A 144179-nucleotide genomic window follows, 5' to 3' on the forward strand; every position below is an offset into this window, starting at 1 on the left:
GACCTAGAGAACATTATGCTAAGTGAAATAAGTCAGTTGGAGAAAGACAAATACCATATGATCTCACTTATATGTGGAATCTAAAGAACTGAATAAATGAGCAAAGTAAACAGAAATAGTCTCAGAGATATAGAGGAAAAACTGATGGTTGCTAGAAAGGAGAGGGGGTGGGGATGAGGAAGAAGGGGAAGGGATTAGACAGCATAAATTGGTAACTACAATATTGCTACAGGATGTGAAAGACAATTTGGGGAATATAATCAATAATGCTGTAAAGATTTTGTAGGGTGTCAGATGGGAACATGTCTTATTAGAGAGAACACTTCATGGACAGTGTAGATGCCTGATCACTTGACTGTACACCTGAAGCTGAAGTTGAATAATATTGCATGTCAACTGTAATTTAATATATATAGTCATAGGGTACGGAGTCAATGGGATACAGTCATAGGGAATAGAGTCAATGGAATTGTCATACGATATCAGAGGGACAATAGATTGGGGAGGGGGGTTATCACTTTGTGAGGGGTGAAATGTCTGAGTATTGTATTGTTTTGTACAACGTGAAACTAATTTTTAAAAATGGTTTAGTGACCAGAGAACTGGGAAAAAAAAAAAAAGGTGGTTAAATGGATAAGAAAACAAGACCCTTACATATGCAGCCTACAATAGACCCACTTCAGATCGAAAGACACACACACACACACACACACACACACACACACACACACACACTGAAAGTCAAGGGATGGGGAAAATATATTTAATGAAAATGGAAATGAAAAAAAAAGCTGGGGCAGTAATACTTATACAAGACAAAATAGATTTTGAAACAAAGACTATATAACAAGAGACAAAGAAGCACCCAGTAATCTTACTTCTGGGTATTTATCTGAAGAAACCCAAAATGCTACTTTGAGGAGATGTTGTGTATCCATATATTCATTGCAGCACTGTTTTCAGTGGCCAAGATGTGGAGGCAGCCTGTGTGTCCATTGATGGATGAATGCATAAAGAGGAGGTGGTACACGTATACAATAGAATATTACTCAGTCATGGAAGGGAATGGGTTCTTGCCATCTGCGGTGGCATGGATGGACCTTGAGTACTATGGGTACTCCACTCAGGGTACTATGCTGAGTGGAGTATGTCAGACAGAGAAAGACAGATGCAATGTGATTTTGCTTACATGTGGAATCTAAAGAACAAAATAAACAAACAAAACAAACAAATGCATAGACACAGAGAAAATTTTAATGGTTGCCAAATAGGAGGGGGCTTTGAGGGTGTAGGTGAAAAAAGGGGAAGGAATTTAGAAGTACAAATTGGTTATTACCCAGTAGTTATGAGGCTGTAAAGTATAACGTAAGGAATATAGTCAATAATATTGTAGTAACTATGTACGGTGTCAGATGGGTACTAGATTTATTGGGGTGATAGATGGGAGTGGGGTTGGGGAGCATAGTGAAAAAGGTGAAGGGATTAAGAAGTACAAATTGGTAGTTACAAAATAGTCATGGGGATGTAAAGTAAAGCACAGGGAATATAGTCAATAATATGGTAATAACTATGTTTAGTGTCAGGTGGGTACTAGACTAGTCAGGAGGATCATTACTGAAATTATATAAATGTCTAACCACTATGTTGTACACCTGAAATTAATATACAATAATATTGAATGTCAAAAGAAACCCCCTAAGAAGTTAACATTGGTAAAGCACTATTAATTAAACTAAAGACTTTATTTGTAGTCCCTAGTTTTTCCACTAACCACTAACGTCCTTTTATTCCTGTTCCAGGATCCGATCCAGAGATCATTTAGGTTCCTGTGCAATGCTGACACATTAATTGTACATTAACTTTTCATTGATGCACTTTCCACCTTAAATAGGGCCCTTAACACATCAACTATACGCATTCTGCTACAAGAAGGCTTCCATCTGGTGCCTACAGCCCACTTTCTTCGCCATCTTTCAACATGTTGCTTTTGAGGCATCACCATCCTGCTCAGAAATCTTCAGCCTTGCTCTACAAGAAAAGCCAAAGGTGTTTGAAGACTATCAGAGTCTCCTCATTCTAGTCCCAACCTGCCCATTCTTCCCACTAAGGTGCACTGGCCTGGGCACTGGACCCCACCTCCAACAGGCCTATGCTTTCCACTTCCAGATTTTTACTTATTTATATTATCTTAGTATTCTTTATATTATTTTTATGTCATATGATTTCCCCTTGCCCATGATGTTGTATCTGCCCACCTCAGCTAGCAGAGAGCGCTCCCTCCTTTTACCCTCTAGAAAATTCACCTGGCATGGCTTGTTATCATTTCATGTGTCTATCCTAGTTCCCCAACCAGACCATGAACTTCTTTGGAGAAATGTCTTGTCTGTAGTATAACATCTCTGTAATGCATTGCACAGTTTAGTTTAATAAATATGTACTGATTAGGCTGTTGAAACCTTCAATTCTGATTATAACAACAACAACAAAAAGATGGCGACTTCCCATTTCTAGTACAACATGTAAGGAGTTTGGAAATCACTGCTCTCTTCACAAGAAAAAGCCACACGTATTAAAAATTGACAGCTTTACTCAGATCCGTCAGAGAATTGAGGTCGCAGGGAAAACCACTGCCACAAAAATTAGAGAGACAGACTATTAGAGCGACAGTGAATCACAAGTAACCAGAGCAGACACCTCTGGAGGAAATGGAGACAGTACCAGGCCAGAAAAATCTCAACAGTAATTGACGATTTGCTGGTGGATCAACGTGCACAAGTCTGAGAGTTAAAAATAATGGCTCATACTAATTGTGCCCTTACCATGTTCCCGGAACTGTTCTAAGCATGGCACAACTAGCAGCTTAGGAGTATTTAACTCTTACAATAGTCTTTTGAGGAGCCCGTTATACAGATAGGAAAACTGAGGCACAGGGAAGTTCAGTAAGTTGCTTAATGTCACTTGGCTGTTAAATGTCAGAGCCAAGATCTAAATCCAGATGAATTGGCTCCAGAACCTGAATGCTTACTAATCACACTATATTTGCCTTTTACCGGATACTGATAGCCCATCAGACAAGGTCATATAAGCCAGTCACACGTCACGTGACACTGTGAGCACTGGAAAAACCTGGGACAACAGGCCTTGTCTACTCTCTACAAGAAACACTCAGTCACTGTCACCATTGGGAATTCCTTTTCCCCAGGACCCTAGCCCAGCGCTTCTACCACATGTCCCTTCCGCCCCTACTGCCAAGTTAATACGGTTTATTCTCTTTCATGCTGCGATAATTCTAAAGGACACCGTAAAGAGTCTCTATGTCAAACTTTCTTCTAATTTCATTCTTTAAGGCTCATCATGCTTTGTGCTCAGTACTATATCCCTCCCAGGACAACTGTAGCCTGAAATACTGTGATCAGTGATGAATATGCATTCTCCAGGGAAGGTGTATTGCTAGTAATTAAACAGTATTAATTCCATCAGCTTTGATTTATTCTGTTCTCTCAGTAATGAAGCTCAGTATTCTAGTTTCTTTCTGCCTAGCACTGAGCAATAGAATTGGTGTTTAAGGATTATCGTATAAATCTACTTTTTGGTCAGTCAGTGTTGGGGAATTTTTTCAATATATTACAAATGTATTCATTATTCCCTCGTTCATAAAAATAATTAAAAGGTACAGCCCGAACACAAATTCCCAGAGCACAAAAGCCTGACTGGCACTCCACTGCCAAATACCAAGGTTGCCAGCTTTTTAGTTTATGGGTTTCTTAATGAGAACTCATACCTTCTCATTCAATAAAGGGCTTAGGTGGACATTTTCTGGTGGCGTTCGCAGGAGTTATAAAACTAAAGCCCTACGCATCAAAATGAAAACAGGCTACTGTTATTTCTGCATGTTTTTTTAGCAATTCAGAAATGACTTGCCCTGAAATAAAAACTATCAAAAAACAATAATTTAAGCGCTCCCCAGGATGTCAATAACATGTGTTTATGTTCCATTAAAAAAAAAAAAGAAGAAAGAAAAAAGCAAAGAAGGGACATAGAGAGAAAGCAATACAAGGAGATCCAATCCATCATTGTGATTTTCAAGTTTCTCCTTAGATAAAACAGACATAAAACATGTGTTTTACAAGCCTCAGATGACCTTCAAGACATCTAAGTACAGCATCTATGGATTTTTAAGTATAATTAACAACTCCTGTTTTTCCATTTAAGGAATCCAAGTTCTGTTTCCTTGACAGGCAAAAGCCAATCAATCTCGTTTTCAAATGTTAATACAAGCAATTAAAAATAACATTAATTACAATACTACAGAGGCTGTTAGGTTTTTGGTTGGTGGATCTTTTTCTTTCTTTCTTTCTTTACCTTAACCTCATGGCAATTCTAATTTACTGGACTAATTAGGGAAGCCCCCTTGGCTTGATCCATCTCTGGGATGGAGAACTGACCTTTAGAACCCAGTGGAGATCTGAAGGCCACCACACTGGAGGGAAGCTTGGGAGCTGCAGCTATAATGCTTATGTCACCTGGTAGACCCAACGTGACAAATCCTTTTATTTACAAGCACAAATACTGATTTTTCTGGTTTTGGTAACCAAAATACAGTATTGTTGTAAAACTTGTAAATATGCCCTATAGGGTAAGTAATAGTCAAAACAACATCCTAATTAAAAGGAAAACTCGGTTGTCTTGCAAGATAATATAAGAGGGCACATAAATTGTAAATAAGATACATGGTAAAAATGAAAAAGACAGGCTGGATAGGAGAGGAATGAAATAAGATTTGGAAATGTGCTCTTTAAATGAACACAAATTGTGAGATAATGTCTCATTGAACAATAAAAATAACAAACCAGTAGCAAAGATGAAATAGAATTTCCTGTGTAGACCATTTTAATCTCCATATAATTTCCCCCTGTGCATCCACATTTATTGAACTACTATAGCCATTTCTTTCTCATTCTGTCCAAAGTTACCGCAAGTGTTCTTTGCTGTAAATAATTCCCTGAATATGAACATGAAAATGATCCAGAAATTGACCACAGTTTTAAAAAAAATGACAATAGCATCTGCTGAGGGCCAAAAGCCTTATGAGAATGGCAAACTATGTGCAGTTTCTTCAAGCAAGCAGACTGAGGATACAGAAAACCACCTTCCCCACTTCCTCCTGCATAAGGTTTAACTCCACACCTCTGCTTCGGTTTTCCTCTATTCAAAAAATGCAGAGAAGGCTTCCATGGCACCCAACCCATGGGTGCGCTGGACAGAGAACAGAGCTGATGCCAAAGAAGTGTTGGGTCCAGGAAACATGAACTAATGTGACTTCAGGAAGATGTACATCAGGGTGACCTCAATTTCTCAGTCTGCAAAAGGGGGGTGATAATATGTACCTCTTAGCTTCAAGCCTGATACACAAACGAGTATTTAGTAGATACTACTTAAATATGGATGTGAGGGTCCCGATTCCACATATGTGAGAGGTTTGCTGGAGTGGAGATATGAAGTCTAGAGAGAGCCCTACGTCTATTACTAAGGAAGCTCAGTAAAATGTCCAACTCCACTCAACCCTGTATGCATCTCAAGACATTTCAGCTACCAGTGTAATGAACCCCACCCCCGCTTTGCTTACACTCATGTGGGACAATCAATTGATGTATGCATTTCATGTGTTCATCAATGTTCTTTATGCATCTTACATTTTTTAAAATACCCCAAAGTAGAGACCATGCCCTTGCTTGTTATTTTGCTTTTCAATTGATGTCACTGTGGAGTAGGAATCCAGTTTCTCATAAACATCAACACTCAAATACTGTTTCTGCCATTTACGGTCTAATTTGTTGTATTCATTTATTATTTTTTGAAAGTTCATCAGGCAAGAGAAAGACGTACTTGCTCATGCATAGATAAAATATGTGCCAAATACATCAACAAATCCATTTTATTAAACAGGTTATCTATTAACCCCTTTGGTGAATGGAATGCATAACTATATAATGTGACTAACATTTAATTTTGATATTTTTACATTAGATTAAATAGTAGAAAAATTATGGACCACATGACAATGGATCTAATAGCAAACCATATCTTATGTAACCAGAAAAAAGAGAAAAACATAAGCTCTTAAACAAGTCTTCTTATAAGTGGTCTGCTGTTAAAGATGCAAATCATGAACATACTGTTTATAAATTTTGCATTATTTTTTTTCTAGAAAAATTTTAAGGATTTAAATTGAAGTTTCTAAGTCTATCTGATTTCTTAATATAAAAATCAATTTCAGTGGTTTACTGTTCTATTTTTTTTAAAGCCTCATTGATCCGAATGCAAATACAGTAAAAGCCATCATTAAATCCATCCTCATGCATTACCTATTCATACTTCACAATCACGGATCACAAGGCAGGACCTGTTGATCACAAAGGCAACTTAAAATTGTCTGGGGAATCACCAAAGCAGATTTCCTTTCCAAAAGCCGAGGCCTCGTCTCCCAGTGATATTGTCCAGCCATCCTTCTTACAGATGTTCTTCCAGGCCATTGTTTCGGATGATCTTCGCATACTCTTTGGCTGACGTGTAAGGGACTCGGGGTCTTGCCGGATTGTCAAAATCAACGTGGAAGAGACCAAACCGAATACTGTACCCCTGGTTCCACTCAAAGTTATCCAGAAGAGACCACACACAATATAATTTAAGATTGACTTTATCAAGCTGGATAGCTGAAATTTAAAAAAAGAAAAAAAGGAAAGGAAACATTACCGTTTCTGGGAAGGTTTTATGAAAGCACAGGCAAAAATCATTGATGACCAGTGCGGGTATCTTTCTCCTGCAGGGGATCCCAGTGGGAACAGGGAAAAAGAACTCTCAATCCCCTTTCCCAATTTTCTCTTTTAATCAAGCAGGGGCTTCATTGAAGACATTAAATGACATACTATTGTAATTACTTGGTTAGTTCATTTTGACATCAGTTTTATTTATTCATTCATTTACTCAATACACATCTTTTCAATATCTATTGCTTTTCAGACACACACACACACACACACACACACACATACACACACACACACACATTCTCCCTAGTCCCTAGAATCATATTCAGTAAAGACACGGCCCAGCTTCTAAGTACAACTTCCGGATAATCTAGAAAGCCTACTGGTAAACAGGTGACAATAACATGGCTAAGGAAGCCCCAGCACGTCCCTTGTGTTCCCCTGACCGAATTGAGACATGTTGTATAATTCTGGAAATAGAACCTCCAGAATGAGAAGGGTCAGTACACAGCGCTGGCTGGGCCCAAACTTAGACAGAGTCAGCATAACGATGCTACGGCATCGTTCACCCACAGCGCCACTCAGATGCTGCCTAAGCCCTCTAGGCGCCAAGGCAATGGACCATCTGCCCCCCAGATGCACATACGCACACACACAATATTCTACGTAATTTTATTTGTGGATGCCCCAAAGTCCATCCATATTAAGATGCCAAAACGTGGAGAATTCTCTAAGCAGTTTTACACTGATTTCCATCACTTTAGTCAGGGAATTGAGATTGTTTTTTTTTACTAGTATTTTAAGTTTGGCAAAACTCTGAGGCTGTGTATATCTATGCAGTGAGCATTTCCTTTTTTACAACAAGACTAAGTAAGCCCTATCTATAGGATGCACTCATATCCATTTCTCAAGGCAAAAACCAAATTTAAAAGGCAGGTTTACTTTATAAGATAGACATACTCTAAAATAAGGTGGGGGAAAAAGAACATTCATATAACAAATCAAGTTTTAATTGTGCTGGGTGTTGCTTTCAACCAAAGCGAGTCTTCTGGCTTCAGCAAAGCAAAACCTGCCCTAAGTTTTCCTTTGGTGTAAATCTGTATTTTTTAGGGCTCTTAGAAGCACTACTCCCATATACTACTCCACATGTGTTGGTCTCCAAATCTCCTTGGAATTTTTTTTTTTTTTTTTTTTTCCCCACTGTGGATATTCTGTAGACAAAAGGTTCCTGGCCTGGCAGGTTAACTGATGCATAAGCCCTCTACCTTTGTGCATGGAGGCATGCAAAGTGCTCTGCTTATATGTCTTATGAATGGCCTCAGGGCAGGAATTAAGCCAAACTGGATTGGCTCTTTTTAAATGAAGTATTGTTGGAAAATGAAATATAACAGGCAAGTACATCAGGTTTTTCAGGAATCAAAACACTTACTAGACATTCCTCCTTCCCTCACTTGTCCACATTGCGTGTGTGTCTCCTCCTCTGTCAACCACAATCTACAAAACACCAGTTTGTTTTTCTAAACAATTCTTTTTAAAAAACTCACTTAAGTTCTGGACGGTATATCTCTACAAATGAAAACAACCAAGGCAAATATCAGGGCAGAAAACAACCACGTCCTCTGACTGCTTTGTCATTCAACGTGGGGACGTGTGAGTATCTGTGTATTTTCTTTCTCCTTCACAGAACTACTGCCACCCAGCCAGGGATAAACACAGTTTCTGAACACAGGCGCAGTCTCATGGATCACATACAGAAGGACTGATCCATGTGCTGAATCAGGGGATGGACACGAGGCCCTAACTGCTTGGAAGGGGACGAAAAGGAAATCTGGACGACTTCATTGTTGACTGCCAGGGATCCCACAGCAGGCACTACACTGCCCGAGTGACACTGGTGGGTGTCTCTGCATTTTCATTGCAGGAACACTCAAGGAGAGAATTACCTACTCAGGGCCGAGGAGCTAGTCGGCTGGAGTCCTTCACACTGTGCTACCATTGGGAAAAATTACAAAACCCTGCTGAAACCTGCACGCCTCTCTTCTTCCAAACTCCTCAAGAGCGGAAAGAGACCGCCATCGCATTTCTTGTCACCATGATTTATGAGGTCCCCACTCTTAGTAGGGAAAAAACATTTCTGTGGGTTCACTTTCTTTCTTTAACCAGAGGTGGAGGCAAAGGAAACATAGACTGACTGGAGGAACTGTGGAAAGGTACAAAGCACACTAGGATCAAAATGACGCCCGTCGTAGAGTCAGTTGGTTTTGGACTAAAAGGCCAGTGGGAAGGGTCTTACAATGAGCATGTTGAACATATAGACGCAAAGGAAAAGTATCTAAGCCTTGCTAATGCCTATTGTAATTATAAGAACCCCCATGCCAGAGTTGTATTACACAATTACACTCACACACACACACACACACGTGTGTACATACATATATTTACTGCCCAGTGCTAGCCAAATTGAAAAGGTTGAGGGTACAGTCTTCCACTAGACTGCCCTCCTTTGTGACACCAACTGCAAGTTTAAGGGGTTCCCCAAACCACCTACAGTTTCGATAATTTGCTAGAAAAACCCACAGAATTCACTGAAACCAGTTATTCCCACAGTTATGGTTTATCCCAGATGTGGATACCGATTAACATCAGCCAGAGGAAGAAACACACTGGGCAGAGTCTGATGGGTTCTGAACATGAAGCTTCCATTGTCCTCTCCCTTAGGATCAGAACAAGTTACCCTCCTGGTATGGACATGTGACAGTACACTGAGTATTGCTACCCAGGCAAGCTCACCTGAACTTGCATGTCCAAAGCTTTTCCAGAGGTTTGTCCAGGGGTTTCATTACATTGGCATGATTAATTACTGAATGCCCACATGGACGAGCTCAGTCTCCAGGTCAAGTGACACTGTGTGACCCAAAGCCCCCACCCTGAATCACATGAGTGGTCTGTCTGGCAAGACCAGCACCCACCCTAAAAAGGACATTCTGTCAGGTATGACATAGATTTCTTCCCAGAAGCTGAGAGCAAAGGCCAATCTACACTTTGGAAAAACCAAATTCTTTACTACACACACACACACACACACACACACACACACACACACACACACCTATTTTAGAAGCTCACTGTTTCATACTACTGGGCAGAATCTCCCCGGGTCACTGGCTTAGAAAGTGTCATGATTATGCTTGTGTTTGTCACATTACAAAAGGCTAGAAAGTGGGCATGGAGCCTCAATCGGATTTATATCCCCCAGGTTACAAACAGAGATAGCCTTGTTTTCAAGATTGCCTGGGACTTATATAAGACATCCACCAATGTGGCACAGCTATCAGCCGACCAAACAAACCACTAAGCCACAGACCTAAGCTGCCATGACAGGAACCAGTGGAGAAGTTCAAAAGGCAGCAGACCTCACAGAAGAGAAATGAGAGAGATAAAGCTCCAGGAATGAGGAAGAAGAAAAAACTACAGCCTCTACATATCTGTGTTCAGGTAACAGCAGGCTGCATTATTTGAGCAGCTAATGAAAACAAGTAAATGTGCTGGGTAAAACGTAAAGCACAAATCTTCAAAAACGATGGAAAGCAGACAATTTAGTAGGGAGATACCAGGCCAAAGCAACAAGTGGACACCGAGATTGGTAGACATAGCAATTATCTTTGCCTGATGGAATTTTCCCAATCTTAGGAAATCCGAACCTACTTCTATTTTCTGGGGTAAGGATAGGTGTCAAGGTACAGAGCCAAACCAGGTGGGAAATCTAGTATGAGACCCCACACACAGAAAACTAAGAGCACCAAAGACGTAACAGGGTGAGCCAGAAGCAAACCAGTCATTCAAAGTTTTGAATCACTTGGTGGTTCAGAAACCATCAAGTCTGGATTTTGGACTGAGGTGACCCCAGATTGGAAACACCCCACATGCCTGAAAGATGCACATTCAATTTCTTTCTGAAGGGAGATACCTATATTCCAAACCTCCAATTATTACTACAAATTTTTTAAGTGTAACGATCAGCATTTAATGAGATATAACAAGACAGATATGGAAAAACGATAACTAAAACAAACAAACAAAAAATCACCAGAATCAACAGACAATAGAAACAGACCCACAAAGATCTCAGTTATTAGAATTGTCAGACTATAAAATAACCATGTTAGAGACAAATAAAATATCTTCAAGTTTCGGGAACCTGTAAGAAGTGACGGGGCAGAGTTGGAAGAAAACTGCCTACAGGCTTGGATTTGAACCCCAGGGCAGTAGTCATAGATCTGAAAGGGGACTCGCATTTCTCATGAGCACCGTGAAGACACTTATACCTACTCCCAGGGCTGTTGTAAGGATTCGATTCAATAGACCCAGAACAATACTTGGCCCATGACGGGTTTCTGTTGCTTTCCTCTCTTGCCACCCCTTAGGAGAATGGAGAATCCAAGGTAAAAATACACTTTGGTGAGCCCTATGTCCCCAGCCCAAACATTTTGATAAAGTAGAAATGAGCTTCAAATGAAAATTTCAGACTGTGTAAAAGGGGAGAAGGAGTCACAAGTACAACATTTGTCTGAGAAAGGTGAGTTTAAGGAGGAAGGGACAGGTATAAACAGACTACGAGTATATAAATCTGAAGGCAGAGCTCTTTAAATTAGTTGGCAGATTCCCTTCTTTTCTCTAGAGTGACATGTGACATCTCTAAGTCATGGCCTGGCATCCTGCCTCTTTGAGTCCTGAGGAGCAGTCCTGAGACCCCCTAAAGCACTGGGTTTCAGGTGTGCAAGCTCTCAAACCTGCGTGATGTTAGTGGAGCAGGTGCATCCTGGGGATTTGTTCCTGAGCAGCAAACCCTCTCCCAGATGTGGAAACAACTAGTAGAGTGAGTGTGAGTCAAAATCCTTCAGTAGTATGTGGCTAAGTCAGTATCATAACAAGCCCAAAGGACAGGATGCAAAGTAATCTCAGATTCCAAGTCATTGAAATAGAATGGAAACAGATCTGAGACAAAGGCACATCAGTTCAGGAGAGGTCGTGGAGACTAACTGCAAAAGGCCACAGAGTATCTTCTATTTGCATTAATTAATTGTTGAAAATACGGTGTATGGACGGATCAGGATGATGTAAAGACATGGAGTCAAAGCCATGTCAAAACATCTCAAAGTGTTGACTCTGACCACCTGAACCACTTGCCATGACCTGGAGCACAGCTTTAACTGTTCCTTGGCCCCAGCCCAGACTTACTGCAATCAGAATCGTTTGGGTTGTGTCATGCACGGGTTAAATTCATATTTTGAAGCCCCGAACTCTAGTACCTCAGCATATGAGTTTATTTGGACCTAAAGTCTGTACAGAGGTGATTAAATTAAAATGAGGTCCTAATCCAATGTAACTGGTGTCCTTATAAAAAAGAGAGACACACCAAGGGTGCATGTGCGCAGGGGAAAGACCAGTGAGGACAAAGCAAGAAGGCGGTTCTCCGAAAGCCAAAACGAGAGACCTCAGAAGACATCAAACCTGCTGATACCTTGATCTTGGACTTCCAGATTCCAAAACTACGAGAAAATACATTTCAGTTGTTTAAGCCACCTAGTCTGTGGCACTTTGGTATAGCAGCCCTAGCAAAAACTCCCTGAATGATGTTTATACTTAATCGAGGTTGAGAATCGTAAGCCTAGAATAAGCTATGATAGTCCACTACAATTTTTTGAACAGCTTCCAACCCCAGAGGTATACCTGTTCAGGCTTATCCATGTTGGAGAGTCTTCCTTTGTCCCTCTCCCTGAGAGTCATAGCTAGAGGAGCTCTGTGCAGAGACACAGCTATATGCCAGCCAGGTCACCCCCAACTTTCAGAAGTGGATGGTTACAGAGAGACAGAGGTAGAGACTCTGGATGCTCAGGAGTGTCAAAATGCCTTCTCATCCCACCACTTAGTCAAAGTCAAGACTTATGCCAGTGAATCAAGAGAAATCCTCTCAATTCACCATGTGTAATGGGTGGATTGGTCAATCACACAAAAAATTTGCCCATCCCAAACCTGTGAATATGACCTTATTTGGAAAAAGGGCCTTTGCAAATATAATTAAGTCAAGGATCTCAAGATAAGATCCTCCTAGGTAATGGGGAGTCCTAAATGCAATGACAAGTGTCCTTATAAGAAACGAGAAGGGGAAAAGACATACAAGGAAGAAAGTGATGTGAAGACAGAGACAGAGATTGGAGGAATGTCTACAGGTCAAGGAACACCGAGGCAGCCACCAGAAGCTAGGAGAGAGGCAAGGAATAGACTCTCCCTCCGTCTGCAGAAGGAACCAATCCTACTGACACTTCAGTTTCAGAATTCTGGCTTCCAGAACTCGGAGAAAATACATTTCTGTTGTTTTAAACCACAGAGTTTATGGTAATTTGTTAAAGGCAGCCACAGGAAACAAATGCCCCACACTCTTGCAGAGTGGTTGCCAACTAGATTCCGAGTCCCAAACCACCCACCTGATTTTGCTGAGGGCTTGTGAGAATCTCTTTCAAGGTCTGTCAAAGCTGAAGAGAGAAAGCCTTCCCGGGACACAGTTGGAAGCAGATTTCCTGGCAATTGCCCCCCACACTAACTTTAAAAATGTGTTTCTCTGAAATTGGTTAAAATGTACCAGAGCTGGAGGACAGCTTTAGCTGAATAACAGTTCTTGCAAAAGAACTGGCACACCGGCTGTTTCCCCCTTTCTTTGGAGAAAAATAAAATAAAACATCAGGAAGATCTAAACATAGAAAATGCACAATAAGCCCCTTCCCATCTCCAGGTGAACACCAGTGGCTGGACAGCATCTGTGAAAACGCCCAAATAATCCCAGGGCAGAAGGCCCCACCTGCACATGGGCACTCCTAGGAGCGAAAACTATGACTTTCGGAAAAGACTGTCTTTGAAACCCGAGGGCTGATTTTTAAATATTTTATAGGAAAATGCCAATTAACCAGAAATAATTGTACAGATTTCTTAATTATCTGTATTGTTCCTACTAGTTACATTAGACTTTGGGGAAAAGAAGCTGCAAATAGCAAACATTTGAAAAGGATCATGTAAAAAATATCTAAATTATACAGCTGATCTGAGGATAGTACATATTCAGTGTCATCTTCTATAATTCCTCCATTAATATTACTTTTACAGTACTTATGCTGCAGGAGAAAAGTTCTTATGGGAACCAAAGTTCTCAGCAAGTGAAGTTCTCTCCCACCACACAAACTTCTTTCCTTTTTCCTCCCTCCCTCCCTCTCTCCCTCTCTCCCTCCCTTCCTTTACTTTCCTCTGGGACTTACTTTCCCCTTCTGTAAAATGGAGGTCTTAGTGTCTTCTGCTGAGAATTGTGATGGGCATTAAATAAATTACTACCTATAAAGCTCAGTGAACAATGCCTAGTTTATAGTAAACACTCAACATACACCCCTTGCGACTGCCGTTGTTTTATGATTGTTGTTATTTTTCTCAGAGTCCGGGAGGGCAGTGAGTAAACCCTGCTTTATCTCCTCCCCCCCTCTGGTTTCCAACAGCTTTCAGAGGGTGTAGAGTCAGCACAAAATCCTCAGTGCTGAGAACTAGAGAAATCAGGGCATCGAGAGAAAGTGCGGCATCTGGGACAGGGTTTGTGCTCTGTGGGAATGGGTCAGTTGTGGGTCACGAGAAATAAATCACTAAAGGAAAGGAACTTCGGGTGAGGCTGCCAGAAAGCCAGTGCTGCTGACGCTCCCCTGTCTCAGTGCGGTCGGAGGTGGGGATGGCATCAGTCAAGGTTTCTGGGATGCTACGCAAGCCCCCACCCTATGTCTACCAAATAAATACATATCGTGCAAGGAACAGGGAATACAGTGATGGGAAAAAGAAACCGCCCCTCTTTTTATAGAGCTTAATAGCCTATGTGGAAGACATATCTTAAGCAAATTACCACGCGGAGAGTCTTTAATGACGATCTGCATAAGGTATTACGAAAGGAAAGAAGTGAGAACTGTGAGAAAGAACAGCATGTTTGCTAACATTTATTGTCATGTAGGTACCACTTTAAGGGGTTCATGTGTGCATTAATTCACTTGATCTTTACAGTAAACCTATGAGTTAGATGGATATTAGCCTCGCCTCCATTTTACAGATAAGGAATTGATGCACAGAGAAGTTAGGTGGCCTCTGCAAAATTCATGTATCGAGGCAGGAGAGTCGAGGTTGGAACCCAGACAGGTTAACAACAGAGGCTGCATGCCGTGCCATGACATTACACTGAGTCTTGACAACAGGCTATAGTGGAAGATCTGTCTTAGCAAGGGTGGGAGAACAGGGAGAATGGAGCAGTTTCTTGGAGTGTATAGAGCTGAGAGCTCAAAGATTAATTGCAATTCTCTGCTGCTATCAGCCAGGGTTCTTTTTCAGCTGTAAGTAACAGAAATTGACCTTGGCTGATGAAGCAGAAAAGGGATCAATCTGGAGAACCAGGCTCCAACGAAGCTTTCAGGAACCTTGCTCAAAAGCACATCACGGAACTGGTGGTGACAGAAACTGCCGTAACTGCAAGGCGCACTAAGTCCTACAGTTCATGTTGCTGCCAAAACCCAATTTTCCTGCCACCGCAGAAGCCACCAACATCTCGGCTACTTCTGTACCAGAAACTAAACATCAAAACCACTGTGATTCTCAAAAGCTGGATGCCTCAGCCGCTATCCTCCCCAGCACAATAGGTTCTGCATTCTTCAAGCTGTTCACTTTCCAACCAAATTCTCACATGGATAAGTCTGACTGGTAGAGACTTGGTCATGTGTTTGTCCTCTTGCTCCAAAGAAACCTAGGGAATGTCATACTTTACCTTATGTAGGCAAAACTCTTAAGTCTGGGCATTCCTCAAATGCAGCAGGTATATTCAACAGGTACTAGATAGCCAGAAAATAGGACAGATGTTTCTTTCGCTAGATGAGGAACAAGAGGATTCCAAGCAGAGCATGTGTGGAAGATCAGACATGAGAAAGTTCACAGCACACGTAGGGAACTTAAAGATGATAGTTCAATGGATCAGAAAGAATTCTCAGGAACTTGTAGAAACAGAGAGTAGGATGGTGATTACCAAGTGTGGGAGGGTGTGGGGTGTGGGGTGATACTGCTCCAAGGGTACAAACTTTCAGTTATAAGGTGCATATGTTTTAGGGATTTACGTACGGTGATTATAGTTAACGTTTATGTAATTATAAATGTGAGAGTTACTAAGAGACTAGATCTTAAATGCTCTCACCATAAAAAATAAATGGTAATGATGGGAGGTGATGGAGGGTGCTAACTAAGGCCATGGTGGGGATTATTTCCTAATAGTATATGTAAGCCTATCAAATCAACACGTTGTACACCTTAGACTTACACAATGTTAGGTGTCAATTATATCTCGAAAAAGCTGGAGGAAAAAAAAGTGTGGGGTGAGAGCCTCAAGGCAGGGGCTGAGACATGCAGGTCCTTATAAGAATTTTATGGATTTTGATCTTTATCCCAACAGCAGTGAAAAGTCATTGAAGGAGTTTAAGCATGAGAGTGACTTGAGCTAATTTGCATTTTTAGAAGATTACTGTGACCTCTGTGGAGAATAGATTTGAGTGTAGCAAGAATGAAATCCAAGAGAACATGTAGGAGTGACTGCAGTAAATCATGAGGGAGATGACAAGAGCTTGGTCTAGGGTGGTGCAAGTGAAGACAGAATCAAATGGATTCAACAGATACTCAGATAAAATCAACAGGACTGAACCATTCACTGGAGGTCAGTGGTAAAGGAGATAAGGTAGCAAAGTTAGCACAATCTAATGGATAATATTATCAGTCTTTGAGATAGAAATATTGGACATTGACACGTTTTGGAGGAGAGGCAGGGAAGACAATAAATCAAACATTAGTTATGATGACTTTTAGGTGCCATTTTTGACCTCTATATGAAGTACTAAACCGGTAGTTGAATAAATAAATCAAGTGCTCAAACTAGAGTCTGAAATGGAAATGGAAATTTTGGAGTCATCATGTAGAAATGGTAATTGAAATCATGGTTGTTGAACAGAATTTACAAATAAGAAAACAAGACTTTTGTGAAAGACTTATGGTATTCTGTCATTTCAAGATAAGCTGGGAAGAGATATGAAAGAGGAGGGTCAAAAGTGTCCTATGTCCTTGACCTGATACCAGCATAGGTAAGACTTTCTGTGGCTGTAATTTGATCAAAGTCACACACTAAAAGAGGAGACTTTGGAAATGAATCCTACGGCTGTCTGACTCCAAAGTTCACGATACTTATATCAGAATAACATGGAAAGATTGCAAATCTAGAGAGATTGCAAATCTAGGACCGTGCATGATATCCAAGGGTCAAAGCCACCATGGGAAGCACAGAGCCAGACTATATGCAGAGTGTAAAGTGGGTGGAGGCATCTGCAACATCAATCCCCTAAGGGCAAAAACTGGGAATTGTAGTGCAGGGAAAATTCTAAAGACTTCACCACCCCTTCCATAATACCCCCACCCCCGCTTCTCTTCAGGAAAATTTCAGGGTCAAAACCAATAAACGTGGCCCCAGTATGAAAGAGTAGCACCCAACTTAGAAGACAATAATTTCACCAAGTTTTGTTTTGTTTGTTTTGTTTTGTTTTTCCCCTGGGGTGATAGTTTTAGAAGGGATCAGATTATGAAGTTCTAGCCTGTATGGTATGGGTAAGGATCTCATGTCATGCATGCACTCTTGAAGTCAGTGGTGAGATGGCACGGATTCTCTCACCTTGGAGCACACTTCAGCCATGCTCACACTTGGTTCAAAGTCTCTCTTTTCCTTTGACAATAAGCCCAGAGCTTCTTGACTTTCTTAGAGCCAGGGCTGAGGCAGGCTTGGTGGGGCTGGGGCGAGGGGTGGTGTATGCACTCTCTCCTGTTCTCTATTGCTCTCGTTCCATGTCCTAGGACACAGTCTAGTGATGTGGCTTTTTATCCTATAAAAAACATAGTTCAGAGCTCCGAAGATGAATTCAGGGGAAGCTGTGGCCTTTTCAGCCTGTTTCAACTTTGGGCTTTAGGCTAATTCTAGCCTGCCTCGAACCTGGGAAAATAATAACAAAAATAAAAACAGCTCACTAGACTTCTGAAGACAACTGAGGGCCAGAGACCCAACTAATAATAAAGTTTTACTTTACCTTCTTGGTCTTTTTAGTGTGTATATCTCCATGAGCAATGGTTCAGCTGTGGCAATATCTGGGTCATCTGGACAAATACTCTTATGGTGACTCCACAATCTATATCTTCAGTTCTGGCATCTTCCTAACCTACAAATTCTATAATTAATTGCCCATCTGACTTCTCCTTTTTGGGTCTAAACGAAATTTAAAATGTTACACGTATATTTGTATGCAATGCAGTATTATTCACAATAGACCAAAGATATCAACAACCCACGTGTCCATCATTAGATGAATGGAACAGCAAAAGGTGGTATATACCTACAACGGAATATTATTCAGTATTTAAAAAGAATAAAAATTTGATAAATCTAAAACATGGATGAACTTTGAAGACATGGTAAGTGAAATAAGTCAAACAGAGAAGACACATATTGTATGATTCCACTTATTTGGGGTACCGCGAATGGCTAATCCACAGAAACAGAAAACAGAATAGTAATTAACAGGAATGGAGGGCAGGAGGCAACAGGCAGTTATTGTTTGACGGGTACAAAGTTTCACCTTGGGGAAATAAAAATGTTCTGGACATGGAAGGAGGTGATGGCACAGGTAAGTGTACTTAGTGTAGTGCCACTGAATTGTACACTTGAAAGTGGTTTGAAATGGCAGGTTTTACTTAAATATTTTAACATGACCTTTAAGTGTGAAATTTTAAAAATTAAATTTAACATTTAAACATTTATTTCAAAATTGTAAAATAAAATTTAATGTATAAAATAGAACTCTTGATCTTCAACCCATTCCTCAAAACTGACCCCACTCTAGCTTTTCTAATCCCAATAAATGGCACCATCCATCCAATTCTTCACAAAAAAGACCTAGAAGTCATGCTGCTCCCACACTACACCTCTGATTTTTCCATATTCTTTCACTGCCACTCTGTAGCTGGCTCTGCCATTCCCCCTCTAAACTAACACAACAGCTTTCTTATTGGTCTCCCTGCCACAACTCTTGCACACAATGTAGCCAGAAAGTGTCAATCTTTGAAAAACCAATTAGCTTACCTTATTCCCCTGTTTAACTCTCCCACTCAATGGTTCCCTGTTTCACTTAGCGCAAAATTTCAAATCCTTACATAACCTTGTGATTAGGCCTCTGCCTAGCTTTCCTGCATCTTTTCCTTCCTGAGCTCCACCTGCCATTCACCAGGTAACAATGGGCTTCTTACTGTTTTTGAAATTCCTTTCTTGATTCCCATCTAGGTATTAGATGGACAGCTAAGACGTCAATGGACATTGACTCCAAGTCCCCATCCAGCCCTGGAATCCATGTGACTCCACGGCTGTGCTGGCTGTCCCTTCCCCACGGGAATCTTCCAGCCTCTGCTTCCAGTCCCGACCTGGCTATTCCAACTCTCCACCCATTCAGATTTGTGGACCCCTGTCACTTTCCACTGGCCTTCCACTATCTGACATTTCCCAAAAGCTCCACTACGGTCTCATCTGCTGCTACCAGACTATCCCTCTGATTTTTGATATATCTCAATGAGCCCTTTATTTGCTGCTTCACTGCATTTCTAGGCTAGTTCTTTTGAGCGCTTCCCCCTTCTTGAGGACTCTGGAAGCTCTCAGTACTATTGTTCAATATCACTCCACACTCTTGGACATGGCACTAAGCTTGAATGGTGGCTCCTCGACCCAGAAGTCCCTTAGGTACCACAGTAGACCCCCCCAGAGGAGATTCTGTCATATGACCTTATCCCTAGGCCTGAGGCACACACTTTGGAATAACTATGGTTTTTTAGGCCATACGAATATTGATCTACTCGTATCTAAAATAACCTATCTCTAGCAACTACAGCCACCTAAGAATAGTCCTCAAATAAAGTAGCTTCTGACCCAGATGGCAATATCAGAGTCATGTACTTCTATACGCAGGCGAAAGGCTATGTTCTAGGATCTATGGTTCTGGAAGTGAAAAAATAGGCACCGCGGGTGAATAAAAAATGGCCTAACTGCATGTGAGGGCAAAGGAAAACTACACAGTTTTGCTCTAAAACTGATTTAAGGCTTGAGAACGGTAATTTGTCAAACCATATCCTGAATACATGGACCAATATAAATACTTCCTTCTCAGCTTCTTTCATTTCTCTTATCCACAAAATACTTTATTGAGTATCTACTATACACGAGTTATTGTTTTAGGCAGACTGAATCTCGTGCAAGGAGGAAAAAATCTGATGTAGACCCTGCCCTCAAGGTCAAGTAGGCAAATGGAAGAGGAAAGACCCCACATGGTTGCCTGTGATGCACATTCACTAAACAACACCTTTACCTTCTTGTGACATGAGTAAGACATGGGATTAACCATTGGTTCAGTGTGTGCCATGAATTCCAGACTCTATGCTCCACGAGGGCAGGGAGCACGTGGATCTTATATTCCCAAAGCTTATTAGCACGGAGGCTGCTGAGGGACAGGCGTTTAATGAATATCGCTTACATGAATGAATGACTACAAATACATAAAGAATACTGAACATCACGTTAGCAATATAAGAATAGAGAAAAGGTAGTTCTCAAGAAAGCAAGATACCTTGACCAAGATGACAAAATTCAACTTCAAATTCACCTTGTCCAAATAAAGAGAAAGATACCGTCTTTCAATCTGATCAACTCACGGCTCATTTTGTATGCTGGAATATTTTTCTGGGATCGCTTGACTCCAAGATCACGTCTCTTGTCAGTTACTGATATTCCTATGCATACACAATAAATGGTGAATAAATTACATTAAATGCTCCTTAAAAAGCCATTCTCAGAGGAGTCAATGACACCTTTTGTTAATGACAGAGGGAGAAGAAGCAAACGCTAGCGTTATCCTCACCGCAATACCACCACAAAAACAGCCTTACCATGGCTGCTTGTGTACAGCAGCCATGGCGAGTGCATCGCGTCGAGAGTTACAGGAAAGGGAGTAATAGAGAGGTGAGAAGAAAGAACGATGACACCTCTTTAAAATGCTACCGTGTAAGTTTTCATATTGCTGGCACTAAGTTCAAGCCCAGGTGGGTCCACCTCACCCAGACGGCCTGTCCTGGCCTCTTGTACAAGTCTCACCAGTCTGCTTTTTAAGGACAAGGAAGGACACTGCTTGGCGATGTGGCCACAAGCTGTTCAGGGAAGAGACTTTGCTCAGCACATTTCAGCTACTGAGCAGGGCTGGGTTCATTTCAGAGAGCCACATAAAATAAATAATCGTGCAAAAGCAGATTCGTTCTGATAGGGCTCTGACAGCTGCTCCGAGGGGTAGGTCCTTGCAAGCCCATCTTTCAACAGTGAACTGACCCAAAGATCCAGGAAAGCTCCAGACAGGACCATATGGCCTGGAATAAAAACATATTTCAAACTCTGTTTATTATGCATATCTTTCAAAGGTTCACTAGTCTGCGATGAAACATTGCACCTGCAAGGCTTTAATAAGCTTTCCAAGCAAGTGCAATTATAAAATTGCAGGCCCTTGAAGAATTTGTCTCCTCTTACACTTAGCCATGCACTGCCCACCAATGACTGGTCTCATTCTTTTTAATTACACAGGTTTGCAGTATTTTGTACGCTGCGATCAATACTTATTCACCAAATAAAATTCGTCATAGACCTCAGAGTGAGGGCCATGAAATATCTCTCCTTCTAAACTTTGGGGACTCCAACATTAGGGAACATAGAACCTTCCAGACAGCCTAGAAAGAAAAGCAGCAGGTCAATCATGCGGCCCTGCAAAGACAGGAGAATATGTGACATGAATGTAGGCTGGCCGTTCCTCACCAGCAATGGCGGGGGAGGAGAGGGTACGAACAGTTTCCCTTCACAAGGGAGTTCTGGGACTCCACAGTTTGCTCATCAGTCACTCAACAAACAGCCACTGAGCAGCTATTAGGTGCCAGACTCCCAACTAGGTATGGTAATTCCAAGATAGATAGCAAGTAGTTTCTGGCTTTGGGAGTTGACTGTCTCACTGAGAAGACAGACCCAAAAAGAACTTGTTTGGGAACATGAAGAAACACTGAGGGAGTGACTTGGCTCTCCAGGGACAGCTTTCCAGAACAACAGACATTTGAATCAAAATGTGAAAGATAAATAGGATTTGACTGGCTAGTCAAGTAAGAGAAGGTGTGAGCCATATCAGGGTGGGAAGGTTGTCCATGTGTCAACTGTAATGGAGTCTCCCACGGCCACGAACAGGGTGATTCAGTTTGAGGCTGTGAGTTCTGTTCCTGTTTCTGCCTCTAATTAGATTACATACAAACATGTGTGTCTGAGATTGCTCAGATGATCCAAGGATAGGCACAGGATGGGTGATTTTACAGGTCTGTTGGCACTAGGATCTCTCCAAGGTTCTTCCCAAACTAAAAGTCTACATGAAACTTGGAACTCTTTCATTTCTCTACCCCAAAACAGTGCACAGGGGCCCACCTTAGGATTTTAGAAGTGGATTTTATATAAGATGGCCTAGCCTAACCATTATGCAGAGGGATGGAGGGGCTGAGTCTTGCCTGCTAAGATGCTGTTGTATTCCTTTTGAACCCATAGTCCCACATCAAAACAGCCTTTGGATTATATCATAGAAGGATTATATCATTCTCAGCCTCCAAAATGAAGAATGTGGGACCAATAATGGGAGATGAAACAAAGATTTGGACTATGAAATTACATGGTAGACCTACATACATATAAAAAGAGTACCTGTGGTATGCTATAGGTACAGATGACCCTGTCAGTAACATGCAAGAAGATGAGCTTCTTCGACCAGAGGATTTATTTGACAAGTAAGTGAAGGCACAAAAGTAGGGAAGGGAGGAAGTAAGAAGGAAGGGAATAAAGGACAGAGCAGGCAAAGAGGGAGAGAGAAGGAAGGAGGAAGGTAAGGAAAGAAGGTGAGAGGAGGGAAGGCAGGGAGAAAGATCTTTACAATCAACAGTATCTCTAAGCTGTCTTTAGAGAAACGAACAGGCTCTCAACAACGGCTCACAACTATGAAGCCAGAGCATTATCTTTCAAGACCTTTCATGTTCAAGGACAACAGTAGAGATGTTACTGAAAGATGGCACATGGTACTGCCCGGGTACACAGAAAAAGGAAGAGCTCTAAATGATTGCTAAAAAGTTATGTTGTTCACAAGAACCCTTCAAGATTGACGGCGTTATGTCCATTCTACGGATACAGAAAATGAGGTTCAGAGAAAGCAAATGTGTTCAAGAGAACAGGTACCAGAGAAAGGATTGAAACCCAGGTGTCCATCTCCAAATTCCATATTCTTTCTAAAACCCTGTCGTGCCCTTTTACTGATTCATCTTCATGAGAGTTCACACCCCTGCTTAGACGGTAAAGAACTGCCATTTCCCCCCTCCATTTTACTTATTCTTTGAAAGACTGTTGATCACAGCTCTGTGGGTGGCCACAGCAGATGAAGTGCCAGAAGAATTCTGGATGAGTGCCTGACACGGAACATGAACTGACAGGGTCAAGTCCAACCTGTGCGTCCTTTCATTTGACATCATAGTCTCTCATACCTCAGTTCATCTTTTCTGGTTTTGAGCATTCAGAAGACACAAATATTCCTAAGAGGCATCAGCAGAAAGGGAGAAAGAGTAGAGAATGTGTGTGGGAGTTGAAAATCTTGTATTTTTACTGTGAACTGCAGGGCAAAGAAAAACATCTGACAAAGAGAATGGGATCCACAGATTTTTGTTGTCTTTGGCTTATGCCAGGATTCTGCAAGGTTTTGAACTCTATTCTTTTCTTGATATTGGCTTTGTTTGGATGTTAATCAATATGCTCTTTTATGAGCGACTTCACTGAAGTGAAGAAAACTTACAGACCACCTCTCTCCTACCCAATCTTTCATTGACCACCTCCAAGAGCAACTTTCCTGAATGAAGGATGGGATGGATTTACTTCCCCTTTGGAGTTAATAGGAGAGTAGTAATTCACAGTTACTGGGTGTTTACTGGATACAAAGCACTGTTTTAAGAGCTTTATATGCATATGTCGTTTACTCTTTCCAACAATCCTATAAGGTAAAAAGTCTTATTATCCCCATATTACAAGATGAGAAAAATGAGATGCAGGAGACTATGTCTTATGCCTAAGACCAGGCATTTGATAATGCATCTCAAGTATGATTTCTTTTGTCAGCCTCATGTGGAGCGGAAAGGATTAGCAACTTGGAGATGACACTTGTTTGCAGGACAACAATATTATGTGATTTTCATTGAGTACCTCCAGGAGCAACTTTCCTGAATGAAGGATGGGATGGGATGGGAGTAATATTCATTCTTTCATTCAATAAACATTGCTTGTTTTTTTTTTTTTGTTCCAAGCTACTGGGAATACAGAAACAGGCAAGGTTCTAGTCCTCAAGGGTTCCCCTGTCTTATAAGGAAGAGGGACACATAAAACAGTAGTTATGATATGATGTAATTAGGGCAAACACTGGGTTGCATGGGGGCACATAGGGAGAGTCCAACTCAGTGACGGTATTAGGGAAAGACAATGTCAGACAAGGCTTCTTTAGAGCAGGAGATGCTAAAATAATCTTGAAGGGCAGGTAGAAGATAATGAGGAATAAAAGGCCAGAAAGCACAAGAAAAAGACAAGGACATGTTCCGGGAACTACATCTAATTTGGTGTGACACCGGCATCGATAAAGGCAAAAGGGCAAGAGTGACCCTGGGGAAGTACGTAAAGAGTGTGTAAAAAGCCATGTCATGGGAGATCTTGCTTGTCATGCTACGAAATTGGAATTTTATGCTGAAGGCAATGAGAAACCACTAGGGAGTTTTAAGGAGAGGGATGAGAAGATTGAATTTGTGCCTTAGAACCATCATTCTGCCAGGAGACTCAGAGACTGTAGGCCAGAAGGCCAGTTAGGAGGCTTCTAATGCCTTATATTTAAGGAAAGTGCAATGAGAAAGGAAGGAGGGGCCAGATACCAAAGATACCAAGAAAAGTCAAATCTTACAGGCCACTAATTGGGAGGAAGTGTTTATGATGACCAGCGGCTTTTTTTTTTTTTTTTTTAGCTGTGTCGCCCGGTTTAATAAGAAAGAGAATTCAATAGAAACATCAGGTTTGGACAATTCACAGTGATAACAACCATGAGACTTTAAGCTTTACAAATGAAATTGACAGACATTATTTTATTATTCCTTTAAACAACCCTGTGAGTTTGGTGTTACCCTCATCTCACATGAGAGCACTGAGCAGAGAGAGGAAGAGACTTGTTCGCGCTCCCACAAGTAGTAGAGGGGAAGAACCAGACCCTGAACCCTTTCTGAATCCCATTTCATTTCCACTACATAATCTAATACATATCATAGTAGCAAAACAATAATGATGATAGTTCATGTGTGTCGAATGGCCAGGCGTCCTTCTAAGAACGTCATATTTATCAACTCATTTAATCCTCACAACAACCCTACAAAGAAGGCATTATCATCTTCGTTTTACAGCTGAAGAAAATAGGGCACAAAGAAGTGCCAGCGATAATCTGTATAGTTGGGGCAAAGGCTCCCCTGTGGGGAGAGTCTAGTCCCATGGCAAAGAGAATCACATCTCTGTGTTCCTTACCAGAGACTACGTTTCTTTCAGAGCCTGTGGACTAAGGAAAAATGCAGACACAGGTCCTCATTGTTTTAGCTCACCTATGAAAGACGAGCGCCATTTCCCCCCACCACCACCCCAGTGCTTCGAGTTTACAGGCCAGGATATCCAGGACCTCCTTGCTGGGCTGCCAGTGTTGCCTTCTGAAAGCTAGTGCCAGGCTCAGTTGATACAGTTTGACTTTTCGGTAAGGAGCTATTCTCCAGCAGGATTAGTGTTCTGGGCTGTACTATCCTGGAGCGCGATAAACAACCTGACCTGACTGTCCAATGCGTCAGGCTGTGGAAACAGCCCTCCTGAGGACAATACTCCCCGAAAACCCATTAGACAATTACTCAGAGCCCGTTTCGTAAATGAGCTCTTTCTGTGTACTAATTGGAGCCCAGTACAAGTAAACTTGCAGTGAGAAGCTAGCACTCTCTGGCCACATTCTTTCTGTGCTGCACCTCAGCTTCAGGTATACTAGAAAAGGCAGGATGGCCTAGTGGTACAGACACAAACTCTAAGCCTGGGCTGCCTAGATTCAAATCCTAGCTCTGGTACCTACCAGCTATGTGGTCTTTAGCAAGTTATTCTGGCCTCAGTTTTCTCACCTGTGAAATGGGGATTATACCATGTTTCCTTGACAATAAGACCTAGCTGGACAATCAGCTCTAATGTGTCTTTTGAAGCAAAAATTAATATAAGAGCATAATATATTATATTATAATTATATTATTATTATATTATGTGATATTATATTATATTATAACCGGTCTTATATTGTAGTAAAATAAGATCGAGTCTTATATTAATGTTTGCTCCAAAAGATGCATTAGAGCTGATTGTCCAGCTAGGTTTTATTTCGGGGAACATGGTAGGACCTATTTCATAGGATTTTGGGGTCTCAAATCAGGTAATACACCTATGTCCAGCACATAAGAACCATTCAATAAATGTTAGCTAGTATGATTTACTGCCCTAACTTATTTATGTGGCACAAACCACCTTATTCCAAGGAATGTGATATAAAAAACCATCAGATAAGGGAGATTAAATTTTCCCAAGTTTGAGTAAATAAATGTACTCAGGTCATCTGTGATGTCTTCAATACCTTTCATGTTGCAATTAATATGTACTTTATTATTTTGTATTACTATGTTGCTAAGTGATTTTTCATATATAGTAGGATTAATTATCTCATCAATTTGATGTTATGCTTCTTGAAGACTGTCTTCATGTACCGACATGCACCCCAATAACATCCAAACACTCAATAGATATTTGTTTGCTGATTAATAAATTTCTTGAGTAAACTTCTGTCATTCCTGATGAAAACTCCCCAGAGAGAATGTTGGTGAGTTAGCTTTCCTACTCATGAATACTTAATTCTTTGAGATTGAAAGATTTCAAACAGTTTAATCTCTGTTCATGCTTTGGTGTCAAGTTTGACATACATACAGTCAGACCCATGAAACACAATAGTAATAAAATAAGCTAAGGCAAGAGCTTATACTCATGAGCCACAGGTAGTTTATTTTATGTGGGCTTCATAACAAAGGTAAAGTAGGTGAATTCCAAAGCCTTCATGGTCTTAACTCCACTGCAGTTGGAGGAGGACAATTAGCCCGAGAGGTAAAATGACTCTGAAAAAGCAAACTGAAGTTCTGCCTGAATTAATTGTCATTGTCACTGAAATTGTGCAAACTTGATCAAACAGTTTTACTGCCTACAACATTTTAAGTATATTTCAGTATACATAAAAAAAATAGGTTTGGTGTTATTGAACAATATTAACCCAGTAACTTTCGTAAGTTTTGAGTACTTGATTATTGTTTTTTAATTAAAATTTATTGGGGTGACAATGGTTAGTAAAATTACATAGGTTTCAGGAGTAAAATTCTGTAATACATTATCTACATCAAATTGTGTGTTCAACACTTAGAGTCAGTTCTCCTTCATTACCATATATTTAACCCAGTTTACCCTCATCTACTATCCCCCTCGAGTACTTGATTATTTAAATTATAATTCTCAAGGTAATATTGAAAATAATAACTCCATAATGTGGTAAAAGGCAATCACTGATATTTAACCTATCTTAAAACTATACAAAAATATGTTGACTTGTTTACGGGAGAGAAACAAGAAATAAATCTGTCACGTCTTTTGGTACACGTGTAGCAATTGAATGGAAAAGTCAGAACTGAATTTAGACTTGTCATTAAACCGACTTATGTAAAGAGTGTAAAGTACTCTTTATTATCAAGTTTCTATGGAAATAATTGTACTTTTTAAAAGGGAAAACATTCTGAAATAGCTTCCTTTCTTAAGTGTGGTCATTTTGCTGATTCCACAGGCAGAAATAAATACAATGTGACTAGCTATTACTAGCCCGTGTAATAGATTTAAATTCATGTCTGAGCACTGGACAATCAAATTATGTAGAGTAGCACACAGTAGCCAGGAAATAAACCCAACATATAAATACAGTTTATTCAATATTATTAAATAAAATTTACACCTACAGGTCTGTGCATTAAAAATAATTATCTCACATCAAAAAGAAGTATTTTGTTATGTCAATCAAATTAAACCACCAGAAACATACAGAAAGAAATCAATTTTATAACCTTCGAAAATTATGGCATTTGTTATGTTCAACACAGGTTAACTACAGTTCTAAACAAACATTATCCTTCCAAGTTGGGGCTTTTGTTTTCTGTTCTTTTCTTTCCTATGTTGGGATTGTACTCAACACAAATATTCTGTCAATCTATCCATAAAACCCTTTTCTCTCACTCTACATGGATTAAAGGGAGAGAAAATAAAAACAAACCAAATAGATATATAGTATAGATAGATAAAGATATAGATAGATATTCAGTAAGTCCTCACTTAACATCATTGATAGGTGCTGCAACTTTAAACAAAACAACGTATAATGAAACCAATTTTACCAGAGACTAATTGATGTAAATAAGAGTTAAGTCCCTATAGCACCTCATCAATGTTGTAATGAAACAACATTATTCAAGGACCTGCTGTGTGTATGTATAAATATATATCTTCACAAATAATCTTATTAGACCCAGACAAATTTAACTGTATTAATTTTTAGCAAAAGTGAACTAAATCTTAATCCGAAAATTTTGTTTGAAAAATGCTTATAGAAAAAGCCCTGCATATAATCTTCCAGCCTGAATCATGAAGAAATAGAAAATCTGAATATACAATTACTAATAAGGAGATAGAATCAGAAATCAAAATCCTCCCAAAATTCCAGGACCAGACAGCTTCACTAGTAAATTCTACCAAACATTCAAAGAATATTTAATACCTATTCTTCTCAAATGCTTCCAAAAAATTGAAGAGGAAGAAATGCTTCTAAACTCATTTTATGAGGCCAGCATTAACCTGATACCAAAATCGGACAAGGATACCACAAAAAAAGAAAATTACAGGCCAATATCCCTGATAAACATAGATGCAAAAACTTTCAACAAAATCTTGGCAAACCAAAGTCAACAATATATTAAAAGGATCACACACCATGATCAAATGGAATTTATCCCAGACATAAAGGATGGATTCTTCTGGAAATCAATACATGTGATATACCATATTAATAAAATGAAGAATTAAATCAATATAATCATTCAACAGATATAGAAAATCATTTGACAAAATTTAACATCCATTTATGATTAAAAAAAAAAATCCTCTCCACAAAGTAGGTATAGAGAGAATGTATCTCACCATAACAAAGGCCATATATACCACGCACGCATCTAACATCATACTTAATGATGAAAAGCCGAAAGCTTTTCCTCTAGGATCAGAACAAGACAAGCATGCCCACTCTAGCCACTTTTATTCAGCATGGTATTCGAAGTTGCAGCCAGAGCAATTAGGCAAGAAAAAAAAATTAAAGTCATTGAAATTGGAAAGGAAGAAGTAAAACTGTCACTGTTCGTGAACATGACTTTAAAAATAGCCAGCCCTCAATATCTGCAGGGTTTGCATTTATAGATTCGACCAACTGCAGATTGAAAATTTTTCCACCAGAAATTTTCAAAAAGCAAAACTTGAATTTGTCATGTGCCAAGAACTGCAATGAATCCAAGGGAAGAAGTGATGTGTAAGCATATCCTGCTGTAGAATATATGCAAATACAGGTTAAATGCAAATACTGTGCCATTTTATATAAGGGACTTGAGTATCTGCAGATTTTGGTATTCACAGTGTATCCTAAACCAATCTCCCACAGATATTGTCGTATGACTATATAGAAAACCCTAACGACTCCACCAAAAAACTGTTAGAATTAATACACAAATTCAGTAAAGTTGCAGGGTACAATACTAATATACAAAAATTGGTCGTGTTTCTATACACTAACAATGAACTATTGGAAAGAGAAATTAAGAAAAAAGTCTCAGTTACAATTGCATCAAAAAGAATAAAATATCAAGGAATAAATTTAACCAAGGAGGTAAAAGATGTGCACACTGAAAATATAAGAGATTGATGAAAGAAATAAAAGACACAAATAAATGGAACAACATCCCATACTGAATTGTAAAAATTAGTATTGTTAAAATGTCCATATTACTCAAAACAATCTACAGATTCATTGCAATTCCTATCAAAAACTCTAGTGACATTTTTCATAGAAATAGAAAAAAAAATACTAAAATTTGTACAGAACCACAAAAGACCTCAAAATAGTGAAAGCAATCTTGAGAGAAAAGAGCAAAGCTGGAAGCATTATGCTTCCTGATTTAAAAATATATTTCAAAGCTATAGTAATCAAAACAGTGTGGCATTGGCATAAAACAGACACAAAGATCAATGTAACAGAACAGAGAGCCCAGAAACAAATCCATGCACGTATGATCAATTAATTTGTAACAAAGGAGGCAAGACTATATATACGATGGGGAAAGGACAGTCTCTTCAATAAATGGTGTTGAGAAAACTGGACAGCCACATGCAAAGAACGAAACTAGACTATAATACCAGCTACAAAACTAACTCCAAAAGGATTAAAGACTTGAATGTAAGAACTGAACTCATAAAACTCTGAGAAGACAACATCAATGGTGATGTCTTGACATCAGTTGTGATGATCTGATGATCTGACTCCAAACGCAAAGGCAACAATAGCAAAAGCAAACACATGGGACTACATCAAACTACAAAGTTTCTTCACAGCAAAGGACCATCAACAAAATGAGAAGGCAACCTAGTGAATAGGAGAGAATATTTTCAAATCATATATCTGATAAGGGGTTAATATTCATATACAAAAGGACACATAAAACTCAGTAGCAATAAACCAAACAATCTGATTTAAAAATGCGCAGCTGACCTGAGTAGATCATTTTTCCAAAAAAGACATACAGATGGCCAACAGGTACATGAAAAGATTCTCAATTATCACTATTCATCAGGGAAATGTAAAGCAGAATGACAGTGAGATGTCGCCTCATACCTGTTAGAATGGCTGTTATCAAAAAAGACAAGAAATACGTGTCGGTGAGGATGTGGAGAAAAGGGAACCCTCATTTACTGTTGGTAGGAATGTAAATTGGTGCAGCCACTACGGAAAACAGTGTAGAGTTTCCTCAAAAAATTAAAAATAGAATTACCTTATGACCCAGCAATTCCATTCCTTGGTATTTACTTGAAGAAAATGAAAATGTTAATTTGAAAAAAGATCTGCACCCCTATGTTTACCGCAACACTATTTACAATAGCCAAGATATGAAAACAATCTGTGTCCACTGATGGATGGATGAATGAACAAGGCAGATATGGTATATACATACAATGGAACACTGCTGAGCCATGTAGAAAAATCTTGCCATTTATGAGAACATGGATGGACCTTGAGGATATTATAATAAGTCAAATAAGTCACACAAAGACAAATCCTGAATGCTTTCACTTATATGTGGAATCTAAAAGACAATGCAAGCAGACAAAAAAACAAAACAAAGTTCATAGATACAGAGAACAGAATGGTGGTTGCCAGAGGGGAGAGGGTTTGGGAAGTGGGCGAAATGGGTAACGTGGGTCAAGAAGTACCAACATCCAGCTATAAAATAAATAAGTCATAGAGATGTAATGTAAAATCCCCTTGTTCCCTGTCAACAGCTTCAAAGACTTACTGTAAAAACCACCTCAGCAAATCTACTTAAGAGAGAGAAGCCCCCTCTTTTTAAATTAAAGTTTATTGGGGTGACAATAGTTAGTAAAGTTACATAGGTTTCAGGTGTACAGTTCTGTAATACATCATCCATATATCACATTGTGTGTTCACCACCCAGAATCAGTTCTCCTTCCCTTACCATCAATTTGATCCCTTTTACCCTCATCTATCACCCCTTTGCCCCTCACCATGGCCATCAAAGCCCTAAATTCCACATCACTCTGCAGATGAAAACTGATAGTTTAGTCTACCAACAGGTGCATCATCCACACTGCCTGAATCATATTCCGAAATTAGTGGTCTCCACAGCCACTATTAACTCACATTTGAAAGACACGGTCAAGGCCAGTCTTCAAATCATGTTCCACAATAGCCTCCTCTGCAAGTGATGAGCAGATGGACAATACAGATGAGGCAAAAAAGAACAATGTCTGCTGTAAAGTGCATACAGAGTGAAGTGGAAGGAAAAGAAACGCATGGTGTGTACATTTTAGACCAAAAAGAGACTACGAGTTACCTAGTCTGGTCCTGTAGCTTCCATCACATGAGAATCGAGGAGTAAAACGTGGAATGTAAAAACTTTCCCCATCGGCAAAGAAGAAATGAACATACAGTGCCAAATGCCCATGGGGCGTCTCAGCATTTGTGCAGATACCTGGTTATTCTTCACAAAAATAGAAACAGTCAAAACTATTATGTCAAAATTAAGAGAGGAGTAGGCTTTTCTGCTGAGGTTTTGAAATTTGCATTCTGTTAAAACCAGTCAACTGAAACTTCAAAGTAAGTGTCTTTGCTTTGTCTCAAAGTTACCATACACATACTAATTAATTCATCAGGCATTCACTTATTAAGTCAACAAATATTTACCGAGAGCTTCCAAGTACCAGGCACTGCCCTGGATGCAGGAACAGCAATAGACAAAGCAGAGAAAATCCCTGGGATGGCTGTCACTAAACAAGTATAGCTACGTATATATCAAGTGGTGATAGATGATATAAAGGAAAAGAAATCAGAATAAGAACTGAGATCATTGGAAAATGCTATTTCATACAGCATGGACAAGGAAGGCCTCACTGCTAAAGTGACATTTGAGACAAGATTTATAAAAGGCAGGGAGCAAATCCTGAGAATATACTCGTACATCACGAGGGTTCAAGGCAGAGGAAACTGCAAGCAAGTGCAAAGGCTCTCAGGTGAAAGCATTTTTGATGCCCACGAGGAACAACAAGGACACCAGGTTACATTTGAATGAGCAGAGGAAGAGCATTAGAGCAGGAGTGAGAGAGCAACTGGGGCCAGATCAGGTAGGGGTCTCGTAGGCCACAGCAATGACTTGGATCTATTCTGACTGAGACGGAAAGCCGTTAGAGTGTTTGGAACAAAGACGTGACATTATCTGACTTGACTGATGTAAGAAGAACGGACCACTAGGAAGCAACTACAGAGTAGTTCAGAGAAGAGTCAATAATCAGAAGCGTCTAGTTCCCCACAGAGCTTGCTACATTCAGACCTCAGCTCATCACCCACCACCACCATCACTGTCAACACCTCCACCCAGCCCAGTGTATGTGAGTAGGACCAGGAGAGAAAGGTCACTGCATTACAGTGTGTAGAGCAGCAAGCATCCTTTCTGGACCTCTCCACCCCTCCCTTCTCTAATATCAAGAGAATTCAATGTCCTCCCCTACTAAGCCAGGGACTGTCGATCGTACCTTGTCTGCAGGGCTGAGCAATGGTGTTCACAGAGTGCTCATTGTTGCAAAGAGGTGGGACAAAGGGCAGGAGAACAATGGCAGAAGTAAGACAGGCAGTGGTTTCGTGGCAGCCTGCACTCCCACAGATTATTATGACAAAGATGTAGTTAGTTCCTATGGGTCGACCAGATGCCAGAAGATAGATGGATTAAAGCACTTCTACGAGGGTCACTCAGTGAATGAAGTGACCCTTCAGCAAGAGGCCACAGGGTGAGTGGACCACCCATGCTGTGGGCCGATGCTGGCAGGAAGAGGTCAAGTCTGAACCAGGCCTCCTGGGCCAGTGCCACCATGTAGGGGAAAATGTGAAGTGGTCTCTCCTAGGAGCACTCTGAAAATGTAACACTTTGGGAAACTGCCACAGAGAAGAGGGACAGTCAATTAGTAAAAGAAAGCAGACTAAAGTACTCTGAGAAAGGCTGAAAAACCTTACCCTAAAACTGATGCGTTTATGTAATAATAACGTAATTCTAGTGATATCACATTGATGAGTTTGCAAATATGGTTTTTCATGCATACGGTTTAAATTGTGAAATTATCCCAGTGAAAATTTTCCCCATTGAAAAAAAACAAAACATCATCATGAGAGACTGATGAAATATAGTGTATATATATATATATATATATATATATATATATATATATATATTCTCCTTTTACAGAATTAAATTAGAAACAATTCAGAGAAAGTTTTAATAGTTCTCTCATAAAGTCATATTCCCTTTCTTTTTTTTTTTATTTTTAATTTATTGGGGTGACAATTGTTAGTAAAATTACATAGATTTCAGGTGTGCAATTCTGTATCACATCATCCATAAATCACACTGTGTGTTCACCACCCAGAGTCAGCTCCCCTTCCATCACCATACATTTGATCCCCCTCATCCTCATCCCCCACCCCCCAACCCCTTTACCTTCTGGTAACCACCAAATTACGTTCCCCAGATTAATTTTCAAGCCCGTGGCCATCCTATGGTCACCGATTGCCCTCCAATCCCCTCACCCCCCCCCCCCCCCCCCCACCCCTCCCGCCCATCTAGCAACCCTCAGTTTTTCCTCATTGTCTCCCAAACTGTTTCTGATTAGTTCATTCTTTTGGTTACTTGCCAAATTTTTGAAATTAGGCAAAAACATCACTTTCAAAAATTGACTGTTTTAAAAATCATCTCTATTATTTATCCTAAGAAATATCCTGGTCTGAAGGAAGAGCATTAGAATGGAGAGGCTGCCTCTTTTAACTGTGATTCTATGGACAAATCACTTTCATTTTTCAGAGGTTACATCCTCACGAAGTACTAGTTGGAATATAGAAAGCGTTCCTCATCTGTGTATTTACAGTCCTCTGGGGAGGGTTCTTCCTAATATATCCTACCTTCAATCCTGTCAGTACTGCAAAGTATCTGGGAAGCCACTTGTGAGCTTCTCAAGGGCATCTGTTAGTTCTGCCTACCTGCATCTACCTCTTCCCACCAACCACATGGAAGAACACCTCCATTTTTCTGGAGAAACCACACTGCCCACATTCAGTGCACACGATTTAGATGGGACTGGCCCCATCCCCTGAATCCAAGTGAGGACGCAACACCTTTTTCTGGTCAATCGATATTTACCAAAACTGAAGTCACAGTAATTGTTCCAAGGATGAACTCCTGACTCAAGCTGGCTAATCAGAACTAAACCAAGCATTGGCTAGAGAAGCTGGAGAACATTGTTCTCTTCCCTCCGATCTTGAATCTTGAGGATGTAAGTCTAGATCTGCTAGCAACCACCATAAGGATTGAGTCTGGGAGTGGAAGAAAATCCACAGAAAAGCAGAGCCAGGAGACAGAGAAGAAATAGAACTCTTTGAGCCTCTCAGTCCAATCAGTTTGAAAAACTCCTTGGACCTTTCAGTCTCATAAGCAAGTAAATTGCCTTATTTCTGTTAAGGTTTTTGTAACTACAAGAGATGTGTTTGGTGTATATAATCTATAAGCTGAATAATTTATTCAGTCTAATAGAGACAATACAAATACTTTTATTATATATATAGATCTCTATATATATCTATAGAGAGATTATATATTATATAGATAGATCTCTATATCTATCTATCTCTCTCTCTATATATATATATATGTAGAGAGAGAGAGAATCCTAATAAAAAGTCTTAGAAAACGTTTTCTAAGCCTTTTTATTAGGATTTTTTTCAATGTATAGTAAACGTACAATTGGAAAATTTCAGCAGTCCCTTCAGGTTATAAAATCCTACAATGTTGAAGAGCCTTTGCATTACATAAATCAAGGTATACACTTCTGCATAAAATAGCACAGGGGGCATTTGTCCTCAGAGATTAATCAATAAGCAGCTGTGTACCTTTTCCTGATATTGTGAAATGCGATAGCATTGACACACTGATGTTACACTACAGGTTTTGTAGGTTAGCGACATGGAAATAAGGCTGCGAATTCTGAATAAAACCAAAAATAAAATAAAATGAAATCCAAAAGACGCCTTTTGTTTTGATCTACTTCTTTTGGTGCCAGTAGAGATTTCACACTGGGTAATATAAATTACCAATGTGCTAATTAAGCTGTGTTTCTCACTTTACGGTCTTTTTGTGTTTTGCTCAAAGTGATAACAAATGGAACATCATCCTTTTCCTTAGATCTGAGATCACAAAATGTCCACAAGCAATATACAGTTGTAGTGATACAATAGCCAGCATAAAAATATAAGGCTTTAAATATCACCCACCACAAAACTTGGAATATAAAATGTGAAATTTGCAGAGGTATGACTAATGGGGTGATTTCTATTTTTCCAGCAACTGAATACCCAGTCCATGAACTGAGCACATATAATACTTAGAGAACAGTCTTAGAGAAAACTGACAGATATATAGGGCATTTTATCTTGCATTATGTGATTTGTGGAAGTAATCTCAACTGGAAGCACTTCAAAGGAAGGCATTAAACAAGTGTAAAATAACTAACCTACAAGTATTTATTAAGTGTTTGCTACGTAGCCAGTCAAATCCAAGGTGACTGAGGAGGAAATAAGAAAGTGAAATCTAAGGACCCCACTGAGAGTCACCTGATAATCCCATCCCCCTCTTTCAGCTTCATCCCTCCAACCACTATGCACGTGGGCCCCAGGCTAATTGATTCAAAGCACAGTCTGACTCTTTTCACTCTCCCGCTCAAGTATCTTCAGTGACTCCCTGTTGCCTCCTAAATACAATCTGGATCTTTTGGGTTGGCATAAACTAGTCCCGACCTAATCTAGCCTTATCTCCCAGTATTCCCCTTTGGGTAACATGGACATGGGTTAGCAACTTTACCTAAAGAGGAATTGGTTCTAGAATGCCTATAACAATGACAACAATGATGATGGAGAAGAAGAAGAAGAAGAGAAAGAGGAGGAAACCGACATTCTTTGGCTGGTTACCACGTGCTAAGTATCAGTCATTGTGTGAATTATTTGACATCCGTAAGTCTCAGTATAACCTCAGGAGGTGTGTACTCTTTTCATCCCCATTTTGTTCTATCGAGGTGAGAGTCACCTAACATAAAATTGACCATTTTTAAGTAAACAAGCATTTAGTACACTCACAATGTCGTGCAATCACCACCTTTATCTAGTTTCAAACTGTTTTTATCACCCTAGAGGGAAACTTGGCATTCACCAAGCAGGTTCCCTTCATTCTTCCCTCCTTCCAGCCCCTGGCAACGACATATCTATATTCTATCTTTATATCATTTTAAAAATGAAGAAATTCTGTCTTAAAGAGGGGAGACTACTACTCCAAGTTCGCACTGGCAGGAATAACATAGCTGGGATTCTGCCTTCTTCCTTAAAACAACTAAGCTATGAGGCTTTTGAAACATAATTACTTGAAGAATAAATTTACCATGAACATTGGGTTAAACAGAGGTTGAAAGGTACACCGTGGGGGCCTAATAGGTATAAAATAGACCAGATTTCCCACCCACCCCAAAGAGACCACACACAATGGGCCAAGATGGCTTTACCAGCAGCTGTCAGCACCCCGAGGGCTCCCCCCAAATACCTGTCTAGCTAGTGTTTGCTCGCACCATTTATCTATTATGTAATATGTATTGAGCACCTCTTATGAGCTCAGTGTATAAGCATGATGTGCTGAATTTTTTATGCCTTTAAAACTCCCAGGGGGATAAAGTTCAAAGCAAAACATCTTTCAGCCTGTGCAGCCAGATTCAGTAAAATGGGTCATTTTGTTTCTCTCATGTCAGGATCCCATTTCTTTTGTAGAATATAGTATGAAAATTATAAAATATTTTATATAGCAGATGTAAATTATCCAAACTTTAATATACTATGCACACTGCAACATTATACAACATTACATATTATGGTAATTTAACAGAAATCTAGATATAATATTATTGTACATAAGAAATCATACAAATTAACTATAAGCGCATAATGTTGTAAAGCATCTCACTTGACCCTGGTCTAGATGAAAAATCACAACAGCTGTCTGACTTATGACCCTAATCACACCCTTGCTACCTGTATTAGAGTACTCCAGACAAACAGAACCAATAGGATGTGTGTGTGTGTGTGTGTGTGTGTGTGTGTGTGCATGCGCACGCTCACTTATGTGTATGAGAGAGAAATTTAGTTTAAGGAATTGGCTCATATGATTGTGGGGACCAGAAAGTACAAAGTGTGCAGGGCAGGCTGGATATCCAAGAAAGAGTTGATGTTGCAGCTCACGTTCAAAGGCAATCTGGAGGCAGAATTCCCTCTTCCTTGGGTGGACTCAGTCTTTTTCTCTTAGTGCCGTCCATCAACTGATTGGATAAGGCCCATTCACATTATGGAGAGTAATCTGCTTTTCTTAAAGTCCTGATTTACATATCTTGCCATGTACAATACACACGTTTTTGCCCAAATTTGTGAGGGGAAAATAAGGATGCACATTCTACATGGGTAGTACTAATTCCATATATATATATATATGTATATATATATATATACATATATATATATATATATATATATATATAGAGAGAGAGAGAGAGAGAGAGATGTTTTTACTTATTTTATTTAGTCTTATGAGTTAAAAGTGTAACTGTAGATATCAATAACGATATCCATATGCAAAATAATACCCTGGAATATGATAATCGCTTCGGTTGAACTTATAACAAACTTGCAATGACAAAGAGTTCTTGGCCTTCTAGGATATGTAAATATTGTAAATTTGTTGCTGGTACATAAAATTCCTTGTATGTTTTCTTGGGTTCTGTAATTAATTTGTTACATAAAATTTCTTGTACCATAATATGTTAAAAATAAATGCTAAAATTCCTTTATAATACAAAAAACAAGTACTTAAATATAAACAAATAAAAATTTGAATTAAAAAATTAAGATGAAATATTTTTTTCCCCTGAATGTTTGGGCCCAAAATGTGGATGCACATTATACACAGCAAAATATGGTAACTCTTAATCACAATTACAAGATACCTTCATAGCAACATCTAGACTGGTGTTTGGTCAAACAAATGGCCACCATAGCCTAGCCTAGTTGTCACACAAAATTAACCATTAGGGACTATCTATTATGGACTAGATTTTTGTCCCCCTCTCCAAAATTCATACGTTGAAGTCCTAATTCCTAATGTGATTATATTTGGAGACAGGGCTTTAAGGAAGTAATTAGCATTAAATGAGGTCATAAGGGTGGGGCCCTAATCTTATAAGACTGGTGTCCCTATAAGAAGAAGAGACTCCAGAGATCTCCCTCACTCTCCCCCGCTTCTCATGCACACAGAGAATACAGAAAGAAGACAGCTATGCACAGTAACTCCCACCAGAAACCAACCCTGCGGGCACTTTGATTTTGAATTTCCCAGCCTCCAGAAATGTAAGAAAATTAACTTTTTGTCTAAGCCACCTAGTCTGTAGTATTTTGTTATGGCAACCCCCTAGCAGACAAATATACCAGCCACATATTTTCTTGGTGGAGTAGCCAGGGATCTACTGAGAACACACATCAGATTCTGTCCATCCTCTGCCCAAAACCTTCCAGTGACTCCTACGTTCATCCAAGTAGAAGTCAATGCTGCTGAAGGCCTACCCTTTCCTGTGGGATCTGTTCACACAGGTCCCTCTCTCCCTCAGTGACTTCTCTCCCAACCGTGCTGAACCCCCTTCCTGTCTTTGGGCCATACCAGGCCAGATTCCAACTCAGAGATTCTGTGCTGATTCTTCCCTCTGACTGGAAGCTTTGCCCCAAATGTCTGCACTTTCATTACCTCCAGGTCAATCCTCAAAAGATCCCTAATCAACAAGAGTTAGGTTGCAATCAGCCCTTCACCTCCACCCACTGCTCTCTGCTCACAGCATCTCTGGTCTCCTGTTCCTGCTCTACCTCATTAATCCTCTCATGAACCCCAAGAAGAAAGTGCTATTCTTGTCCTCCTTTTATAGATAAGGAAACAGAGGAAGAAATGGTTGGCCCATTAATCCCAAAAGTGGAGCGACCAGGATTTGAAGCCACATAGCCTTATTCCAATTCCATGATCTTAATCCCTCAATTACAATGTAGCTGTTTGGGGAGAGCAAAGAAAATGCCATTTTTTTTTTTTAACATTATTGAAATATAATGTTGTGTGACTTTAAAGTGTACAACATAATGATTTGATATATGTATATACTGCAAAATGATTACCACAAGAAATGCTGCTTGCTGAGTGAACACGATGCATCAGGCATAGTCCACACCCCACGCCAATGCATAACTTTCATACATTGTTTATTTAATTGTCAAATAATTCTGTGAAATCTGCATGGTTCTCTTTGTACAAATGTGGGAATGACCTTTTAGAAGAGATTACATAACACAGCAAATGAGAGGATTCGAATCTCCTTTCCAAAATCTGTATCTCCACTACTGCATGCTATAGCCAGCCATCTGGCTGTGGATAGCATGGGTCTTACATAAATGTGAATCTAGGATGTGTTCAGAGGTACGACTGCCATACGATTTGGGGTTTTCTCAAAAACAGAAATTAGTAGAGTTCACGTGTATATATGTATAGAGGGTCCGATGGACATATGCTTTATAGGATTCATTCCTTGTGGTCAGGGCTAACCTTTTACATGGCCTACATATTATGAGCTAAGAGATGCTACAAACTCTGTCACAATGCATGCACTTCTATCATTAAAAATAAATTCTTTTGAGTTATGGCTTTGCTATATTCCAGTAAACCTTTGAAAATTACAATATAATATCTTCCAGAACTCTTTCTTTTGAGACTGTCAAAGACCCAGACCTAAACAGTAAAGATTTATAGATTATAAGTAATTAAACTCTAGAGACATACTGGCTAAAGGTAAGGTTTGATCCAGAAGCTCAGATGATCTCCCCTTGTGAATGGAACACAGAGGCCAGAATTTCAGACTTCTCTTTCTCATACCACATGAGAAAGACCAAAGGGCTCCTTTTTGGAAGGGAGGAAAATCATCCTTGTAGAAATACCAACAAACATCTTCTTGTATCCCTTCATCCCTTACAGGGTTACACCCCGTCCATGCTCCAATCAGTATCTCAGGAATGAAAGTCTCTAACTGACTTGAAGTAGCTAAGGCTTCTCTCTGAAGTTAAGGGTGGAATCATTCTTGCCGAAATTAGGTGGCTGAAATGGGGACCAAAGGAATTGCTCAAAGGAAATGCGGAACAATGTTAGAAGAGGTAATACATGTCCACTAGAAAAGGGTAAGGTCTAAAACCATTTTAGGGTAATCCTTTGTCAGTTTACTGATATAGTCACTGATTGCTCATGGCGGCACTTAGCCTGGTACAGGCATTTGAGAAGAAAGGTGTGCAGAGGATGCAAATCTGGTTGGGTGTTGTGGGGTAGGGGCACATTTCATCTCCTGAAGTGAGAAATTGATAGAGCAGGCAAATGCAAGAACTGGTACAACCTGAGAGGACTGAGTGCCGGCCTGTGACAATCAGAAGTCGTGAGGCACAGCAAGAGGAGGAAGGCAGAAACATGCAGGAAAGAGGAACTGCCTACTTGACAATTTCGCCTTGTGCGTGAGGCATGGGCTAGAAGACGGGCAGGCTACAAAATGAGAAGAGAAAGACTCTGCAAAAACAAGCACACATTACAGAAATTCTCCAATGGCATGATCCTCCCGAGAATTTTGTTATGTCCTAGCTAATTAGACGAGCAGATAATTCATTTTACTCTTGAGAATCCAGTTTTCCCCAAGGAGAGAGGGGGGAATATTCAAGGTCTGCAAAAGGAGAGTCCCAGATTACTGTGTTACTAAATACCAAACATCCACCCTCCAGGGCCTGAGCCCAACAAGGACAAAGCAAAGACACGGTATCTGGCTCTGGGAGCAGCCACTCCCCTCACACGTCCCTTCATTCCCATCCATCTAATTTTTCTGTCCCCTCCCCTAGCAATTAGGCCTGGTGATATCCCAGGCTGTGGGAATGCAGATCTCGGAGAGAATTCCTTTTGTAACAAAATTCCTTTTGTTATTGCCAAAATATCAGGCAGTACGAGATGGGTGGGACACGGGAGGACAGAAGACATGCCCAGTGTTCAGTGGGTTAGAAGAGCATCGCTGTACAGCAGTGGGTGGGAGCAGACAACTGCCACATGCTCTTGAGAAACACAGTTTCCCCAGGTACAGAACCAGGCTGAGCAGGGGCCTGATGAAGGTGCACGGTTACAGCTAAAGACAGGATGTAACAAGAAAAAGGAAAAATTCAGCCAGGAAAATATCTCCTGTGTGTCCAGGAGAGACTGGCTGTCCTGGGCAACTAGTACAATTTCTTGTTTTGCCCCATGTAGGAAATACCATTGTAACTGAGGTGGGTGCCTCAAGCTAGAAGATTACAATGTTGTCAGTCCACGTCGTGCCATGACCATCTAGCCAGTTTTTAAGTTTTTCTTCTGCTTCACTAAAAGCTTTCTTCTAGGAAGAGAATGTGTTGACTAATCAACACAAATATTTTACGTCCTCGACAGTTGTATTTCAAGTCATAAATTAAGGAATTGATGTTTTGGGTTATATATCAGTGTCCTGCCAATTACTAGATGAGGCTATTCCATGAAAACCTGATATACTCTGGGAATTCTGACAACATTGCAGTTTCTGAACATGCCAAGCTGAAGAGCATGGCTTCCACTGGCCATGATAACGTTCTCCAGAGGGCCTTGCCCAACTGCCTGGATGGACTCTCTAGGGATCATTCCTTTGGCTCAGGCGCTTCATATTACAACATTAACAGAGTCATCAGGAAGGCCAACCTCATTGCAAAGGATGAGCCTCCCCTGTAATGAGAAGTCTAACGGACACCTTTATATGTTGAACATTTGTGGCCACTTTATTCAAAGTAGCTAAAAGTCAAAACATCATACGGAATGTAAGAGCTGTAGTGAACCCTTATTTTCACACATGAGGACAAAGTCTCAAATAAGTCAAATGACTTATTCATGGTCACACGTTTTTGGCAAAAACAGATTCAAGAATTCTTGTTTTAAGTCTAAGGTTCTTTGCAAGTAACATAATGGTTCCCAAAGACCATCAAAGTTATCACCATCCCCACAAAAAGCCGTGTTTCTACAACATCTTTTGCAATTCAGTTATTCTTAAGTGAATTAAATTTGAAAACACAGCCAACCCGCCAACAAAAGTATAGAACTTTTTATTATATTTCAAAGGTGACATGCTCTAACTAGTCTGTAACCAAATTACAAATGCTCCAAATGGTCCTCCATTTCCTTAGTACAATGATCCTAAGGTTTCATATAAAATTTCAATATAGATCAAGTGAAATCTCAATCTCAGAATTGTCAACTCAACATGAGTTCCTATTTTTACATGGCATACAGTTACTGATAAAGTTACAACCAGTCAAGTATTTTTTTCCTTTTTGTATGTTTTTCCTCTTAAAGGACTGATATGCATGTTTTTATTGGGTAAAGAAAATTATGCAGCTCATGGTATTTTCCTTTTTGTCCTGGCTGATACTCCTGTTTCCTCGAAAATAAGACGTAGCCAGACAATCAGCTCTAATGCGTCTTTTGGAGCAAAAATTAATATAAGTCCCGGTATTATATTTGATATGATATATATATATATATGTATTATATATATTATATATATGATATATGATATATATGATATATGATATATATATATGATACATGACATGATATGATATGATATTATGCTGGGTCTTATAGTAAAATAAGATCGGGTCTTACATTAATTTTTGCTCCAAAAGACGCATTAGATTGTCCGACTAGGTCTTATTTTTGGGGAAACACGGTAGGCGACTCAGCAGTGAATATAATGATCAATCACAGGAATTGTGCTAAAACAGTGTTCTGGTATATCACACACTTCACTCTGAACCGGCCATGCTGGGCTCCAGCCACATTCAGGCCGAGCTATGGATCATGACGAGTGGAGAGTCCAGTAACTCTCTGCTATGCTGCATCAGGCCTGAACAAGCTAACTAAAATCTTAGCAAGATGAGAAGCCAGGAACTTAGTACAAACAGTGTATCAGACTAGAGAGAGACATTACAGACAATAAAATAGGAGAGAAACACATGCTAGCTAAAGATAATGAAATCTAGAGAAGAAAGGGGCCAGCCAGGACAAAAATCCTGTGAGTTCAGCAAAGGCGCTGTCATCTTCCTAGTGAGTGTGTTGACTGGTCTCGCAGCCTAGCTTACGTTCATAGTCAATGTCCTTTAGTTTTGCACTCTTGTTACTAATCTGTCTAATGGAGTATGTTAATTTTGTTTTGACAAGGAAAAAAAAAAAACCCATTTGAGATGTTCTAAATGAAATTACAGTGAGCTGGAGAAAGAAAGAAAGAGCAGTTAGCTTGTGAATAGCTGGGGGCCACCTGACAAAAGACCGCTCACATTCCTGCAGGTATGTTGGAGCGTTGAATCAACATCCAGTAGTCTACCAGCAGACCACTAGATGGGCCATCACATCCTGCACATGCATGAACTTTCTGGACCGTTGCCCGAAGTACCCAATCAAAAGTAGTAAATATTTCTATAATGTGCTCCTATTATAGAACTGACCCACCTCACTATATCCTGCCCCCCCCTTAGCTGTAGCCAATGTAAATTCTTTCAAAATGACTTATATCTTTCATACCCCTACTTGATGTATATATTAAAAAAAAAAAAAAAAAATCAACGCCACAATGGCAGACGTGGCCTTTGCCACCTAGTGGTTTAGACTTAATTCTCCAGGACCTGCTTCTCTATGGCCCAATAAACCATTTCTTTCAAGACGATTTTCAGTAATGGAAGTTAAATTTGTGTTTAACCGTTTTAAGTTTCCTTTACTCCTATATTAAACAAGGAGATAGAGTGCAAAATACTCATTTTAAGAATGTATGATATTTGTAGGAACTAACTTGTAATGCACAAACTATATGCAGATGGGCCAGCAAATACCTTTCTTTTTATATTGTGACTCCAACCCTCACTCTAGGCAGTCATGTGCCTGGAGTATTAAGGAACAGCAGGAAAGCAAATGTGGCTGGAGCAGGAGGATGCAGAGAGAATAATAGGAGATGAAGTCCCAAACTTTGAATAAGAAGAGGACTGTGGACGACCCTGTCAATCAACTAAGGGTTTCCACTATTACTCTGTGTAAAATGGAAAGCCATTGAAGAGCTTTAAGCAGAATATTTATATGACTTGTCTTACTTTTAAGGAGGAGAACTGGCTGCTGTAAGATGGAGAAATGGGAAACCAGTTAAGAGCCTATTGCATTGCTCCAAGAAAGATGACGGTAGCCTGAAGCTAGGTGTTTGCAGATTCATTGGCTGAGAGAGCACAAAAGAAAGAGAGGAGATAAAAATAACTCCATGATTTTGGGCTCAAGTCATTGGAAGCTTGGAGTTGCCGCCGAATGAGATGAAGTGGTGAGGCAGCGGGTATGTACAGGTGAAGAAAACGAGGTGGCTCCGAGAACCCACCGTCTGGAAAAGGAGATGAACAAGAACGAAAAATCAATGAATGCAAGTTCCATTTCTTAGACCCTGACCCTGTCCCAGGCACTGCACTAAACATTCTACAGATATGACCTCATTCAGTCCGCATAATGACTTAATGTGGTTGATACAATTAGACCTATTTTACAGATGAAACTGAATGAAGCTCAGTAGAGTGAAGTGATTTGCCCAGGATCTAAGAGGTGAAAAATAGAGATGGTTTGAACCCATATCTGTCTAACCTCAAACTTAGGTTCTTAAGTACTGCACTTTAGTTTATCTCTGACTCAACTTAATCTGAGGAAATAAGGCAGGCAGGATATATGAAAGTGGCCCGTGAGTACAGGGAGCCGTTAACCTGTGACAGGATGATTGCAGGATCACTTTTAATCTATAAACCAAGAAGGATGGACTCGGTGATTTCCATGGTTCCTCTCAGCTCTAAAAGCCTATAATTTTAAAACATGGTGATGCTTCTTCTCACTAAAGTGAAAGTCATTTTTATTCCTTAAGATTGAATAGCATATAACACAATTCTCTTATTTATACAAAGCTATTCCAAGCCAGGCTGCATTGAGCCTCAAGCCTTACAGTTTTCCCATTTTAAAATAGAAAGAGTGTTAAGAGTAAAAGAATAGCAGTGAACACAGAAGGGGGAACGAAGAAAAGAAAAAAGCACATTAAGGAAATAAAACTGAGGTTTGGAGAATTGTCATTTTCCAGAAAAACAGAATTTTTACATTTCTTATACTGAGGCATCTTGACTGTTGACTAAAAAGTTCAGTGACAACTGAAAAGGTATTTGCATGTTAACAGAAACTTTAATTTTCATACTCTTTGTTGTTCCAGATCCTGGTTTGTAATATTACACCTTCAATTTATCACAACAGCAAAATCATCTGAACATATTTTTACCCAGAGAGGACATAAATCATATACAGACAGAAAAAGATAATGCAATATATTTATGTTTGCCTTCGATTTGGAATACATCTGTGAGATTAAAGTAAAATTTGGCCTAGATTTAAGGAATCATAAAAACAAGTTTGGGTTTAATTAGGATGTAACAAGCAGTGTTTTTCTTCATCATCATCATCACTAAATTTATAATAGGCATCCATAATGTATGTATCTCTGTAGCAGTCGGCGGCTATGAGGATATGCCACTTGATTTGCTGACACTGAAGGCAAATGAAGTTATATATAGTGAAATGATACCAAAATGTTCGATTAGAATGAACAGAAAAGGAAAAACTCTAAACTCTGGTTTTTAAACTGTACCTCATGGAAAGAGAATGTCATAGTCCAGAGGGAAGAACTCTCCTTCTCTCTCTCTCTCTCTCTCTCTCTCTCTCTCTCTCTCTCTCTGCCACCCCCTCTCTATTTCACTCTCCCTCTCTGTCTCTCACCTTATCCTCTTTTGGATATCTTCGTAAGATGTCATTTTTATAATGACATCTTAAAATCTCATTTTAAGCTTTAAAAATATGTAAAACTGCAACTAAGATTATAATAACTGGATTCAGTGATTAAAAATGTAAATAAAATTGAAGACTTTGCCCCATACATTGAAATCATCATTGTCTCTATATACTTTCCGGGGATTTCTAGGGAAAATGACATTCAGTTATTATAATGGCTATTCTTTTCTTAAAACACATGCTAAATAGGGAAACCACAATAGAATGTTCAGAGGACGTGAACAGACACCTCACAGAAGAAATTAAAATAACTAAAGCATCCAGTCTTCTCTGAAATTAAAATAAATGCAAATGAAAACAACAGAAACATATGCAAATGTATGTCATATGAAATTAGCAAACTGTGTATTATATGTGTGCATTTCAAAGATAATACTTGGGATTGGTGAAGAAGGGGGACAAAATAGGTGTCCTAACAAGTATTAAGAGAAAAAAATATTCTAGAAATCAATTTGAAAATATATATCTAAATGTTCTTAAAAGTGCATATTTTTTTGACCCTATAACTTTCCATGTAAAATTGTATCTTAAGGACATAAACAGAAATTGAGTCCAAAAATTTTTTCCAATGATTTATCATGATTTTATATAAGCTGTCAATGTATGCAAAAGCATCTAACTCTCCTAATTTCCATATTCCTATAAATATTTCAAAATATACAGTAGGTTAAACCTGCATTAAGTATGGAAACCATAAAGATTTGCTCCGTTTGCCAAGAAATGTAAGGTTTCTGGTTTGTCTGCTGGAGAGAGAGAGCAGGTAGAACCAGACTGAAGGAAGAAAAGAGGGTATATCAGTTTAGACAGGAAGTAAATGGAGAATACCCATGTGGAAGGTGGATACCACAAGTCAGAGAACCATGGCCTGGGTTCCTCCCAAATGAAGAGAAAAACATTAGATCCATGGAAAGGTTTTGCCTCTCATAAGAGTGCTACTCCTAAAAATTATACAAAATGCTTCACACTAAAAGAGACTTACTTTAAGAAAAGTATGAATATTTAGAAAATGTCTGCCTGTCTCAAAAGTATGTGAGTGTTTATTATATTTATTAACCTGAAGTTATTAGTCAGTCATGCAATCTTGAAAGAACACATGGAGAAAATAAATTGCTCAATGAAAAATCACCATGGCAGTAGAGATCAGATAATTGGGCATAGCCAAAGGTCAAATGAGTAAAACAGAAGACACGATTGGAAATCTATCCAAATCTCACAGAAAGGTAAACAGATTTAACTGTAAGAGGGAAAAAAATAACAGACATGGAGAACAGATTCGGAAAAGCCAATATTCTATAGGTAAAAATTAGAATTTTAGAGGCGATGGTACAGTTGAAGCAGACCTAATTATTAAAGACATAATAGCACAAAATTTTTCGAAGCTTAAGACAAACCTGAAACTATCATTGCAAATGGCTTACTGGCAGGCTACAATAATGAAAAGGCAAAATCATCTGTTATGCATCTCAAGAATAAAGAAGTATTTCATAAGCATCCATGTAGATGCTTGATCACTTACAAAGAAACACAAATCAATCTACAAACTTTACTTCCACAACACTGACATCCAGAAGAAAATGGATCAAACCCTTAATTAAAAAAGAAGAGGAGGAGAGTTTTAGACACATCCCAGCTCCTATTCATGTGCAAGGGCAACAGATATGCACTCTCAAACAGTACACTTCAGAAATGCTCCGAAAACATGACACCTGTATAAAACCCTTCCTGAAGTAGTTTTCAAAAAGCTTCTACCATTTCACAATGGCTCAACATAAATGAGAACACTGGCCTGAAGGGTCTCTTAGAAACTAGGTCTTTTTCAGTTCTCAGATCCAGACAGTCTATGTTCAATGCAAATGATGCTCCACAAATAATAACACGAAACATTTTAGATGGCTCTTTAATATTAGCATATCAAAGCCCTTAAACCAGTGAGTCTCAGCATGATCCGCCCATTAGAATCTCCTGGGGAACTTGTGAAATTGCTAATGCCCAGGCCACACCTCCGACATTTAAATTAGAATCTGCTTCTGCACTCCATGTTTATTGTTGCATTATTTACAATGGTCAAGATATGGAAACAGCTTGTCTGTTTACAGACAAATGGATAATGAAGATATGAGATATATAGATGGATAGATAGATAGACAAAATGGGTAAAGACGTAAGCTATATAGATAGATGATAGATAGATAGAGGATAGAGATAGACACATACAAAATGGAGAATTATTCAGCCATGAGATAAAAGGAAATCCAGCCATTTGTAACAACATGAATGGACCTTGAGGGTATTATGCTAATTGAAATAAGTCAAACAGAGAAAGACATATATTATGTCACTTATATATGGAATTTAAAAAAACAAACAGACAAAAATGCCATACTCGTAGAAACAGAACAGAATGGTGGCCGCCAGTGTCAGATGTTGGGGGAAATAGGGAGATGTTGGTCAAAGGGAGCAAACTTCCAGTTAGAAGATGAGTAAGTTCTAGGGATGTAATGTACAGCCGGGTGACCATAGTTAACAATACTGTATTATATACTTGGAAGTTGCTAAGAGAGTATATTTAAGTGTTCTCACCACAAAAAAGAAAAGACAAAAAGGTAAATTATCTGAGGAGATGGAGATGTTAACTACCCCCACTGTGGTAATCATTTTACAATATATACATATATCGAAACATTACCTTGAATACATTAAAATTACAGAGTGGTATACGTTAATTATATCTCAATAAAGCTGAAACAAATAAATTATAATCACTGGGGATAGAACCCAGTATTTTTTAAATCTCCCAGTTTATTCCAATGTACAGCCAAGAGTAAGAAGCTCCAAATATTTCCTCTATATAGAGCAAAAAAATAGAAGTACTAAGAAAGGAGTAATACAGGGGCAATGATTTCTTTCCCAGTCAGAATGTGCAAACTTCCATTTTAATATTTTTAATTTTTCAAATGTAGTGCTTTTTTTTTTTGGCTACAATGCCTTTAAAATATTTGCATGCCATGCTAACTGGACACTTAGCCTTGCTAGGTGATCCTCCTTCATGAATCGAAAGCAATGCCTTGGAAAAGTCCCCATCACATGCTCCCTCTGTGCTATATCCCTGACTCAGAACAGATTAATCTGAACTACCCTCGAAGAACATAATTTGAAACTGGATTCATTTCAGGGTCAAGATATGAAAAGTAGATGCACACAAAGAGACCTTTACCAGAGGTCCCCAGACTATATGGTAAAGAAATATTTTTAAAGACTGCTCAAGTATCTTATATATTTACTAATATAATAATGAAAGCAAACATTAAATACCTGGGGCTGTAATCTACTCAGGGTCAAAGTAGCTCCTAATGTCGTATAAAGGAAGCATATTAATCCCTCAGGTCACTGTGATAGAATGCAGATCAGTGACCGCAGGAATTATTACATATATTGATGAGATGCTAAAATACTTGTTGCTGAAGTGTGTGAAAGACAGAGAGGCATATCCAGGAAACAGTCAAGGTCATGTCTTTGGCGTAGGCCAGGGGATTCAGATCAATATATGTTCATAATGGGATATCCAAATCCAACCCCCAAATATTCCATCCAGATATTTACTTATTAATGTCCTCTACTGCACTGAAGAAGGTTTCCAAATCACTTTGTGATAGATGGAGCAGACATGACTTTCAAGCATTAACTGTGCTTACTTATGATCTCATAGAGTCTCTAGTTTATAATTCATGTTTTTGTCATCAGTGAGAAGCACAGTGATCCAATTCTAATGAAAACATATTTATCTCCACAGGGTTTGGTTAAATAAAGCTACAACACACGTCATCCTGAGCTCAGCATTCACATTAAGTTTCAAGACCAGAAGGCAAGTGAACCAACAACAAAAAAAAGAAACTGATTTTTATGTGCTATAATCTTCCACATCACAAAAGCAAAAGCACTAGGTCTTAACTATTCCCAAAACCGAAAAGAAATGGTAGTCACGTGATGTGATGGGTGCTACTTATTGCTACAATGGCGATTGTATTATACATAATGTATAACGGTATCAGATCAACACATTGTACACCTTACGTTTACAAAACGTCATATGTCAAATATACTTCATTAAAAAAAAAAAAGAAGCCAAGCTAGAGCTTATATAGGGAGACAAAAGTAGGAAATGGCTCTAAAGTGGCATTCCACACCACATTCTTCCTGCGGCGCATAAGGTTAAATATTACCAGTTGGTGGGTAGTGTTTTGAGACCTCCTAACTTCAGACAGCTCTAATGTGGAATTGGTGAGAATTACATCAGGGCTTCGGCTAGAACTCCCTGAGAGTCACAGAATTGAGGATTCGAAGTTGATCATGTCCAGACAGCAGCTGTGCCTTATATATCTCTGTATCCCCTCACAGAAGCCAGAGCACCCCGGGTACTCAATAAATATTAGGTGATTGCATAGACTTGTGGAATGACCCTCCCACGTGGGGCAGACAACCTCTCAACAGCGTCTTTGACAGATGGGCATCTGGCATCTGCTTCCATGCCATCTATTGACGGGTATCTAATGATCTCCTGAGGACATTCATTCCCAGACTCGGGCCCACTAATTTTTAGAAAGCTCTGTCTTATGTTGAACCGAAACTTGCTTTCATGTAATGGGCCCCCACTGGCCTGAGTTCTGCCCTCTTCAACAGCACAAAATGAGTCTTTTTAGTCTTCTACCTGACAGTTCTTTCACAATTTTAACAAAAACGAACAGGCCTCTCCCTATATGAGCTCATCCAAAACATTCTTTGCTGGGTCCAATTTAAATTATTAATATTATCATTAATACTCAACGGTGCCACAAATGGAAGATAATACCCCAGATATAAACGGAGAGTGATGCTTTACATCTTATAATCAGGAGATTTGACACTGAATGCAAGTAAGGCAAATTTTTAAATGACTACAGCATCGATGTTTGCTCCATGAAGCATATTCAACAATGCCTACCAGGCTTCCAGTCTTGACTCCTTCCAAGTTTCATTTTCAAACAAGGAATCTGATCATGTCACTTCCTTGCCCAATATTTTTCAATGATTCCCACGGTTTTCTTTCAATCAACAAAAATTTAGTAAGGTCCTATCATGTGCCAGGAACTATTCTATGTCTTTGGGTTCTAAAAATGAGCAGGGAAGCATGGTTCCTTCTCTCGTCAAGCTTATAATCTCTAGAAATGTGTCAGGAAACCAGTAAAAAACTAAGAAATACAGGTTTTAAAAAAGATAAAAACTGATTGGAAATGGAGGCCACACATTAGAGTTGGATCCTCTGGAGAGCGTCTGTGAAAAGGTGAAATTTAACCTAAGACCTATTTGATGAAAATGAACAAACCATCACAAAGTAGCAGCAAGCTAGGTTTTGTTCTCTCCTAATGAGCTTTTCGTCGGCTGCAAATTCGAAATGCATTCCCTCAACTCTTCACCCAAATCATCGATTAAAATGTTGTATGCGACCAGGATCAAGAAAAAAAAAAAAAGAAACTTTACACACCTAGAGAGTTTCCTGCTAAACTGTCCTAATTACAAGGACTTTGCAAAGCAAACAAAATGCTTTCAAGATTTCCAAAGCAGGGCAGAATTTCTCCCTTATGAAACTCCCATAAACAATAGAGGTTGCATTGCTCTGCCTGTTGTGGGGTTGTTTTCCTCTCTAGGCAAAGCCACATAGTGAGGACCAAAGGAACTTTAGATAAACACATTTCAATGTATTGATGCTTGTAGCTCTAGTTCCAGGGGGAGCCTCACAGCTTGGTAGCTCACAGCTCGATACAATTTAAAACATCCGTTCCCAGAGCAAGAGCACAATTTGCCCTTCCTTCATAGCCTACTGTTGAGATAGCAGATAAAGCCCAGCAAAAGCCTACACTGTATATGTGTCTAGCTAGAAGGGGCTTGAGGGCAATATTCTGGAAAGAGGGAAACGGATGGATAACACCTCCACACATCATCACTTGGCCCTGCCACTGGTCCTCTGTGACCTGGAGAAAAGCAAATACCTTCCATTTCTTCCCTGTGTTCTCCATTTGCAACAGGTTATCTCTACAGAAGGTACAACTTCCCCCAGCCCCTACCTTTAGCTAGAAAAGCCTCATATAAATACTAAGCACAAACCTTTTTATTTAAATTACAGTTGCTAACCTGTTAAGTACACTCATTCATCCAAACTCTATAAAGCTTACGGGTTTTCATATTTATAGCTTCCTCGACATCCAGGACAGCTGCCTATGATTATGCAGCTTTACTCTGCACGACTCTAGAGGAGACCTCGACATAAAGTCACTGTAGATTTGTTTAGTCTTTGTGACCTATTTCTGCAAAATGTAAAGTGTTCCGAGAAAGGGAAGACTCATTTTAAATGGTACAGACACCAAGCGGGTTGGTTGTAGGGCCGCTTCATGAACTCCCAGGTACAAAACGTCTTTCAAACACATGAGCTACTCAAGGATATTCAATGCAGGACGGTTTATAAAAGTGAAAAATGTCCATCATAGGTACAGCAAATATCCCTCAGCAGGAGGAAACAATACAAGTGGTCTGTTCATATATCAGAATATTATAGATCCATCAAAAAGAATGGCTTACAGCTAAAAGTATCAACATGGATAAATCTTAAAGAATGGAATGCTGAAAATGGATTATGTATAGTGTGGATATGTTATATAAAGAGTGAAATGCACAATAAATATACAAATAGGTTATGGAGACGTGCATTTGTATCAAGATGTATATCTAGTGCTCAAGTAGATACTTATCAACTTCAAGATCAGGGTTATCCCCGGTGAGGGAGGGAGGAGAGGGGATTTGGGAAGGGTACAAAGGGGTTTCATCTGGATCAACAGTATTTTCTTTTTTTAATGTAAATTATCTGTGGAAAATATTAACATTTGTTAAATATGAGTCACCATTATATGGGTACCTATATTTTTTTGTACATTTGAAATCACTTTTTTTTTTTTAAGTTAAAGAGAAAGGAAGTTAAGCTTCATTTCCCCAAAGGAGCTACTATGTTTCTTCCCTTCTGATAATGAGATCCCTATTATGCAGTGCCTTTCCATTTTTTTTCTTTTTTTAGCAACGGAGTCTTCCTTTCAAATGAAAAATTTTATGGATTCCTAATACATACAACCAATAAAAGCTGAGGTGCCCTGAAGCCCTGCTTTCTCTCTCTGCAACCTAACAGAGTCCCGATAGATATCTCCATAGAACCCAAGGATCCACAGAGCACAGGTAGAAAAACTATGATGTAACTAATGGTGACTCCCTTTGACCCAGATGCCAGGAAGCTGAGAGCTGGTTTTCAAACTTCATGTCAACATTTATTGTCAGGACATTTGCATTCTCCTTTTCCCTCCTGTTTCTGGCTTACCAGTTGGTATTTCTTTTTATCAGGAACTTGAATGTTGTATGGCCCATCTTCAATAATTCATAAAAAGTAATTCCTCCCAACAAGTTTAAACTGGCAATTCTTAGCGGTCCTCCTTACCATTATTCTGAATGACAGAGATATAATGGTGCTTGTTATCCAAACAATATTTTTTTAAATGGAAGTATAAAAGGAAGATAATTTTTTTAAACAAGCAAGTCTCCTTTAAACAAAAAGAAAGCACTAAATGACTTAGAATTAATGTAATTACACTTATTTAAAAGAGAATCCAGCATTAGGAATGTCAGAAGTTAAAAAAATACCTTAGGCTTGCTGTGGTGATCATTTCTCAGTATATAGAAATAACAAATCATCATGTACACCTGAAACTAATGAACTAATGTAACGTTATATGTCAATTATACCTCAATAGAAATTTTTTTTAAAAAAAGTTAAAAAATAAGAAACAGATAACTTCCTTCAACTAGTGACCAACCCAAATATTCAATATGACATTTCCATGACTAATGTATTGGTACAAAAAACTAATGAAGATATTTTAACTTCCATTTTGTGGATGCTCTTGTTTTAACACTTAATATTAACATGAATGCATTCGTTCTGCCAGGTAATCTTATACTACACTTATGAAAATATCAGATTTTGTTAAAGAAGCCTATTTAATAAAGCCTTGCAAATGATTATTCTAATGTACCAAAGTTCAAAATAGTCATTCCCAGAAGATTCAACATAGTCCCACAATGTAAATATGGTTTGTCAACATGAAACACGTTTGCACAAGTTAAATAGATACAGGTTTGCTGTAGCTAGAGAAGCAGTGACAGTGATACCATTGAGTTGCTAGCTTTTAATATATGTCTGTAGGAGAAAAAAATCACTTTGGGTAAAAATCACACACAATAGCAGTAACAGGCAACTTACCTTATCAGCTGAAGGACAGCTACCTAGTAAGTGAGTCTCAGATAAATAACAGGGTTAGAGTACAATGCTCACTGTTGCTTTGTGGCTATGCATCCAGGCTGGCTAGCCTCACCTAGCACCCACACAACCATCACCAAGGAAGACTCTTCCATTTTGACCAGAGCACTCTAGCCAATCCTTCCTTCACACAGGGGCCAAGAGATGCCTGGGCTTGGAAAACAAATTAACTCTTCACCAGCTATTTTCCCTGGGCCTTATTCTCCCTTTAAAGAAAGCATTCAGCCTCCTCCTACTACGACCATTGCACGCACTATACTGGGGATGTCAGCTGGGATGTGAAGGACAGTATGAAAGAGAAGACTGTTGGGTTGGCAGGGGGGATTTCAGGGCAAGGCAGAGGTTTAAGGGAAAGCAGAATGAGGCCAAACAAAGAATGAATACTATGTCCTATGGTGATCAATTAAACCACTAAATCCATCTGCTTGCCTGAAAATATACTTATTAACTGAGATCGTAAAGGGACAATAACACTGATAAATTTTTGCAGGGAGTTTATTTTTAACACAAGACAGTTGTTAAGCCATCTTTTAAAGCAGCGTATTACATCGTTTTGGGGGGATGATGAAGGAGAGAAAACGTGGTCAGTTGAAAGAAGAATCACAAACATGATAAAATGCATGGTGAAGTTTTCATCAGGAAGGTTATGTAGCCTAAAAAGCCCAGTGAAAATAAGTCTAAAACACGATTGGATAAGAGTAAAGGTTGATGAAACACCAAGATAGATTGATTACTAATGTCAGTTGAGATGACCATCTCTAGAAACCCAGAGGAAAAGAACAGACAACCCTCAGGGCTAGAAGATTTAGTTACTCATCTTCACAAAATCAGATTCAATGGCCAGCAGCATTATGACCTTGGGATCGAAAATATGCAAAGAGGGCCTCATGGAGACTCAGACGGTTGTCTAAAGATATTTAAAGATTAATTCTAGAATTTCTAACAGGCAAAACGTCAACGCATTGCCTCTGAGAATGGATGTAAGACCTGTGTGAAGTGAACCCATCCAGCAAATGCCCCGTTTATCCATAGAGCATAGTTTGGGGTCCAAAAACACACAATAAACTCTTTGTTAGCCAGATAGTCAGGAAGTGAGGTGCTCCAGCTAATCAAATATATTTTCATTAATTGTTACCACATGCAGAAGGATTACAAATTTTTAAAGAATGAGAATAAATTAAAATACACTTACCACTGAAACTAAACTGATTATAATTTAATCTTTCTCTAATTATTCAGAATGCATTTCAGGGTCATCACGAGAAGCATAAATTATCAGTGCTTGATGACTGTGCAGGAAGTCACAGTTTTATTAAAATCCTGGTTAATAGATGCTGGGTAACAAAGAATTCACTGCAATAGTTATCATTTGGGGGATTTATGTGCTAGGCATTTTGCTAGGATATGAAGTATATCATTAATCCTCACCAAGAATAAAATTTTACAGATGATGAACTGATATTCATAGAGTCAGAATAACTTGTCCAAAGTTACAAAACACGGAAGGGTGTCAGAGCCTGGTTTTGAATGCAGAACTGTCTCTACAGAATATTTTCTTCCACTATGTCAAACAAGCAAGTCCTTGTTGTATAAAAGTATTCATAAAATTTGCTGCCTGTCTGCACAAAACTGAAACACAGTCAGTGGGTCATGTTGTTGGTTTTTCCCGGAACGCTGAAGGATTTTTCTGAGCCATTCTTGAGATTGCTACCGTGTATTCATGAGGGCAGCAAACTTTGGCCATACACTATTTCTGAAGTTCTTTTGTTTTTGTGTTTTTCTCCTTTAAATGAAAGGCCAACAAACAGTTTGTTTAAAGGATCAAGGACAGAGCTTGAACATCTTTGGAAGAAAAATGTTTTAAGAGACTAAATCAGCAGAGCCTCAGTCACATAACAAAATGACCTACCGATAAACGTCTATACTTAATATACACTCATTTACTCATATTTTATGGGGCAATCTAATTTTTGTGTTTTCCCATTTATTTTTAACTATAAAGCGCATGTGACTTGACTATTACTCATAAATGAACCTGGTCATTTAAAATTCTTTAAGACTTTAAGCTGGGTTTAAATCTATTAAAGAAATGAATTCCACTTGTTCGGGGAGAAAAAAAAAAGTTATTTCATTAACGGAGGTTGAGACAGTCTTCTTCCCATCATCTACCTTTTAGTCCCAAACTCATTAATGTTCTCTCCTGAAACATTTGCGGCTTCTTGTTCACCTTCACTCACCAGTGCCCATGAAGTCTTCAAGGTTCAAATGTCTTTTCTTCCTCCACCCATAATAGTTTCACTTATCTCTAAAGCAGGCAGTGATTTCTATAATGAAATTTCACAAAAAGGGGAGAAATGTGGCAGAACCTTAGAATGGCACAAAATAATCTCAGGCTATGATATTGTTTCCTTAGCTAATCTCAGTCACACACAGGAGACTCTGCTGTTGCTGAGGTGACCCTATTCAAAGAGACAAGCCTTCTCCCATCCCCTCTTCTGCTCATAGCATTCATTTCCAGATAAGCCGTAAGAATTGCTTTCTGTTCCAAAAGAAACTATTTTCATCTCTCGCACCAGGCTAATATTTTCATTGTATTAGAGACAATGCTACCAAAACAGTGACTTGGGATAAAAAGAGTCCTGATTGCAGTAAAGTCCATACTTACAAGTCCAGAAGAGGGAAGCAGACTTCCCATATATGAAATCTCCACACAGAATTATGGTGGGAAGGGAATCCTGAAAATTCTATCACTTGATCCCTCCTAATTCAGGATCTCACGTGGAAACAAAAGTTTCATGCTCAAGTTAAATTTAAGGAAAGTTAAAAGTACCACACTGCCTAACTGAATTAAATTATGCATTTATGGCAAAGCTTGGAAACCATACTTAACTGTCTTAAAACTTGATAGGTTAGGTAGCACGTGCCATGATGGTGTTTTGAAAGATTTCTCTGCTTGGGATTGTAACTGCCGTGGAGTTGTTCAGCCAGATATTTTACTGAATGCTTTGGACATATTTATTCATTTACTATCCTTTCTGAGATTGGATGCTTTCTACAGTAACTGTTCTAAATTTGAATCCGAGGTGACCCTTCTGACTCTGAACTCCAAGGGATAACTTTCTCAGGGGTAGAAAAGTGAGGTTCATTTTCACTATGAGTGAATAGAAGAGGAAACACCCAGATTGAAGGTCAACAAAATGTCACTTGGAACCTGAATCAATAGCAGTAGAAACAGTTCATTGAAAAGCAAGGTGTAATTTTATGTCCAGATACGAAAGGTGTTCACATTACAATCTAAGCAGCTATATGAGAAGAATGAAGAAAATTTTGTTTAAAAGACTATTAATTATAATTCCTTAGACTTAATTTTATAGCCTAAGAAATTACCAGGAGTTGTAATAAAACATGATCCTTGACCTTCCTAGAAAGGATATTTAGAGGGTCACATAATTCCTAAACTGGAAGGAACCCAAAAGATTAGCTAGTTCAACACTTCTATTTTTAAAATGAAGAAACTGAGGCACAGAGAGGTTAACAGTATTTATATAAAAAAGTTTAAAAACTTTAGCATATGCTTTAACGACTATCATAACAAACCCAACTTTACTACTGAAAGGGTTTAATTAGCAACCACACATAATCTCAATGCATATAAACTGTTCTTATAATCATAGTCAAAGCAATTTACCATTTCTTTAATAATTAAAAAAGCAAAATGGTGACATAAATCTAATATTTCACCAAAATTCCCAAGAGTAATTCAGTTTTCCTGCTCATCTAGACTCAATCTCCTAATTACTCCTTAAACATTTACTGAGTACTTACTGAATGCTAAGTATATAGCTTAAAACTCCCAAATTTTATTCTAGTCAGAATCTTGTCTTTAAAAACAGTGAATAGAAAGGACATCATCAAAATGGCGGTGTGAGGTGAGCCTCTGTAAAGCTCCCCTGGAATTTACAACTAATCGAACAACAATAACTCCACAAAGGACTCCCTGCATAGCACACAGGCAAGAAGAAGAGGCCCACTACTGAATTCACCTAAAGGTGGGCGAATCCCGCGACCGGGGGAGGAGGGAAGGGAGAAGTGTGGAGACGGAGCCACGCAGGTGCAGGACTCAGACCTAGCTCAGTGCTCCGAGCTCCCTGCATCCCGGAACTACCGCAGCTGCAGGAGAGGGAAGAACTCGGGCTGCTAGGGCTCCGCTTATGGCCCACAGGGCTGAGGGGGCAGCAAATAACACGGCTGAACCCACCACTCACGGCAGAGACCTCGGAGCAAAGACTGAGGGAAGAAGGCTGAAAACGGTGGTTTAAGCCCTCACTGCTGCAGAGAACGGAAGCCTTAGGCACTGAGACTAGCCGCCTCCTCCCTACCCTCCCAGAGCTCGCCCTGCCCCCACCTTCCTAGTGCTCCTAGCAGAACAGTAGCAGTGTCAGATCAAAAGAACACAACATTTGCTGTTCTGAGAATTGTGGATCACAGACACAGATTTGCAGCACAACTCGTTCCGGCAAAGGGGAGGGAGCTGTGGAAGCAGGACTGGCTGTGGTGGTGGTCGCCGCCATTGCTCTGGGTCACCTCTCACAACTCACCCCGTCCCTGGCCCCACCTATCTGGGTGGATCCCTGCAGGAATAAACAGAACTGCTGAAACATACGGGCTCTGAATCTGGTGCAGGAAGAGCTTTGGAACTTCAAAAGCTCTCCGCATCCCCACAGGGACATGGTGCCCTATGACCCAGGTGGACTGTTAACAGAGGAGAAGCCCGTTTCCCAGGGAATTCCCCCATTGTGTGAGAAGCTGGAATAGTGCAGAGAAAACATAGCACTACCATGTGAGAGAGAAAAAAAAGGCTGCAGTCTGAGAGAAAAATAAAACATTCTACCAACAAGTACTGGAAAACAAAAGAAAGACCTCTTTCTATCAACCTGTTGCAGAAGCCACTCCTGTAGATGTCTAAGAAGAGAAATAATAAATCAGTAATTGCCATGAATAACCAAGGCAACAAGACAGCTCAGAAAGAAAGTGAAAAGTCTCCAGAAAAAGAACTTAAAGATATGGAAATATGTGACTTCAATGACAGAGAATTCAAGATTGCAGTTCTGAAAAAACTCAACGAGATGCAAGAAAACACAGAAAGGCAGTTTAATGAACTCAGAAACACAATCAAAGAACAACATGAGCATTTTACAAAAGAGATTGAAATTTTAAAAAAAGAACCAAGTAGAATTTCTGGAGATTAAGAACTCAATAGAAGAAATTAAGAATGAAATAACGAGCTTAGGTAGTAGAGTTGACCAGATGGAGAAAAAAATCAGTGACATCGAAGATAGAAACCTGGAAATCACACAGATGGAGGAAGAAAGAGACTTGAGACTTAAAAGAAATGAAAAAACTCTACAAGAACTTTCTGACTCCATCAGAAAGAGCAATATAAGAATAGTGGGCATACCAGAAGGAGAAGAAAGAGAGGAGGGAACAGAGAATATATTCAAACAAATTGTTGATGAGAATTTCCCAAACTTGTGGACAGAACTGGATCCTCGAATCCAAGAAGCAAATAGAACACCTAATTACCTCAATCCCAACAGGCCTTCTCCAAGGCACATTGAAGCTTTCTAAAATCAACAACAAAGAAAGAATCCTCAAGGCAGCCAGGGAAAAGAAGACGGTAACCTACAAAGGAAAGCCCATTAGATTATCATCAGATTTTTCAGCAGAAACTCTACAAGCCAGGAGGGAGTGGAACCAAATATTCAAACTATTGAAAGAGAGAAACTATGAGCCAAGAATAATATATCCAGCAAAGATATCCTTTAGATATGAAGGAGGAATAAAGACCTTTCCAGACATACAGAAGCTGAGGGAATTTTCCAATATACGACCTGCACTACAAGAAATAATAAAGGAGGCTATTCGACCACCATCAACAAGGACAATTTGTGGCAACCAAAACATAAAAAGGGGGAGGGTAAAGGCCTGAACCAGAATATGGGAATGGAGAAAGTAAGCGTGCTGAAGAAAATGGAATACTCTAAATATCAAACTTTCTTTTACATAAACTTAAGGGTAACCACTCAAAAAAAACCCAGAACTGAAATATATTCTGTAATAAAAGAAAAAGCAGAGGGAAACATCAGAGAATACCTCCACACAGAAATAATAGACAACAACAAAAAGGCAAAGAAACAATGGAGACACAGCCTTACCAGAAAACTAAAGATAGAATGATAGGAAATCCTCACATATCAATAATCACCCTAAATGTAAATGGACTGAACTCACCAATAGAAAGGCACAGAGTAGCATATTGGATCAAAAAACTAAACCCAACCATATGCTGTCTCCAAGAGACACATCTCAGCTACAAGGACAAGCATAGATTCAAAGTGAAAGGGTGGAAATTTACATTCCAAGTAAATGGGACCCAGAGAAAATCAGGTGTAGCCATAATGATATCAGATGAAACAGACTTCAGGGTGAAAAGGATAACAAGAGACAAAGATGGTCATTTCATAATGGTAAAGGGGACTATACAACAAGAAGACATAACAGTCATCAATATTTATGCCCCCAATCAGGGAGCACCGAAATATACCAAGCAACTACTAACAGAACTAAAGGGAGAAATTGACCAAAACACAATTATACTAGGGGACTTAAATACATCATTGACAGCTATGGATAGATCATCCAAACAGAAAATAAATAACGAAATAGCAGCCCTAATTGCACATCAGATGAAATGGACATAATTGACATATATAGAGCACTTCATCCTAAAACATCAGACTATACATTCTTTTCCAGTGTACATGGAACATTCTCAAGGATAGACCATATATTGGGACATAAAATGAACTTCAGCAAATTTAAGTAGATTGAAATCATACCAAGCATATTCTCTGATCACAAGGCTTTGAAATTGGATATCAACTGCAAAAAGAAAGCAGGAAAAAACACAAATACATGGAGATTAAATAACATACTTTTAAAGAACGACCAGGTCAAAGAAGAAATTAGAGAAGAGATCAAAAGATACATAGAAACAAATGACAATGAAAATACATCCTACCAAAATTTTTGAAGGACATACAGATGGGAAACAGACATATGAAGAAATGCTCAACCTCACTAACCATCAGAGAAATGCAAATAAAGACCACAATGAGATACCACCTCACCCCAGTCAAAATGGCTATCATCAATAAATCAACAAACAACAAATGCTGGCGTGGATGTGGAGAAAAGAGAACGCTTGTGTACTATTGGTGGGATTGCAGATTGGTGCAGCCACTATGGAAAACAGTATGGAGGTATCTCAAAAACCTGAAAATGGAATTACCCTATGATCCAGTAATTCCACTCCTAGGTATCTATCTGGAGAAATCCAAAACTCCAATTCAAAAATCTTTATGCACTCCTATGTTTATTGCAGCACTATACACAATAGCTAAGACATGGAAACTACCGAAATGCCCATCGGCAGACGACTGCATTAAGAAACTGTGGTACATTTATACAATGGAGTATTACGCAGCCATAAAGAAGAAAGAAATCTTACCATTTGCAACAACATGGATGGACCTAGAGAACATTATGTTAAGTGAAATAAGTCAGACAGAGAAAGATAAGTACCATATGATCTCACTTATATGCGGAATCTAAAGAAAAGAATAAGTGAATGAACTAATCAGAAACAGTTTTGGAGACAAAGAGGAAAAACTGAGGGTTGCTAGATGGGCGGGGGGGTGGGGGTAAGGGGGAAGGTGAGGGGATTAGAAAACAATCAGTAACCACAAGATGGCCACGGGGTTTTGAAAATTAATCTGGGGAACGTAATTTAGTGGTTACCAGAGGGTAAGGGGGTTGGGGGGTGGGAGATGAGGGTAAGGGGGATCAAATATATGGTGATGGAAGGAGAACTGACTCTGGGTGGTGAACACACAATGTAATTTATAGATGATGTGATACGGAATTGTACACCTGAAATCTATGTAATTTTAATAACAATTGTCACCCCAATAAATTAAAAAAAAAAAGAAAAGAAATTTAAAAAAAAATTTTGAGATGCCACTAAAGCAGTTTTAGAGGGAAATTTGTATCATTACAGGTTTATCTCAAGAAACAAGAAAAATCCAAAATAAATAACCTCATGTTACCCTTAAAGAACTAGAAAAAGAAGAACAAGTGAAACCCAAGATCAGCAGAAGAAAGGAAATAACAAAAATCAGAGCAGAACTAAATGAAATAGAGAACAAAAAGACAATAGAAAAAATTAAGTGAGAAAGAGCTGGTTCTTTGAAAAGATTAACAAAATTGACAAACCGTTGGCTAGACTCACTAAGATAAAAAGAGAGAAGACACTAATTAACAAAATCAGAAATGAAAAAGGGGAAGTGATCACGAATACCACAGAAATACAAAGGATCATCCAAGAATACTATGAAGGAATATATGCCACCAAATTCAATAGCCTAGAAGAAATGGACAAGTTCTCAGAAACATATAGCCTTCCAAGGCTGAACCATGAAGAACTGGAAAATCTAAACAGACTGATCACCAGTAACGGAATTGAATCAGTCATCCAAAACCTTCCCAAAAGCAAAAGTCCGGGACCAGATGGCTTCACTACTGAATTCTACCAAACCTTCAAAGAGTATCTAATACCAATCCTGCTCAAACTCTTCCAAAAAATTGAAGAGACAGTACTCCCTAACACATTTTATGAGGCCAACAGTACCCTGATACCAAAACCTGGTAAGGACAACACAAAAAAAGAAAACTACAGACCAATATCTCTGATGAATACAGATGCAAAAATCCTAAACAAAATTCTAGCAAATCGAATACAACAATGCATTAAAAAGATCATTCATCACGACCAAGTGGGGTTCATCCCTGGGGCACAAGGATGGTTCAACATCCGCAAATCCATCGATGTGATACATCACATAAACAAAATAAAGGACAAAAATCATATGATTGTATCAATTGATGCAGAAAAAGCATTTGACAAGATACAACATCCATTTGTGATTAAAACACTTAATAAAATAGGTATAGAAGGAAAATACCTTAACTTAATAAAGGCCATATATGACAAGCCCTCAGCTAATCTCATAATTAATGGTGAAAAACTGAAGCCCTTTGCTCTACGTTCAGGAACACGACAGGGCTGTCCTCTATCACCTCTGCTTTTCAACATAGTGTTGGAAGTCCTTGCCAGAGCAACCAGGCAAGAGAAAGAAACAAAAGGCATCCAAATTGGGAAAGAAGAAGTGAAATTATCACTCTTCGCAGATGACATGATGCTATATATAGAAAACCCTAAAGACTCCACCAAAAAGCTATTAGAAACAATCAACGAATACAGTAAAGTTGCTGGCTACAAAATCAATGTACAAAAGTCCATTGCATTCCTATATACTAACAATGAAATCTCAGAAAAAGAAATTAAAAAAAAAAATTCCTTTTGCAATTGCAGCAAAAAGAATAAAATACATAGGAATAAACTTAACCAAGGATGTGAAGGACCTATATGCTGAAAACTATAAGACATTTTTGAAAGAAACTGAAGAAGACACAAAGAAATGGAAAGACATTCCATGCTCATGGATCGGAAGAATCAACATAGTTAAAATGGCCATATTACCCAAAGCAATATACAGATTTAATGCAATCCCCATCAAAATCCCAATGGCATTTTTTAAAGAAATAGAACAAAAAATCATCAGATTTTTTTGGAACCACAAAAGACCCCAAATAGCCAAAGTAATCTTAAGAAAAAAGAACAATACTGGAGGTATCACACTCCCTGACTTTAGCTTGTACTACAGGGCTACAATAATCAAAACATCATGGTATTGGCAGAAAAACAGACACATAGACCAATAGAATAGAATTGAGAACCCAGAAATAAAACCACATAAATATGAACAGATAATTTTTGACAAAGAAGCTAAAAACATACAATAGAGGAAAGAGAGCCTCTTCAATAAATGGTGCTGAGAGAATTGGATAGCCACGTGCAAAAGAATGAAACTGGACTGCTATCTGTCACCATGTACCAAAATTAATTCAAAATGGATCAAAGACTTAAGCATAAGACCTGAAACAATAAACTGCATAGAAGAAAACATAGGTACTAAACTTATGGACCTTAGGTTCAAAGAGCGTTTTATGAATTTGACTCCAAAGGCAATGGAAGTAAAAACTAAAATAAACGAATGGGACTATATGAAACCTAAAAGCTTCTGCACAGCAAAAGAAACCATCGACAAAATAAAGAGGCAACCGACTGAATGGAAGAAGATTTTTGCAATCTTCTCCGATAAGGGGCTAATATCCAAAATATACAAGGAACTCATGAAACTCAACAACAAAAAAACAAAAATCCAATTGAAAAACAGGCAGAGGACCTGAAGAGACATTTCTCCAAAGAGGACATACAAATAACAAATAGATATATGAAAAAATGCTCAACATCACTAATCATCAGAGAAATGCAAATAAAAACCACAATAAAAACTCACCCCCGTCAGAATGGCTATCATCAAGACAAATAGTAACAAGTGTTGGAGAGGCTGTGGAGAAAAAAGAACCCTCATACACTGTTGGTGGGAATGCAGACTGGTGCAGCCGTTATGGAAGGCAGTGTGGAGGTTTCTCAAAAATTACGAATAGAATTACTATATGACCCAGCAATCCCTCTCCTGGGTATCTACCCAAAAAATCTGAAAACATTTACACATAAAGACACGTGTGCTCTAATGTTCATTGCAGCTTTGTTTACGGTGGCCAAGACATGGAAACAACCAAAATGTCCTTCGATAGATGAATGGATAAAGAAGTTGTGGTATATATACACAATGGAATACTATTCGGTGTTAAGAAAAGATGATATAGGAACATTTGTGACAACATGGATGGATCTCGAGAGTATAATACTAAGCAAAACAAGTCAGACAGGAAAAGCAGAGAACCATATGATTTCACTGATATGTGGTATATAAACCAAAAACAACAAAAGAACAAGACAAACAAATGAGAAAGCAAAACTCATAGACACAGACAATAGTTTAGTGGTTACCAGAGGGTAAGGCGGGTGGGGGGTGGGAGATGAGGGTAAGGGGGATCAAATATACGGTGATGGAAAGAGAACTGACTCTGGGTGGTGAACGCACAATGGGATTTATAGATGATGTAATACAGAATTGTACACCTGAAATCTATGTAATTTTACTAACAATTGTCACCCCAATAAATTAAAAAAAAAAACAGTGAATAAAATCTTTACAGACACTGTTCCTATGTATGAGTGCTTATACCTTTTAATAACTTCCATTTTCCCCTGAAAATAGTTTTCTTCCTTCCTTTCAAGGATTATAATGGGTATTGTTCTGAATAATCAAAGTGCCTGTCAAGTTTCATATATTAAATTGTCTTATTCAACAAGTACTTTGCAACAGGGTTACAGTTGTGCACGAAACCCATGAATCAGTTTTGGCACCAGTTTTTAATGTATTTATTCAAAATATTGCTAATTTTCTTCTACACAGGGTCAGACTCCCTACTGAAAAAATAACATAGGGTGTAGTTAACGATTCAGCTAATTATGAATCGGGGAAAGCTGGCAGAAACAATATTTATGTCACTGTAGAGTGACTGATCATGATAAACAATGTTGAAGTAGTAAACAGGTAAGATAAGAAGACCACAGAGAGGAAGGCTATAGAACCAGTGAGAGTCACATTGCTTAAGGTCTGATTGGCACTGCTACAAATCCAGAGATTCATTTTTTAGTACATCCAAAGCTACCCCGCACTGATGAATTTGCAAGACCTTGATTTACAGAACATAATGGCAATGTGTTAATTTATAATGGGGAATGTCGCTTTGGAAACTCATGTCAATGAGCTTCAGAAAACTCACGTTAAGTTTCCTGAGTAGGAATGGCTAACACGTGGCCATCCACATCTCCCTGTTCTTTCCTTAGTCCACAGTTGTCCAACAGAATCCTTCTAACAGAGTTACCCAGGCAATCCCTGCAAATACTAAGATAAATTCCACTAGCCTTGTTCCAAAGGAATGCTTTTCCATTTTTAATAGGCCAGGGAGTAATCAAGTTATTTTGGTAGATCAAGAAATAACAGCTAATATAGACAGATGCTTGAGGACCATTTCCCCTTGGCCCTGGGAAAAACCTAAGTTCACCTTCTCTCAATTCCAACAGTGTTCTCATCACCTGAATATTTCATCATTGTTCTCTCCTGGTACAGGTTCCACAAAACCATTATCTCTTCAAATTCCTGTTTTCATTTCCTTTGACTATATACCCAGAAGTGGAATTGCTGGATCAAATACTAATTCTATTTTGAATTTTTTGAGGAACCTTGATACTTTTCTTCCATAGCAGCTGAACCAATTTACATCCCTACGAACAGTACACAAGGATTCCCTTTTCTCCACACCCTCAGCAATACTTATCTTTTGTCTTCTTGATGGTAACCAAGAGAGATATGCACTCCTATGTTTACTGCAGCATTGTTCACGATAACCAAGATATGGAAACAATTTAAGTGTCCATCAACGAATGGATAAAAAGTTGTGACGCACACACACACACACACACACACACACACACACACTGGAATATTATTCTGCCATGAGAAAGAAGAAAATCCTGCGATTTGCACCAACAGGGATGGACATCATTGAGGTCACTATGCTAAGTGAAATACATCAGACAGAGAAAGACACCTACTGTACGAGACCACTTTTAGGTGGGATCTAAAAAAGTCAAACTCATAAAAACAGAGAATAGAATGGTGGTTACCAGTGGCTGGAGTATGGGGGAATTGAGGGTACAAACTGGGAACCAATAGACCAATACATTTTGGAGAGCGAATGCCCACCATAGTGATTAGAGTCCATAACACTGGAACTATAAACTTCAAAGTTGCTAAGAGACTGGATCTTAATTGTTCGCAGTACAAAAAACAAATTTAAAAAAAGATAATTATGTAATGAGATATAGCTGCTCACTAACGGTAGGGTAATCATACTGCAGTATACAAATGTATCAAATAAACACGTTGTACACCTTACACTTAGAAAATGTTATGTATCAATGATATTTCATTTAAAAAGGTCATTATCCAAGTCTTCCTCTTTTTCCCCCTTTTTTGGACATTCCACTGACCCTACTCTTCATATGGGAAAAGTAGATTTTGTTCAGATAAATTATACTTCAATTACTTTACAGTTGTCTTTTAAGTTATAAAAATGAAACTGAGATTCTGTTTGCTGCTATACCACAACGAAAAAAACATTGAACAGACTGTCATTAAAAATGGAGGGTACATTTGGAATGGTCTGAATTTTTTTAAGAAGGCTTCATAGTAGTCATGTAATTCACAGGGCCTGGGGTAGCGGGGAACCCTAAGTAATTAACCTCTCAGAGAAGCTGTCACTGAGAAAAGGAGCCAGAGGGAATGCCCAGTGGAAGTGGGACATCTTAAGCATTAGAATGTTACGGAAAGGGAAGATAAAGGGTGGTTTCCAGTCAGAAAGCACAAGGGCAGGTTCTCTGGTGTGTCACTGAGCTACTTCTCACTAGGGCAAGTCCACGAAACCTGTTCCCAGGAGGCGGATACATTGGGTTCTATGTCTGTATGAGGGGGTGACAGCTAAATGGTGTACGTCCCTGATCATATCAACATGTGCCTCACCTGGATAAGCCTGGTGAAGAAGCTCAACAACAACGTGTGTGTGTGTGTGTGTGTGTGTGTGTGTGTGTGTCTGTGTGTGTGGTTGTGGGTGGGTATTATTTTGAGTATTACCAAGCACTGCACCAGTCAGTTGGTCATAGTGCCTGTTCCCTAAAATCCCTCCACTGACCACTGATCATGCCACCATGGCCGTTGAGAAATGTGCAGGAAAATAAAAACCATGGCATCTGAGAACTGTAGGTGTTGCAAGGATAACGAGCACTGGTTCCCTCCCTTTGCAGTGGAAAACACTGGGGAATCCAGATTATGCATTTTGGCCAGAAAGAAAATACTTAAATGTGTACGATATCAAAGACGGGAACCATATCTAACCTTTCAAGTTGACACAGACATACATGATCCCGTTTTACTTTCACAACCGACTTTGGGTTAAACAGAATAGCAATTCGCATTCATCCCATTTACCAGGTGAGGAAGTTGATCTTCAGAGAGTCCTTCTGATAACTACGCAAAGGCACATCACTAGGACACAGGATGTAACTCCTGTCTGCATTCTCCAAGCCCTGCAGACATTCTAGTTTGGCACGCTTCAGATGGACAATGGAAGGCAGAGGTAAGTATGCCACTGAAAGGAAATCAAGGAGAAGAAATGGGGGGAGGTCACCCGGCATGTCTCTGTCTATGAGGATCCCTGTGATGTCCGGCTGTCTAAGTAACTGTGTGGTGTGAGTATGGAGGTTGGTGAAACACACATATACGGGAAATTGATTTCTTTAGGACTTTTCAAATTCCACAAGTCTGCACACTCGAGCACATTAACCATTTTTGTGCACAGCCTTCAGATCTCATTCTTCCTTCTCCAGTCTGACGTTGAGTCCTCTTGGCGAACTGCCATCCGGTCCAGCCGGGAGCAACGATACCGAGTGAATCCATCATCGCACTCCACGCAGCCCCAAAGCTGTGAGCTCTCTGCGCTCTATGAGGTGAACTGCTTCCTAGGGGCTAAGTTGACAAAGGTTTCCTTTGAGAAGCACTAGAACAGTAAGTATGGAGTGGGCATCTATTCAGGTACTTGGGTCTCTCTGCTGAGCTTGCAATGGATTTTTAATTGGTTCGTTTTTCGAAAAGGCCCGTGTACTAACCTTTGAAATCTTTCCTTAATTCTTAGGATTCTTTTAATGCACGTTTTGAAAAACACAGGTGCTTAACACATTTTGTCCAGTTAAATGGGCCCCTGTGATCTGAAATTGACACAGGCAGGTGGCTGCCAGGTCTGCACTACTTTGGGAAATGGATGCATTTCTCCTTTACCGGCTCTCGGTGGGAAGGGGAAGGAGAGGGGAGGGGGAATGCTGACAGAGAACAGCAGGGAGATTCTGTGCTCAGCATCTCATCTGGGTGCTACACCCAAGCTGCAAGATTTATAATCTTCCTGTTACAATGCATCAGATCCACACTGTCAGTGAAGTCTTCAATAACTTTGATGACATCTTGCTGAGGGGTTTTGTCATTAAAAGCCTAAAGCTGGTCATTAACAAACCTTCTTGGCAATCATGTACCGCTGTGCTAACTCAGGCATGGACCTGACTGGAAAGTTGGGCTGGCTCAGAAACTTTCCAGAAGGCTGCAATTTTTTTTTTTTTTTCCCTGTGTGGGCTGCATTTCTTTAGGGAAAGAAAATACAGTTCCCAATCATTTAATCATTTATTTCTCATTATCCGTTGACCAACTCTTCTCCGAGAGACACAACCAAATTCAACAAACACGTGTAGAACACCTACTATATGACAGGAATGATACTCAGGGCTGAAGATGTAATTATGAAAAAGACAGAGCTCCAGCTGTGAGGGTAAATCTGAGAGGGTAAATTTTACTAGGAAAATGCTGAGAGGGTTTACAAGGCCTCCCCCCTCCACTCCACACACACACACACACACACACACACACACACTATCATTTACAGAATCCTTTGGAATATGCCAGACTCTGTATTTAGACTTTATTAGCATTGTCTTGTTCATTTTTCACCACTCTTTAGAAAATAGATGTTCTTCTTATCCTCATTTTAAAGATTATATGGCTAAAGTGTTGTACTGTCTGTTTAAGAATTTCCCCCAAATGATTGCTTATTGAGCTTGCAAGTGTCAGAGCCAGGTTTCAAGCCCATGTCTTGTCTGACTTCCAGCAAGTTCATGTACTCCACGCAACAGGACTGAGCCCGGAAGTAGGCAAAGACCATGGGAGTCCAGGCTAAGGAAAGACCATGAGCCAAGTCAAAGGTATGAACACAGGCAGGGCGGAACACAGGCTCAAATCCCCTTTCGGGAGACGCTCGGTCATGAGTGGAGTAGTGCCCACTAGGATTAACCTCCCTGGGCTGCACGTAGCTCCTCGCCTCCCGGCAACAATCCAATTTACCCGTTTGCACGCGTGTACATATGAACTTAAACTTGCCTGCTGGCTCTGGAGCAACAAGGACTGATACCAATTTTATGAATAGAATAAAAATTCCTATAATGTGAGGAAAGCTTACCTATGTGAAGATAACTGCTTTCTGAACTTCTCCAAAAATTCATGTGGCAGAGCAATTTCAGCTACCCAGTTGTTTGACAGTTGTTTCTGCTGCCAATGATTTGATGTTTTCACCTAATCGGGCAACCTCTCTGATGGAAATAAGTAATGAAGGGAGGTGCTTGCTGCTTTCTCCTTCACTGAATTCAACCATAAAGAGCCAGAGGTCCAATGTTACAACACTTATTCAGAGGTTCCCCAGAAAGAATGATAGAGAAACATGCAGACATAGAGAAATATTCTGCTATAATTTAAAGACATGGGGGTATGAGTAAAAAAAAAAAAAGTCTTGGGAGTGACATTTTTAAAATAACAAGGAAAATACCTGGAGGTGATAAATACAGAGGGTGCCAAAAAAACGTATACACATTTTAAGAAAGGAAAAAACTATTAAAATTGTAATACTCAATATATACCGATCACAAAAGATGAATACAAGTCATGTGTGTGTGTATATATATATATTTGGCATCCCTGGTATATTGCTAAGAATATACATTTTGTAATAATAATAATTATTACCATTGGTTGAAGGCCTCCTATGTGTCAGCCAATTGCAGGGGGAGGGGGCTGAAATTACACAATAGCTCATTAAATAAAATCTTTACAACCACCCTACCAGGAAAAGTGTTATCTCATTTTTATAGATGAACAAACTAAGAGTTTGGGAGGTTTGGACAATTTGCCAAATGCCTCTCCTGGAATATTTTGCAGAGCTGGAATGCAAACCCAGTTATATGTTACTACAGGTTTTTGGTGTCCTCACTGTTGCCTTACTCTTAAGCTAATTAAAACACAACCCATTTAAAGGCATTTACATAATGCAACAATTTAAAAGACATTAGCTTATTCCCCTTTTTTTCCCCTTGAAATGATGCTTTCCTCTTTTTTTTCCTTTCCCGAAATAAAACAGAAACATTACTTTTATTGCTCAATTAATTGCTGTGGGATTTTGCCCGAAGAGATCAGTAAGACCTCTCAGTGGATGCCCGTGATACAACTCGAATGGCCTTATATGCCCGTCCCTACGCGCGATGTTGGAGGGAAGGCTTTGTTCCTGAATCACAAAGCCATCATCCATCTGACTTCCTGGGTTCTGGCAGGTTCTCACCTGCAGCACTTCCCACGACTGTCTTCCTTGGCCTGTTATTATTTTTAATTGCTCATGGGGTGCTTTTTACTAGTAAAATTCTCTCCAAACAAGACCATTAGTGCTACCTCAGAGAAGTCTCAGGAAATCAATTAGTCACTACAACTCTACTCCTCTGACAAGAGGCAGGATAGGGGATGTCTGAGTTTTGCCCAAGGTCATAGGGTCTGTCAGCTCTTACAGAGGCAGCATGAGGCACTTCCAAAGAATCTATGGGAGCCCAGAGTACCAAAGGTGAGGAAAAGGTTCTGTGTTGTAGGACAAACGAGCACCCTGAGTCAGAATGCTCTGAACTTACAGATCTTATCAATCACCTAAATAGCAGTAGTAACAATAAGACACACACTCCACTTTGTTTCAGGAAACATTAGTTAGTAACTTTGCAGTCAGGAGCAAGTGACTTAGCCTCTTTGAAACTCGGTTTTCTCATCTGTAAAACAGGAGCAATGACCTGTTTTGAAAATGAAATGAGATGGTATCAACTAAAACTCTTTTTGTCCCAAGTGATAGAAGCCCAGTCAGAATGAAGCGAAGCAGAAAGAGCGCTTAATTATAAGTAAAAGTAATGTCTCTCAAAAACATGCACGTAGCTGGGCTTGAGGAAACACTGAAACTAGAGGTTCAAATGCTATCCGGATGCTCTCCCCATTTCTTATGACCATTTGTTCTGATATACCTGCAGCGCCCCTTCTCACTACTCTTGAGCTGACTGGGCAGAACATAACCACCAATGGCCCCCAAAGTTACATCCCCCCCGCCAACCCAGACTAAGAGACAAACAAACTGATTGGTCCAAATTCTAAATCCCAAGAAAGATCTGAGATTAGCCCAGCTCATGTCACGTGCCTACATCCAAACCAATCAATTATCTATTGACAAGGAGCAATATTTTATTCTGCGTGGTAGAATAAAATGGCTGTCCCTGTGGTAAGCCCAAGAATAGGGGGACGTGGGTATTTTGTAGGAGAAAGAGGATTAGCTACTAGAAAAGAGAGTTTCACCACAGATGAAATAGTTGGTGTCCACTGCAATAATATATGCATGGAAAATAGCTACCATTCTACCCAGTCAAGAATAGATATGCTTATGTATGGGTTTTTTTTTTTTGGTCAATATGTAGATTTCTGCACATTTTGAAAGGCTACATTTCTTTAAAAGCAAAACAAATACAGTATTATGTTAATTATAATGAATATAGATCATAAAATGTTAAGAATCAGAAGAGACCATAGAAGCTGTAAACAACGTTTTAAGTGAGTAATCCTTTTTCCACGGATTTAAAGACAATAGAAAAGAAACAAGTTGAAAAAAGGGATTTTGTTCCCTAACCCCATTGTCCTTTCCTGTCCCTCAGAAACCCACATCTTCTTACATTTTCCACTTTCGCCTTCAGTTACTTTTCTGTCTTTAACTTGTCTTAATTTGGGGGTCCCTGGATGAGTTTTTAGCATTAAAGATCTAAGGGACTGTATAAAGTATTTGGAACTATTTCAAAGAGCAATTATATGCGCTTATATGGTTACCAATAAACAGAGCACCAAACTGGGGAAAAAGAAAGCCGATTTCTGTTTTTCTCTTCCCACCCCCCAAAAAAAGAATAATTTTGGACAAGTTATTTATGGTCCCTGTGTCTTCCATACATCTGCCTGCTGGTAAGTAGCCTACTTGTCTCTTAGGGTAAAGCTGGGACCATCGATGAATAGGTCCATTTACAGTGAGGCCTGGGGAAGAATCAGAAAACTAGAGATTTCCCTTTCTAATTAGAATGTGAATTCTCATCTAGAGGAAGAATCTGTTTTGCACATAAGACAAAATAATTCTTTTGCTTGGAACAAATCGTAGGACTCCAATTGCCCTCTACCAATAAACTCCAGGCCTGAGTGAGGCATCAAGTCAACATATTTTAGGTTTTAAAAAGATAGAGCCTGTGTCACTTTCCAGAATTCCTTCTGGCTGGTTCCAGTATATTACTAATTCATTTTTGAAAGAATAGTTTAATGACCTTTCAAATTGAATGATGGGAGAGAAGTGTGTCTATCATGGTAACAAAAGAAAAAAAAATGAAAGTCTCATTTCACATTGCATTTTGTTGTTACATCATTCTTCTGTAGGGAGGAGAAATTAAATTTACAAAACAACAGTATTCCAAGTGGTAGCTAAAAGGGGGGAATTAACTGGTATAGAAATGTGTGTTGCCAGTTAAAGATTATTCCTTCACATTTGTTTTCAAATATGAAAGTAATTCCAAGGGGGAAAACGAGTTACCAGAATAACAATATTGTCTTGAAACAAAACTCACAGATTCTATACGACAAAAAAATATTCTAACTGGGCTGTTTGGTTACAGCTTAAATAAAACATACATTAATCAAAGACTCATGCCACTTTAAAGTTTATTATACAAATGCTTAATTTTTGTCCTTTAGAAATTCTATCAATTCATTTCTTGGTAGTTAGGATAGTAAAATATGCAAATAAGCATGCTCTAATTGGTCAGTGCTAATCTTTCTGTAATAACTAATGTTCTCTCCCAACAGCCACCACTCCCCCATTCATGTCACCTCCACTGAAGAGTCACAAAATGTTGAAGACAGTGGCTTTTTACTTGATTAAATTTCAGGAGGTTGAAGCTAGGCCAAAATCCTCACCTTCCCCTTTCCTAAATACTTTTCCTCCTCTCTTTAATTACATGGCTTTACACTGATTTACATGAATTTCAGCTTTCAAACTCATTGGTCTTTGCTGAATGCAAATAAGCACATAAGTTTGCACAATTGATCTTTCATCATTTCAAATGGTACCTTTGAACAGTTCCTGAAATGTCTGTTTGAAATACTCCCAGCGCTGAGTGTCATCGAGAGATGCAGGGTCACCCTGGGGAAACCCATTCTCAGTGATGTAAATTACAGGGTTATTATACGTATCCTGGAACAAGAGAGCAGAAGTTTTATTCCAAACAGATGTAAGAAGAAAAAAAAAAAGCTCATAAAATAGGTGCATTACCCTCTATCTTCTCTAAGCTACAACGCAAAACTAGTTTTCATCAAATTGCACTGACCCCATTAACTGAATTTTCCACGCACTGACCTTTTATGACTAACAATGGAAAAGCAAAACTGTGCAAACGTCCATGAAGACAGTCAAATGACTATTATAATGAGAAGAAAGAAATATCATTCTTCCATCACATCTGCTGATTGCCACTGCTCCTTAACCCTTTGGTCCTGCCAGCAGCTACACTCTCTATCCTCCCACCGGAGGGGTCCTGAAAACTGATAACTTGAAATTTTAACTTCAGCTAGCTGGATGCCATCCAGCATGACAGAGACCCAAAAAGGATCCAGCTATTTCAACCTTTAATATGCTTTTTCATAATCACAGTTATGAAAAATGTCCAAGCTATACGTAGAGCCACAGATGACTAGAATGGTGAAACCTAACTTTGACCATGGTTTTCAAGCCTTTTATCAGCTCATTGCCCCTCACCAGTTTATACTCCAATCTTCTCTTCGCAAGCCCACAAAAGTATCTGCTATTTCAGTTTACCTGATACACGCATACATATGCCTGTCTTCCCACCTTCACATCTTTGGGTGTACATAGACACAAACAAATGTGCAGGTAAAAGGTGAAATACATTTACCTTAATGTAATTCAGTAGTTTACGTAGTCCCCATGGCACCACACAGATCCAATCCAATTTTATCCAAGATGGGTCTGGGAAAATTTCAATCTCTACATCCTGGAGAAAACTCAGTTCTCCTTTATCGTTCTCCCGGTACTTGACTAAACGACTTGAATAATACTGCACAGCAAAGAAATCAGCCGTGCCTTTGATCATTCTCTTCTCTTCTTCTGTAAATTCTGGAAGCCTTGATGATGGATAGCCTTGCTTTTTACTCATGGAGGCAACCTGAGACTTGACAACTTCAGGATAGTCGCCATCAATAAATATGGGTTTTGCAAAGATATCCAAATGGAAAGCCATGGCCCTTTGAGCAGCTTCCTGGTCAGATGCTGAGTTGGGATCTGCTGGTTGCACCCAGCCAGCAAAAAGTGCCAGGGAGACCATACCCTTCTGCCCTTTTCGGAATAAGGAATCGTAGCTGTGCCAGGATCTGGCATGGGCCTTAATCAAATTATGAGTGGCCAGATAGCCTCCAGTTCCATGGTGAGGTACACCAGGAGGAAACACACCAAAGTCATATGTCAACAGCGCAAATAAATTAGGCTCATTTATGGTGATCCACTGTTTGACTCGATCGCCAAATGTGCTGAAGCAAAACTGTGCATATTCATCAAAGGATTCAATGATTGCCTCTGACAACCAACCGCCTTGGTCTTCCAAAGCCTGAGGCAAATCGAAGTGGTAGAGCGTCACTATGGGTGTCACGCCATTTGTTAACAAATCATCAATGATCTTGTTGTAATAGTCAATTCCTAGGATAAAAGAACAAGAAGATATACAGAGAAAAGTTATTTTTCATATGTTGCCAGGAATTTTCAAAAGGGAGAGGATCGGGAAGAATTTTCTAAATAAACTTTTATTCAAAATAAAGCTTTTCACTTCCTACTTATAATCAATTAAAGGCTGGGAGGAAGCGTGAAGATTTCCAAGGAAGACTGGCTGATCAGGCAGTGGGAGCTTGATGGGGTGACGTGACTGAAAGGTATATGTTCGGGCAAGTCGCTATCACGTAACTTTGTGCTATGGCCACACACGGAATTTTATTTATGTGTTTGTATTTGCGATTTGTCTCTTAAGTGCACTAGAATGTCAAGCCCATGACAGCAGAAGTTTGTCGATCTAGTTTACCTCTACATTTCCCAAAGCCTGGAACAGTACCGGAAATTTGGTAGATACTCAATAAATATTATATTTGTTGAGTGAATGAATAAATCTCAATAGTATTAAACATATGGTAAAGGATTGAAACCAGATATCTGTGTTCATGCTTTTCAGGATCCTTCAGTCTCTAAAAGTCTAGAAAAAGAGACCCACTGAGCATGAACAAGAAAGAACTCAGCATCTGTACCCGGGATGTGGGCTCCATGGGCAGTTAGGACGTTAAGCAATACCTGGTTGGGACATCTGCTCTACACCTCTGACACAGTCCCAGGGAATACCCCTGGTTCTGACTTTCGGCTGATTTTCCCAGCACTGCGTATGGCAAGAGAGAATTTATAGGATTATGGTAGAGTTCAAAAGAATGTTATTAAGTTGGAGATGCTATACTTCAGAAACCAATGCCAAGAAGATGTTGGGTCCAACCTAACGATGATACTTAACTTGGAAGAGACTTTCTGAGGAGAGGCTGATATTAGTACTTCGTGTGATTTGATGTCTAAGGCTATGCAGGCAGCCTACGCTTAGAAGAGAAGCTGTCCGCTCTTTCGAAAAGTTGTTTCCTGGATAATAATTATAATTTCATACGTGGAATTATGTTGCATTCAAAGTTTGCCTAGGAACAGGGTCTCTTTTCCCTTTTTTAAAAACTTGGTATCCTCCAATTAAAAAATAACAATTATTTTGTATGTGTTTCATTCAATCAATCATTCACTTATTCATTCCTTAAATGCACATTTATAGAGATGCTGGAGTTACTATCATAAGTCAGATAAACACTGTCCTTATCCTCAGGTAACTTAAAATTTAGTGAGGACTCCAGATCATTTCATAAACAATTACATTACAGTATTACTAGTAAAGATAAAGTACAGAATGCTATTTAAGCCTATGATAAGGAATACCCATCACAAACGCAGGGCATTTGAGAATTTATTTTGAAAGCAGTGCAGCATCATGGTTTCCAAAGCAAACTATGGTGCCAAGCCACCTAAATTCTATCCCAACTCCTTCACTACTGTCTCAACGACCTTGGGCAAGTTACTTTATCTTTCTGAGCTATCTTTCCCCTTCTGTAAAATGTGGACAACAATAGCGAACTACTTCAATAATTGTTATGAGAGTTTAATGAGTTGATAAATTGAACATGCTTATGACAGTTCTTGGCCTAAGGCAAGGGGTTGGTACAGGTTAACTGTCATTCGAATAATAATTATTATTGTTACTGTTGTCAGTGACATCTAAGCTGATACTTAAAAAGATGAATGTAAAACACCCACATGAGGCAGAGAGGAAAGAGAGATCCATAAAGAAAAAAAGGGAAACAGCAAATGTGCAAAAGACCAAAGGAGGTGTGGAAATAAAAAGACCACCCGAATGTGAACAAAGCTTGATATAACAAGGGAGTCAGCCATCATCCCTTGCATTCAGCAGATATTCAAAGGCTTTCTTTGAGGGAAGGCTTCAGAGTGAAAAAAAAAAAGGAGGCGCCTTCAGGTATGGTCTAATGAGAGGTTGCTGGCACAGGGCAGAAGTAGGGCATCCTGTACAGGCGTTTTGGGAAATATACTTGGCTTTCTCTGGCTGGTTCTGAGTTGGATGCTTGGGGCAGGGGAACCGAAAAACATAGAAGCTATCAGTTGTTGACCAAGTTCTCATGATTTGGGGTGATTGCTGTAGAAGATGTGGTTTGACTTCCTGGGCTTCTTATATGGATTGGAGTTTTATTGTCATCGACGGCCTGGCCATTGTTCATTTGCATATTTATAGATTTTTCTGGGAACTGGAAGTTCACTATAAGGAAAGTATATAGCTCAACAGAAAAGGAATAAGAATGGTGAGAAGTAATTGGGGTAAGCAGAAGCCAAATTATGCAAGGTCATGTGTTGTCTGCCTATCTGTCTACTAAAGCGGATATTTTTAAACATTAGCTCACTTATTTTTGCAAACTGACACACAACATGAGTTATGTATAACAGCTCCATACTTAGAAGACCCACTTGAATGCCATGAATCACCTGGTAGACAGAATAAGCACCCCCCACCCCACTCCCAAAGATGTCCACGCCCTATCCCACGGAACATGTGAATATAGTACTTTACATGGCAAAAGGGACTTTGCAGATGTGGTTAATCAAGGACCTTGAGATGGGAAGATTGGTCTAGATTGTTCAGTTGGGCCTGATCTAATGACAAGAGTCCTTGGAAGTGAAAGAAGATGGCAGAAGAGTGGGTGAGAAAGATGCAACAGCAGAAAAAACAGGAGCGATGACAGCCTGAGAGGGACTCAACCCATTATTGCTGACTTTGAAGACGGAGGAAAGGAGCCATGAGCCAGGAAATGCAGGTGGCCTCTAGAAGCTGAAAATGGTCCTCAAATGACAATCGTCAAGGAAATGAAGACTTCAGTCCTATGACCACAAGAAACTGAATTCTGCTAACAATCTGAATGAGCCAAGAAACAGACCGCCTCTGGATTCCTCAGAAAGAAATGCAGCCCTGAAGCCACTGGATTGTATCCTGGCGAGACCTGTGTCAGACTTCTGACCTATATGACTCTCAAGGTAATAAATGTGCGTTGTTTTAAGCAGATAAGCTTGTGATAATTTGTTACAGCAGCAGTAGAAAACTAATACACTCAGCAAAATTTATAAAGCTTTTCTTTTCTCTCTCAATGAAAGACCATTCCATTATCCTATCTCTGGGCCTCCGTAAATCCACATGTCTTCATTTGTAAAGTGGGATAGCAAAGGTGGTATAATGGAATCAGTTTTGTATCCGTATGCGTTATGGTTGTCATAGCAAATTCCTTCCATTGTCTTTGAATATAAAAATAATATCAGTTTTCATACTTAAGCCCAAGAAATGTGTATTTTTATCCTCAATTAACATATGAGAAAACGGAGATGCAGAGAAAGTGAGTACCGGACATAAAGTGCCAATGTTATCACATGGCAGAGTCAACGCTGAAAACACAATTTGTCTCACTGCAGACTGAGCCATTCCCACTATGACATTCTACTTCCCCCGTTTACTAATGTTTCAGAACCAGAAACCCAGGGACTCTTTTACTCGCCTTAACAATCACCTACTTTGAAGCTGATTTATAACATCAGGGTTTATGGTTTGTTCGTTTGTTTTTTTGTTGGAAGAATCAATGATTTATCTCTTGTGTCATTCATTAGATATGGCACAATCATTAATGATGGCAATCAATGTAATTCAAACAGCATGATAATCCTCAGTGGAACTGAAGATTTAAAAAAGTTTTAAGTAACTTTTTTTCTCACTCATCAGCATGGCAGAGCAACAAAGCACTGCGTAATTAATATTTAACATCCCAGGATGCGCTTTACTTCTGGTTTGTACAGTTTATTTGGTATTGTAATGAAATTTTCCCATGAGGCAGTGGACTGAGGTTTGTAAGAGCAGAGCTCCAGAGTCAGGCAAGGCAGTTCAGTCAAAGGATCATGGACAAATCACGTGGGCCCTCTATGCCCAAGTTTTTTATCTCTAAAAGAGGAATATACGTGTATATTCAGTTTCTAAGAATTAGGAGGTGGATGTCTTTGGGGATGGGGGTGGCATTATCCAGCCTACCACACTGCCCGACATAGAGGGAGAGATTAATACAGGTTTCTGTAGTTAATTTACTTAATTACCATTTCTGCTAAGTGTGCTTATGTTTTAAATCTTAAAGGGAATAAAAATTCTGCCAAAACATTCCTTTTTCTTTTTATTTCTAATACGTGGGTCCCCTACTAATCACGTGAAACTTACATTTGTGGCAGATATGAACGCACACTTGAGCAGTTGAGAAATAGAGAAATATGTGATTTCAGTTGCCAGCTCAATCTCTTCTTGTTAAGCCTTGAAAACTTGACATTTGAAAGAGAAAGACTGTGTAACAATTCCATTTTGTAAAATAGTCTTTTAATTTAGGAACACAGGATTTTACAAGTTTCCAAACGTTCTCTAATCAAGCTTTAAAATAGGGAGTCAAACACAAAAAAGGGGGTTCCATGGAAAGGATAGTGACAAGGATTTTCCATTCTTCACATGCTCTTTGAGAAACTAATTAAACAAAAACACAAACGACGGTCTTTCTGAGTAAAAACAGTTCCAATGGCTTCAACACATCACTGAACAAAAAAGTGAGCCACTGCTTACTGAAATTCTGCCTCCTAGAAGCACCTCCAGTGCCCTCTTGCTCATGCAAAAAACTGTAATATTAATCGGCGATGGCTTTACAAAGGCTGGAGCCAAACACAAAGAGCTCAGTGCTGGGGACATGGGATCCCCACCTGGGATTTGCCCAGGTGGCTTCCCCCACCTTGTCCAGGTGACCTAGTGATTCTAGTTCCACCACCTCCATGCTCCAGCTTTCCTGCTTCCCTGCTCGTGCACTGCTGATCTCCAGTTGTGCTTCATGAACGTCTGTGTACCACAAATTGGTTTCAAGTAGCTTGATATGTTGACATGGGTTCAATAACACTTTATTGAAAATCGCGGTGGCGAGCATATTCAGAATTTTTTAATTTTAGAGAGGAAACGCAGAGTAAATACCATACATGAAGTTTAACACCCCAGCCCCTGTGCACCTGAGTCAGTGTCCCTTAATATTTCTGTAGTCAAATATTTAAATGTTCTCATCAAACAGAATAAACTGAGATGATTAAAAAACAAAAAGCAAAAAAACTTTCACATCAATTCAGTTCAGCGTATGCTGCCAAATTGGTTTTATAACTAAACTTGCTATAAAGGATTCAGTATTCAGGGCCCTTTTGGACTTTAGAATTGCAGATAATGGATGATGGACCTGTATTACGAGCTGGTGGGTTGTTTATGGTTTCGTTCTGTTTTCAATTTTTCTGTTGTTTATCAGCCAAATGGAAGCTCAGTGACAACTCCCAACTCACAGAACCATGGATTAGAACAGAGGACAGAGTTGGAGCGATGCAGTGTGTCCACTTTATTTCATCAACAGGGAAATAGAAGCACAAAGAATAGAAGTGGTTCGGTGAGGCTGTAGACAGTTCTAGACTGGATACGCAGTCTTTGATGTCAGACAGACCTAGGCTGAACTCAGCCGGAACTAAAGCTGTAATCTTGGCAAATTCACACCCAGCCTTACATCCAGGTTACCATGATTCCCTCTAGTTAGAGAAGGCCCTCATTCATAGAGCTGTTAGGAGATTCCATCAGCAAACGCAGGTACAATGCAGGCACAGTGAGTTGCTCATACTACAGGCTCAATAAAAGGCAACCATTCCTATCCTTAGAGTAATTTTATGATTGCTATTGACCTAATTCAACTAAATTCAGTCAATGTTTACTGAATTCCTCCCTGCAAGACACTGGACTAGATCACAGTGGTGACCAAGGCAGAATCATCTCCCATCATACTGTAAGCAATTTGCAATTCGGGGGATTGTCTTATATCTATGTTATGAATACTGAGCACAGTCCTTGACATGCAATAGACACGTAAAACACATTTCTTGAAGTGAATTCACTCAAGGTGCTTATAGTCTAAGAGGGAATATAATAACAAGAGTGAAGAATGTGAGAAATACCCTAAGAGTTTTACGAAGTGCTATGGAAATAGGAAAAAAAAAAAAAGATCTCTACTGTCTTGACATTGGGTAGCTCTAAAGAAGAGGAAACATCTGTGCTTGGCCTTAACAGGACAGTAAGTGCATAGGTAAGAGTTAAGGAAAGGCCATTCCAGGCAGGAGAAAGAGCTTAATTCCGACCAAAGTGGAAAATTGTGCAGTATGTTTAATAAGTGGTGGGTTATGTGTTCTGGGAATTGCATGGGTCATACACATGGGAGAACTTTTTCAGCCTGTGATGAGTCAGGGGTGAGTTAAGACTAAGTCAAATAAAACCTAGAATGATATATGAAGGAGTGTAGACTGTACGTTGAGGCTTGGGGTTACTTAAAAAAAAAAAAAATTATCTCGCTTTGCATTTAGCAGGAGATGATGCAAGCCAAAGGACTTAGGCCAAGCTTCAGGAAAGTTGCTGTGGTAGCATTCTGTACAAAGGATTAAAGGACAAAGAAAGAGAATGAAAGTAGGTAGACCTGTCAAGGTATATCAAAAGGTCCTTGACAAGAACGATAAACACCTCAACTAGGGCAGGGGCAAAGAAGATGGCTAGGAGGGGAGAAGTTAAAGAGCCATAAGTAGACTGGATCATATTTGGCAACCAACAGATGTAGGAAGCAAACAAAAGAGAAGATTCAAAGATTACTCTTAGATTTTAGACCTTGGAGGTATGATGGTGCCAAAGAGAAGAAAGGGTACAGAGGATGGCTTAGGAAGGTGGGAGATTGTGCGCTGAAGACCTGCTAACCTTGTGTTGTTGCGATTTGGGGGAGGCTACTCTAAGGCCACAGGCTACCTGTGAGTTCAGGAATTGCAGTCCCATGTCACAATGTAGAGATGACCCCACTGGACAGAAAAGGTGCATTGTAAGTGAACAAGTCGATCGAGAAATTGTTATCACAGGTTGTTCTTACTATGCACAAAATCAGATCATTTACTCAAAAGTAGTGATTTAGTATCCATAAAGTCTCTTTAGGCTGGAAGGATGCTGAGGCAAACAAGTGCCTTCTCTCAGGTTCCTACAAGTACCCATCTTGTACTTGCGAGACCCTGAGAGGGATGCCTCCTTAAATTTTGCACCTCAGGCACGTCTCTTCCCTCATCTCATCCTAACTCTAGGTGTAGCGTGACATCCTTTCCAGGACAAAATAGCAATAAAGGTTTTTTTTATGAAGAAGCCATTATGTTGTAGCACAGGGGTCAAAAACCATTCCTATAAAGAACCAGATAGTAAATATTTCAGGCTTTGCAGGTCATACGCTCTCTGCCCCCCACTATTCAATTCTGCCATTATAGTGGGAAGGCAGCCATAGACAACATGCAATGATTAGGAATGACATGTTGCAATAAAACTTTATTTACAAAAATAGGAGGCAGGCCAAAGTTGGCCCTTAGGTCATAGTTTGCCAACCCTATTGAGTGGAAGGAAGTAGTCAGACTTTAGGTTTAACTTCCAGAGCCACATTTTACAAAATATCTGGATTTGGACATGCACCTCTGTAAATTGTGATGATTATATCTTTTAGAAAATGTAGCTAATATGTCTCATAGATAACAGTCTTTCAAATAGGTCAGTAATCTTTTTAATTACAAGGCATAATACAAATAGTAATAGCTAACACTTCTTGAATTATTCTATCATACACCAGCTAATGTGTAAAGACTTTACAAAGATTATTTCATTTAATCTTCCAACAATTCTCTGAAGTAGGAAGTATTACAGTATCCTTTTCTACTTGTGGGGAAACTAGGCACCAAGAGATGCCCAGGAGATGCTTACACAGATAGTAAGTGATGTAGCTGGCATCGAACCCCAAGTAAGTAGACTCTAGGTGCCTTGGTGCTAACCTCTCTGTATTTAACTAGCTCCATTAATTCAGCTCCTATTGACATGCTCAGAATCGTCTCAGTTCTCCAGGCTTTTCATAACTCATCACAGTGCAACACAACTGAAAATAATTTATACACAACTTTTGGAAATTCACTTTCAGGTTAACAGTCAAGTAACACCTTATATAAATAAAACACTTATTCTAACCCTCTTCCTGCCCATCGATCTGTCCTCTCCCAACAAAAATCTCCAGTTAAGAGAAACCAGAATATCACTGAGAAAGCTAATGCAAACCCATTTCAAAAAATTTATCCCATAATCACTCTAAAAAACTTGCAATTGCAAAGCTACACTGCAGACTAGCATACTGGATTAATTATGCCAGGCCGTAGCAATAACCTTGAATTAAAGCTGCAACCTTCTATTTTTTAAGAAACACTTGCCTTTTTGGTTGATGAAACCTGTCGTCCCATCAGGTAACAGACGTGACCAGGAAAGAGAGAAGTGGTAATGAGTCAATCCAAGCTGTTTGATACATTTCAAATCTTCCTCCCACAGAGTGTAGCTGCCACAAGCGACATCGCCAGTCTGGTTCTTGAAAACTCTCTCTCCTCCCTGATGGGTGAATGTGTCCCAGACACTAGGGCCTTTTCCATCTGCATCCCAGCCTCCTGAGAAAAAGAAGAAAATGAAACAGTTACACTCTTGACCTATGTAAGAGGCCTATGTAGAATGTAAATATTTGTCGCCAAAAGAACATACCTCATTAACTCAATGTACCGTATTTATAACTTTAAAATGTGCCTTTAAAATAACATGCATGAGTGGGGTTATGTGTTTAGCCGTCCTTGATCCCTGAAGCTGACTGGTAGCAAATGAAAAATTATTGTATGGTGCTGCCATGTAGCAGGATTTCATGGCTCATTATCTGAAGATCTCCTGGCTGGGAAACAGAGGCAGGCCACCGCTGATGAATGTCTGAGCTGAAAACAACTCCTTGTGACCATTTCTCTTGGCCATGACTGACAGGCCTTGTTCTTGAGGTACACGCCCGTCTCAGAACCTTATCAAGGCCTTCTACCCTTGACTCCTATTCTCCTGTTATTTAATAATGGAGCCAGTGATGATCCAGTCAATTATCTGTGGGTAAAGTGCTAGTTCCCACCATTGCCGAGAGGATATTAGTGTCCTGCATTCATCCCTTCGTAATGTTATGTGTCAGGCACCACACCGAGCCCAGAGGACACCAACGTGAACTCTGCGTGCTTCCTGTCTGTGGGGAATTTAGCGATAGGCAATTGCAAAACTGCCGAATAAAGGCCTCTGCAAGAAAACCAGGAGGGGCCTTTATCCTGTCGACGAGAGTCAGAGGTCTCTTAGAGAAGTGACTTCTAGCCTGAAACCTAAAGGTAAAGTTGGATCATCAAGGTGAATTGCTTGGAGGTAGGAACAGGAGGAAAAGGGTAAAGAAGAGCTAGGATTCAACTAAATCTCCAGGGAAGAGAGAGTCGTGCCCATGAAAGGAACAGCAAGGAAACGTGCCGTTAGATTTGGACTATCTGTTCACATAGAAATTTTGTTTAAAGACGTAGTTAGAATCCATTTTATGACAGAAAGGATTAATTTTTCAAAGCTCACGACTCTCTAATTCCACTTCTAGGTGCATACTCTGGAGAAACACTCATATATTTTCACAAAGAATATATATGAGATTATTGAGGCAGAGAAATCTATAATAGCAAAATCCTGGCAATGACTTACATCCTATCAACGGCAAAACAGATAATTAATTTAAGGTGTGTCCATAGAAAGGAAACACGAATCAACAGTTAAAATGAATGAATCTGAGCACAGATGACCATCCATCCACTATGGTCTTTGTTTGTGTCCCCAAAAATTTGTACGCTGACATCCTAATGCCCAAAGTGATGGCATTAGGAGGACGGCCTTTGGGAGGTGCTTGGGTCGTGAGACTAGAGCCCCCCTGAATGACATTAGTGCTCTTATAAAAGAGAACCCACAGAGCTCCCCTACCCCTCTACCATGTGAGGACACAGCAAGTCGGTGACGCGAAGCAGAGCTCTCACCCAGCCATGCTAGCAATCGGATCTCGAACTTCCAGCCCTCAGAACTGTGAGTAATAAATGTCTGTGGTTTATAAGCCACCCAGTTTATGGTGTTTTATTATAGCAGCCTGACTGGACAAAGATACCTTCAAAATTATAATGTTAAACAGCAACAATGACAAAGTCGAGGTTAAAAAGAATGGATATAGGAATGAATAAGAGGAGTACAGAAGATTTTCAGGGCAATGAAACTCTTCCATGTAATACTGTAATGGTGGATACATGTCATTATTAATTTGTCAAAACCATAAATGTTAACTTTAGTTAATGATGTACCAATACTCTTTTATCAGTTATAACAAATGCCCCACACTAATGCAAGATGTTAATAATAGTAAGGGAAAATTGGGAGAATGGATTATCTGATAACTCTCTGTACTTTCTGCTCAATTTTTCTGTAAACCTAAAATGGTTCTACGATAATAGCCTTTAGTGTACTAATTTAAAAAAAATAAATATATATATAATATGTTTATCATGTTTTGTATATTTAAAAATATGTACAATAATTCACGTATTTTCTGAACATATAAACCTGAGGTAAACAGGCAGTAACATGCCTTGGAATTATAAAATTAGGCTAGTGGTGACATTTAATTTCCAGAGCCCACACAATCAACCATTATAGCACATGGGAGAAAACTAAATAAATCAAAAAGAAGGCAAGAAAATCAGAAAGAAAAAAACGTAAATGGTAGGACAAGATATAAATTACCACTTATAACAATACAAGTGAATGGACTAAAATCTCCAGATGAAAGAGAAATATTGTCAGACTAGATTTTTTTAAAAATTCAGTTATATGCTGTCTACCCATTCACTTAAGACATAAGAATATCGAACAATTGAAAGTCAAAATATGGATAAAAGATATCACTGCCTACTCCCACCCCCCAAAAAAGCAAAAGAGTTCAAGGGGAAATTCCAGAAGTTAATGCGGGTAAGTACATGACAATGACGCTGTCTTACATGTGAACGTACCTAAGAATCGGGTTTCAAATTTGTGAAGCAAAATTGACACAACTGAAAAGCAACATTGACAAACCCACCTCAGAACAGGAGATTTTAATGAATGTGAGTTCTAACAAACCTGTAACAAACAACAAATACTTTTCTTTCTTTTCAGAGTGAAAAATAAACAAAAAACTTCTGCCTTTAAAAACAATGACAAAAAAAAAACACCCTTTTCTCCTGCACAAATTATTCCAGAAAATAAAGAAAGAATTAACCAATTCTTTTTATGTGACTAGAATAACCTTGATACCAAAACCTCTCTCAGAATCTGAGAAAAAAAGAGAATTAGGAGGGCAGATATCATTAACAAGGTTGATCTAACTGATATAAATGACACTACACAATAATGAATACCACAATTGCAGAATATACTCCATTTTTTAAAGGAGACAAAAACATTATAAATGTTGAGTACCATAAAGTCTCTACAAATTTCAAAAGGTTGGAGAAATGCAGATGGCAATCTATAATAAATCATGTTAGAGTTCAATATCTAAAGAATATTAGAAATCCCAAAAGTTCAGAAATCTGAAAAGGTACCTCTGAATAACTTAAGGGTTAAAGAAGGCATACTAAGTCACCAGAAAATATTAGAAACTAAATTAAAACAAATAAATATTAAAACATTGTGGCAGCTAGTGTAAGTGAAATTTGCAGAGAAAGCTTTAATGCATGTATTAGAAAAGAAGCAAGGCTCAGAGTTAATGAGCCAAGTATTTCACATAAAGGTTTTAAAGAAGAAAGAGGAACAGGAGGAGGACAAAGAAGAAAGGAGGAGAAAGAACAAGGAAGAAAACAGAAGGTGACGCAAAAAAATAGGAGAAAAAAATAAGGTAAGATCAGAAATCAGAAAATAGAAAACAAACCAGGTAGAGAGGATTACCAGAAGCAAAGGGTAGTTTTCTAACAAAATGGAAAAAAACTGCAAAATACATTTTTTAAATGAGAGAAAAAAATTTAAAGTAGGTATTGGTAATACAAAAGGAAACATAGCTACAGAAATTGCAGAGATTACACTGATGAAAGAGTACATTATTTTTAAAACTTTATAAAAATACGTTCAGAATGTTATACGGAGATGACAAATTCTAGGAAATTAAAACATCAAAATTGGCTCAAGAAAAAAGTAAAAAACTTGAAAGTTCTTTTAACTATTTAAAAATTAATCAGTAGTTAAAATGTTTCACAAAGACAATGCCGTGCCAGTTGGTTCTACAACTGACTTCTATTAAACATTTTTAAAATAAAACCTCTACTCTTGCACAAGTTATTCCAGAAAATAAAAAAGAATTTCTCAACTCCTTTTATGTGGCTAAAATGGCCTTAATTCCCAAAACAGAAAATGGCCCTACCAAAAAAAAAAAAAAATTATAAACCAACATCACTCATAAACATAGATGCAAAAGTAAGTAGAGACATGGAAAATTTGGGGGGGGGAGTCTAAATTGAACTTCAAGAGATAAAAACTGCAGTGCCTGAGATGAAAAATACACTAGGTGGGATTAATAGTAGATTAGAAGATTAAACATTGCCAAAGAAAAGATTAGTGTACTCGAAGACATAGCAATAGAAACTCTCTAAAGCGAAACATAGATAAAAAAACCCTCAAAATATAAATAGAAGACCTATGGGGCATCTTTCGTGAGCTTAATATACATGTAATCAGAATCTCCAAAGGACGAAAAAGCAAGGGCGCAGAAAAAATGCCTGAAGAAATAACAGCTGAAATTCTTTTTAATGTGATGAAAAATATAAACTCAAAAATCAATGAACCCTAAGCAGAAAATAGGTTAAAAAACTATGTTAAAGCACATAAATTGCTCAAAGTGATGATAAGAAGAACCTTAAAAGCTTCCAGAGGAAAAAGACATAATGTCTATAGCAGGGGTGTCCAAACTTTTTTCAACATTTTCCACCAAGGGCCATATGCGCTAAAATACACAAACAGCCGGGCCACTCACTCGAGGTGAAGTACGTATTGCCTCACCTGGTTTACTTAAGTAAACTAAATATATTTTTGGAATTTGCTGCGGGCCAATAAAAAATGGATCGCGGGCCGCAGTTGGCCCGCGGGCCGCAGTTTGGACACCCCTGCTCTAGAGGAACAAAGATAATAATAGAGTAGATGTGTTGCAAGCAAGGAAACAGTGGACTAACATCTTTAAAATAATGAAAGGGGAAAAAAGTGTGTCCAACTATAATTCTATACCCAGCCAAATATATTTCAAACATGAAGGCTAAAGACTTTTTCACACATACAAATGCTCAAAGAATTCATCACCAACAAACCCTCACTATAATAAATTCAAGAAAGTCACTCAGGCAGATGACAATGTACCGTGTTTCCCGAAAATAAGACCTACCCTGAAAATAAGCCCCAGTTAAGATCGTCAGACATACGGATGCATTTAGTACGTCATAACGGTGTTCCAGAAGAAGATGACGTGACTGTATTTGAATAAACATAGATGCAAGAAACTCACTTTAAATATAAAGACAAAAGAAGGTTAAAACTGACAGTTTGAAAAAGATGTACCATGCTAACACTAATCAAAGAAAACTGGAATAGCTATGTTAATATCAGAGAAGATTTCAGAGCAAAAATATTACCAGGTATAAAGACAGTTCATTTCATTATATTACAGGGGTCAATTTATCAAGAGGACTTACAATCTTAAGTGTTTATGTACATAGTAACAGAGATTCAAAATATGTGAAGCAAAAACTGATAGAAACTGCAAAAAATAGACAAAATCACAATTATATTTGGATATTTTAATTAAATAAAAAACAAGACTATTGAAAAAGGGACCAAAAATGTGAATAGTTCCTTCACAGAAGGAGAAACACTTTCTAGCAAACATTTTTTAAAATGTAAGAGATCATTAAAAATCTGGGAAATGCAAATGAAAACCACAATGAGTTACCTACCATTCTACACCCACACAGTTGGCATAAATTTAAAAGTTGGGCAATATCAAGCATTAGGGAGATTACTGCATGACAGGAATGTTTATACACTGCTGGTAGGAGAACAACATGGAAATAGCTAGTAAAGTTGAAAAAGCACATATACCAAAACCCAGTTATTCACGTACCACCTATACCGTTTCTACAAATATAGACCAGGAGACACCTATAGCCATGATTGCAATAATAACGAAAGCAGTAACAAAACCTACACTGGAAACTGCCTAAATTTCCTTTGTCAGGACAATGAATCAAGGAAAAAAATAAGTGAACTATAGAATAGTCACATAATGAAAGACTATACAGGAGTAAGAATGAATAAACTACATCTACACAGATCAACATGAATAAATCTCCCAAATGTTAATACTGAGAGGGAAGAAGCAAGTTGCAAAAAATGCACACAATATGTTTCCATTTATATAATGTTCAAAACATGTAAAATTATATAATAATTTGTTTAGCTGTACATTCTCATGGGCTGAAACCATATGAAAAGCAAGACTTGATAAATGCAATATTCATACCTTTGGGAAGAGGGGTAAGGAGCATATACTGGGGAGGGGTTCTAGAAATATGGTGATTATGTGGATATTCTTTTTATTTTATACTATGCACCTATACAAATTATAATTGTTATTTTATCAATTTTTATATTTCATTGTTTATATTACAGTAAACACAATTGTTAGTTCTCTCTCAGTCCTATTCCAAAAACTTACATTAACCACCTCATTCTTTCCCTTACAACCACCCTTCAAAGATGTACCATTAGTATTACTACGTAATAAGAACAAAAGGAAACTAAACCTCATGAAGACTGAGTAACTTTCCCAAGATCACATATCACGTAGCTAATCACTGAATATGATACACCAGTCCTACCTTTATTGATATCAATAGATTAAACTCTATTAAGTCTATTATTGACAGCTTAGGTGAGTCTTGGACTGAATGAAATCTTTCTTTGTGAATTAATGTTTCACTCTGCATTGACACATTTCACACATAATTATTGCCTATCCACTTTCCTTTGAGGATGTCACAATCTAGTTGACATCAGAGAAATAAATTCTTAGACTACATTCAGATAAGAGTTATATGAAGATCGTGTAAAAATACTATGGGAGAATCAAGAAGCAAGCATTTAAGAGTTACTTCTGTCATTGGAAGTCAGATAGGCTTGCCCAAGAGAAAACATTCTAAGGCAAGTGTTGAAAGATAAGTAAGAATTCTCACAGTGGACCTGACAAGGGGAATAGCAAGCGTGTAACTCTGGCAACGCGAGGGTGAGCTGCACAAAGAAGGCACCGTGGGCACAAAGGCCAGCTGGCAGGTGATTGCAGTATTTTGGGCAAGAAATGATAAGCTCCCATATTTTATTTTATTTTTTTTAGTAATTTGGAAGAAAATAAAGTTCTCTGAATTCTCACCATGCTAGGATATAGAAGGGATTCCCACAAAAATGTACAATATTGATATTACCTACAAACCTAAAGATCAAAGACTTCCAAGGCTGCAAAGCATTATGGGAAGAGCACAGGCCCCAGAGCCGGGCATAGGTGAGTTTCAGTCCAGTTTCTACTCCTTACATGACTTCTCTGTATGTAAAGTGAGAGGATAATATTTACTTCACGGGGTTCTAGAAAAAATCAACTGAGCTGAAGCAAAAGGCCTAGTTAAGGCCACAGCAGATGGTATGTGCTCAACAAGTATTAGTTTTCTCCCCTTCTAGACTCAATGCCTGCTCTGGATATCAGAGTGCACATGTAGGCAATACTCTAAAAATATTTGCAAACTTGCCCCTGATGAAGAAGCAAGTGTCTGGGCTTGTATGCTTTGGTCTGCAGGGCCCTCGGCTCCTGATTTAGAAGCCATTGTTACAAATGGTGTCATGTCACTTTCACTTCAGCTGTGATCATCTCCCTGGAGAGGACACAGACCTACACAGACCTCAGTCCTCTGTACACAGGAATTCATGTCAAGTGAAAAAGAAATAAGTGTGTGTATACTGTTCCTGCAAAACCCAAAAATGACATTTCACTACATCACCTCTTTTTAGTAGCATTTTCTAACCCCCCGGCACCATCACATCCTCCTCGGTGTGCCCACCATACAAGTAACACAGAGCGTTAGAGTCACCTTTAAAAATATCCTTTGCCTCCTTCACACTTAGAGCTTTGCCAAGGCAGGGTCCAGGCTTCACTCACTTATCTGTGTCTTTCCATTACCGTGGGTGGTATATGAAATAGTACATGCTGACCAAAATCCTTGTTGTGTGGTGCGTTAACACAAAATAAGAATAATGGTGTTTGTTGTTTCATTGCTTCACCGTGAGATGCACAAGTTATATTCATGCTTGTGAGTTATTGCAAATTCTTTATTTGAAAGATGAGATGTGGCTAAAAAGTCAAGTAATGGCCATTTGTAAGTTATGACTGAGTGTGCTTTCAGGTGAAAATATTTGTTTATTTTTACAACTGACATTCATTAAGTGCATTAGACATAACTATTCTATGTGAAACTTTGAGGTTGTGATGAACAAAAGTACTCTGATCTAGAAGCAGTCCTTTATATTCAAAGCTAATCCAGAAGAGAGAAGGGCCCCAAAGTGACAAGAAAAAACACCATACTGCATGGAAACACATTTCACTATTGTATCACCAGGGGATGGAGAGTTCCAGAAGGAGTGTCTCCAAAAGGGAAAAAAAAACAAAACAATAAAGCATCTGATGTATCTGTACATGTCAAGGAGCAATTTACGTTTCTGGCAGACAGTGTAGGGATGCATTAGTGAAAGAATTTAGAAGAGGAAGCCAATAGCAACAGACAATTATTAACTCTCAAACAAAACAAACACTGTACAAGGAAAAAAAAGGCTGTTAGGTGGCTCAGTCGTGCACAATATTTACATAAAACAGCAATGTAAAAACTGAGCAACAATTTAAACAACATTTGTTAAATAACCAAATTGGAAAAATGGAGACGAGAAAGTTTGTTTTGTGAATATGATGCTGTAAACAGGCTTTAAAAAAAAAGCTCATCTTACATAATAGGAAGTTAATGTGTTATATGTTCACCTAGAACATCAAATAATAGCTGTATATGCATGTTATTTAGAAACACAGAAATAAATACTAGAAAATGATCATGAAAAGACTCAAAAGTGTTGGCTTTGTAGAAAATAAATAGAAAGTAGAGAGGAGTGACATAAAAAAATCCTTTATTTGTTGTTAGGCGTTATAACTCTTGCAACACTATTTGAGTTCTTCAACTATGCACATACGTTACTCAGATAAAATTTAAAATCAAGTTAGAGAAATGAAGATAACCACTAAAGAGAGAAACTATAGACCTAGGTCCCAGACTAGTAAGTGCTGGTCCAAGGTCAGGAGTAGCATGACACCTGAAGGAGGACGTAGACATGGGTGGCTGTGCTTTTGGTTGACCCAGTGACTAAATATTGCTACTGATATTTAGTGGCATGGCCAACAGCGAAGTCCTGCCAAGGTCAGAGAAGCTACACACAACCAAGAAATGGCCAGATCAAATGCCAACAGCACCTCAATGGGAAACATTGCACTAGATGGGAAAAAGAGTAAAGAAATGGTGGGACCAGGGGGACAGAAGGAGGGAGCAAAAGGAAACGATTGCACTGAAATATAAAATGATATGGCAGAATAAACTTAAAACATTGGTAATCATAAAAATCACACATCCATTAAATCGTCCTATTTGAACAAAAGTAAAGGTTGACGAAAAATATTTATCATAAAAATACTGATAAAAAAGATGTAGCAATATTAATATTATATAACAATGAATAGAAATAAAAAGCATCGAATGGAACAAAATAATATTCTCATAGTAATAAAAGTTACAGTTCACCAGAACTATATCATAATCAGGAGCTTCTTTGCATCTAAGAACACAGGTTTGAAATATATAAGAAAAAACCTGCCATGAATGCAGGGATATATTGAAAACTACACTAATACAGTGAGAGACTTGCTCAGAAACTGACAAAGACAGAGATAATTTGATTAACAGATTATAAGCTTCTTCTCTTATGGACAGATATCTATGTATGACTTTATACATATAGGTATATATGCATGTATGGATGCGTGTATATATATGTATATATACTTATATATACAAATATATGCACACATATGATGACTACATACATGTGAAAGAGAGACAAATTGTTACTGAATAACAGAAAATTATTTTCAAACACTCTTAAAGTATTCACAAATATTACAATTCATGCAGACTACATTCTCTGACAATTAAACCCCCCCAAAAAAAGAGGAAAGAAGGAGGGAGAGAAGGAGGTAAGGATAAAAGGAAGGCAGGAAGGGAGGGCAGGAGGAAGGGAGAATTAACAAAAAAATAAGCCGATCTAGCCACTTAGATTTGTTTGTTTGTTTGTTTTTCATTCTAACCAAATCTTGGAGTAAACAGAAAATAAAAGCAGAATGATTTTAAAGAAAGCTGTGTTACTACAATTACCTTAAGAAAAGCCAAAAACCTGAAAACAAACATCTTTAATGCAGCTAAACGCTTTAAAACAAGCTTCTCCTCAACAGAAGGAAGTGGAGGTTCACGGCTAGAGAGAGGAAGTGATAAGCTGGAGGAGAGAGTGTCACATGTCACATGCCTCTAGAATATTAGGATACTCCCCAGCAATGGGGAGGTCTCTGAAGAAGCCACAGACATGTCCATGAGAAAAAGAATCCGCTCGAAATATATGCCAGATGTTGTGAAACCACTTTAAGAGCTTTCCTTTTTATTACCTCACCTTCAACCAGATTACTCAGGTTCAACCAGGTTGGAAGGCTTGGTGAACAAGCGGCAGTAAGAGAAGCAGGGAAAGTAAAAAGATGGCCACACCCTCTCCTCCAATAGAGCTAAGAAAGGAACTTAATTCTAAGTCAGATTTGGAGTTTTAACTATTTTGTAGATTAATTATTTTAAGTACCCAAACTGTGTTTTGCAACTGAAAGTGGCCATATGTATCAGCCAGGGTCCTGGCAGGAAACAGATGGTGCTCAAACTGGGTAACTGAGGGGAGGTTCATAAAAGGACTGTTTACAGCAGTGTGAGCAGGGCTTGGGAAAAAGCAACAAGGGCTGGTGCAGTACCTCAGGGCTCGCACCAGCACAAGTCATTGGAGGCTGGAAGCAGAATCGGTTTCCAGAACCTGAAGCGTGTCGTGGCTTGCTGAGAGCTGCCTGGCAGGAGAGGAGGTCTTTCCTAGAGGACCACAGCCAACCCACTGCAATCCAGCAGGGAGGGAACCTGAAGAACAACTACTTGGGCTTCTCTCTCCTCCTACTCGCCTCTGCCGTCTCCTGCTGATGCTTCCCATTGATCAAGTCCAAAGCAAAGCCAAAGGATAACGCTATCCATATAGGTTGGCCACCCAAGGCAAAGAGCCGGGAAAGGTGAAGAGCAGATCTGGACGGGCAAATAGAAAAGATCTAGCACACAATAAGACAACGCCACCAGAGAAACAGAGGCCCCATGTGTTTTCTACTAAATGGAAGAGCTGACTCCACCAACGGACAGGGGTAAACCAAGACAAAGTGCCCTGAGGTTCCTACTCGTGGACTGTACTGATATCATCCATAAGAGAATGTGATTATCATTCAAATAACCATTCAGTCCTTCAGAGAGGTGATTCATTCTTTTAGGAATAAAGAGTGAGAGGAAACACTTCATTCTGGTTCTGGGACTTGACATCCTGGACGCCAACCCTGTACTTGTCCTGTCGTTTGTTTTCTGATGACCATGCCTTTCGCTACAAAGAATTCTCAGCATCCTTCTTCACTGACTTCACTCCTGCTTAACATATGCAGCTTTGTGCCTTAACTGCTTTTGCCTCTGCTATTCTGCTGCAATTATTCTTTTATCTTTCAATTAAGTCTCTTTGCATGCAGCCATTAATACATGAGATCCCTCCACCTAAGGAAAGACACTTTTCTCTGTCTTTGAAGGAGCGCCTCTCCTTTCCATCCATCAGAGAACGACGTGAATCTAAGGTAGCTTCATGTTGTGATTTCCACTATGCTGATCTGAGCCTCATTCAAAAGGATGGAAAGTCTACTGGAAAAAAACATGATATCAGTAACAGCTATCATTGATGATTAAGCCCTTACAGTGGGGTAGGAACCTTGCCAAGCACTTTACATGCGTAGGGAAGGAAAAACGTTTTCCTTCACCATCTCCGAGTCCCTCGCTGTGGCTTAAAATGAAACTGACAAAGACAGGTTAACAAGAGAAAAGCATACAAATGTATCTAAATTTTACATGAGAGGGGAGCCTCCATAAGGAAGTGAAGACCCAAGGAAATAGTTAGACCTGTGTGTTTTATGCGAGGCTTGATGGAGAGGGAAGGGTCATGGAGGGATGTGACAGGTTAAGGAGTATGAGGTAAGTGTAGGAAATTGGGGGACATTTAGCAAGGCTTGTTTATTCAGATCCTCCTCAGTGGCCCTCTGTTTTCAGAGCTAAGCATGCTCCCTTCTTCCAGGTATAGGGAAGGCACCTCTCACATGAGGGTTTTATAACCCATTTCAGCGGAGAAAGGGGGGATGAAGGTCACAGTGACCTTCCTGTTTCTGCCATTATCCCAAACTCCTTCAGCTTCCAAGGTGCCGTATTTTGCAGTAGCATGCTCTGATTTGGAAAAGATCACGGAGCTGCTAACTGATGAAGCTAAAATTGTAAGGTGCTGTAACCGAACTAAGACTGTACTCTTGCCTACATTCTGTGGCTCTTCCTATATATTAATTTGTCACTACCCCTTACTATCTCTGTGACCTTCGGGAAGTCACTCAGTCTTTCTCTGTGCCTCATTTTCTTCATCTGCAAAATGAGAATGATAGTAACACCTTGGGTGTCCTACATGGCAGAGTTGTGCTGAGAAAATTTACTGGATGCATGGCTGGAGTCAATGCACTTAAAACTGACTCGCTAGGAGGAAAAGTATAATGTTAATTAACAGGTTTCGTACCTACTGCTCTAGGCTATCCTGTCACTGCTAAGAGATGTCAGAGTAAGGAGTCCTTTGAGGAACCCAGCCTGTCTTCGTGGCTTCCTAGAGGATTGTAGTCTTGGTTCCCTTTTCTGGAGCGGCTGGCTGCATTGGCTCTCGGGGCCAGTGAGCACCCAGACCTGTTGGGTGTGCCCAGCGCCTACTGCCCGCACAGCTCTGAGGTTCCTCCGTGCCATTCTCCTTCAGCACCTTGAGAAGGGATTTCTCCTGGTCCAGGGCTTTGGGGCAGGAGGAAATGGCTCCTGGACAAAATGCACTATAAAAGCTGTTCCCTGGGAGCAAGTATTTTTCTCAGTGGCCTTTTATTCTGTTTTCCTTTAAAAGATAGTAATAAGAAAAATAATAAATTCCTTGTTACATAACTATGGGACAAGAGATCAAATATCAGTGCTTAAAATGGAAAAGGTTCCCTGCATTCAAACTGCTGTTGCCCAGAAAAACACCTTTAACAACACTTAAATCCTTTAACTCTTTCCTACCTCTAATACGTAACAATTACAAAGAGCATGCTATGAATCTCTCACTTCCTAGTGACATCAAGTGAGACATAAAATACCCCAAGAAACCTTGACTCCTGGGAATCTGCCTGGCTTGATTCCACAAGCAAATCAACCGAAGAATTTTGTAAACACGAATTTGATTTTCATTATTTTCTTAACAACCACGAATCACAGAGTTTCACTGTATAACTCACCTGAGCAAAAAAAAAAAAAGGCGGCTCCCTAAAAATATTCCATCAATTGGGCCAGGTAAATCAATTCTACTTGTTTGTTAAATCCAAATATCTTATTTCAGTTAATTCCATTTTGATATATATGTTTTCTAGAATACCGATATCAGCCTGGCATTCATGAAAATGGGCTAATGGCATCCCCTTTGGAAGAATGAAAACCACACGCTTCACAGTCAGCTGGGTCCGTCTTCTGTCACACCAGCCTGTACTTAGGGATCCTACAATACTGCAAACCCTGAGGCATGATTCTGGGTTTTGAATCCTTGTTCCCATTTCCCAAGAGAAGTGAGAAGCACTGGGGGTAGGTACACCTGGAGCATCTACCTGAAGAGAGGTGGGTCATATCCAGATATTCATCCCCACCAACTAATGAGGGCGAATTCCTGACAACCTGTCTTAGCAGGAATATAGGTTTATTATTATTTTTTGTTCCTGTCATTAAAAAAAAATCTAAAACTCCCACACACTAATTTACCCTGGGCAACCTCGTTTCTTTAGTCTTCTGTAAAAAGGGAATAATTCTATAGGAAGTGTGTCAAATGTCTGGCATGGTGGCAAATAGTAGTTGTCTAAAAAAGGGTAGCTATTATTGTTATTGGTGTTATTCTTGTCGTTTCCATGATAACAAGCTTTCCCTACATGCAATTTTTATGTTTTCAAATATCTCATTAGATTTGCTAGAGTGTATTTAGATCCGTGCCATATCCAAAGGCATTGAATGACAGGCTATGTCATAAGACGACTCTGCTATAGCTTTCTGTCTTTTAGAAAAATTCTTCAGAAACAATGTATCATAGAAATTAAAAGCCAAACTTGAGGTATTATTGAGTGCAGTCCATGGCCTGAGGAGAGCAGAACTGTCCATCCTCCACGACTACAAGGTCTACACCTTGGTACTAACGAGTCTCAGAAATCTGTATGTGATCGAAGTTTTGTTATACCTGAAATGGTTAATTAGAAGAGGTAGGGGAATCTGAAATCACAGCTAGTCACAGCTAGTTTCTCTTGGCCCATTGTCACGTTTCATGAATTCTTGTGCTGAATCCATTTGGACTAAGCAGTGACCTAATGCAAACACATTGTTTCTGTGCCTCTTACCTCCTGTCACCTATTTATGTCCCAATACATCTGCATTGTGTAGTTCCGTAAGATCCATTAAATCCTTGGAAAGGCTTTATCGCTAATTTTATTATTATTATTATTTTATTATTATTATTTCTTTGAGGCTTAGATTTCTCACAATCAAGTGATAGAAAACTACTGTGCAGACAGTGAGTAAAATACTTTTTTAAGAAAGGGGGGGAAAAGAAGTATAAAATACACAATTTCATCCTGGGAATTCTCAGAGCAACCCTGTGGGTGAGAGACAATAATTTCTTGTACGTCTTAGGTAAAGATATAATTTACATTTATTTGCAGACACGAAACTCTAAGAAAACATTATTTGCTGTCAACTCCTCTGGCTTTAAAAATATTTATCAGATTGAAACAGCTACCTGGAGGCAGACATTTCATTTCAATGTCATAGGTCAGCCACATTGGCTAACACCCCAGAGAATATTGATGTACCTTCAAAATTTAAAATAATGTTTATACCATTTATTTATTCATTCATATATAGAGCACCCATCCTGAAGTATCTGGGACACTGAACAAGGTTTACATAAATCTGACTGTTTTTTTCCTCTGGGCCATTTGGCTCACTCTGGTAGACCATAAATATTCAATAATACTTTACAATGACAAAGCATCTTTTATGCAAACATCTCTAAGCACATTATTCACCAATATTACAATCTCCTTTTTAACCTACTGGTAAAGTCACAGAAACTAATTGACTTTCTTCAAGGTCTCACTGCAAATTGTTTATTTTGTAGATAAGAGTCCACGTGCCCTCATCCTCGCCATAACTAAAGGGAGAAACAAACAAACACATTTTTAGGTGCTTAAGCTGATGAGCTACACTAAATATTTCTAAATTGAATCTATTAGACAAAACGTCCTCCTTAAAGATGTTAAATGTTGTGATGCATCTAACTGCATTTTATAACTTTTTTTTCCAATGTGCCAAAGGCCAGTTACCATTTTCAGAGCCCCAAGAATGACCTATTTTAATTGAATCCTGTTACAAACACTTAAACTTTTACTCTTTAATCAAATCAAGTTTTTAAATGGAAATTAAAGTTGGAGCAGAAAAATAAAACTTTTCATGAAAAGGTTTAGTTGAAGTAATAGCAAGGCCGTACCAAAATATTTAAGTAAAGGGGAAATGTGGGAATTATGCTGAGATTTGGGCACGTTTCAAACAGTTCAGGTCACCCAAGCAAAAGAATATATTTTGAATTCTTTATTTCACCTCTTTGCCCAAATATTAAAGGAATGCAAGTTAAATATAGAAAATTAATAAAATAGCAAAAAAAGGGAAGATTTTTTTTAAATCACAACAGTTACGTCCATAATAAATTCTACATAAATCTGTAGAATTTACACATACACACACACACACACACACACACACACACACACACACACACACACACACCACAAACCCCCAACTTCAGGGAGTATAACTGACTTACAATCCCTTCTGCGGAGCCCTGCGATCCATCATACGGGATGGAGTTTGCACTGAGGCCACATTTCCCCATGCTGATTCCAGCCCAATGCTGAGCGTGGCAAAGCCATTGTCACAAACCTGTAACCAGAAGCTGTGGGACAATTCTGACAGGAGATTTGGGATCAAAGAATCCCCAAAGACCTTGTGAACTTTCCTTTAAACTGTACTGCAGTCTGAAGCCTTCCAACTTTCTCCTCTCCTCTCTCCTTCACTCACCACTTCTGCATCCCACCCTCTCCAGTTTCTCTCATGGGCATTTCCCCCTAATAAACTTGCGTGTTCAATACCATCCTGGCATCTGATTCTCGGAGGACCCAGGCTCACACACCGCCTGACGGCGCTGATGGTGATGACAGTTCTGATGACGACGGTGGTGGTCCTAGTGCTGATGAGGATCGCCACGATAAGGACTAATATTTACTGAGCTCTTTTTAAAAATGCCAGGACCTGTGCTAAGAGATTGTCTACATTACTTCATGGGGTACTCCGAATAACCTCCAAAATGTAACTACTACTCACCTGAGAGAAGTAAGTCATAAAGAGTTTAAGTAACGAAACCAAGACCAATTGCGGGTGAAAGTCCAATTGGAACTCTTGTTTTTCCTAAGCCAATAAAGCACAGAAGCACTGGTGCCAGTAACTACGACATTATATTACCACTCCACATTCATCTTTCGCAGTATAATGGTCCAGTCCATTTTCTGGGTAGTTATTACATAGTTCTAGTTACATTTAATCAATATCATAAGTTAGCCTTTTTGTAAAAAGATTAAGTTTTTACTTGAACTTCTTGATTCTGCAAAAATTTGCAATTATCTACTTCATTTTGTTTATATAGGCCTGGTCCAATCATTCAAATATTGTTAGTGAACTTATTCAAATATCTTCCATATTTGTATCACAAATATGAAGAGCCAGTATACCAACTCTGTATAGTTGGAGGAATTTTTTCCAAGCCATTAAAATAAACAAAGGTCAAGCAAGTAAGCAAAACCAAGTAACTTAGACAATAGGGACCATCAAAACATCTCAAATAACAATACCCTGTCTCCAATTTTAGAATTTATTGACACTATTAAATAGACCACTTAATAACAACCTAATGGTGCTTTTTTCCTAAACGAAACAACTCGTACAATGAAACGCACTTTAAAAGATTTATATCCCACAGCATCTTTCTAAGAAAGACACCAGCTTGGAACTTGTAGCAGTTTGCTAACTCCAGAGCAGAACTTTCTGATGACAGCAAATGCCATTTAGAATAATTTGAGGTTCATCTGATGCAGAAACAAATTAACTTTCCTCGAGGTCCCCCAGGAATCACTGGGTCAGTCTTTAGTTTCGGCAGATTTCTGCTGATATCTCAAAACAACACCCTAAATCTAAAGTGTTCTGGGCTTTTCACGTTAAAGACTAATTGTAGTAGCTACCAATACTTTCTACTGAATGCCAACTGGCAGAATAAAGGGGGTTCCATCGGCAACCCTGCGAAAGAGCCTTCTTAAATAAATATGTGTTCTCATAAGAAGAGCGCTCTTACTTTGCAAAAAAGACAAGTTACCAATACATTGCCTCCCAAACAAGTTGTTACTCTCAAAGTCCCTCCTCCACGGAAAGGAAAACTATTGCTCTCCTTCTCTCTGATTCCTCAGCTTATCCCAGCATTCAACTGCCACTTCTACTAGAATTTGGCTAGGCTCCGAGCAATAATTGGGATGTGACATACATGACAATGGCCTCCACTTTGTAGACGTTGGAAAGGCCCACTTTCTAACTTTCTCCAGTCCAGCACAGACTTTCAGCTCTAACTTTTACATGGACAAGAAACTGAATCCCTACATGTTTTCCCAGTCTCTAAAAACCAACACCTCCGCAACTGCTTCTGACTGTCAGTACCTAGAACGCTAACCTCTCCCTTGGAACCACATATTTTCTACACTATTCATTGTAGCCGTGGGTTCCACTTTGCCTTTTGTGCCTGTGTTTCTTGTACGCCTTATGACATCATGGGCCCACTCCGTCAATAATAAGTTATGAGAGATTGATCATGTGAATCCATCTCTCTGGCCTCTGTAAAATAAGGAACACACATCACGGTGTTGTAGAGACCATGGAGGGGAGTCAAGAATTGCCCTGTAGGGAAGAAGCAATAGGTCGAATGGGTACAAGTCCTCCCATCCTTCCCTTCAAACAGAGAAGCTCCATCTGTACCTGTGTTATCAGAGCTCTGTGTTAAGATTTTCCTTGAAAACCTAGTTCTGCTTCATTAAAAAAAAAAATGTTTTAAAACCATTGGACTGGAGGTTTCTCAAGTCCTTCCTAGTCGTTTCAATATTCTGGAAAGATGACTGTTCCATGCGGGCTGCTTCTGAGTCTTTTGAATTCCTCTCAGCATTGAATCCAGACTTTGCAACATTTGCTCCTCTTTTCGTGCACCTCTAACACCCTATTTCAAGCATTCTTTTCCATTATGACTGCAACTATCAGCTATCAACGGGTGACTACCCGCAAATCCAACCTGAAATGGAGATACAAATTTCCAGTCACCTCCCAGGCATTTCCACTTACATACCCTAAGGGAACTGCAAACCCAAATTGAACCTAATCACACAAACTCCCAACCTGCTCTATCTCCAGGGTATTTTATGTCTATTCATAGCACCATCAGCCAGCTAGTTACCTAAACTGTAATCACAGGACTCATCCTAGTCTTCCTCCCATTTCCTTCATGCCCTACATTGTTTTGATAAACACACCCTCCTGGTTTTCCCTCACTGAGGCCTCTTTATGCTTTTCTTCTGCATTCTGCCTCTCCACCCAAATGCAAATCTTCATCATCACGTGCCTCATCCATTGCAATTGCCTAACAACTGTTCCCTAGCCTCCATGTCTCCTTCCTTCAATTCATCCTCCACACTGCAGTCCAAACTCTTTCTTATACACAGATCTGATCATATTACTCCCTTTGCTTAAGAATATTTTATGGCTAGCAAGAATCTATTGCACGTGACCCTAATACTGACTCCTTAGCCTGGTACCTTATGTACATTACAACGTGGACCTCTTCTATGAATACCTTGCCAGCTTCAGGTCCTGCCAGTCACCCCACCATCAGAAAACATAGCCTGTGGCAGGCTTTCTCAAAGCATGAGCCGTCTACACCACAATCACACAGAGTACTTACACAAAAGTGCCAATTCCTGGGCTCCATCTATAAATACTGCTATTACATAGCCTGGTATGAGCCCCCCGCTCCCAATCTACATTTTAACAAGAACTTCAGGTGATTCTAATACATTCTAAAGTATAAGAATTCTAACCTACTGTCCTGGTGTGACTACATCCTTTCCCAAATACAACATAAGTATTCATACTTTTGTGTCTTGGCTCAAAACATTTCCTCGGCTTATATGCCTTTCTCTGTCTTTCCCTGGAGAAAAAAACAAAAAAACAAAAAAAAACAAGCTTTTTCTTAAAAGCCTAACTTAGATGCCCACACAATCCCCCAATTTTATTCTTGGATCCCACCCCTCCCACCGGTGCTCCAGTACCATTCTGTCTGTCTACTGTTAAGAGTTGTCACTTCGTATCAGAGTCATGTGTACGCCTGTCTCCCTCACTGGAATATTGGATTCAAATGATCATTTTATTTACACTTTATACTTCTAGGCTCTAGTATCCACAGTAAACGAAGGCCTAATTGGGATTAGCTACACAGCAGTAATTCAAATAAATATTCATTCCATTTAATTTAATTATTAATTCATGCCAGAGAACCCAAGTCTCCCAGCGCATCACATAGGACAGACCTTTACTGAAACTTCTTGCAAAATTTCTCTCCAACCAAGAGAAAAGTCATCACCTAACAGCAAGCCAACCGTATCATACTTTTAGTATGATTGTGCCTGGTCTTTATTTGTGCCACAGAGAGTGTTCTCCGATGACCCTGGAATATGTCTGCCTCTGCTGTGTAATATTTACGCTGAGAAGCCCTCCATTCTTCCTTCATCAAATCAGTTGGGTGACAAGAATTCATTGTGGACCTACATTTGCCAAGTTCTCGGCACTACAAGAACCCAGAGGATACATTAGAATCTTCAACACCTCCGTCCCCATATCTTGTTCTTTATACAAACACAACAGGCCATGCCAAAGCCCCTTTGTAATATTTCACCCTGTAAACGGGCCTTAGTCACCCACACTCTGCTACAGAGTGGCTGACGTGCACGCCTACCTGTGCTTGCAATCTAGACCTTGGTAATCATTTACAAGACATATGAAGTAATAGAGCATCATGAGAAAATGTTGCTCTTTCAAAGATCCCCAAGTATGCCTCGGTAAGATGGACGACAGAGACTCCAAAGGGAGATTATTGTCTTTAGAGTAAATAATGCACTTTTCTCTTCCAAGTCTCAAAGCCTAGATTTAAATGATTATTCATGGGTGTTGTGGGAGACGTTAAGCCTTAGCTTGGCAATTCCCAACATAAAAATGGGTAATGTTTCAAAAACCTTGTTTATGAGTCACCTGCCCAGAAACTCACCATTGCCTCTTACATTATGTTCCAAATCCCCAAGCCAACCCCCCAAATCGATTTATTTCATTACACACCTGAAGGGTATTCAGTGACACCTACCCCTATTTACAACACTGTTCTTTTGAGAAAATTTCCTCTAAATTCCCAGTTAAGTGACATGTAAATACATTTCTCCCTGCATTCGGGGACACGGGGGGAAAGATGGGAGGAGGAAAATGAGAAGTGAATGAGACCGGATAGTCCCAGGAATCAGAATCCTCTTAATCTTACACATACATTTTAAAAAATGCCCTTCTCTCCATGACGATTGCTCGTTAGGGGTAAAGAATGATAGCCTCCACTATCAAGAGAGAGATTTTCAGAATTTGAAGTGACTTCCACCCTCTCCCTGCTACCGAGTTGAAACATAAATGTGGTTATAAGAAGATTTGACATTGAATCTGAAACTGCCCAACCTCTTGGCTGTCATTTCAATTTTTCCCCTAAGTCTATTAAGTACATATTGTAATTAGTATACACTGTGAATAGGTTTTTAATGGGTGCGTCATAGGAAATATTTTCCTACTTTCAATCAACTTAAACCAAATAAATTTACAGGTTCGAAATACAAAATAGTCCCTTTTAGATTAAAAAAAAGTACACTAGCTTGTTTTTCTTTTTCTATTATTAAAATGTAAAGGATTTTTTAAAATCTCATTTATTTCGTCAATTGGTTCTGCTTAACATTCTTCAGCCCAGTCCACTCTCAATTATCCATGCTAAGGAACTGGGATCAGTGGCCTGGATAATCTCAAACAGCAGACAATTTTAAAAGCCCTTGTGTTTGGCCCGGGCATACTTTACAATCAAACTCTGATTATCCACACTAATGAAAAGAAGAGCAGGCACCTTGAGAGAGCCCCGAAGCCAATATAGATCTGCTCCTCGCGTTGGGGGCACCTCAAGGCAGAGGCCCATGGAGCACCGCGGAAGGAAACAAGAGGGCGCAAGCTGCTGCCCACGGCGGCCGCCCATGCCATCGAAACATCCACACAGCTACAATACCCGTATCAGCACCTTTCATGATAGCAATCATTCATTCTTACAAGCATGGCGTTACGTCCACATGCCCCCAGGTAAAAAGCCATGCCGTACCAAATAGTGTAACAATAGACTGTCCATATGGACTAATAGCTTCTTTAGGGGGTTCCCTTTGAGGTGGGCCTCACCCCCGGACCCTTAGTATTTCTACCAAGGTCAGAGGAACACACTCGGAAGAGTAGCGTAAAGGATGGAAATGAAAGAGGCAGTATGCGGGGATAGGAAAAGATCCAGGATGAAGGTTAGGACGCCTGGGCCTTCGTCCCTGTTGGTCTCTGCCCGTGCCAATAGCCAATGAGAGAGAGGGAACGGTGTGTGTAACTGTACATTAGCGGTCATGGCACATTTAAAGAACTCTACGTGCTTCTTTTTGGTCAAAGAATAACGAACAAATGAAAAACAAGCAAGAGGTAAAACTGGGGATGTAGTCAGAGATAAACTTGCAGAGTTGTGTGTTTGTCTTATGTCATACAAGAAGTTCAGAAATGATTCTGTAGAAGACAATACAATTGTTTTAATAATTGTCAAAATTTATTGAACACATACAGTTTGCCCAGCACTGTTCTAAGAATCTGATGTCCATAAACAACTTTAATGTCTTCAACAACCTGAGACAAGCACTATTACTACGCCTGTTTTACAAGTGAGGAAACTGAGGCATGCAAAGCTTAGAGATCTCCTAAGAAGATTGCACAACTGAAACGTCAGGGTTCAAACCTAGTCTATTTGATTTCAACATTCATGCTATTTCTCTAAGGAGAGAGAGAGAGAGAGAGAGAGAGAGAGAGAGAGAGAGAGAGAGAGAGAGAGAGAGAGAGAAATGACCTGGTCAGAATTTTAAAAGACCACGCTAGAAGCAATGTGCCAGAGAGACTGGAAGAGAGTGGAACGGAGGAAAGGAGGCTTTAATAAGACAAGGAATGGTGAGTTTCGGAACTAAGGGAAAGGTAATAGTAATGCAGAAGAGGGGTGGAGTCAAGAGGTTTAGAAGACAAAAGCAAAAAAATAGTTGGTTAAATAAAGGAGAGAATAAGAGGACGGGTCTAGCAAGAGCCCTATTTCTGGCTTGGACGTTGTGTGACGGCCTGGTAATTTTTAAAGAATTCCTGAACTTTGTGCATCAGTGAACTTAGCTGGAAAGCAACCCCTACCAGATGGACAGGCCCAGAAGGAATAGCACAGGCAATGCCTTTCCCCGCACCTCCTGCCCCCACAGTATGTTGTCAGCACATATCCATCCAAATAAATAAATGTCTTATCATAGGTTATAAAATCACTGGTGATAAAAAAAAAAGAGTCATGTACAAATACGTAGGACGCTATATAGGACTTATGCTCCACACAGATTATGGAAATGCACCAGATTTTTTTGTTTTTCTAGGTTAAATATATTGAGTCACATTTCACTTTTCAAGTCATACCCATGTGCAACTATAGAAAGATAAGGAAGAAAGGGCACTAGAAGAAGAGAAAAGATGCAGACATGTTATAGCTTATCAAGATATTTGTAAGCACCTTAATGAAACCAACACCATTTATAGGATTCTCCTCTGAGGGTGAAGAAAATAAAAGGGAGCATACGCATGAAACTCTAGATGTATAGAAAAGGAATGGAAGTACATACTCAAAATTGGAAAAGACCTCTCTGGCTAGTTTTTCATTTTATTTCTTCCTTGTTTATAAGTTCTTAATGTTCTACAGTTATCTAGAATTACTTTCATAATACAAAATTTTTTTTTCTAAACATATGTGATGAATATCCATTCTGTATTCAGAACATTGTCAATACAAAAAATATACAAGCAGGGAGGCCCTTATTGATAAATAATCTGCATATAACAACAGTGATGGCAGCAGTTACCTTTCAACATGGCCAATGAAGCCAACTGACGTACTGGGAAATTCAATACCTGGGGAATCTGTACGTTGAGAATAAAGGGAGGTAAGAAATGATGAAAAGTGCAAATGGCTTAGAAAAGCTGACCTGAGAAGCAGATGCTTCAAGAAGCTGACCTGAGAAGCAAACATGTGGTCTTTCTTGGCCTTTCTATAGCTTTCCTCTCATTGTCTGAATATCTCACTTTTTCTTGTTATACTGTCTGAAATTCCATCAATTCTATGTTGTCTAATCCTATTTCTAAAAAGCAGAGGGGTAGAAAATTTCCAGAGGTTAGATGTGTTAGAGGTGATGAGGAGGATAATAACGGTAAGAAAAAGAAGGGGAAAGTCATACCTCCTGGTTTACGAGGCACTTCCATATATTAACACATGTTAATAAAGACTTCTAGTTCAAGATGGGGAATGGAATATACATATTGAAGCCCTTTCCCTCTCACAACCCCACTGAAAAGACAGTAAATTCTTTTAAAAAGGAATCTACAGCAGACCTGAAAACAAATAAACAAAGAAATCGAATACCACATTTATTGAAGGATTTCTAGATACTTGAAAGAAAATAGGACTGAATTGTCTGAGACACTAGAATGAAGACTTACACTATAAACTCACACGCTAAAGATGGCTGGTCAGGATTTAGGGGCGTTCCCTAGAGAATCTGTGGGTCAACCAAGGCAGAGAGCAGCAGAGCAGGTCTCAGAGCAATCATTAATGAATGAAAGGATTACCTGTCAACAGCTGCCAATCTCATGTACTCCCACTGTTTAGAGTTGGCATATCCGATTGGCCAGTATATCAGCTGATGAATATTTGAATATCATCCCTGAGTAAGTCCATTCTCTTTGAATAATGGCCACATCATTTCATTGTACAATCAAAACAGAAGGCAATTATTGAGATTTTTGTGGCTCTCAAATTTGAAACTGGGGGAAAGAAATAAGGGTGGTTTCTGTCACATCAATGTTGAAGCGATGAGAAATTTCACAGAAAAATGCTTCTTTCTTTTTCCTTACACACCAAGAAATGAATGAGCATGTTTTAAGTCTGTTTCCCCTCCTTCTATTTGAGGTGGTCCAGACAAAGAGCAGGTCTATCTGGTGTGCCCTATTCTAGAAGCCAACCAAGGGCAGCCAGGACATCAAGCCCCACACTGGGATATTTAATCCAAGTGGTTTAGCAAAAGATAGGAACCAAGGTGCACGGCCAAAATTGGCTGAATGGAGAAAGCAAGTAGGAAGTGGTCTAAGGCAATATGGAACCTGTGCTGACACCTACTGCAGGTAGATGACATGGGCCTGTAGCTCAGATTTCTGTGGACCAGTTGAGTTGTTGAAGGGTACCAGAGAAGAAACAGCCTGGAGAGGTTCACCACAAACTGGACCTAAAATCAACGAACGCAGCCACCCTGTTTATTCTCCTGTTTTTCTTTTTTTTCTTTCTTTTTTTTTTCAGGTGCAAAATTAACCCCAAATGTCTTAATAATAAGAGTCCACCTTTGACACACCAAGGGAAACAGGTGGCCAAAATTTGAGGCCAACCCCAATTTCTGCCAACACAAAGCCAAAGTCAAGGTTAAATCACAATCCAGACATTGTTCAGTACCCAGGGCAGCACCGGATTGGATAACGGCATTCATGAAACTGGGGATTCTGCCTCTTGAGGCACCACAAACTCAGATCCCACAAGGAAGCATTAGTGGGCTTTGTGTAGGATTTGTGGGATTTTGCAGAGCGTGTTGACCCCTTAAGAGTCTTCCCTGAAATCACCGGGACTTACAAGTTCATAAAAGCGGTAGGATTGTGTCCCAAATGTCATTTCCGTAGCCCCTGTGTGGCTTACCGAAGGACTGAACAAAACACCGCTGAGCTACGTGCTGTTGTGTGCCTCCCACTCCAGCAAGACAGGCAGAGTCGGCTGCACGAAGGGTTAAACATCATGGGGAATCGGTCTAGACTTTGAAATACAGCAGGAGACTCACTTCTGTGCAAATGATGAGCGCTGGCATTTTCTTCACCTGTCTCCTCGTCTAACAAACACATGTGTACAGGTTTTACCATGTTCTTTACAACTCACCTAAAACACATAATTTTCCTCCTGCTTAGACCACTTGTTTATTTTTTTTTTCATTTTTTCGATTTATAGTGTGCTTTCCTCCAAAAGGCTCCAGGCACCACGCCGTCAACTCTTATATAATCAACATTACATTAAACTCACCTTAGAAACCACACACAGGGAAGTCACCAGAGTGGAGATGGAAGGAACAGGCACGTGGACAGAAAGAAGGAAGAGCCGTGGGTCTGGTGGAATATGCAACCAAGCAGTCAGGATGGGAGGAGCCCCAGTGATCGAAGCTGTGTCCTGCCCCTGTCAATCATCCCCACCTGCAAAAACCCTGACAGTGACTTCTATGCCAAGTAACAGAGCCAAGATATCTCCCTCTCCACGCAGGGGTGAGGTGTGGGTGTGCAAGGGAGTGGGGAGATGGTGGAGGATGCTAGTTATCAGGCAGGACTCTGGAGAGGGTATCTGAAAACAAAGATACCTACACAGGCAAATGTGTTGTGAAAATCAGTGGGAAGAGACACATGGTAACGTTTTATAACAAATAGCCAAAATGTTAGATTTTTTTTCTCTTTTTAACAAATAGTTCATGCTCAGTTCTGCTGAGTGCCTCTGACTTCCAAAGGCTGTGCAGACTTTCAGAGCCAAGGCAGCCCAACAGTTCAAAGATTCTCAAAATCAAACAGTGACAGGGTGACCTCAGCTTTTAAATCCCAGGCCACATTGATTTAACAAAGCCACAGGACGATGGCCGTGCAGCGGTGAACAGGGTACACAGTCACTCTCCCTGCTGCAGCTGGTAGAATAAAAAAGGAGGGAGTGCATTGTAATTTGCAGACAGAAATGACCGTTCCCACTAAATGGAACAGACGATGTAATTCCTGTCAGTACAGAGTAGGAGAGACTCCAGCCAGGAGGAAGAAAAACAATAATAATCCTATTATTATTATTAGCAGGAGGAGTAGTTAGTACTAGCAGTAGTAGAATTAGTAACAGCATTATTGTAGTTGTTTTATTTAATGGGGACTCTGGGCCAGGCATTCTAGTGCTCCTGTTACATATACTAACCGGTTTACTCCCCACATCAAACCTACAAAGAGGGAATGACCATTTTCCTAATTTTACAAATAGGGAAACTAAGATTCCAATAAATTGTGTGCCCCAAGTCACTCAGCTCATTAAAGGCTTGAACTGGCATTGAGACCCAGCACACAAGGAGAGGTAAGGAGTGGCGAACAAGCCAGCACAGAGAAGTCCTGGTGTGAGTTGACAGAGAACAGTCACAGGGATCCAGGCCCCCACCCTGAAAGCTGTTGACAGAGAGTCAACAGCACAAGAGCCCCTTTGAGGCCACAAAGGAAGACCTTAAAATAAGGCTGCAGCAAGTGGGTGCAGAAAAGCATGGGATAAACTGCCTGCAGAAGACAGAAGAGGCACAGCACCACTGAGCCCCTGTGAACAGAGGAGCTCCTACCATGGTTATCCCAAACCCTGAGAGGGCAGAGCCTGGACATTGGGACCTGAAACCCATAGTCTTGTCTTGTAGGACAGACTGCGTATGCATGCCATGTTAACGGTAGTGTTTCATAGTGAGTCGCTTTTAGTAATCCTTTTGTGATCCTCCTAAATACACATGCCATGCATTGAGCACTTACTAAGCCCCAAGGACCTAATATACATCATCGTACTTAAACCTCACAGTGATATTATAAGGTGGATATCATAATTATCGCCCATTACGGATGAGAAGGCACAGAGAAGTTGAGTAACTTGCCTAAAGTCCCACAGAGCTGGTAAAAAGTAGAAATAGACCCCAAGCGTAGGGAGCCTGGCTGCACAGCCCATTGTCATAGTTGCCATGCTATGCTCCTTCTAGAAGCTGATTCTATTCACTCCACTCCAGCTCCCTACCCCTCTCTGCGAACCCCTCTGTGATCTGCCTGACCTCTCTTCTGAGAAGGAAACTAGCCAAGGTTGTCTCTCTTGTTTTCATTCCTAGAGGGCCAGCTTATTTAGTCAACCAATATTTTTCAAGCCAATAGGGAAAAAAAAAAAAAAAATTTGGTGCGGGCGACAAATGTAGTGAAGAAACCAATGACCAATGCCAAAAGCAGTTGGTCCAAAAGCAGTTGATGTCTCAGGTAAGCTTGGTCTGGCCAGAAATAACAGCTTACAGCTGCAGGTTGGCCTTCAACTCTCACCACCATCAATTACCCGTGTGCCCACGGGAAGGGTCACAGGATATGAACATCTTCTCTGTGAAAAGTGACACCGTTTCATTTATACAGTTACAGACTCTGCAACCCTTTTCCTTCTTTTCTTTTTGCCGCTTCATCCCCACCCTCCAGAACCCGCTAGAAGTAATCTGCCCTAGCCCCAGTGAAGGGCAACGAGTTTCTCCTACCTTCCACTTGATAAGCTGAGGTGGATGCCCCCCATGCAAACCCCTCAGGGAAAGCCATGGTTTCAGGAAGACGGCTGGCTGACGGGAACACTCAGCCAGCAGTTCGTGCCCTTTGGTCGAGCCTGGCAACTGTGCAAACAGTAAGGGAACTCTCACCCCTGACCAGAGTCTCAGAATGCAATTGTATTTGCAAACAAAAAGGGAGTGGAATTAAAGGATCCCTCTTGACTGGCTACCACCTTGATAGGAATCCAAGCCACTTTGTACCAGGAGCCTATCTTCTTTCTTCCTGGGCACTTCCTGATAACAGACCAGCCTGGGGGCCCACTGAGTCCCTGCTTTGGCAGGGCACCCATTCCTCTTTTCATGAAATGCATGGACGTGGTTTGCAGAAGTCACATAATCCTTCTAGAATTTTCCCTTTTACAATTCTTACCAATTCCTACGCCCCATTCCTTAAAGGTAACTATTTTCAACTGTTTCTTCTGGAACAGTAGCCCTCCCCTTATCTGAGGGGAAGATGTCCCAAGACCTCCCAAGTAGATACCTGAAACGCTGGATGGTACCAAACCTTATAAATACAATGTTCTTTTCCTTTATATACATACCCTATAATAAAGTTGAATTAATAAATTAGGCACAGTAAGAGATTAACAATAGCAAAATAGAACAATTATAACAATATACTATAACAAAAGTTAGAGGAATATGATCTCTCTGCTTCAGAATATCTTACTGTACTGTACTCACCCTTCTTGTGATGGAGGTGATACAGTATCTAGGTGATGAGACAAAGTGAGGGGAGTGGTGCACTCAGTGTGACACAGCATTAAGCTGCTCTTGCACTTTGGGGCCATTTTTAAGTAAAAGAAGGGTTACATGCACACAAGCACTGCAATACTACAATAGTCAGTCTGGTCACTAACTAAAGGCAGGGAGCTTCTACAGCTTGGAGACACTGGACAAAGGATTGATTCACGTCCAGGGGGAGGAGCCTGACATCAGGAGATTTCATCACCTACTCAGGAAGGTGCATCATTTTAAACTTATGAATTCTTTATTTCTGGACTTTTTCACTTAATATTTTCAGACCATAGTTGATCACTGGTAACTGAAATCTCAGAAAATGAAATAATGGATAAGGGACAAACACTGAATTTACTTCCATGTAGTTTAAAAAACAGGCTGATACTGGTGCTTCTTATTTTTCCATTTTAGATAATGACAATTGAATATAGGAATGGAAGATCCTAGCATGTGCTCGTGATCACTTTCTTTCTCTCTCATCCACCCAAAAGGTAAGATCACCTTGCAGTTAAATATTCGATATTTACATTACTATGATTATATATTGTTCAAAACTGAGCCACGTAGTACGCCATGCTTACATGCAACTTTTTATTTTCTCTGGGGTTAATCAACTGTCTGGTTTCTATATTTAATTTTTCTATACCTATCAAACTAATTCATCCCCAAACACTCTAACAGAACTATAAATCTCCAAGTTGTTCAAACACCTCTGTTTTCTGGCTCTATTCTGCACTGTTTTGTAGGCAGCCACAAAGCTAACTATATAATCTTCTACCTCCTTCCCCTGTCTCCTGGGCTTTCTCCCTCTTTGCGTCTTCTCCCCGTTTAGAGAAGCAAATCCTCGAGTAACTTTCTGATAAAAGGGACATGAAAGGTACATTTTCTGAAACGCTGTAGTTCTAGAACTGTCTTCATTCTAACATCACACTTGATATGTAATTAAGGTATTATGGGATTTTAGGATGGAAATAATTTTTACACAGAATTTTTAAAGCATTGGTGCATGGATCTCTAGCTTGCGGTGTGGCTATTGAGAAGATTGATGAGAATCCAGGTCCTTATCTCTTACACGGAACATGTTTTGTGTCCCAGCTCATGCTCCCTGCTTCCCAAGCTTCTATTTCTGAAATTTCACAACCACGTGCCTTGATGTGGGGCTTTTGATCCACTGTGCCAGGTGCTCAGTGTGTGTTCCATAATAACGCAGAATGGTGGCAAAAGGGGAAACGGGGTGAGGGGTACACACAAGCTCACCGTTCTATCTTCGCAACATTTCTGTACATCTAAAATTGAACCAAAATTAAAAGATCTGTTTTTAATGCCCAGGGAGACAGGAGTCAGGCAAAATCAAAGTGAGGAAAGTGACTTTTTCAGTTCCCCCAAGCCAGCCCTAAATCATCCTACACTGCATAATAACAGGAACATGATTGCAACAAGGTATAACTAGGTTGAAATCCTAACCTCTCCAGTTTCCCTAACCCTAAGGAGAGGTTAAATATACAGGAAGTTAGGGAAGGCACTTAAACATATGTTTGGTGAAATAAACATGAAAAATACAGGGTGTACTATTATATTGAGTCCCTACAGTCATTCAGGTCCAAAGCAATCCTCATAAATGGAATGAAAAAAAAAAAAAAAATTAATATATTTTTCATTATGAGACACTAGATGGCAGTATTGCAATTTTTTTAAGCTTACAAGTTGATGTATGAAGTGTTATTAAAATTTACTTATCCCACCAGCGGCCTCCTACCCCAACAACCCCTAGCTAATTGCTCCTGTTCTTCTAGTGGTTTTCCCCAGAAAGTACAATCTACCTTCTCAGCGCTCTACATTCTCTGAAGTTGTTAAATTCACATATGGCAGAATTTAATTTTTCTCAGCTCTGATAGGATTCTCAAACGTTCTGTATCAGGAACTCTTTACAGTCTTAAAACTAATTGAGGTCCTTAAAGAGCTTTTCAAAATATGGGTTTATTTATCAATATTTACTCAAAATTAAAACTGAGATTTAAAAAGTATATATTTACCGATGACTTCATACGAAATAAAATAGCAATAAAATGCCATGGGAAAACAAATAACATATTTTACAAAAAATAATCATATAATCCAAAACAAACAAACAAAAAATACTCAGAGAAGAGTTTTACAGTTTTGTAAAATCTCTTTGAGGCCTGACCTACGAGAAGGCAGCTGGATGTTCATGTCTGCTCCCTATTTGATCTGTTGCCTCTGGAAAACTCCACTGTACACTCAGCAAAGAACAAGAGATGAGAGTGAAAAAGGCAAATCATGTCTTCAGATCATTACAGAAATAGTTTTTACCTCATACATCCCAAATAGTGTCTCGAGGACCCCAGGGGAACCTTAGTTCTCCTGGCACTCTCTCCCTCCTTCCAGTACCTTCCATTGCTACCCACAATCCCTCTGTAATCTTCTCACCTTTCAGAGAGCTCACCCACTAACATTCCCTGCACAAAAGCCCTTAGGGCTGTAAGGCATATGAATTTGTAGCCACAATGCTGGGAGGGGGGATTATTTATTTTCTTTATAAAAAAGAATTCTGATTTCATGGCCCTATCTAGCAAGGCTGGCTGGTAATTTAATTTGTTGTTCTCTGAGTCCCCTCCATTCTATTTTATGACCATGCAAAAATGTAGGCCTAATGAAGACATTTTTCAAAAAAATGCCTGATGTTTTCATTGTCTCACCTCCCAGTTTGGGTCCACACTGGTGAATGCCAAGACGTCCACTCTCTAATCTTCAACCTGCCATGGTCCCTTCACATCCACTGACTTTGCTTTGGAAGCACAAGGGACCCTCTAAGGGTATAAATCCGAGGCCTTCGGTGCAACTCCCGCCTCAAACCCACACAGTAACTTCTTTGAGATCCTGCCACCTTTCCAGGGCACTACCTCAGAACCACACAGCAAACTGCCATTCATCAGAGCCACCAACCTCTGCCCACTTTCCAGGCTGGAGAGAAATACAAGTTACTTGCATTACGGTTTTGGCTACAAGTGTGCTCTCTCTAAAAGTCCTGGGAGTGCTAAGAGACTATAAATACACTGTTCTCTGGGGTAAAAAATATATCTTGCAGAAGCTTTTCGTTGTTAACTGCAAAACAAGCTGTTATTCAAAAAGGATTCAGCCCCATTAGTCACGACTGACCCTCCCAATGTGAAATGCCGAGATTCAAAAACCCTGGCATTTAAAATGTTCCTGTGTCCCTAGGTCAGGAGAACAGTACGGTTCTAAAGAAGCATTTTTCTGTCTGCAGCAAAGACAGACAAGAGCCAAGTCCTGTTTCCTTTTCCATCTGGGCACACAATGAGACCGCATTTGTCAGCCCGCGTGCAGTCAGATGTGGCCATATGACTGAGCCCCGGCCAGCAGAATGTGGGCAGAAATAATGCACCCCACTTCCAGGCGAGGTCGATGAAATCTGCCCACACAGTCATTTGTGTTTCATCCATATGTCCTCAGACCCCTTTCATCCACCGACTAGATACAGATACACCATTGGAACACTCTTGAGGCCCTTGGGACTCCTTTAATGGATGGAGACTGTTTCCCATATCACCTCATGGAGCAGTGCCCGGTAGAGACCCCAGAAGCAACCCACTTCCGACAATGGTATGGATGAGAAATACATGTTTACTTGGCTAAACCACTGAGATTAAGGAGTTGCTGATAAAGATTCTCTCTGAATAATGACCATGTTTTTTAAAAAAGAAAGAAACCCAAGGGAAAAGTTTAATGATTTCAAAGAACCTTTTAACAGCAGTGGAGCCTCTTTGGTAATATCATGTCACTGGAGAAAAAAGAAAGCAAAAGAGAAAGTGAAGGAGGGCCTTTGGGGTGACGCACCCCAAAGGGCCAATCCACCCACGGTTGGTTTTGCAACGGATTATTCATCTTGATTTTCTTCACTTGCTAAGAAGACCTGGGCAAATCTTGAGCGAGGATGCACATTTTAAAAAGTACTTTCCAAACAGGGCCCTGGACTCCTGAGAGCCATCCAATTGTTTTTAATATTGGAGTAATTCTAATTGCAATTGTAAATTTACTTCCTATCAGGTCTCCCAGGCTATCTAAGATGTCCATTTTATTGCTTTAGCCTGAATTATATAAACTCATTGTGGTAATACCAGCTTCCCATGCATGAAAATGCAAAAATTAATTCGTTATAACAATGTTTTTGGTTTCTTAGTAGACAGACTCTGTCAAAACATTAAGTCCAGAGAGTAAATCAGTTATAAAAAGAATCTTTGATTGTGAAAAGTCTGATGACCACGTGTGTGCGGTGTCGGGGGTGAGGTGCGGAGCCAGGGGTAGAGGTGTTTATTAATCTGGGCCACCCAGGATTCAGTCAACTCTCAGGACTCTTTCAATAACAGAATCTGATTCCCTTTGGGTAGGTGCCTTTCTCCTATGCAGCCTCTGGGCTCCTGGAGACACTGACACTGTACCCCACCCAATAACCTGCCAGCTCCAGGGATTAACTTAAGGTTATCTTCACATCTCATACACGGGTTACAGGGATTGGATTAGAGGTGAAACCCAGTCAAACAATGAGACGTGAGAAAATGGAGATAGGCTTTCTGAGAAAGTGGCTTTCTCACTCTTCAGTAGAAGCGATCTAAAGAGCCATGCTCTTCCTGCCACATATGAATGTGGAAGTTTTCAGCAGCCATTTCCTAAAAACATAAATAGGACTGGCTTTGGGATGTGGAGGAAGGATGAGTGGAACTAAACCTTTGAGAACCAATAAATTTCCTTTATGGTTTAGGCCACTTAGGGTCGGGTTTCCTGTTACTTGCAACCCAAAGACTCATATATGGTACACATATACAGAGGGTGCCAAAGAAATGTATACACATTTTAAGAAAGGAAAAAACTGTATTAAAATTGTAATACTCAATATACACCGATAACAAAACATAAATACAAGTCACATTTGACTTCTGCAATTACAAAAGTTGCTCAACGTGGTTACCATCAGTGTCCAAACCCTTCTGATTACCACGAACTACTGCTTGAGCAACATTCACCAAAGTGTCCACCTATATACAATTATTTGGCACCCCTGGTATATATATCTATGTACGTGCGTGTGCGTGCATGTGTGTGTGTGTGTGTGTGTGTGTGTGTATTCATATTCTATATATCCATACAGGGGGCTTTATGTAGTTAGAGACATATATGAGCACAGATATAGACGTATGAAAATGGAGGTATGTTGTATGCATGATTCACATGCATCATGCCTACAGATTATAAACCCAATCCGAATAAAGGAACTTTACTGGGTATTTTTGTAGCTGACTTGAATGTTGACCCATATCAGCAACTCAGAAATGAAGAGATATGTGAGATAATTAATGGCAGGCTCAAGAGGAATTCAATTATCATTATTTGCATTAATTTATGGAAGGCCATACCCCCCGTAAGATTTATCATGAAAGCAATATAATACAACAGCAGCGCATCACTCAACATTTCAAAAAGCCGTGCTGCAATACAATTAAGGATTTACTATTGAGTAATTGTCAAAACACACCCCAAAATGCTCTGCCCTTCAAGGTACTGACAGGGTGATACTAACGATGGCATAGAAACAATCATGGCATAGAAAAACTACTCAATACCACTGAAAGCTCAACCGTAGAGCTTGGAGGCTCTAAGAATAAAAGGCAGAGCCTTTAGCATGCCTTTTGGGAGCCTCCCAGCAAATACCCCCAGTGTGGTATCAGGTTCCAGTAGTAACACGTCAGGATATTATTCACAGAGCCGCTGCCAGTACTTCTGTCTAGTTCATTTAGCCACTCCAGTCATCCTCCACCAATGCAATCTAAACTCCCCCTGTCTTCCTATGGAGTATTTGGAGACGTGTTAACCAGAGCTGGAGTTAGGGTGCAGCAAGTGAGGCACCGAGAGCACACAATCCAAGGAGGCGCTCTGTCTCTCTCCTCGCCCCTTGTGTTAACTACCAGAAAGAGCACACTCAAGTTCAAACGCCTAGCTACAGACCGCAAACTAGTTTTGTATCTAAACTGTCTGTGGCACCACACAGGTGTGCCACATGCCTCAGGACTAGACTGTCGCTAATCCACCTATGTCCCATGAGCGTTCGAACATTTGAGAGTATGTTTGATCGTTAATCTCCCATCAGAGGCTGGGTTTGGAACTTTAAAAGCATTCTCTTCCTATGGTGAAGGAAATAATGCGTCAGAGTCCCATAATCTGGAAAGAAAGCATGAAAGAGTGGAATCGAGCCAAATAAAATGTAAAACCAGAGTGAAAAAGAACAATGTCAGTGACCATAAAAACGACTGCAGATGAACTGTGTTGGAAGAGTGAGCACGGCTTTGTGTATCGCATGAGACAATCTCGGAGAACCTGCCCTGACCTTTCTCTCTTGAATCTCAAAGACCACTGCATCACCTGGACACCATTCTGGACCCTCCTTCTTCCTGCCACATGCAGCCCACCTCCAAGCACTGTTGACTCCAATGCCTTGACAGGTTTCACATATGTCTATTTACCTTCATCCCTGTGGCTTCTTCTCCATGCGCAGGCAATAGAAATCTTCTGCAAAGTTCCAAGTGGACTCCCAATTTCCAGAGTTTTTTTTTTGTTTGTTTTTTTTTTCCCCATCCAACAGACGCCTACAACCTGAGCCATCTTTCTACACCACACATTGTTCAGAGATTGTCCCCTGCTCCTCAAGTTCAAACTGCGTGAGCTCTACAAAGCTCACATGATCCGGTTCCTACCTCCCTTCTATTCACATTTGCACCAGTGTTCCTCTCCTAAGCTCTTTTAACCTTTTTCAGCTTTTCAAATCTACCACAGCTCCATGCTGTTTCTCAACACTGATTCTTGACAAGTGATGCTTCCTCTACCTGAAACCTTTCCTTGGCACATTTATACAATGGAGTATTACTTGGCTATTAAGAAGCATGAAATCTTACCATTTGCAAAGATATGGATGGAGCTAGAGAACATTATGTTAAGTGAAATAAGTCAGTCAGAAAAAGACAAATACCATATGATCTCACTTATATGTGGAATCTAAACAGCTGAATAAATGAGCAAAGTAAACAGAAATATTCTCAGAAATATAGAGGAAAAACTGATGGTTGCTAGAAGGGAGGGGGTGAAGAAGAGGGGAAGGGATTAGACAGCATAAAATGGTAACTACAATATTGCCACGAGGATATGAAAGACAGTTTGGGGAATATAAACAACAAAGTTGTAAAGATTTTATAGGGTTTCGGATGGGCACTGGATTTATTAGGGAGACCACTTGATTGACAGTGTAGATACGTGACCACTGCACTGAACACCTGAAGCTGAAGCTGAATAATATTGTATGTCAACTATGATTTAATATATATAGGCATGGGATATGGAGTACAGCATAGGGAATAGAGTCAATGGAATTGTAATAGATATATACGATGCCAGGGGGGCAATAGATTGGGGGAGGGGATTATCACTTTGTGAGGGGTGAAATGTCTAACTATTACATTGCTTTGTACACCTGAAACTAATAATAAAAACATAATGAAAATAAAAAATTTTTTTTAAAAGCAAGGAATAAGTTGAAAGTAGTAAAGACGCTTTGGTGACAAGGACGTACAATTATAATATATAGATTAAGAAACCTTAAAAAACAAACACTCAAAAAAACAAAAAACAGACACAAACCCAAGAGAAATTTAAACTAACAGTGAAAGAGCAATGTCACGTTTTCACAACCTTACCATTTGATGATATAGGTAAATTATAACATCAAATTAGGAGATAAAATATTTCTGTTTCTTGCTAAAGTTGCTGTATAAAGATATACAACATGTGCATAACATCATTTCATTTTGGACAGATGATTTTTTTCTGAATGAGACGGTTAGGTGTGTGAATATATTGTTTCGGCCCTTAAACAAACCAACAAACGAAAAAAACCTCTTCTCCCTTTATCTGGACTAAGGCTTCCTTATCTTCCATTGGCCAGCTTCAGGTTTCCTTATGCAGGACACATTCCCCCAGGACAAGTTAAGTCCCCCTTTAGCGTGTTCCCATTGTACCTTGGGTGCCCCCTTATTGCAACCCAGCAACTTCTTTCCAGCGGACAGTGTGGGACAGCAGGTGCCTCCTTTTTTCCTGGACTTGTGGCCTTTGGCCAGTTGTTATTCCAGTCAAGTCCCCATGCAGTACATCAAACACTATGAAAATAAGTACCTGTTGTCTAGAAAAAACACACCCAGTGTTTTCCTTGACTCTAACACTCACAATACTTCTGACATCAGGGACGTGGGGTTTTTCCCATATCAATCAATCCTCTGACAACAACTGGGTGTCCTCCCATTTGATTCAGTTCTGACACTACCTAGAGTTCGTGTCAGATTCCACAAGTGGAGGGCTCAGTCCCACAAGGCTGCCCCCATTTCACAGGCCAGTCTCAAGCCCCAGGTTATCATGTGTACTTCTGACCAAAGAACTATAAATCGGGGTTCCCCCTACCCCCTTCCTGTTCAATAATCTGTTAGGACAACTCACAGAACTCTAAGAAACACTTATATTTATGAGTTTACTATATAATAACGGACATGATAAAGAATATAGATGAACAGTCAGATGAAGAGATACATAGGTTGAGGTCCAGAAGGGTCCCAAATATAGGAGTTTCTGTCCCCATGGAGTTGGGTGTGCCACCCTCCCAGCTGGCATGTGTTCACCAACCTGGAAACTCTCTGAACCCTGTACTTTTGGGGATTTTTATGGAGGCTTTATCATGTAGGCAGGATTATTAACTTCACTTCCAGCCTCTCTCCCTTCTTCAGAGAATGAGGGGTGGGGCTGAAAGTTCCAAGCTTCTAATCATGGCTTCGCCTTTCTGGTGACCACCCCATCCAGGAGCCCACCAAGACTTACCTAATTAGAGCAAGAGATGCTCCTGTCACCTAGGAAATGACAAAGGTTTTAGGAGCTCTGGGACCAGAGACTGATCGCACATATATGTCTTATTACTTCACATCAGTATAACCTTAAAAAAACTCTATGAGGTCATTCATTTCCATATTCCAAGCAACATTTGCTATATTTGCTTCAATTAAATTTCAGTCTGATAATACAGTTTGAGAAGTGCTTTATGTAGTTTGCGTGGGGTTGGCCTTATATTCGTTAGGGAGGCAATCAGAAACTAGAAAAATGAGAGAAGAAATGGGGATTATTAAGGATGAGGTCTGATCCCTTCCATTTTAGTGCATTTGGATACTTTGTTAGGACAAAATACCAACATGTGTCGTCACCTCCATTTCTGGGATACTTTCCCCATTTTTGCAGCTTTTGTTTTATTTCTGCCTCTGTTGTTTAGAAGCCTGGAACCTTCAGCTTAAAATAAGGACTCTATTTTATGGCATAATGGTTAAATGTACAAGGCAAATATTTAGTTTGGGTTGGGTATATTTTCCCCAAAACTAATTGACCCCTTAATCGATAATTGTTTTTTTAATTGGATTGCCAATGATTAAATGGCAGACATTGATAAATTCCCCAAAATTACCTTTATTTTTCTACAATGTTAATGTATTCCATTTTGCCTCTGGTCTGTTGAGCTATGTCTACTCTAATTTTTTTTCTCATTTTCTCTTCTGGTGCTCTTTTCTCTTCCTCTCATATATATATAAATCTAAGATTCCAAAAACTCTAGTGACTGAAATTTTGTGGCAAAAGAAAGGATACTTATGAAAGATCTTTTTTCCTTCGTGGCAATGACCCATATACATCCCCACTAAGAATAAAAAACTTCACCAATTTATTTATTTAACAACAACAACAACAACAAAACTCCAATTTAAAAGAAATGTGGATTCTTTATTTTACCTATCTTTTTTGATGCCTTAAGCAGAACTGTCAATTTTGCCAGGCTAAGAAAGAAAACATTTTTATTTGCAATATTCTCCACAAATATGCTATGTATGGCTCTTGTAGTTAAAAACGCATCATCTCCTCCAAGTGTAAATATTTTCTTGGGATGAGAAATCCAATAAAACCACAGGTCCCTGCCTGGCCTTTGTGGTTGGTATAAACAAGCTCTGTTTTTAGAGCTTTCGGTCTCAAGATGTGACAGCCACAATTTTATTTTAAAGGTTATACTTTGCATTTTTAAGAAGTGTTTGCAAGATTTATTCACATGTGGTTAAATGTTTCCACATATCTGAAGTCACCTGCTAGGATCAGCCCCACTTTACATATGGGAAACCATTTATGGGAAGTGAACAATATTTTCTTTGTATCTAACCACAAGCTGGCTCAGCCTCACCTTCACAATTAACTGAGTTTCCAAAATTATTTTCCTGGCGTGCACTGTGATTCTTTTCTTCTTTCAGAAATAGAGAACAAAATTGCCTTATCCCAAGTCCTTGCTTTTAGCTTTTGAAATGTCAGCAATGCTTTCACTCTTCTGCAATGTTAAGCTGAGCTCCTGAGGAAACGCGGTGCAGTATAAGGGATCTAGACTTGTTGCAAAGACTCCTTACCTTCTCCATGTCTATTTCCATATATACATGCATGGATTTCCTAAAACCCGTCTCACTTCGGCTTCTTATTAATACATTTCTTACAAGATTTATTTGCAAAATGTGGTCACTGTCGTGGTGTTGAGGTTCTGATATTTATCTTCATTTCCATTTGTAGTATCACAAATGTTTGATGATGGTATATGTTATATATCAGAAGGAGGAGGCATTTTTCTTAAAATGAGACCACATTTGGAATAGATAAATTCTACCAACCAGCACCAGACTCTGATTCTAATCACTAATATTCTTCGAAGCAGGCTGTGTGTGAATTCCACTCCATGATGCTAGAAGAGAGAAAAGATGGAGCTACGCAGGCCTGTTTTCTCTTGAGCACGTCCAACAACTGTTTTGAACAGCTCTATAGAGGCATTAATAAGTCACAATTGGCTGCCAATCATTTGGGGCTAAATAAAGCTAGCATTCCAGAGCCTCCTCCTGACCTTCCACTACTTGGTCTTTCTTTGTCCACTTCAGCATATCTTTTTTTAGAAAGCAGAAATGCTTGTAGTACAGCTGTTCTTTGTGCCATATGGTATAGCTGTTAATTGCCCACAGCCCCTTTCCAGACATTTCTCCTCCATTTGTACAGTGGTCAAGTGGAAGCAAGACCTTCCTTCAGAATTAAAAAAAATAAACACACACACACACACACGCACACAAAAAACACAGAGAACTAAAAAGGCCCTATTCATAGAGTTTGGAGAGGACTCTTCAGTGAGGGTCATAGTGTCTTGTGAGCTAAATGTGAGATGAAGGCCATTTAGCAAGGCACAATCATTTATAAACAAAGAGGAGGGCCAGAGAATTGCCTGGAAAAACACTATTACAAGTCAGCAACGCCAGAATTCAAGTCCAAGTTTTTCCATTCCAAGTTCTGTCTTTCTTTCCAGCATTTTTATTCCATTTGAAGTTACAGTCTATTATTATTCTAGAAAGTCAGCCACATTTCTACCTTAGTGCCCATGGAAGAGCATTTCCCAAATTTTCTTGGATATTTTTTTTAGCTTGCTAGGACATCACAGAGTTCTATATTCCTTTTTACAGGCGTTTATCTTTATTTGGTAGTTCCACTTTCCAACAGGCCTATAGCTAACAATACCCAAAAGGTTCATGAAAATTTCACTCCTGGCCAAAGTGTCTTCACCCCATGCCTTAAAACAAACAAACCAAAAAAAAAAAAAAAAAAAAAAAACAACTCCTTCTTTTCTCTTTCCCTCTCTCTGCCTTGCATGAAAGGAAAAATGGCAAAGGGAGAAACTCATCTGGCACTATGAGGTGATATACGCTTGGCACTGGGTTTCCTACTACTAGACTGGAGGACACTGATGACAGATATGGTGGCACACCCAAAATGAATTGGTAACATGTATTGACTAGGAAACAGTGAGCCAGGTCTCCAAACCAAGAGGGAGATTCCAAGGAATTAGCATATTTTGGACAAATATCTCTTGCCTGGATCAACATACAACCAGGATTCTGGCACTCTATTTTGTTGGATTGACACTACACTTAAACAGAAAACAAAACACCAATATATTTTTGTTTTCACTTTCCCATGATTTCGATCATTCTATAAAAAGAGACAAAGAATCTACTTGGGTTAATGCATGTAAATTAGAATAATACTTGCCTTTAACAGGGAAGAAGAAAGTCATGCTTCCCGAAGTCAGATTGGATCAGCTCTAGCACTTGAATTTGTCACTTCCGCTTGGACCTCATATTCTAAAATACAGCCTGATTCTAGAAAACCATACTCCAAGTTTAGGTTTGGATAAAAGAATATGGTGGGTTTTTTCCAAGCCAAGAATTGACAGCAGGGGTTCAGAACAGGCCTCCCTGAGAGGTGCTACTTTGGAATTTGCATTATTTTGAGCTGAAGGTAATCGAGACCCTGCAGGTTCAGGAGAAACTTCTGCTCCTCCTTTAACTACCTACAAGAATCTAAACTGGGGCCTTGCCCATAAGCAGAGTTATTACCAGAAATAACATTTTATGACTTGTCTGTAGGGCAGGGCAAACATCTAATTACTGAACATCTGCTCTTTTTATTGTCTTGCAAAGACCTTCCTCCCCTCTGAAGCCCCAGGTGCCTTACCTCATCCTTAGTTCAGAATGTCATATACACCTCATTTCCATTTTCTGTCTCTGAACCTCTTCTGTATATGGGGGTCTTTGACTCTCTCATGTACGTGGAGTTCCCATACATCCATGTGTAATTGAATGTATTTATTTCCTCTTGTTACTCTGTCTCATCTAGATTTAACAATTAGACCAATTGAAAGAATGGTGAAGGGTCAAGTAAGATGTCTTCCTCCCAGACATGACCAGTTGCCTCTCGTCTCCTTTCTCCCTTCGTAAGTACCTAACGCAAATGCAAATGAGTCGTGAATAGACTACAGATGTTTAGGCGGAGGGAGAAAGGTTGGAACAACAGGCATGTAGACATGTTATTCTTTCAATGACTGTTGGCAATATGTACAGGCAATCCTCAGGCCTAGGACAACTTCAACCACTGCAGTTTGTCTTAAAGCTCTTCCCATTCTTCATAGTGAAAGCAGGTATTTATGAAGGAGGGTGCAGGGCATCAAGAAGGGTAGAACACGGATCATCCTACCCACTTGCAGGCTTAGTTCACAATAATCCTGAAGGCCAAGAAGCCTTATTCCCTTTTAAAAGATTTAGCAACGGAGGGTTATCAAGGTTGAGCAACTTTGCTCCATCCAAAGCTAGGGAAGAGTGGCATGAGGATTTATTTGACAATAAAACCCGTTGGCTTAGCCCCAAATCATGATACTAAAAGCTGGTCACCCATGTGTAAAGCAACGGTGAAGATTTTAGCTCTTTACTCCTAGGCAAAGAGACAAACATAGAGGCCACATCCATTCTGCCTTTCTGTGAATCTGAATTCCTAAAAGACCGCCATTTTCCACTTAGGCAAAATACAGACTCTCTTCAAACAAATGGTGGCTGGGAAGGAGGAAGCTGAGCTGCGGGGTGGGATTGTGCATTCATGTTGATACATGAACGAAAAGGCACGTGGAGTGGGAGAACTCTGCCTGATTGACAGTACAAGAGTCACTGGACACAAAAGCCCAAGGAAGCCACCCTCCTTTTTTATTGGAAGCTCTATTGCAAGAATCATCTTTATTGGAAGCTCTGACTTCTGACTTCTTGGACTATTTAACACCTTCATTGAAAAAGATCTTCCTCCCAGAGACTGCTTCCTTCTTATAATGGTCTTATCCTCTTTTTCCAGAGGTAGACTTTACACTCCTTGAGTACACGAGCCCTGTCTTAAATGCCTATAAAATACGTGAACTTGCACTCTGGTAGTTCTCTTAAATAAAGCAGGCAAGGACTGCAAAGCAATGAGGTTTGGCTAATGCAAATTGAGAAGAAAAAAAAAAAGCTGCTGCTTTTCCCAGCTTTTCAAACTCTGCCACATTTTTTCAAATCCAGTTCCATGAATCACTTCGGCCCTTCTCTTTCTCATCTTGATGCCTCCCTTTATCTTTTTAAAACCATAAATTAAATAGACAATCCCTCACAAGTGGCTCAAATGTATCCCATCAGCAAAATTTAATTTTCTGTTGGTGGACAAGTCCAGAGCCTAAGACCTCAAGATTTGTGGCCTCTTCATGATGCATATAAGTCACTCCAGGAAAAGAGCTCAACAAGCTGGATCCAATGCCTGAGGCAAGTATCACATCAGTGGGTGGATGGACCTATTGATGTAATGATGTAAAGAGAAAGCAAAGAAAGGGATTGAGCTGGTGTTTCTTATTTATGATCAGAAAGTGTCTCAGAAGTTATCGGGTTGCCTGATTTTATAAGTGCAGAACTGAAGACACTTGCTCACAGCTGCTAAGATCAATGGGTGTTGACCCCATAACTCATTGCCTTCTGCTTTGTATCGCAGCTCAAAATTCTGGGTCAGCTGGAGGGGCTCATAAAAGGATCAGGATGCTACAAAGATCATCTTAACAGTCACTGGGAAACCTATAAATTTGAATTGTGACTTTCAAATAGATCACTGTATAGATTTATATTGTGATTGCCATTACAAAGCATTGTTAGGGATATCCGCTCCAGTCCAGAAATAATTCTCTTGTCTTGGAAATGCTGTTTCTTTTGCGTTTCTATTAACCACCCTCCCCCCAAAACCTCTTGCTCTTTGAAAAAACAGTAAGGTGTGATGGTTACGAATTTACATGCATGTCCCCTATTCCATGAGTTCAAATCCAGGCTCTGTCACTTAATAGCTGCAAGTACTTGGGGGCAAATTATGCTTCAATTTCCTTATCTATAAAATGGAAATGTTACCTATTTTCGATAGTTGTCATGATTAATTTATCTCATTCACAGGGACTACTTAGAACTGTGCCTGATATAGAATAATCATTAATGTGAGCTATTACCATTCATGCTAAACAGACATCTCAGAGTTTTATCAATTTCTTTGTGGGAAGAAGAACAAGACGATGGTCTAAAAAAGAAAACACAAAAAATGTAAAATGGCAGGGCCTACCATGAGGGTACTCAGAAAATTGTAGCTCTGGACTCCGAAGATGTGAATGTACCATGTAAGAACAGGATGGCTTAGGAACATTTCCTAAAATCTGTTTCTCAAGGTTCATCTCCATGATTGTTTAAGGATTATATTAGTCCTGAGCTGAAACCTGTGATAAACTGAGAAACATGATGCAAAACAAGTCAGTTTGGTTATTTGTCTTAGTGTTGATTTTTACCCAAATTTTTCTGAAAATAATTCTTACTCAAGTCTGTTATAAACTAATTCTATGTATACTTCCAACTTCTTAAAGCACAGTTTTAATCATGTCTCTCCATCGGTGGTTCCTACAAGTAAAATAAAACTTGTTCACAGACTGAGTATTTATTTATTCCTTTTCCAATGCTATCCCGCCATGTGGAATGCTTCCCTCTCTCCATCTCCATCTGCACAATTCTTAATCATCCTCCAAGGTTCAAATGAAACTCCTATGAGATCTCATGTAATTCCCCTAGAGTCAACATTATTTTCTTCCTTCTCTGAACTATGCCAGTGCCTTATTTATAATGTCGTGAGAAATCAAAGCTCATCGGGCATGCCACTGCATGTCAGCAGCCATGGCAAATGATTTGCTCTTCTTCAAACCAACTCTGCTTTTCTCTCCTGAGAATTTTTGGGCATACTGGCTCTACAATCTGAGGTGCCCTCCATCCTCTCATTCACTTAGTGGACTTCCAATCCTGTAAACCTTCGTCCAAGTGCTACCTTGTCAGCCAGGACTCCCCCATGCAGAGTTAGGTAAACCCTTTCTACCACCTCATAGCACCTAACAGTCTCTCCACACTTCAAGAAGCAATAGAATATATAGTATTTGACAGCCCTGTGTTTGAATCCTAGCTCAGTCACCTATCACTGTGATACTTTGGTTCAATCAGTTAAACCTTCTCTAAATTCCAGTTTCTTCCACCAAAAACAGAGAAAGGTTGCAAAAAAGAGAGACTATTAATTTGGGGGAGAAACTACTACAATAACTTAGAAAGTCTTGAGAATTTGCAGCATTGTGAATAGAGCACATGGCACATTTAGGGAATAAGTCATAAATATTCTCACATAACTCGGTGTTAACTCACAACTTTTTAACTGACGTTCCCTTGGTACCATGAACCCGTAGGACGCAGCTATCATGGAGCACACGTCTTAGAGCCTGACAAACACCTGTTTTTGAATATCAACTGTGTTACTTATAAGCTGTGGGTCACTGAGCAAGATCCTTCATCTCCTTATGCCTCAATTTCACTACCTGTAAAATGCAGGTAGTACTAACTATGGGGGAGGGGTGTTGTAAGGATCCAGTGAGTATAAATAAGAAGCACAGACAAAAATACAGGACATAGTAACTTCTCAATATGTGACAGTTATGACACCAGTAGCTAAATATAGACATAGAAGATGGTAAATGTTTCCTGAATGAAGAAATGAGTAGAACATAACATACCACACAGATACCAATTAGTACGACTATGGGTTTAATGAGGTTATTTCTACTCTAAGATTCAGTTCTCGACTTTGTAGGTCAGGAAATCTGATTTCATCATTTACTCCAGTCCCAGTGAATTGAACTCCAGGATTCAGATAAAAGAGATTCTGTCGTTTGGTTGTTGTTGTTGTTGTTGTTGTTGTTGTTAAGTGATAGAAAATATACCTGACCAATAGTCAAAATTTATTTGTATGGCACAAATTAATGAATCTAATTGTCTATCAGCAGGCCCCTTATGAGTCAAAGCAAACAATGGTGCATCTTTCATTCTTTGGAGATTTGTTGTCCTAAGTATACTTTCCAGCCCCTACAATCAACCAAGATATTTGTTGAAGGAGGATGAAGGTATAAAGTTTGGCATCTGTAAAGCAAGAGCTTTGGACTAACTATTCCTTAAGGTTCCTTCTAGGATGCACCTTGCTGGGTTCCATGGAGAGATGACGAAGTATGAGGCATGTTCCCTCTCTCCAAAGAGCATTCAGTGTTAACATTTTCAGCGTTAATATTTTTAAATAAAATAAGGAATAAAGAGGAGCTACTGATTCGCCCACTGGAGCCCACTGGTTCTCAATTTAAGGCTGACAACATGGAATATTCTTACTCTGGACCATTGTTTTTCTTATGACCAGAGTCTTCTGATTCCCCAGTTTTCCATGCATTGCAATATCACATATACATTTTCAACACCAAGTTTTACAGGAAAGACACTTTCAATGGGCCATCTCCTGACTGCTTCTTGCTTATCTCATGTATGTTCCTGACAGCCTAACCGAGTGTGTCACCTTTCTGACATGTTTCTGACACTTCTTGCAGATTCTAATGTCTTTCCCAGCATCCACATTATCTTGGACACTTGTCTGTTCATTTCAAATATGGCAGCATTAAAGGTGACAGTGAGTTTTGGTGTCAACAATAGGGAAATGAAGCACCATATTATTTTTGACTCTCACTGGAAGAGCTTTTAGGACATTTAGTTTAGTTTTGACTTTTTGAACAAAGAGTCACCTATTTTGTTGGATTTATGCTACTGGGTGCCTTCCTTAATTTTTCTTATATAACTGAGTCTTTGCAGCCATTTCATTTTTATTATTTTTCACTTGCATAATATCAATTTTATGTTATTTAAATGATTTGTATCTTTATCCTATTTTCCCTAACAACAGACATTTTTTTAAGTGCTTAATCTGTATCAGACACTGTTCGACATCATTTAGTCCATCTAACAATCCACATAAGAAAGGTATTAGTATTAACCGCATCGTACAGTTGAGAAAACATAGGTTTATTAAGGGTATATATTATAGGCCCAAGAAGCTACAGCCAGGAAGTAGAAAAACAAGATTGGACCACAGTGTTTCTGACACTAAATCCTGAATCTTTAATTACTATGTCTCAGAAGCTCCCTGACAAGATAGAACATTTCTTTAGAAGAGAAACAGTGAGTTGCTCTGATCTCTATATCTCTTCCTAATACCTAGCACAGAGCCTCTTTCTTAGTAGCTCCTTAATACATATTTGTGAAGACAAAGAAGCAGGAGGAGGAGGAGGAGGAGGAGGAAATGAATTCCAAGAATGGTGTAGCAACTATAAGGTGTCTTCTTTCTTAAAGTCGTTCATTGCGCTGATTCTCTCCAAACCTTGGGCTCCAGCCAACAGTGCCCACTCAACGTGGGGGTGAGGATGGGAAGTGGGCGGGCAATGCATTTCTAATTTTCTGCATGGATGCCTAAGTTACTATTAAGATATTGTCAAAGGGAAGTAATTTCAAAGAGGAGAAGCTAGCCTGATTAAGAAGATCGATTAAAATTGACTTTTGAGAAAATATTAAACGCTCAAAGGAAAAAGAAAAGCTGAAGATTAGGAGGCGGTCAAGGGAGCCCTCAGATGGCGGCATGGCTGAGGACAGCTGTTCAATGGCCCAGCACTGAGTCTTTACAGCGACAGCACCTATTGTGACAACAATCACAGCACAAGGGTGCAGGGTCCACCTTCGCAAGGCCACACACGCCTGTGGGAGCTGCTATTCCAATGGGCTTGGTGTCTCCATTCAGAGCTTGGAGGGCCTCTGTTTAATCATACGACATCCGTGTCTACTTCTCTTGCTGGGCAGATCAAGGCTCAGTCACTGACGGTAGCACATGGAGTGTAACTTAGTCGCAGTCCTTAGATCCTGGGAGTTAATTTGTCCTCTGCTTAGAGATTTGCTGAGACCAAAGTAACCACCCCAATCCCCTCTCACTTAAACAAGGGATTTATTACTTTTCACCAAGCGTATTTCCGTATGTCAACCTCCTAGCTTGTGAAATCCTTGGCAGGCTGTCCAGATTCCTCTAAACACCCTTTCTTTCTACCCAAGGCTGCCCCATAGTTGATGGTCTGGCATTTGGCCTCAGGAGTGGAGCCAGGAAAGAATATCAACGACTACTCCTGTGAGAGGATCTCAGAAATGTGCCCTCTCGGGACAGCTGACAAACAGATCTGTATTCCTTGACCTCTGCAAATCCTACCTGTTTCCAAATCTGGGTTTCATATCTTTGGCAGCATTTGAAAGCTGTCACTCAAAATGGACTCTGGCCACTTGTTCTCTGGTCAGTCCAAGTGTATTCCAAGTGTTCTTATCACTAACAAGTGAGGAGAAACCTGTCAGGTTGGCCACCGTGGGACTTGTCGCCAGTAGGGAATGCTTAGAAAACTCTACTGCAATGAAAACATTGGGTATCCTTGGGAGGGACCTAGGCTAGGAAGTTGGAATTACCAGGAAACTAGAATGTCCTTTTTATTTTATTTTCCTAAGTTTTATTCAGTGTAAAAAGCAAGTCCCTGAGTTTAGAAATCACACACTTCCACGGGAAAAGGGTTAATGTGTTGCCACCCTAAGAGTTTATAATGACAGATGGAAAGTTTCTGTGTTACTGTACACAGGTATGTGCTCAGCTATTATGGAATATCTCACCTGGTGAAGCAGAGCAGCAATGTCTTCCTCAATTTGCTCAGAGAAATGCGAACCTGAAAGTGACAACATCTTGCAACTTTCCATTTACCTCCAAGATCCATGTAATAATATTCTACTTTTAGAAACCCCCCCAAAACAAGTGTGTTTAAAGATTACGCCAGAAATATACAACATGCCTTGGAATTAGACATTAGAATCAGGTTATGTTCTAATGTTATGCCTGCCTTTCGATATTCTATTAGAGTAACACCGTAGGGATAAACTCACAAGGTCAAGAAGAATGGGAAAAGAGACAACAGCAACAAATTTCAAGAAGATATAAAACAAATAGACAAATAGTACCAGACTTAGCAGATCAGAGAAAAACATGAGAGACAGCCCAGAAGCAAGTTGCTTCAGTCCTTACAATTCCAAAATCTAAAAAGTGATATTATAGATGGATCTAAAAACTGGAGGGTTTATTGAACATCTGTCTAATAAGCAGCAAGAGCCAACCATGTTCTGGGACCCAGCTCCCCACCGACCCCATCTTACAAAAGCCCTGTTTGTCCATTTCCATGGTACAAAGGCTCCTACCATAGTATTTTGAACCAACTAATAGAATGTTACTGACACAGAATTAGGAAGCAATGAGCAAAATCATCCCAGACAGCTGGTTCAAGCTGGCTCCCATACACCTCTGGTTTGACACCCCCCTCAAGTAGTAGTTTAGCTCCCCCTGCAGCTAAAGAATGGCTGCTGACTCGTAGTCTATGAAGACACTCGTAACTATGAAGACAGTTAAGAAGGAGGTACAGCGCTGAAAAGGGAGACTATCTGGAAATGCACTGACAGTACAGTCGTTCTTTCCTCTTGGTTGCCAGAACCGGCTACTGGCTGAACCCCTGGGAGAAACCCTCTATGAGAAAATTGAAACCCATGAGCAAAGATCCATAGAAGTGGCATTTGAGGGGTTCCTCGATGAACAGCTCCGGCCACATCACACCAAAATGAAGACTTCACTCTTGCCCAGAGCTTCCACTCAGCTTTTCAGTGCATCACTTTTATAAATGAACAACTATGTACCGTGTTTCCCCGAAAATAAGACCTAGCCGGACCATCAGCTCCAATGCATCTTTTGGAGCAAAAATTAATATAAGACCGGGTCTTATCTTACTACAATATAAGACCCGGTCTTATCTAACAGAATATAAGACCGGGTCTTATATTAATTTTTGCTCTAAGAGATGCATTAGAGCTGATGGTCCGGCTAGGTCTTATTTTTGGGGAATCCCAGTATGTATATATGACAGCTGGTAGTATTGTTCTTATGGAACTACTGTGTATCATATGGGATAAAGCACCTGTATAATTATGGGATATTCAGCCATCCTGTGTCCCTGAAAATCAGAATTCTTAATGTAGAAGAAAGCAGATTAAATGTCATATAGAAGGAGATAAACCCTCACATTTATGGTCAATTCATTTTTGGCAACACTTTCAGAGCACATCAATGGAGAAAGGAAAGTACCAAGACAACTGGCTATTCATACGCCAAGAATATAAACTTAGATTCAACTTCATACCATCTATGAAAATTAACTCAAAATGGACCACAGACCTAAATGTCAGAGATCGAACTACAAAACTTCTAGGGGAAAACATAGATGGTAATCTCTGTGATTTTGGATTAGACAAATATTTTTTGAGAGGCACCGAAAGCAGATTCCATAAAATTTTAAAAAAAATAAAGACAAATTGGATGTTTTTGAAAAATTTCATCAAAATTAAAATCTTTTACTTTTCAAAATATACAGTTAAATAATGATATGGCAACACATTAACTGAGACAAAATGTTTGTAACCAATATATGACAAAGGGCTTGTATTCAGAATACAAGAAGAATTTTGAAACTCAGTAAGAAGCCAAACAACCCAACAAAAAAAATGGGTGCACACACACAAAAATATACACATGACTGATAAACACATGAAAAGATGCTTAACATCAGTAACATCAGAGAAAAGCAAATTAAAATCACAATGAGGTATTACTATATAGCAACTAGACAGCTGTAATCAAAAAGACTGCACCAAATGTGAACCAAGATGTGGGAAAAGTGGATCTCCTATACTTTGCTGGTAGGAGAACAGTTTAGAAACTTTGGGAACCCATGTGACCATGTCCTAAAAAGTTAAACATTAATTTATGATACAACTCAGAAATTCTATCCCTAGGTGTTTACTTGAGAGAAATGAAAACGGGTCCACCCAAAAGTGCGGATGACCATAGCAGCATTATTTGTAATCGTCCCAGACTGGTAAATGGATAAACAAAATGGTGGTATAGCCAGACACTGGAGTACTAGTCAGTAATAAAAAGGAATGGATTATTTTTACATAGTACAGCATGGAGGAGCCTCAACAACATTATGCTTAGTGAAGAAGCCAGACACAAATGACTACAAATATTAGACGATGTAAATGGAATTTCCGGAAAAGCAAATTCATAAAGACAGAAAACAGATCAATGGATGCCTGCAAATTGACTCAGGGGAACTATTTGGGTTGATGGAAATGTTCCAAAGCCGGATTGTGGGGATGGCTGCACAACTCTGTAAATTTATTAAAAAATCATTGAATTGTGCAGTTATAATGGATGAATTTTATGGCCTGTAAATTATATCTCAATAAAGCTGTTAAAAAATTGAGAGACTCAAAAGGCATATTTAAAAAGTGAGCAAGAATGAATGGTGGTGTGTAGTATGTACCCTTTGGTGATGAATCTAGAAAGAAATATAAAGAAGTGATTATTATCATACTTTTTCATTTCATATTTATTCTAAATTCCCATAGTGTTCACTATCCCCTGGGTAAAAAAGACATCATAGTAACAGATGGCCCAAATTTCCTAATTTTAGAACTATTAATACCTGTTCCTATGGATTTCCTGCTCTCTGCAAAGTCTTCCAGAGTTAATTCAAGGAGTCCATGCAAGTGTCTCAGTGGTCTCATAAGCTGAACCGTCAGCCCAAATTATCTCAGGGCGTCTTCCTCTCATCGTCCAACTCTCTTTGTTAATAAACATGTCTGAGCAATAAAACAAATTACGTAACTTCAGTGATTTTACACATGAGATACATGCTCTTGCAGTTGCATTTAAAACTGATACTGTACAGTAGGAAGATAAATATCAAAATGCACACTAATGATTTAAATTTTTAATTTTTCTTTATTTAGAATGAAATGGAAAATAAAAATGCTATGGTCTGAGAGAAAACCTGTGGAAGAAAAGAGAAAACTTCATATTTTAGCACCTTTAACCCTTTTTCCCCAGCTTTTTCCAACAAGGGGCCATGCATTTTCATTTTGCATGGGACCCTATACATTATGAAGCTGGCTCTGACCTGAAGGGACCATTTTGACTCCGACAGTGGTGTGCACGTATGACAAGTAAGAGCAGATACTGATAACTGGAGAGGCTGACCCAGCATCTTGATTTTTTTCCCTAAGACCCTGGGACCTATGTACCGGTCTGCTCCCTACCTTTGCAGCATACAGGACAAAACTAAAATTGGAGGGCCACATATGATATAGCTGAATAGAAGTTGTAAGAAAGGTTAATAAACACTTCAATAAAATATGTTCTGCCCTCTCACCCTGAGAAAAGGATTCCTTCATAACACCTGCAAAGTGAGGTGCAAATTCAGAAGTCTAAGACTTTTTAGAATTCTGTTCCAGGACATGAGGATGTAAGAATGGCTGACCCTGTCCCCAGTGCCCCACTGTGGTGTACGTCATCCCATTTTCTTTTCACCTGTAACTTTATTCCCTATGGAAAGGGCCTCATGCTAATGGGTGCAGGCACCATAGCCCACATGTTCAAGCTTCGTCTATACCCCACAAACAGACAGCCCATACCTTCCCCTTTCACCTAAACACTTAGAGACTAACTATACAAATGGACAACGGCCAGACCAGATATAAAAATAAAACCCTGACCCACAACTTGCAGCCACCTGCCCAGGAGACCATCCCCTTTCTCTACAATAAACAACCCAGGAAGCCAGCCTGCTGTAAGTCAGACTTACAGAAAGCCAGACTGCGATCTCTAGCGACAATCCAGGAAGGGAAATAAAAACTTCGGCCCCAAGTGGCCAGGACATGATTAATAATTGATGGTGTCTCTAATTTTTGTCCCTGCTTCCAACTTGATTTGGCTACAATTTTACCGGCAGTGCGGGCCAGTAACAGGAGTCCAGACACGTGAGCAGCTGCAGGGACCTGGGCTCTGAGCGTGCACTTGCACAGCTGCAGAGCATAACCCCCAGTGCATGCACAGGGATGGGTGCCGACGACAGGAGTCAGGGCCAGCAGCAGGCACGTGTGTGGCTGCAGGGGCTAGCTGCAGGCATGCGGCAGTGCAGGCCTCTGGTAAGAGTCAGAACTAGCTTATGCTGCATGAGCAGCTGTGGAGGCCTGAGACGTTGGTGTGCACTTGTGTGGCTGTAACAGTTCGCCATGGGCACACGCACGCCAGTGGGGTTTGGCTGTAGGACTTGGAGTGGCACCATGCACACAGACAGCCTCAGAGGCTGGGGCTGGTTACGGGTGGGGGCAAGACACTGGAGCCCAGAGCCCTGGTCACCGAGGGCAGCGCTGGCTGTGGGGCTCTGGCAGGTGGTAGGGGTGGAGAGGGATGCAGGCAGCTACAAATGCATAAGTCCCTGGACACCTTAGAGAAGCAATCTGCAGAGGGTCCACAGCTACTTTGCGGGCCTTTGGTTTTCTCAGTGGTGGGATTTTCTGGAGTCTTCTGTGCAGCAGTCTGCTGGAGTTTATGACAGGCTCCTCGGGGATGAAACGTGCAGAGGGTCCACAGCACGCACAAGGGCTGCAAGGTCCTCAGTGGTACAGGCCGCAGGGGTTCTCTGCAGAGCAGGTCACTGGGAACTGCAGTCCCTTCGCCACAGGATGGACACTGGTAGCCCCTGACCTTCTTCCCTGCTCCTGTCTCTAGATGTCTCAGCTAGGCCAGGCTCCGGGTGGAATGAAACCAAAGCAGGTCCTCCATGCAGTGCCCCAAAGGCCGGGGAAGCTGGGAGCTCACTCGGCTAGGGGAAGTCTCTGGTGGGAGCTCCTTCTTGGCACTGAGCAGTGCCAGCCTGGGGAGTGGGAAGCCAGCAACAAGAAACTGTTCTTCCGACACTTTTCGTGTGGTTATTCCCAGGTTTTGTGCTCCACTGTGTTGCTGAAACTTCTTCAATGGGCTCTGGAGCTCTCCCAAAGCTATTTTCATTCCTGGATCGTTGTCTATTGCTGCTCTTTGTGGGGAGAGGGAGACGGGGCACGGGGGATCCTACTCCGCATCTTGGTGATATCACCCAACATCACTCTTTCCTCGCTATCTTGTCTTCATCAAATCACGGGCCTATCCAGGAGCTGTTGCTGCCAAAGGCATCGCTTTTACCCTCACTTCCATAGTGGGGGGCGAGCACAGAGCTTGGAGGCAAGGAGACCAGTGTCTGAATCTGGACCCCACTACTGACAGCTTTAGGATCTTTTGCCAATTATCTGTCCTTGTTTAAATAATTTATCCTTACTTATACCATTTCCTCATGTATAAAATGGAGATAATAGTATCTGATTGGAACAAATGATGTTTATATTCAGTTATGTTATGACATCTGGCTTATAGTTGGTGTTCTGTAAATATTTACCGTTGCTGTTGCTCCCACTACAGTGGTTTTTGTCCATCCTTTTACTCAATGTGCTATTAATTCTATCTGATTTGGTTTGACGCTTAGTTCCTGTCAAATGTTGCTAAACATGTGTATAAATTGTGTGTTTATGTAGCTAAGAGAGAATTCACACACACACACACACACACACACACACACACGCACACACTGCATGTCAGAAAACAATCTTGCCTTGACAGCAAGAAGGATAATGATACCCAGTGGGTCTTTCTCATTTCTAATCTTAGTCACTCGCTGGTCCTGCCATTACTACAGCCAACTAATCAACTAAATGTAATTATGCACAATTCCAAACATATTATGAAGTAATAAGGTCTTTATTTTTCATTTTGCCCTAACTGCTTGCATCATTAAAGATATAAAAACGGAATTTAATTTGGGCCCACAGGATGGAAAGTCAAAGGAATGAAAGAGAAGATAAGAAGGCCTAGTTTTTTTTCCTTTTTAGCTCTGAAATATATAAACACCTGCGTCAAATTTTCAAAGTGTGTGAATAGCCTCACAGCTGCCAGATCGTGTGGGGGCTTCACCTTGTTCACATCATATTGCAGGAATTTTACCCTTGAATCCTCTGAGAACACCTGTAACAAGTCTCTGCTGAAATGCAAATGATCAAAAGAGTCCCAGAAAATCTAACCACCTCTGTACTAAGATCATCGGGACACGTTCTGATTGTCCCACAGCCTGGCAAACGTGTGTGACTTCACAGTTTTCTAAGTTCAGACTGTGTGGATAAACTGAAAAATTAATTCCAGAAGCATATTAATGAAAAGCAAGTAACAACCTAGGTTTTTACCAAATAGTTGTAACTCCTGGAGCATATCAATAAATTAAATAATGAATGCCACTCTGTTCTGTAACCTAGAACATAGTGGGTTAGGTCAAGTCGTTATTATCTCTAATGATGAAACCCAACAAAATTCTCATACTGAGACCAGAACTAAGTTATGCATCTTATCCAGCAGCTTCCACATACAGCCTAGTGTAGTAGATAGCAGTATACGTTTTGCAGAGAAAACCAAACAAAACAACGCATGCACTTTCAAAATGAAACAAACAGAAAATCCCACAATACATTTGGGAATTATTTTAACAATTCTTTTCTGAATTTGCAGCTGAAATATGGTGATACTAACCTCTATCTCTGAAAAAAGACAAAACCATAGGTTCGTTTACATTCCACATGTAGTACATCCCACTGTTTCTCTGTACCCAGCTCTAATTTTAATCAGTACAGCACAAAACTTTACGCTGTGTCCTCACAGGTCTTTTTTTGTGTTTGTTATTTAAATTTCCATGGAGAACACTGAGCATAGCTAAACATTTATCATTCTCTAGGCACAACCATGTATGAATGTAGATTCCAAATTTTGTCCCTACTACCCTATTCATGAAGATAAGTCAAAATTCTGACTAATTTCATGAGGTACGGTCATGAATGAGGCAGACAAAATTACAAGTCTTTAAATCCAACCAGTTGGAGCTGATATTTCAGGATCTAGGGAGATAACACACATTTCCCCCCCAGCTCTTTACTCTTATGCACTCCTATTCTTTTAGAAGTTAGAAGAAGAATGTTGAGCTTAACATCAAAGACAGATTACTCTCAAAAAGGAACATTTATCAGAGAAAATATTAATTGGCTGCTGGGAAGCGGAGCCATGAGAATTAAAGAATCTGGGTTGAAATGAGAGATAAAAGCGAGAACACGTCGCTAATGAAGAATGGAATTTCCTTTTATGCATGTGGGAGCTTGCATGCATGTGTTCATTTTTTCCCAAATATCTAAGCTGTTTATATGAGCACCAATGTCCCGTTAGCTTTGCCAGGCGAGTTTGACCTTTGCTTCCTCCGGTTTGTGATATGAGACTTTTCCCCCTTATCCTCTTGTCAAAGTGTTGTAATTCTGCTCTGTGTTGCAGAATACCTGCACTGCTGCTCATCCTCTGACAAGGGCAAGTTGGGGATACAGAGAAAGTGTGCCCCTACTTGAGATCTGGGCTAAGATACAGTGAAGAGAAGCCAGATGCAAGAAGACCACTTAGTGTCCTGGCAGAACACGTAGGTGATTCAGAATACGTAGGTGTCTCAGCAGGGTTTACATGGCCCCAACCAGATACATTTGCAATCTCAGCACAACAGCACCCACGTAAGAGTGGGGGCTTGGGGAACGTGCATGCAGACTGGCAAGGTAACAGCCTGTTGCAAATTCTCAGAAAGGTGGAGCAGATAGATCAGTGTCACCAGTCCTTCCTACTTGTTAATTTATTTGCCTTATAAAACCCAACAAAGGGATTAGGGATCAAAGGACCAGACATAAGAGGAGTGCATGAGATAAGTGACTTCCTTTGCTGTACCCCTGCTGTCCCCAAATTTCAGATCACCTTCTTTTCTCCTGCCTTCTTCAATTTTCTCCAAGACACACGCACACGCACACACACACACACACACACACACACACACTGACTAGTTTGGGATGTATAAAATGATTCAAAAGAATTTAACCTTGACAACTCATCTTTCTACTTTCCAGCAATCCTCTCATCTAAATTCTAGAGCCGTCATGCCCCAAAGGTCTGGCCTCAGTGTCAACAGTAATAATTATAGTTGATGTTTATTGAACATTTATTATGCGTCAGGCACTACTCTGAGCGTCCTTTACCCTTCCAAATAACACATCACTTAACATGCCTGTGATGTACGTACTATTATCATCCCCATTTTATAGATGAGAAAACTGAGGCTTGGAGTTTTTCAGCAGCTCGCCTATGATGATACAGCTTATATAGTATGGGGCCAAGATTTGAACCTTGACCTTCTGACTCCAGAGTGCACACTTCTACTCACTGCTTATGCTATCATTATTGTTACCCCTTTTCACCTCATCAGAACATAATGACCAATCAGCATTATCATGAATGAAACTAAACATATGTAAAGTTCTTAGGCAGCGGCTGGCTATACTTGGGCTCTATTATATTAGCTGTCCCTTCTTCTATTCTCAGTAGTAAATTATAATAAGAACCAGCCCAGACATTCATAATGAGTAGATATTTACGTACCTAATTTTACATGTATGAAATTTTATGCTTTATCCTAAAAATCTCCAAAATTATATATGGTTCTGGAGACATAAAACCCAGATGCGTCCCTAAAGGATGATCTATAATTGTTCGGTGCCGGAGTGAATGACCCTCCACAATCAGGTAAATTTCAATTTACCTGACACAGCATCTTAATTTCATTAAAGAAATAAAAAAAAATTGAAGGCATTAAATTAAATGTCTGAATCTTTAAATACGTCAATATATCAGGAAAAGTTGGTAAAAGCATACCCTTTCGAGTCAGACAGAAATGAGTTTAAATCCTTCCTACTAGTAGGTGAAACTTGATCGTTATTTAATTTCCTTGTGCCTCATTTTCCCCATTTGTAAAATGAGTACAATAATACTATTGTGCAGAATTATTGTGAGATTGAAATGCGGTGCTCTCTGTATAGCACCAAATCAGAGTACTAAGCATGTAAACGTCATTTACATGTTGGAGGCATGGCATAGGGGTCGAGCACACACAATCTGGGACGAATTATTTTATGTCTCTGTGCCTCATTATTAAAATGGGACTAAAAATGATACCTAGATGATAAGGTGATTATGAAGACTAAATGAATGAATGTTTCAAACACATCCTTGGCACAAGGTATGCTCTATAAGTATTTATTAAATTGTTGGCTATTTAGATACTGAAAATCTTTATTCCACTAGACCAGAACTGTTCTATTAGGTACATGCTATAGAAGAATAATCATAACATTATCTCTGAAAATGTGGGAAGTTTACTCTAATTAAATCCACATTTCATTGTTCGAGTTTCTTGTAGTTGCAATTTTATGGACAACTCTTTAAAAAGCCAAAGTTTTTAATCTAAAGCAACGTGTTCTGCCTTGTTACTATACAAAAAGACCCCAATTATACTACTTGGCTACTGCCTTCAAAAATATTTTTGGTAACAGTTTAAAAACAAGAGTTCCAACAAAAATCACTATTGTTTTCTCTGGGATCCAAGAAAGTTTAATTAAAATGCCAACATGATCAAGCAGGCGAAGAATGTTTTCTCATTATTCCAATTAAGAATCAGTAAGATTTGATTAATATTATTCTGAATGCTCTGGGCTCTGGCAGATCTGTGTATTTTCATCTAGTTATTCAACTCTAGTATACTAATCGTCTCTCTCTTTCTCGCTGCCTTTCTCTTCTTCAATGTAATCCTCTTTTTCTAATGGCCTCAGGAGCTTTTTCCTTAAAATAGTAAGAATTATTTTTAATGCTACAGTTAATTTT

The 144179-nt window shown here is 39.6% G+C and overlaps 1 protein-coding gene across 1 annotated transcript; it reads right to left on the minus strand.

The window, feature by feature from the left end:
• Positions 1 to 4891: 4891 nt before the first annotated feature.
• On the minus strand, positions 4892 to 113769 carry LOC117021904 (cytosolic beta-glucosidase). Its single transcript, XM_033105286.1, has 5 exons — positions 113697 to 113769; positions 85636 to 85863; positions 76547 to 77343; positions 75705 to 75828; positions 4892 to 6713 (listed from the first exon to the last, which is right to left on the minus strand). The coding sequence occupies exons 1-5, from the start codon at positions 113752 to 113754 to the stop codon at positions 6511 to 6513; spliced, it is 1410 nt and encodes a 469-aa protein (XP_032961177.1). The 5' UTR covers positions 113755 to 113769; the 3' UTR covers positions 4892 to 6510.
• Positions 113770 to 144179: the final 30410 nt, after the last annotated feature.

The sequence above is a fragment of the Rhinolophus ferrumequinum genome, chromosome 5, assembly GCF_004115265.2.
Source record: "Rhinolophus ferrumequinum isolate MPI-CBG mRhiFer1 chromosome 5, mRhiFer1_v1.p, whole genome shotgun sequence".
Lineage (NCBI taxonomy): Eukaryota > Metazoa > Chordata > Mammalia > Chiroptera > Rhinolophidae > Rhinolophus > Rhinolophus ferrumequinum.

Excerpts from the sequence above, each read along its gene's own strand:
- LOC117021904 (XM_033105286.1), bottom strand. The coding sequence starts at position 113,754 with ATGGCTTTCCCTGAGGGGTTTGCATGGGGGGCATCCACCTCAGCTTAT. Across the intron at positions 85,864-113,696 it reads CTCAGCTTATCAAGTGGAAG|GAGGCTGGGATGCAGATGGA; the intron begins GTAGGAGAAACT and ends TCTTTTTCTCAG. Across the intron at positions 77,344-85,635 it reads AGGTTTCATCAACCAAAAAG|GAATTGACTATTACAACAAG; the intron begins GCAAGTGTTTCT and ends CTTTTATCCTAG.